The 118,280-nt window shown below is 38.5% G+C and overlaps 4 protein-coding genes across 5 annotated transcripts; 1 reads left to right on the top strand and 3 right to left on the bottom strand.

Moving 5' to 3' along the window:
* Positions 1-21,390: 21,390 nt before the first annotated feature.
* C4H6orf163 (chromosome 4 C6orf163 homolog) lies at positions 21,391-50,288 on the bottom strand. 2 transcript variants are annotated; one of them, XM_043964408.1, is made up of 5 exons: positions 50,164-50,288; positions 37,746-37,840; positions 32,986-33,093; positions 23,829-24,031; positions 21,391-23,068 (listed from the first exon to the last, which is right to left on the bottom strand). In XM_043964408.1, exons 1-5 carry the CDS (start codon positions 50,183-50,185, stop codon positions 22,582-22,584), a joined length of 915 nt encoding a protein of 304 aa, XP_043820343.1. In that variant the 5' UTR covers positions 50,186-50,288; the 3' UTR covers positions 21,391-22,581. The 2 variants fall into 2 exon arrangements, with proteins under 2 accessions (XP_043820343.1, XP_043820344.1); XM_043964409.1 differs by lacking the exon at positions 50,164-50,288 and adding an exon at positions 43,707-43,854.
* SMIM8 (small integral membrane protein 8) lies at positions 50,075-64,737 on the bottom strand. The gene is made up of 3 exons (XM_043964410.1): positions 64,602-64,737; positions 53,305-53,462; positions 50,075-50,395 (listed from the first exon to the last, which is right to left on the bottom strand). The coding sequence occupies exons 2-3, from the start codon at positions 53,437-53,439 to the stop codon at positions 50,237-50,239; spliced, it is 294 nt and encodes a 97-aa protein (XP_043820345.1). The 5' UTR covers positions 53,440-53,462; positions 64,602-64,737; the 3' UTR covers positions 50,075-50,236.
* On the bottom strand, positions 54,386-56,299 carry LOC122726583 (tigger transposable element-derived protein 6-like). The gene is given in 2 exon segments (XM_043964407.1): positions 54,386-55,925; positions 55,928-56,299. Coding segments are annotated over 2 exon segments (1,506 nt in total). The 5' UTR covers positions 56,055-56,299; the 3' UTR covers positions 54,386-54,546.
* A 42,829-nt stretch (positions 64,738-107,566) lies between the features above and the next one.
* On the top strand, positions 107,567-108,364 carry GJB7 (gap junction protein beta 7). The gene has a single exon (XM_044003446.1). It carries the CDS (start codon positions 107,567-107,569, stop codon positions 108,362-108,364), a length of 798 nt encoding a protein of 265 aa, XP_043859381.1.
* Positions 108,365-118,280: the final 9,916 nt, after the last annotated feature.

Here is a 118,280-nt window from a genome sequence, read left to right as displayed (position 1 = left end):
AAATTATATACAGATTTCCATAAAACATGTGACAATCTCTCATGAGTCCCATGTGAACTAGGGTGAACTATACAAAGAAAGGCAAACAAAACAATCCCAGGGGAAAAGAAAAATTAGATGGCGATCCAGATTTACAAGATTTTCAAAAGCAACAAGGGTGTTCGTAAATACAGAATTTATATACCTTAAAGATGTTTCTCTTTGATGTGTCCTGCAGTGTACCACACCCCTTTGTCTTCTGTTTAGTATTTCTAGCAACAATTTGGATGAAAAGGTAGGACGCATGGTGATTACATTTCTTGATGACCTAATGCAGGAAGAGAATGTGCCGGATGCCAAAACTGAGATTCAAAATAATTTAGAAAAAAACTGGAATGATGGGTAAAAGTTAGCAAAATGAAATTCAAACAACATGAGTCTTGTACTTAGGTTTTTTTAAAAAACATCAATTGCACAAATCTGGGATAAATGAATGAATAAATGAATTTAGTATAAGCACTGTGTTAAACTCTAAAGATTCACATAAAAAACAAAGTGGCCCCAGCTCTCAAAGAGCTCATATACAGAAGGGTTTGGCAGGAAGGGCAGGTGGCAAAGGCAAGGGGGTCTGAGGGGAGAAAGGCCAAGCAGAAGAGAGATAACATCTCACATGAAAAAGAGCTGGGGGTTTTAGTTGACCACAAAATCATTAGGAACCAATGGTGTGACTTGGCTAGAAAACAACACCAACAATGAAAAACTTATTGCAATCTTCAACCACAGTGATAAAAATTAGTATCTAGAAGAGAAGTGACAACTCTGAAGAATTATGAACCATTCTAGTCACCATGCTTTAAAAGAGATACTGGTAAACTGGAGCTCAGGAAAAGGAGAACAGCTGAGATCCTGAGAGGTTTAGAAACTGCCGTATGAGGAATGGTTGAAGAACCTAAGGGATAATTAAACTGAGGAAATATGCCTTAGGCTTGATATTTGTCTTCAAGCATTTATAGGGTTCTTGTGTATAAGTAGGGTTAAACATATTCTGTGTGATTCTAGAGTACAGAACTAGGATCAATTAAATGTTAGAATTTATAGGAAGGGAGTGTTGGTCCAATGTTAAGAATCTTCTAAATAATTAAAGCTTTCAAAACAAACAAACCTGAAACAGGCTGTTTAACAAAACTGACAGGTTAGTGTAGATGATGGTCAACTGGGCTCTTTGATTCAGGAGCAAAATAAAATCTCAGCTCAACCAAGAAGAGAGTCATCTTATTGAAGAAATCTACTCTTAACCATCCCTGGGGGTGCAGCACTGGGAATCAAGGGACATGTGGTAATTGCACATTTATAACCCACATCTGATTGCTTACTGCCTCAGGGAAAGGGGAGGGGAGGGAGGGAATAAGGGATAATATTTGGAACTCAAAACTATAAATAAAAATGTTTATTATCAAGAAAACAAACAAACAAGTATATAAATAAATGAAAAAGAAAGAATGCTGGATTTGGAGTCAGAAGAACTGGGTTCAAATTTCAAGTTCTGCATATTTATGTGTGACTTTGGGAAAGTTATTTAAGCTTTTATGGCATCAGTTTCTCCGTGTAAAATGAAATGTTTGGGCTCAGTGGCCTCTGGATCTCTGATTCTTTGTCTTTGAATCTCCACAGCCAAGGAAAGGGCCTAGCATACAGTAGGTACTTAATAAAGGCTTAGTACTTGAAAAAAAGAGGGACGTGTGGCAGGGCTAGCTTTCACAACGTTCCTTTTCTCTCCAACTCCTTTCTCTGATTCTCCCTGGTCCGTGGGTTTAAATCCTGGCTCTGACAATACCTGGACGATTTTGAGCAATTCTCTGCAGTTGTCTGGGCCTCAAAAACCTCTTCTATAAAATGAGAGGATTGTTCTAAATGAACTCTGGGGTCCCTTGTAGCCCTTAACTTGATGGGAAATAGCAGCTTATAAGTCCTGCATTCCCCAAACGAGGTATCATTCCAGGTCTTGATTAGAGAAGAGATGAATAAAGCAGAAGCAGAAGAGAGAGCATTGGGCTGGGAGCCAAAAGCCAGGGCTCTGCCACTATTTATGTGACCTTCAACAAGTCGACTTCTTCACGCCTCAGTTTCTTCATTTGTGAAAGAAAGAAAACAATAAGGTTGGATTAGATCTCCAAGGTGCCTTCTGGTTTTGGCATTCTATGATTCTAAGTGGAAGGGGAATAAAAGGAAATATTAGTTAGAAAGACTCATCAACTTTAGAGTCAGGTAGCTCTTATAACTTTTTTTTTTTTTTTTGGCGGGGCAATGGGGGTTAAGTGACTTGCCCAGGGTTACACAGCTAGTAAGTGTCAAGTGTCTGAGGCAAAATTTTAACTCAGGTATTCCTGAATCCAGGGCCGGTGCTTTATCCACTGCGCCACTTAGCCGCCCCTTTATTTATTTATTTATTTAATTTTTTTTAAAGGTGTTTTTTTGTTTTTCTTTTTGGTGAGGCAATTGGGGTTAAGTGACTTGCCCAGGGTCACACAGCTAGTAAGTGTCAAGTGTCTTGAGGCTGGATTTGAACTCAGGTCCTCCTGACTCCAGGGCCGGTGCTCTATCCCCTGTGCCACTTAGCTGCCCCCGCTCTTATAACTTCTAAAAGACAAAATTTATTTTTTTCCCATTTTTAACAACTATATTTTATGTGTTCAGTCTTCACAGGTTCAGGCTTTAATCATATTAAAATGATTTTTAAACTGGTTTGGGTTTTTAAGTTGACTATTGAAATTATACATCTTTAATAAAAATGTTTATTCCAAGAACTAGAACAGGGACTAAAATTTAAAATGCAAATAGGTTTTTTTTGGTGCTTCAAGTGCTTCCAAGTCTGTAAATTTTGATTGCTTCTCCAAGCAAAAGAGTCTTTGGAAAAAATATTGCATGCAACATTTTCATTGCAGAAAGTGCTGTTTACACAATAAAAAAAAAAGCTAGGTTTAAAAAAATAACTAGATTCTTAAACAAGTATTTGAATAATTATACTATATGCAAATGCAGTTGGGTTTTTTTCTTTATGCAAAGGGCATATTCCTGAAGTAATAGGTAAATAAGATTTTTGTTAACTAAATTATATTTTATATGTGTGAGGGTAACTTGCTGTGACAAACCTGCTGTTGTGACCAACCTTGTGTTGTGACTCCTTTTCTAATGAATTCTTTTAGAGTGTGGATAACTACAGCTTAGTCTATCTGTTTTGTAAAGGTGGGCTTTTGTAATTGTAGCTTTCTTAAGAAGTACATCTGTGTAACTTAAGTCCCTGCATCTCCTAAAAAGACTGTGGGCTCACAGGGACCCAATCTGATCCTGAGGATCTAACCCCATGATGGTCTGTTCTCCCTCTTTGTCTCATTGACCCATTCCTGGAGTCACGTTTTTTGGAGGAAATCTTCACAACATTCTTATGAAATCTCTGAAATCAAGCTCAGGTACATCTTGTGTCTAGGTTTGCTATAATTGGGGTCACTGAGTCCCCAACTCCCCAGAGGACATTAGATGTGCAATATGGCTATAGAGCATGGGAAAGCCATTATTTCACACACTCCCTTTCCTAGAAATGCATAAGATGTCAAAGATTTATTAGCAGATACAGAAACACGTAAAGCATTCAACTAACCCATGATGTTCCTAGGCAGGTAAACACATGTTTGGGGGTTGGGGTGGGGCTGCCAGGCAAGCATTCCCTTTCCCATTGGCCTGAAAGGTCTGAGTAATCTGCCCAATTGGTAACATGCAGGTATCTCCCCTCTCCTTTCGCCCTCTACCCATTTATGGTATAGCTTTTGCCCATCAGCAGGGTGGTCTATTGGTGATCATCATCTTCTCTAGGATCTTCCCTGAGGAAGAAAGTAGGTGCCAGATATTCCAACTCAGGAATTCTTGGAGGGGCAGTTTTTCCAAAAAGATTCAATTCTCTTTCCTCTCCCCCCTCTACTTAGCATCTTGTAACTCATCAGCCTCCTTCGTCCTTTCAGAAACATGTTGTTGCCTCCTTGGTCAGGAGCCCTTTAGTTGCTTCCAAGTAAAGGCTCATTATACCTTGCTGCTCACTAGGTTGAGGGATCTCATCAAATTGATCTGAGGCTCTCAGTGTAAGTCCCATGTAAAACCCACTGTCTACAAAAAGTCCTTCCCAATTCCTCTTAATACTAGGGCTTTCTTTCTGTTGATTATCTCTAATTTTCATGCATATGTCTTGTTTGCATATGGTTTTTCCATGTTGTTTCCCATCATCCCTGATCTTGGAAAGTGAAAACTATTTTTTGATTTGTTTATTTTCTTTGTATCCTTTAACCCAGTACCTGACCCATAGAAGGTGCTTAATAAATGCTTTGTTGACTGACTGAGTGTTAGGGCAATTGCTTTTCTGGAAGAGCTATGAAGAGCCTCGAGTTTTTAATTTAAAAGAACATGACAGAAGCCACCCTTCTCATGAGGAAGAGATAACACTATAGCCAAGACTTCACCAGAGGCCAGAAGCTGGAAAGATAAAACTCAACTATCGCATGCCCAATGGATCTGGGCCTTGCAGTGGCATCTGCTCTGTGTGACCCCGGGCAAGTCTTTCAACCTCTCTAAGTCTCAGTTTCTTTTTTCCTTTTCTTTATTTTTTTGCAGGGCAATGAGGGTTAAGTGACTTGCCCAGGGTCACACAGCTAGTTAAGTGTCAAGTGTCTGAGGCCAGATTTGAACTCAGGTCCTCCTGAATCCAGGACTGGTGCTTTATCCACTGGGCCACCTAGCTGCCCCCAGGCTGAAGACTGGAGCTAAAACACCGCTCTGTTCCTGGGGTCTGAGTTACAGTGTCTACTTGTTTCTGAACTTGTTCCTTGCTTGGTATATAGCCTAGGGCCAGGGGGAAGCTAGGTGGCACAGTGGATAAAGCACTGGCCTTAGATTCAGGAGGACCTGAGTTCAAATCCAGCCTCAGACACTTGACACTTACTAGCTATGAGACCTTGGGCAAGTTACTTAACCCTCATTACCCTGCAAAAATTAAAAAAAAAATCCTGTCTTATATAGCCTAGGGCCCCTGAGTGCCCCCTACTCTGAAAAGCACCCCAAGCACAAGTCCACTCTTTAATTTGCCATACATCTGTGACCTGAGACTAGTAGCTGAATTATTCCGGTTTCTCAATGCTGGGTCTAATATCTCCTCTTGCCCTGGGGGAATGTTCAGTTTATCTCCAACTAAGCCAAAATCCTAAATTGAAAAGGAAGTCGTATAAGAGGCTCTTCAAATGGAAGGGTTAAGGAAAAAAATGGAAGAGTTCAAGGATCTCTGTTTTATGGACATGGGACCAGAAGTATGCAGCAACTTTAGTTCACATTAATTCCCCCCTGGGTTAACAGGGACTATTATTCGTTTGCTGATGGAATATGTAGAAATTGAAGGAAGATGATTGAGAGGTTCAGAAAAGAATACCTAACCAACCAGAAATAAAACAGAATGCTCTTTCCTCTGGTGTTGGTTTTTAAAGTATTTAGGGATTTTGAAAAGGATAGCTGAGAAATGGGAAGAAAAAACAGCCAATTGCTTTCATTTTTTTAATAGTTTAAACACCATTTCCAAATCTTGAAGGTCAATATATATATAAATATATATATTTTTAGTGAGGCAATTGGGGTTAAGTGACTTGCCCAGGGTCACACAGCTAGTAAGTGTTAAGTGTCTGAGGCTGGAATTGAACTCAGGTACTCCTGACTCCAGGGCCGGTGCACTATCCACTGAGCCATCTAGCTGCCCCTCTTGAGGGTCAATATTGACCCTGGACTGTCATGAGAATATCTGCTCCAGTTAAGTCTTATGAAATGCTTTGCACACTCAAATTCAAACATCAATCAGCATAATCTTGGAAAAGATGCATCTGATTCAATCACTTGTTGAAATATTTACCTCAAAAGCCCACAAAGTTATGGATGAATTCATATACAGCTATTTCATTCTCAATTTCATTGATTCCAACTGCAATGAAGAGAGCTGTATACTCACTCTCTGGGTATCAGTTTCAAATACCGATGCTTAATATAAAAGCATTCTTCCTTGGACATGGATAAAGAGGTTTTGATCATATCTGCTTCCAGAATATTTTTCTCTTTTTGATTTCCACATGTTGGAATAACAAGAAAATGTGACCTGGCTTTATTTATTTACAATGAAGAACAATGTTTATAATTTTTTCTGGATCATGTGTTTTCCCTGATATATCATAGAAGTTTGAGCTATAACTGTAACTGTATAAGCACAGGTGGCACCACCCTGGTTTGCCCAGCTCAGCCCTGGCCTGTGGAGGTCCTGGAGGTGGCTCTGTCTTGGTGAGGGTCCTCTTTCTCCCTCTCATAAGGCTTCTTCTACAACCCTCACTGACTACAAAGTCAGGGTGGGACTCCTTCTGGGCAGCTATTTTAGTTTCTCCAAAGCCCAATACTTTTAACTCAGTTGTTTATCATTCATTCAATATTTATTTCCTAAGAACTTCTGAAGTTTTCTGCTTTTTTTACTTTGAACTTATAAGCATTCTTTCTAATTTGCCCTCCTCTCTCCCTATTTTATTTTGCCTCTCTCTAATTTCTGTCTCTCTTCTTTCTTTGATTCTTTTTTATTTCTTTACCTCCTCTCTCCCTTATTTGAGCATGACATAAAATTGAAGTTTATTTGTGGATGTATTGTAGTTGTGTGAGACAGAGCAATGCTAGAGTTGGCTCTAACTAGAGCTGATTGTTCAATTTTCAGGGTGAGCATTTATACCTCAGAAATCAGGAATCCCTACAATCCCTTGATTTATTGTTTTATTGATTATCTTGACTTAAGGAATTGTTTATAATGCAGGATAAACTATAAAGTGTTCACATACTGATCTATAAGCAGTGCTTGAGCTCAGCAGAAAAGCAGTGGAAAACAGAATGATGTCATCACCACATGGAGGTCTAGTGACTGAAAGCTGCTGCTGATTATGATGGTGATGATGGTGGTGGTGGCGATGATGATAACAGCTGCCGTTTATGTATATGTTTTAAGGTTTACAAAATGCTTTACAACTATTAGTTCATTTGAGCTTCACAATGCCCCTGGCATAAACTGACTTTAATTTGTCGATCTCCCTTTAGTTATATTGGTTTTGGGCTGCCCAGCCAATTCAATTGAATTTCATAAACATTTATTAAGTGCCTATAAAGTACTTACACTGTGCTAGGAACTGCAGATATAATGACAAAATAACACCTGCTCAAGGGGCAGCTAGGTTGCCCAGTGGTTAAAGCAATGGCCCTGGATTCAGGAGGACCTGAGTTCAAATATGGCCTCAGACACTTGACACTTACTAGCTGTGTGACCCTGAGCAAGTCACTTAACCCTCATTGCCTCAAATATCCAGGGCCATTCCAATCAAGCTGATATATATCTTGCCACTGGATCCAGATGGCTCTGGAGGAAAGGTGAGGCCGGAGACTTTCCACAGCTCTGCCTCACTTAAATCCACTTCACTGCAAGTCATGACATCACCTCCCAATGTCATGGTCCTCTTAGAGAATGAAAGACAAACAACAACATCAGCCTGACACCTAGGCATTTAATAAATGCAAGTTTATTGACTGATTGAAGTAATGGCTAATTGAATTATCTTGCAGTTTTACTATGGTCAGTCTTTATTGAGCCATGTTGGATAAATTAATTATTTAACATACTTTCTTTCCAAATAAGTGGGAAAAGAAGGGAATATGTTTTTATGTAGCACCTACTACATAGTGGTCACTGTGCTAAGTGCTTTTTATTTTTTACAAATACAATCTACAATCCCCAGTATGACCTCCTAAATTCTTCACAATTCAGTCACCTTGCCATTTTAGCCTGTCCTCTTCTTACAGTCTTTGCTTTAGTCGGACTTGAATTCTCACTGTTCCTTGGAGATATTCTGTGTTTTCTTTTCAGTGGTTTTCCTGGCAAACACCCCTGCATTGTTTACACAGGATCCTTCCTTCCCTTTTTCAAAGCCTTGGCGAATCAGTTAATTTCTACAATTGAATGCTTTGTCCCCTGATCCTGTGTAGGATCATACCTTGCCAAACTCTAACTCTGGATAATGTGAGACATTAATGTTTCTCTCATATTTAATAACTTATTACTGTATTAGGACCAAGGTTTTCCCCCTTTTCTACTTCCTTATCCAGAAACCAATCAGTGTGGGAAATTTTAGGTAGAGATTTACCCAGCCCAAGATCTAATTAGATAGTAAAAGAAATTCTAAGTTTGGGCTAATGGATGCATTCCTGCTTATTGTGTTTTCTCAGACAAGTCTGGGAAAATTAGGATCCTCCCTTTTGTCAGATAGGTGATATGAAAATTGATCTCTTTGATCAAGATTTGGGTGATCCAAGTCACATACCCCAAGACTCTCATTGTAACATAGCCTGGCCTCTCATTGTAATATTCATTTTCTCATTAATTGTTAACCAATCAGGGTTGATTCCCACTCTAGGGAACACCTACTCTTCTAAGGGTATATAAACTTGAGCCTGCCATGCTGATTGTCTTTGGTCTAAGAAAGACAGCTAAATAAACATCTTTTTTTTTTCTGTGTGAGGCAACTGGGGTTAAGTGACTTGCCCAGGGTCACACAGGTAGTAAGTGTCAAGTGTCTGAGGTTGGATTTGAATTCAGGTCCTCCTGAATCCAGGGCCAGTGCTCTATCCATTGCACCACCTAGCTGCCCCTAAACATTCTTTTATTAATAAATGTGCTGGCCTTATTGATAAAATGATTAAATTACCCAGAAACTACATCTCTTGGAATTTTTTAATCATCACAATTACTTCCACCATCTACCACCTTTGTTACTAGTTGTGTGCAGCTGAATGGGCTGGAGAAAGTCATGAAACCATGGTGACCAGGCCCATGACAAATTTATGTTAAATGATCTTAACCAGGACCTCACCACAAAAAGACAATCTTTTCATAGCTCCCTAATAGCTTTGCTGTTCCATTCACCACAGCAACCATTCATACCTTTTCACCCCTTCTCAAGCCTGTCATAGCACCTCCTCCCTTTCCCTTTCAGCTGAGGACCTGGCCTCATAATGCACTGAAAAAAATGAAGACCATTCCCTAAGATCTCCCTCTTCTTCCTTCTTCTTCATGTCATATCACTCAGACATCTTCCTGTTCACTATCTCCTCCTTCACCCTTGTTCCTTATGAAGAGGTGACCTTTCTCTTTGTTAAGGCAAACTCCTCCACAAGTACACATGTTTTTATTATTATTATTATTAATATCCTTTTCATAGTATCACCCTGTAATTGTGTCCCCATTCCCTGAGGTGGGTCACCAAAGGAACATCTACTCTAAGGTGAAAATGGAAGAAGGGCTTGGGGGGTATGTATGAGTTGGGAAGGCGGGTTGGCAGGGTTAGGACTGGAAGGAAGGATGCTTTAGAGAGGCAAAGTGACATCAGAATCCAATGTTGGTACAAAACCATGGTGACCTAGGCATGGATCATAGGGTTTCAGCAATGAGAGATACCTGAGACATCATCTAGTCCAATCACCTCATTTTACTGAAGAGGAAACCGAGACCCAGGAGGTTAGTGACTTGCCCAAGGATACAGAGATAACAAGTAACAAGACCAGAATTCACAACCTTGTCTTCTGATTCTAAATCCGTGTATCTTCTACTAACCCATGCTACTTTTTTTTTTTTTTTTTGGTGAGGCAATTGGGGTTAAGTGCAACCCATGCTACTTTTGACCCTGGTTCTAATCATCATCATGGCTTCAGTTTTTATGAAAAATTTATCAATACCCAAACCAGTGGTGTCAAACTCAAACAGAAATAGGGATCACTAAACCATACACAAGGATCCCTGTGAGTCACATATTGACTTAGAAAACCACATATTAACATTATCTATATTTTGTTGTATTTTTGCTTATTCAGTTAAATACTTCTCAATTATATTTTAATTTGGCTTGGGCCACACCCTGTGTGTTTGATCTTTGACCCAGAACACGAATTTGTTCTTTTAAGTTCCAGTTACTCAGAAAGCATTCTGTCATGCTTAGCATTTTTTTTTTTGCAAAGGGGAATAAAATACTAATTTAGAGAGATATGGGGGGAATTACATCATTTTTTAATTGCTTCTTAAACACATTTATTTATAGAGTGATAAAAGAACTTGGTTAATGGTATTTTAAAGAAGAGTCTTCAAAAACACATTATGTCATCATTTTAAAATGTCATTAGCATTTTATTAAACTTTGAGATTATTTCCAACTAATGGAGATCCTGAGAAATTGGACCTAACTCACAGCCTAAGGTTTCAGTTTGTTAAGGGCTAAAATTCTAGCTAGTCTGTCTAAAATATCTAATGAGTGGTCGCCAATAAATTATAAGCTTTAGCAAGAGTTAGACTTTTAAGCATTTATTAAGGAGAATAAGAATTTGGTAAAGAGAGAGAGAAAGGCCTAGATTCCTATCTATTAAAGGGAGAGCACATTTCTAGCTCCCTTCTCCACCAGAGTCCAGAGGAAAAGAGAGCGAGACTGAGCGCCAGTCTCTTCCTTCCTCCTCCCACTAGCCCGCGTCACTTCCTGACTCCTGGTCTTGCCCTCAAAGACCTTCCCTTCATGGGCAGAACTCTTCTACAGTAAGTATCCAGCAGGTGGCGTCATTCCAATCGTTACAGTCCCCCCTGTTGTTCCTCAAGAAACAAAATGTTTCCTTGATGGAACAGTAAAAACAATATAATAACTATTGCTAACTAATAATATGTGAACAACAGTATAGAAAAGGAAGAGAGGAAAGTTTTGTCCAGAGGGGCGATTTTTTTTTTTTTGTCCTCATGAACCGACGCTTTGACATTAGTCTTGCAAAGGAGGGCCTCTGCAGAGAATACATGTTACAGATGTGTATATTATAACAGAAAGAGAAAAAAAAACAACAAAAACAACAAATCAAAACTGTTCATTTAAAGTCTCTGAAAGTCTTTTCTCAGATGTCCTCTAGGTGTAGTCGTGGAATGGAAGTCTTTTCAGGGGTTGATGTGTAGATGCTGGTAATCAGCCAGGAAAATTTCCTACAAAATTGAGCTTAACACAACTTTAAAATAGCTTTGTCAATAATCAAAATCAAACAATGAAAGTTCTCAAAAACATGTCTAAGGGAATTCAGAATCTTAGTTGTTACACATGAAACATATAATAAAACAAAATTGAACCATTCTTTAAAATTATATTATTATTATAGTCCCCCCCTTATGGAGGGTAATTAAGAAGACAATTGCTGCAATATTAATTAATAAAAATAATTTTTATCTTTGTTTTATCACTTTTTGCATCATCTGCCTAATTATCCTCATGCCATTATGAGAAATTTAAAAATCTAATATAATTGGTAACAGGTGTCAAGGCCAAATTCAACACTGTATTTATCATGACACCTGAGATAATTATGGGGGTTACCATAAAAGAACAGAGAAATGATGGGATATGAGCATTCCCACACTTGAGCAATATGTACTGTCCATGCAGTATGCCAGGCTTAAAATAGGTGGATGGAATATATGTCCATGCCACCGAACATATTGGAGGAAACTGAGTCTGACTTAATCAGATGCATGGGATTGAGATGTCCATGGCATCAGGCATATAGGAGGGAGCATAGAAGCCAGGTATAGAAGTGAGATGGGTGGGATGAATACTTCCAGCCATCTGTACAATATTGTGGGGAAAAATAAAATAAAATATTAAACCAAGAGAATCCAACCTCAACATTAGTCAAAAGCCGTTCCCTCGGCCATACCTTGACTTCATGCATGTCTCCCCTCATGTGACAGTTCAGTGTCTGCTCTTGCATGTATTCCTCTTGTGATTGGATGGCATCTTGGCCAACTGGCATCTGATAACTCAGAATAAAGGCAATTAATGTCTTAAATGATAAGTTCCCATAATCCAAGTCTCATATGGATTTAAAAATTGAGGATAATAAATGATTGCAAAAAATGCGAATACGTCTTGACTCAAAATATATAATTATGCAACAATTTCAAATAATACCCCTTTTTTTTACTTAGTATACAATTACTTTTGTGAAAAATCAGAACATATTTAAATACAAGTTAAAGCATAACACAATCTCAAAGACAACTTTTACAAATGTTCCTCTCTTTTTTTTTTTTTTTTGGAATATGCTTATCAAAAATAATACTTCTAGAATCAATTTACACTTGCCATGGCAAACAATTTGCCAGGGAAATGCTTTAAAGAATTTGATCAAATAATCAGTTGAGAAAAAATAGCAAAAACAAATAACTCAGAATATGGGAGCACAACACTCCTAGAATTAACATTGTATTATGAAATCAAAACCATGTTTCAAAATTAGATAGATGAATGAATAGAAGAAAATACACGTGGAATAATAAAAGACAATGAAATTCAAACTAGGGAAATCTAAATGAATATGAACTTAATATTAATAAGAGTATTACAAAATATAAACTTGATCGCATGACTATAAAAAGCTTTTACAAATATTCTCCTTGTTTTAGAAACTAAGTATAAGACACAATCTCAAAAGCATTAAAATCTCTATGAAAATAAACCTATACCATTAATTCCAAAATGTATATGTAATAGCATAGAAATCCTATGTAACCTCTGAACTGACATTAATAATCTGAGTGAATTCAGAACACTCTTGATTCCGATATCTAAAATCCCCAATACTCATATCAATACCTTGCTGCTGACTTCTACATTTCTGTAAAATATATACCCTTCCATGGCAAAAGAAGCAGAGTCTTGAACTATGTTGATGGTTGTCATTCTTATTCAGCTTAAGTTTTTCTTCTTTAACCCCTCTATATTGTCTGTCGGGCTTTTCACCATACAAATGCTTTATAAGATTACTAATTAAAGACAAAAGCAGGTTAGCAAAATTATGAACAAAACGAGCATATCTGGAATTTAAAGAGTTTTCTAAGATTGTCTCAAAAGCACAGCCAGGCCGGGGGAAGGGCTGAGCCTGAAGCTGCAAATGCAGGTAGAAAAAGTTGAGCATGCACATCAGATCTCTGGACTTCCCAGGCAGGGGAAGCTATGGGCTTGGCCATAGGAGGAGTAGAGGGTGGGGTCTGGAGAGGAGGGGAGGGACCAGAGCAATTTGAATCAGACTTGATTTTGAACTCAGGCCTGGATTCCTCTTCCCCCACTTTGCCTCCAGGTGCTAGGGGATTAAAAGCTTCTAGAGGGTGGGTCATTGCCTCCAGGCATGCAAAATTAAAGCAACAATTACTGTTAGAACTGGGAAAAGCTGAGGGAATCTCTTCAGGTTTCTCTGAAAAAGCATGGTTGGGAGAGGGAGAGATATTTCCTTGTGTGAGTAAGTTGCTGGCTCTTTTAACAAAAATAAAAGAAAAATAGAAAATCCACAAAAACAAAGCATTAACATGATCTTATCTCCCATTTGTCTGGTTAAACAGACTAAAATCAAAAATAGGGTAATTAGGGAGTTTAAAAGGTCCATTCGAAAAAATTTAAAGGGAAAACACCTGGCAATTCAGCAGTACTTAAGATTTAAAAGGTTAGGGTAGGGGAAATTTCTTACCCAACCAGAAGATCAGAAGACTGAGGTTTAGCTTTCCTCTTCGTGGTCAGCCATCTGTTAAGGGCTAAAATTCTAGCTAGTCTGTCTAAAATATCTAATGAGTGGTCGCCAATAAATTATAAGCTTTAGCAAGAGTTAGACTTTTAAGCATTTATTAAGGAGAATAAGAATTTGGTAAAGAGAGAGAGAAAGGCCTAGATTCCTATCTATTAAAGGGAGAGCACATTTCTAGCTCCCTTCTCCGCCAGCGTCCTCAGGCAAGAGAGAGAGACTGAGCGCCAGTCTCTTCCTTCCTCCTCCCACTAGCCCGCGTCACTTCCTGACTCCTGGTCTTGCCCTCAAAGACCTTCCCTTCATGGGCAGAACTCTTCTACAGTAAGTATCCAGCAGGTGGCGTCATTCCAATCGTTACAAGTTAAAGTGATATCATAACCTTGTGTAATTTAAGATTCTAAATGTGGATTCTAATCTGTTCCCCCAGTTTTGGGGGAAACTGACTAAAATCACTGATAAAACAAGTTTAGGTTTTTAAGGGTTTATTGGAAAATAGAAAGAAAAAGATTGAGAACAGAATTCCAACAGCCTGGCATTCCTATCTTTCCTCAAATTTCCTGTGAAGTCCTCTGCCACCACCACCACCATCAAGTCAGGAACCCAAAAGCGCAAGAGCTCTCCGCACAGGCTCCCTCTTCTCCTTCCTGTCTCCTCCCAGAAAATAGGAGTCTCCTCAAGTTGATTGGCTGGTAGCCTTGATAGACAGCACCCATGAGTAAATGTCATTTCCTGACGCCAAGGAAAAGCCACAATGCCTCTGAGGCATTTTCCTCATGGTGGAGCTTTCCCACAGCAAGTCTCCAGTAGGTGGCATCATTCCAATAATTCCAATGCTTTCAGTACTTTCTAATCCTGCCTCACACACTTATTTATGGTCCTGGGCAACTCGCTTAACCTCTATCCCCCTCAGTTTTCTCATCTGTAAAATGGGGATAATACTAGGACCTAATTCCAAATGTTGTTAGGATAAAATAATATCTATAAAACACTTTGCAAGCTTTAAAATGCTATATAAATGCTAGTGATGATGATGTCCAACTTAGAAGGCAAAATAAAAGAATTTTCCTTTAAGGAAACTGCCTGTTTCAAAATGACTTAAATGAATTGTTTCATCAGAAGGCAGCAGGTATTTCATAAAATAATTTGTTTCCAAGCCAGGAGATTCCCTACAAGGATGAAATCACAGGTCTGCATCAACCTCTCCCCTCCTACCCCAAAACGTTTAATTAAAAGGATCAAGATTTAAAAATGGCTCAAATGACCAAGCAGCATCACCTGATGCAGTACATTGAAAGTTTTTTATTTCAAAGTAAAACTATAATATCTGCTTGTAATTCTTTATGTTTAAAGCGCATTTGAATAGATGGGAATATTATAGTAAAATCATTTGAAAAATTCATTAGCTGATGCAATTAATGAACCTTATCCTTCTAAGGTTGAAACTAAACTAAGAACAATTTTTACCCATTTGCACTATATCAGTTGTAAATGCTACTTAAGAGTAGAAAGGCCATAATTTATACCTAATGATGGTACAGTGGAAAATCATTACTTCTGATGTCAGAGGGCCTGTATTCAAATCTTGCTTCTCTCATTTACTGGTGACCTTGGGCAAGTCACTTAACTTTTCTAGGCCTCAGTTACCTCATCTGTAAAATGAAGGGCACAGATCAGCTGACCTCTTCTATCTCTATTCTCTAAATGCAGACAACCCAAAAGTCTGAAGATATTAACTGTAATGAGTTTGGGGTGGGAGGAAATAAATTTGCTTTTCCTAATTAGTTATCTGTAGGTTCATACAATAGCTAGTGGCTAGAAGTGGGTCACTGCAGCTCAGATCCTCTCCAAATTAAGTGTAATTAAATGTGAAACGTATAATGCTCTATTATCTTTGTTCTCTGAGCTTAAAAAACAAAAACAAAAAAAAGACCTCTTTCATTTTAAATACATTATTTCAGGACTTTTCTGTCATTTCTCTCTTTCCTTCATCATTTACAGACAATACAACTCTGGAAATTAAATAACATTTTGAGAAAATACTGCAATCATGAGGCACATTCTAGGCCTGTCTGTCCAAATGAAACATGAGCATGCCTTTCTCTCTCTTATAGATGAATATTGAGGCTACAGTTAGTTCTAAGACTAATAGCAAAGAATCACAGACTCTCAGAGCTATAAGGAAGCTTGGAGTTTTTCTAGTTCAATTCATACCTGAATAGTTATCTCCTATAAAAGGTCCCTTGCAATTACATCCTCAAATTCTTCAAGGTCAGATCATGAGGTTTTCCTAAAAGAGTGATTACTCTTTTCCTTTATGTTGCTAAGTCAGGCTTCTTCTCAAAATTAAATCCAGTGTGTGTGTGCTTAAAGCAAATCTGGTTGATCACAGAAGAGTAGAAAGAACCCTGAACTTTGAATCATGAGACCTGGCTCTCGGTCCTAGCTTAGCCACTTCCTAACTGTATGATCTTGGGAAAATTTACTTCTATAGGCCTCCGTTTCTTCATGTATAAAATTAACAGACTGGACTAGATGTACTCGTACAGTCCCTTCTAGCTCTAAATCTATGGTCCTATGAATTAAATCATGTTGCTTGTGAGAGACTATCCCTCCCCACCCCCATCAGTTTAATGATTAGTATCTCAGCACCTGTCTAATTTAAAAGCATAATTCTGGCCACTAGGGCCACCAATGGGCATAGATCTTCCCAAGATACACACTACTCCCTCCCCACCACCATCACGTGATAATCTACCCAATAATGGAATGAATCTTGAAGCACAGCTGTTCTGGCTGGTGACTGGAGGATAAATACTTCAAAAATGCATCAACCTTCCATAACTAGGCTGACCGCAGGATTTCATCAATCTTGCCTGGACCACAAGCTAAGTGCTACTTCTTTCTGCATTCCATTTCATGTTCAGGGGATGCCAGTCATAAGGGATTTAATATATATAGTGTAATATAACATTTAATTTATAATGATAAATCCTATATAATCAGGGATTTCCAATCATAAAATACTATGGCCTCGAGATTTGGGGTTAGATTTCATTTTCTCTAGAATCACCGTACTTGTTGCAGTGTGGGTCACAAACGAAGGTGCTGATCATCAACAGGGCAGCTATCTGATATATATATATATATATATTTTGAGGCAATCGGGGTTAAGTGACTTGCCCAGGGTCACACAGCTAGTAAGTGTTAAGTGTCTGAGGCCAGATTTCAACTCAGGTTCTCCTGACTCCAGGGCCGGTGCTCTATCCACTGCACCACCTAGCTATCCCTCTGATATGTTTTTAAAAATCAGAATCTTGGCAAGTTACTTCACTGAAGGTCTAAGTTCAGTGAAAAAAAATTTCACCTAGTCTTCTGACTCCAAATCCATCCATGAACTGGGCTTTAAAAAACAGGTAGCAATTCAGCAGGCAAAGAAAAGAGAAATGACAATGAAGGAATAGGGACTGACAGATTAAAGTCACGGAGGTAGGGGAGTATGCAGGAAGTGTTCAAGGGACAAAGAGTGGTCCATTTTGGCTGTGGGATAGAGGGTATAGAGGACAGTGATAGGAGAAAAGTCTAGAAAGGTAGCACCGCACCAGGTATGCCTTGAGGATCAGGCAAAGGAGTTAAGAACTTATCTGAAAGGCAATAGGAAGCCACTGGAGAATTTTGAGCAGAGAAATGACTTAGGGCATAGATTTGAAACTGGAAGGAAGCTTAGAGGCCATCTAGTTCAACCTCCTAATTTTATAGGTGAGGAAAACAGGGAGGTTACTAGGCCCAAAGTTACTAGGTGTAGTAAGCATCAGATCAGGATTTTAAACTCCAATTCTCTGACTCAAGAATCAAGGCTCTTTCCGCTTTATCACAGTGCCTCTCAGGAAGAGTGATTAGAATATTGCAATAGTTGAGTCAGGTGATAATGAGACCTGGTACTAGGATGGTAGTGGGGCTAGAAAAGGGGATAGATATGAAAGGATTAAGAGGTAGAATTGATAGTACTCAGGAATTTATTGGCCCTGAGAGGGGAGAGAGAAAAGTCAAAGATAATCCTGTTTGCTTTATTTTTTTTTTAACCAATTAAGTAACACTAGAGATTTAATGGTTTGAGAGAAGATGGGGGATGATCATGGGCTGAAGCCCTACACCATTGGTTCTCAAATATTTTTCGCTCGTGACACCATCTTCTTTGTCATGAGGATTCATGGCACACAATGTTTAAGGTGCTAGCATTATGATGGTAAGAGTTGGTAGGACTAGCTGCTGCAGCTGCATCGCAATATGAGTGGCCATCTTTATTGAGTTCTTTGTGAGTTAAGGGCATGAAATGTTTTGAGGTTAATACATTTGTGTAATGGGCAAATTTTATTTGTTTTGCAAATATACTTACCTTACTATACATGCTAGGTAAATAAAACATATACTGGGCAAATTTATTTATGCATTTACTTTTATCTGCAATAATGGAACATTTAAAATTTCATGGTGCCCCTTACTAAAAACTCACAGCCCACTAAAGGGCTATGGTATAGCCTTTGGGGCCACAGTCCCAAACCCAGTTTTCTCTTCTTGTGTGTAACTCTGGGACTGTCTCCTGCCCTTCACAAGTAGAAAGCAAAGCCCCATTACAATGTGCCATGGCATTGTGAAATATTCACCCTGAGTTTTAAGACAAGACCTCCCTCCTCAATGAGAGCCTTTAAAACAATCTTGGTTATTTTAATGCTGCTTTTCAGCAAAACCTCTCTTCCAGGAACACAGGCCTGCTCATTGGGAGGATGCTTGTATTGATTGCCCCTTCAAAAAAATTACCTTGAGTCAAGGAAACAAGCTGCTTCTCCTTGGAGAATTCTGGTTTTGGCCTCTTCCTTAAGAGTTGGCCTTCTAAGAGTTGGCTGGATGAGATGAGATGCCGCCAGGGGATGACTGCTGAGTCAAAGATATAGCAACCAACATCAGGGCAACCAGGACTCTTGTTTCAAGATTCCACCATCAATAGGGTCCTGCGTTTGACTTATTTTCCCAGAAGTGGTCACAGGATGTCTGAATCATCCTTACTCTGTCACATGGTCCCCCAATGATTTAGAGCAGTCCTTGGGAAAGTGAATACAACATAGTTGGCAGAACACCGGACAGAGTAAGAAGACTGGCTTTTGAGTCTCTTTGATACTTTCTACCTGTGTGATTTTCAAGTTAACTTGACATGCATTTATTAAGCATCTACTATGTGTCAGGTCCTCTGCTAAACACTGGGGATACAGAGAGGCAAAAAAGCAGCCTCTTCCTTCAAGAAGCTCACAGTCTAAAGAGGAGAGGACAGTTATGTGCGAACAAGATATCTATCTATCTATCTATAGATATATATATACATGCATCCATATTATTCATATACAGATACATGTGTGTTATAAATTGGAGATGACCTCAGAGGGAAGGTATTAACATTAAGGTAGGTCAAGAAAGGCTTCTTGCAGAATTTTGGAATTTCTGGGGAAAATTCAATTCAATTTGGTCCAACAAAATGAACATATGTTAAAACACCAATGATGTGTGTAGCAAGCATCTTACTCTTTGGCCCCTGCCCATTTTTACAGAGCAAGTTATGGGGAGACTGTGTAAATAGCTAAGTAATGATGATGAAATAACAAATGCTTCAGAAAGATGTAGGAAGATGAGGTGAGGCTTCTAAAAAGGCCATTGGATGGAAACAATGATTTAAGGAAAGCAGTGGGTATGGAAGCCAGATTTAGGGGGTGGAGGGGTTTCATGGATGGCGAGGCAGTGGAAGAATCAATTTTTAGAAATTTGGATTTGAAGGGGAGAAGAGAAATAAGAAGATAGACTGATGGAAATAAGAAGATAGACTGATGGGCTGGCAGGGTCAAAGTAATAGTATTTTTTGGAGGGGGGAGACTTGGGCTTCTGTGTAGGAAAAGAAGGAGCAAAGGAGAGGGATATAATATAGTGAGAAAAATTGTGCATTAGGAGGTGGATTGCAGGTGAGAAAAACTGGAGTGAGAAAGAGAGTTGAATTTGGGAACCTAGATATTATAGTCAAGGATATAGAGTATTGGTCTTAGAGTCAGGAAGTCCTGAATTCAAATCCTACCTCAGACATTTAACTATGTGACCTAGGGCAAATAATTTAACTTCTCTTAGTTTTCATTTCCTCATCTGTAAAATGGGGACAATAATAGCACTCACCTCCCAGGGTTCTTGTGAAGATCAGATGATGTAATGTGTAAGGTACTTTGCAAACCTTAAAGTGCCGATGCTAGCTATTATTAGTTTGAATCCCTATTCTGATATAACTACCGTAGGCAAAGCATTCATCCTCTAAACTTTAGTTTCCTAAGTAAGATGGGGATAATAACAGTGTACTATTTACCTCGAGAGGCTATTTTGAAGAAAGCACAAAAGAAAACCTTCAATGTCAAAGAAATGTATTCTTTTTTTTTTTTTTTTTGGGCGGGGAAATGAGGATTAAGTGACTTGCCCAGGGTCACACAGCTAGTTAAGTGTCAAGTGTCTGACGTTGAATTTGAACTCAGGTCCTCCTGAATCCAGAGCTGGTGATTTATCCACTGCACCACCTAGCTACCCCCAAAATGTATTATTCTTATTCCTCTCATTGCTGCTAATAATCTTATGGTTTTCAGTCTCCTTATATGTAAAAAGAGGATGTTATACGTGCTTGCACTGCCTATGTCACAGAGTTGTTATGAAAATTAAATTACACATATAAAATACTTTGTGACTAAAGCATTCTATCAGTGTGAGACTATATATTATATAATATTTCATATATTTGTGGGGGGTAGTAAGGTATCTATCACAGCACAGTTCTTGGCACATATTAGGCACTGAAATATTTGTTGGCTATCATGTCATCATGTATGTAGAAATTCTCTCTACCAATGTGAATCTGTAATTATTCCTGTAACTAACAGTCTTAAGGCCATTCAGCTGCTATGTGTCAAAGGTGGAACTTGACCCTAGGGCTTCTTTACTCCAAGGCAGGTTTGTTATTATCATGTTGCCTTTAATCATATCATTATCTAATTTAAATAATCCAAAAGATTCCTGGTTTTATCAGGGTTTCATGATATGTAGTGTTAATATGAATGTATGGATCACCTGGATTTGATGGAGGTACCTTATTATCCAAAAGTATTTTTTATGAAACTCTGAGTTAATAAAAGGAGAATGTCCTTCAACTGTACTCCAAACTGAACCCAGATAGCTAGCAGATAAAACTCCCTACCTGTTGACTTCTTTCCTCAGGATAGTAAATCCCTATCTTACGGGGACATCTGGGTGTCCTCATTCTTGCCAAACTCCTTTTTGGAATCCTGTAATCTTATCATGGTGCTTCCATATTTCTTCCATACTTGTTATAACTGAAATTGTTAAAACTGCTTTGCATTACATGCATTCTTGTTATAGTATTTGCTTTTGGGTTGATTTGTATCATGCTAATGAAACTGACAACACCCTGTAACAAATGAACAAAAAATATCCTCAGAAAGGGGGAGTCCTTCTTAGGAAGGGGTCTCCACATGATCATGTTTGTTTCTTCTTGGGACAAATAAACTGGGATTATGTTTTTCCTGTCTGTCTCTGATCTGTTATATTATGTTCTCTGATCTTTTTTTTGATAGGAGGACAGGTATGGAAACGAATTGTAGGAGATATTATAAAATTAATTTCTCTGATCTGTTTATTTTTTGTAGGAGACAGGCAATAAAACTATATTTAATTTTCGACAGTAGTGACCAGACTAATTAATTGAGATAATATTTGTAAAGCATTTAGCACATTGCCTGGCACATAGTAGGCATTATATAAATGCTTATTCCCTTACTTTCCCTTTCTCTAATCACTTGGTAACCAACCCTCTGGAGACAAACTTCCCCATAATTAGCCAGGCTTGTTCTATGGTGACACACAGGGTCTATTGCCAACCCTGTATTCAACACCCTTTCAGCTCAGTGTGATTATGCCTGGAATGCTCTGACCCTTTACCTCCATCTTTTTCTTTTAGGTTGAAATGAACCAATGTGGAGACAGTCTTTGAAATAATAGAGAGTTTATGGAAAGAGGAAAATAGGAGCATCCAGAGACTATTCGTGCATATAGGTAGTTTGTGGAAGAGATGACAATCCAAAACAATGCTCTTTAAAAAAAAAATACAGATAAAAGAATAGCTTCTGTAGGTGTCTAAAACAACTTGTGCATAATACCCCAATTTCTTAGAACTTCTTTGAATACAACGATTTCCCAGAACTTATCTCAATATAACTACTTCCCATTATTTCGTCACTGGTAAGTTTATCATGACCTAGGGGCATCAATAATGTTGACATAACATTAACAGAACAATCTGTTTACTTTTGATTCAAGTATGTGCACCTGTTCCTAAAAGTAGCAGAGGAATTAGACAAAACTACTCCCTAAAACTGTGCTATGTTATGATTTAACCCTCACTTATCCTTACACTTTTTTCAAGGCTCAGAGGCTCAAATCCCACCTTCTACAGGAGGCCTTAAACAGTCCTCTGACCTATTAATGCTTTCCTCCTTTAAGATTACCACCATCTATTCTGTATACATCTTACACATTATCTAGTTATTTCCATGTTGCCTCCTTGATTAGAATGTACCTTCCTCTAAGACAGGGACTGTTTTCTTCCCTTTCTTTGTTACCTCCAATGCTTACCACAGTGCTTGGCACACAGTAGGTATTTAATAGATGCTTGTTGAATGACTGACCAGGGTCTAACCTCTAGCAGATGGCTGCTGGGGCAGCCTCTGAAATCAGGTCTTCCTGATTCCAAGTCTACTGCTACAAGTATTGGGTCACTTGGTTGCCTAACCTAAGAGGTACCAGAGGAAGGCTCATCGAATGAATTTATTGGGTGTCCAGAACAACAATTGGCTTTTCAGGGCAATCTTGACTGAATTGTTGTTTGACACTGGCTTCGATGTATTCTTCTATTTCACTGGGTGGTTTCTTTCTTAGGGGTAGAATAAAATCTGCCTGCCCTGGTGCAAGCATAGGAAACGTAGAATTGATGTATTTCTGAAATGCCTCCCGGGTCTCCAGGAGCTCCTCCTCTAGGAAGTCCTTCCAGTGGGTCATGTTCTCCAGCTGCTCAGTCTTCTCCTGCAACTGGCCTTCAGTGAGGGTCAGCTTTTTGGAAACTTGTTTGATGGCAGCCTTGTGAAGGTTCTCCAGTTCCTTCAGCACTTCGTCAGCTTCTTCTTCCTTCTTTTTTTGGCTGAGGTTAAAAGCAATGCTCAGCTGGTACTCCGTGGCTCTGGCCACTTCTTTTACATTTTTTTCAAGTTTCTGATGAGAGAGAATCCCAAATTCCACAATTTTCTCCTCATTCTTCCTAAAAATAATGACACAAGTTTGGACCATTAGGAGGTTATCAATCAATCAATAATCAACCCATCCATCAACAATGAGCAAAGCACAGATTCAGTGACTCCTATATGCCACCCACTGGGCTAGGTGCTTGGAGTACAAATACAAAGAATGAAACAATTCCCCCCTTGCGAGAAGCTTACATTCTAGTGGGTGAGACAACAACGTAAATGATTATAGAATACACATTAAAAGAATAAATACAAGATGTGAGAGGAAGTTTGGCATAGCAGAGTCAGCTTCAAAGCCAGGAGGAACGAAGTTCAAGTCTCAACTCTGATACACACTACCTTGTGTGACCCCTTCTGGCAAGTCATTTAACATTTCTGTGGTGTGGACAACTTTCTAAAAACAGGGATCAGCAAACTAACCCCCAGGGCCAAATCTGGCCCATTTATTTGTTTGTTTTAAAGCTGTAAATTAGGAATAATCTTTTAGACTTTTATATACAATAAAACTTTAAAAATATAAAAGCCATTCTTAGCTTGCCAAGGTTTGGCCTTTGAGCCAGTATTCTGCTGACCTCTGATGTAAGTGGCAAAGAATGTACCAACCTGTATTAATAGAGGGAGTTATTCACCACATTATCCCATGGTGATCATTTCTGAAACAGGAGTCACTTAGGGAAACCTCAACAAAAAGTCTTTCATCACGTACTTAGAAGGGTTTAGGATTAAGATGTGGAAGGGGGGGGGGTAGGGTTGCCTGGGAATATTGAAGAGTACCTCATCTGGTTATTCAGTAGTTCAATAGCTATTTGTTGTTCTTCAGCTCTGACTTTTTCTATATCTCGGAGCTTTTCATCATGGCACTCCTTCAGGATCTTCTGGATTCGATGGACCATGCGCTGTTCAGCAGCCTTGTTTTCTCTCTTCATTTCCTCTTCCATGATCTCTCTCATCTCTTGCTTGGTGAGTTTCACTGTTTCCTTAAGCAACATTAAAACAAGATTTAAATAGTGGATGATGCTGAATTATACTTTCAGATTATAAATACATATAGGGACAACACACCATGTCCAGATGTTATTGCAGAGAGGAAAGCTGTGATGTTTCCTGTGATAATAGCACTGGCAACACTGGCACTGAGATAGTACTTTATGAGACATTTTTAATATACTTTATGGCATGTTAGGTTTCCATGGTTGGGAAGGGTATAGTGGAAGAGACATTGGATTTGGAGTTAGATGATTTTTGTTTGAATCCTAACTCTGCCACTCACTACATGTATCACCTTGGGTAATTAATTCACTTTACTTCTTGGGGCCTCAGCCCCACCATTTGTAAAATAGTGGGGATTGGACTAGATGACCTCTAAAGTCCCTTCTAATTCTAGATATGTGATCCTATGAATGAAGCTCTAGATAACAGATTTTTCCTTGGGGACTGCAGCCCTCCTGGTGATGCCATAATACTTGCTTGCAATTCTTCCTTTTGATTAGGATGCTGTTATTACCTCCGTGACCTTGGCTGTAGGATACTTAGCCTCCCTGGGCCTCAGTTTCCTCATTTGTAAAATGAAGGAGTTGAAATAATCTCAGAGGTCCCTTTTAACTCTGACTCTATGATGCTATAGATGTTATACATTTCCCAGTCCTGTTTAAAAAAGAAAAAGTAGGTTGTGTTCTAACCATCCTTTCTTGGAGAGAAACCTTATAAACATATTTCATATGTTTTTAGTTATGAATTATATATAATTATGATCATCTAATTATGAATTCTTTCATAAAAGCAGTAATATCCAAACAGCCTATTATCTATTCCTCTAATAAGAGGTATCAGAAGACTGTGGATTTTGAGTTCTTAGAAATACTTTTTAGAGTTTTTAATTTCCATTCTTTCCTCCCTCTTCTTCCTCCCCCAATCTTTGCTGTCAACTGTTAGTTCTCTTACCTGTCTCTTTTACCAAAGGGTTGACTCTCTTTATAATTTTCTTGCACCACTCTCAATTCTTTCCCCAAATTTGCCTCTACCTCTTATCTTAAAATCCATTTTGAGCTCTTCCAGGAATTTTTGTTGGGTTTGTGTCCAATTCACTTTTTCTTTTTTGAGGCTCTGCTTGTAGCTGTTTTGACATTGCTGTCTTCTTCTGAGTTTGTGTCATGACCTTCTCTAGCACCAGAGTTGCTTTTTATGGTCAGGTTCTTTTGTTGTTATTTGCTCATTTCCCCCAGCCTATTTCTTGACTCTTAACTTTATGTTAAAGTTGGGCTCTATTCCCATGGTGGAGGAGGAACTGTCCCAAGCTTCAGGTTTTTTTTATGCTGCTGTTCTCAGAGTTAGTTCTGGGGGTTTGTGAATTTGGGGTTCTTCCAAGGTGGTATGATCTAAGGAGAGGTATGGTCACTGCTCTCCTGGCCTGTGTTCTGGTTTTACCCAGGAAAGAACCTTGTTTCCCTATATCCACCCGGGCTAGCACTCCTCTTGGCCCTGGAACTAGTGCTCCTTTCTGCCTTGGAACTGACCAGAGTCCCTACTCCCTTATGAGTGACCACAACATTCTTTTCTGCCTGGAACTGTGACTCAGAACTGCCTATGGGCAATGCAACAGGGTCCTGAACCCAGCACTGGCAAAGGATAACCTGTAATCTCTTTCTCACTGGTTGTCTGATCCTCTCACCCCACTTACCATGTGTGGGCTGAGAGCTGCCACTATTGCAGTAGCTTCCAATACCTGCTGTTGCTTCTTGTAGTGGCATGTACCACACTCCAGGCCAACCCCCACTCCAGTATCACAGATCTTTCCTACTGACTCCTAAGTTGTCCTGGGCTGGAAAAAATGTCTCACCATGACCTTTTATTGGCTTTGCTGCTCAAGAATTCGATTTAAGGCATTGTTTTAAAGTTGTTTAGAGGAATGTTGGAAGAGTTCATCTGAGCTCCTACCTCTACTCTGTCATCTTGGCTCTACCCAGTTCCCTTATCTGTCAATGAAATTGCCAGTAGCAGCCTCTTTCTTCACTTCTAATTTACTGCTTCTGATCAACTTTGGGCTTAGAAACCTGATCACCTAGATAGTATTGAGGTTAGAATAAGAGTAAATAGACTCTTAGTAAGAGTTTGAGCGATTCACTTCTGTGTAAAGTGCTCCCTTTACTATGTGGAGTGATATATTTTGACTGTTAACTGTGCTTGTGTTCCAAATAGGTGAGACTTCTGTACTGCACAGATCCAGATAGATGAGGTGTTACTATAACACATTAGTATTTATTTAGTGTTTCAGGTAAGTTAAATATTTTATCAATAGTTTACCCTGGTTATGCCAGAGTCACATAGTAGAAAGAGTATTAGATTTGTAGTAAAAAAACCCCATGGATTTGAATCTTAATTTTTCAATTTATTACTTGTGTGACCATGGGAAAACCTGGGCCTCAGTTTCTTCATCTGTAACGTGAGGGTGTTGGATTAGATGGTCTCTGAGATCCCTTCCAATTCTAGCTCTATGATCCTTATATGATGCAATTCAAAAAGGCTCTTACCCTATTGGCATTGGGAGAAGAACAGCATACCCCATGTACTCTACCACTATTATCTCCACTACTTATTGAGGAACAAGTCAGCGGACAGAGAAGGAGATATTGGAATCAGGGTGAAGGATCTATGGCTCTGTAATTAATGGGATTTCCCTTCTAGTACTCACCTAAAGGCCCACTGTGGGGCCCCTGGCTAAGTTTCTTTGCACTTTTTTCCATCAGCAAGCCTAGGGTTTAGTTCAATAGTGTCTCATGCTGGTTTCTGTTACTCACCATCTCTCTTTTATAGTCTAACAGTTAACAAAAGGATTACTAAGCTTTAGCATGAAAAGGACATCTAGCAAGGATACAGCATTGACTTAGCTAGATTTTGCTTCCCTGTGCCTAGGATAGACATGTTAGTCAGAAGCCTGAAGGAAGAGCCCAGTGGCTCCTTATGTCCTGAATTCACTAGGAAGCTATCAACCAACCAGCAGATTAAGTCTTAATTTCCTGAGGGTGGTTTCAATACTTTTTTTTTCTTTCAAATTTTTTAGTGAGGCAATTGGGGTTAAGTGACTTGCCCAGGGTCACACAGCTAGTAAGTGTTAAGTGTCTGAGGCCGGATTTGAACTCAGGTACTCCTGACTCCAGGGCCGGTGCTCTATCCACTGCGCCACCTAGCTGCCCCGTTTCAATACTTTTTAAAAGAAAAACTAGTCTAGCCTGTGTAGTATGGGGTTCAAGGAAAAGCTAGCTCAGTCTCTACGGTAAGTCCTAGGAAATACTGCTCTTACCACAGTGGAAGAAATAGTTGATTGTACAGAGGTCTTATCAGTTAATGATGCTGGGTGGCTGAGAGGTGAAACCAAGAAGTATTTATATAGCACCCACTATATGTAGCTAGGTGGTACAGAGGATAGGGTGTGAGGCCTGGAGCCAGGAAGACTTCTTTTCCTGAGTTCAAATTTGGCCTCAGACACTTACTAGCTATGTGACCTTGGGCAAGTAATTTCACCCTCTTTGCCTCAGTTTCCTCATCAGTAAAATGAGCTGGACAAGGAAGTGGCAAACCAGTCCAGTATCTCTGCCAAGAAAACCCCAAATGGGCTCATGAAGAGTCAGAACCAGCTGAAAATGCCAGGCACTATATTAACGCTTTGCAAATATTATCTCATTCTATCCTCATAACAATTCTGCGATGTAGGTGCTTTTGTTGTCCCAATTTTACAGTTGAGGAAACTGAGGCAGACAGAGATTAAGTGACTTGCTCAGGATCACACATCTGTAAAGCTATTAAGTAGCTATTAAGTATCTGAGGAAGGATTTGAACTGAGGGCATCTTGACTTCAGGTGCAGTACTCTATCCACTACACTACCTAGCTGCCTCTCCAGTTCTATATTCATATGTTCTGAAAATAAGGCCTTTATTGCTCCTTTTAAAATTCTTCTCTGTTGTCCAAGCGAGCCTTCTTAAAGATGCTGTGGTGTCATGACAGAAACAGGATCCTCCAAACAGATGCTTCTCTCCTTGCAGAATAATAATCCACGACCCTTCTATCACTAATACCCCATAACCTAAAAGTCCCATAGGAATGAATAATTCCTTAATTAAGCTCTCTCTCAAGAGTTTTCATTCAAAATGTCTTCTGGATGAGGCAGCTACAAATCAAGCCTTCTCCTGGCTATAAGTACCATATGCAAAGCTGGTGCTTGTACCTTTCATGATCCTTCAGTCCCTCCTTTTATGTAGAAAAACCACAATTCCCATTAGGCCCTTTACAGATAAAGGGCTACATTACATGGACACTGGGGATTTAAGTACAAAGACATACAAATGCAAGGTGGAGTAGTGTATGTGTGAGGAACAAAGAGAGGGCCAGTTTGGCTGGACTGCAGAATGCATAGGGGAAAGCAGTGTGTGAGGCTGGAAAGATAGGTTGGGGCAAAGCTGTGAAGGGCTTTAAAAGTCAAACAAAACACTCAGTAGTGTGACCCTGGGCAAGTCACTTAACCCTTATTGCCCCACAAAAAGTCAAACAAAGGAGTTAATATTTGATCCTATAAGCTATAGGAAACCACAAGTTGATTGACTAGAGAAGTATTGTGGTCAGATTTGTGCTTAAGGAAAGGTAATTTGGTAGCTGTGTAAAGGATAGATTCGAATGGTAAGAGATTTGAGGCAGGTAGACCAATTAGGAGGCTGTTGTCCAGGTGGGAGATGATAAGGGCCTAAACTCTGTGGTGGTATGAATGCAAGTAATGTTGTAGAAGTAAGAACAGCAAGATTTGGCAACTGATTAGATATTCGGGGTCAGAGTGATTTAAGGATAATGGTCATGAAAATGGGAGACTTGGAAGGATGATGGTATCTTCGACAGAAACAGGGAAGTTTAGAAGAGGGACTGGCTTAGTGAGGGGTGAAAAATGATGACTTCAGTTTTGGTCATGTTGAATTCGGGGTGTCTCTGGGACTATCAGTTTGAAATGTCCAAGAGGTAATTGATGATGTGGAACTGAAACTCAGGGGAGAGACTGTCCCTAGAGTTGTCTTTTGCATAGATTTGACAATTAAACCCACAAAAAGAATGTGTAGTCACTGAAGAAAAGAAGAAAAGAACATAACCTTTTGGAACAGATAGGGAGTATGGCATAGATGATGAGCTAGCAAGGGGGACAGAGAAGAAATAATTAGACAGGTAGGAGGAGAACCAGGAGGGGAGTAATATCTCAAAAGCTCAGAAAGGAGAGAGCATCTAAGAGAAGAAGGTGGTCAACAGAGTCAAATACAGCAGGTAAGTCTAGAAGAACAAGGACTGAGGAAAGACTATAAGATCTGGCAATTAAGAGATCACTAATAACTTTGGAGAGAGCAGTTTCAGTTGAGTGATGAGGTCAGAAGCCAGACTGTAAAGAATTGAGGAATGAGAAGAGAGAAAATCAAAGCAAGGAGTATAGACAGCTTATGTGAGGAGTTTGGCTGAGAAGGGGATATGAGACATATGGTTGTTATCCTTAAAGAGATGGCAAGGTCTAGTGAAGACTTTTTAAAAAAAAGTCACAGTACAGTATCAGCCTTGTAACTGGTTGCCTCATTTCCAGTTTCTTCCCTTTGTAATCCATCTTCCACATAGCTGCCAAAATAACCTGGGGCACAGGTTTAAGAGGTAAGTTGCTCTGGCTCAAAAACCTTCAGTATATGATAAGCCTATAGGATAAAAGACAAATCCCTTAGCCTGGCATTTAAGAATCCATAATTGAATCTGGCCTTATTTTGTAGTGCTCCTCCTAAACTCTTCTTTTCCAATCAGTTTGGACTATTAGCTACTCCCTCAATGCTACCCTCCAAGCCCCACCTAAAGATATTTGCACAAACTGTCTCTCCTATTTGGAATGGACTGCCTGATCTTCTCCATCTTTTAGAATCCTGATCTCCTTTCAAGGATTAGCTCCTATGCTGCCTCTTCTATGAAACTTTTCTTGATCCCCTCAGTTGTAATTTCTCTCTCTCTCTCTCCTCAATTTTCATTGTCCTTTACTTTTTTGTATACATGTTGTAAACCCTCAGTACTATGTACATTCTTTGAGAGCAGGGATTATTTTGTTTCCGACTTTCTATCTCCAATGCCTAGAACAGTGCCTTGCAGATAAGAAGCACTTAATCCATACATCTTGTCCACAAGTACATAATGATTTTATCAAATATCCCTGGCTTTGATACAGATATGTTTTTTTTTAATGTTATTTTATTATTTTGGTGAGGCAATTGGGGTTAAGTGACTTGCCCAGAGTCACACAGCTAGTAAGTGTCTGAGGCCAGATTTGAACTCAGGTACTCCTGAATCCAGGACCAATGCTTATCCACTGTGCCATCTAGCTGCCCCAATACAGATGTTTTATTTATGTCCAGCCCTAGTTCTATGAAAGAAGTATCCTGTCAAAAAATGAAGTGATGTTTATTTGGTATGACCCAAGCAGAAAACCCAAAGAAGCTTCCCAGCAGTTGAAGACCAGCAGATGGTAGCAAAAAGCAGAAGAATGCAGCTTTATCCAGCTGAGAGAATAGAGCAGCAGAGACTCCAGTTCAGCAGAGAACACAGCATCTGAGGCTTGAGCTGTGAGGGCCAGGCGGACATCGTAGACATGAATTCCTTACACATATGGCTCTTCCTACTATTCCTTGGTCCCAAATGTTCCTTAACGTACACACCTCTCTGCATGTTTCCTGGTCACACGTGCTTCCTGTATGTTTCTCCTCTTCCACAGGTGGCACAGTAACTTGTTAAGTGTACAACTGTGTGTATGGGGATTCTTTGTCACTTATTTTTCTATGCTGTTTGATTAGATGTCCTTTGTTTGAACTAATGTGTCTCCTGTTTAGCCTAGTAAAAGAAACACATTGATGGGGGCTCATGAGCTATGGTTCTGAGTGGATGCTAATTCACAATAAGTACCTCAATATCTGAGGTGGATTTCTGGGGACCCATGTGAGGCAGCTAGATGGCACAATGGATAGAGTACTGTGCCTAAAGTTAGGAAGACCTGAGTTCAAATTTGACTTCATATACTAGCTGTGTGACTTTGAGCAAGTTATTTAACCTCAATGGCCTCAGTTTCCTCAATGGTAAAACATCTCACAGTGTTTATTATGAGGATCAAACAAGATATATGTAAAGCACTTAGCACAATGCCTGGCACATAGGAGGTATTATTATAAACGCTTACTACACAGGAACTACAAAAGACATCTAGGTGCTAAAGATGTGGGGAATGAGAGGGAAAAACAGGTATAAGTAGGAGTCATGAGTATCTCAAGTACAGCTTTTAGTACTGGGACCCTTGATATCTAGAAAGGGAAGTTTGACTTCTTAAATAATACGGACCATCCAAACAAATTAATAAATTAACTTAATGGATTGTGTTATTTCATGATACAGGTTGTCACAGTTAAATTTCAGAGAAGCCTCATGACAAGGACAGATAGGAACCAGCATTTTAGTAGAGCTAGCCAGGTCTTCTGATTCCAAGGGCAGAGCTTTTCCCACCATACCACCCACTTCTTTGCAAATGTAATCTGCTTTAAACAAAAGAACAACCTCAATTCTCAATCTCTCTCTCTCTCTCTCTCTCTCTCTCTCTCTCTCTCTCTCTCTCTCGCTCGCTTGCTCGCTCTCGCTCACTACTTCAAGCTTCCAGGTAACACACCCTGTACAATACTACATAGGCAAAATGGCAAAGGCAAATCTAGGATTTTGTTCTCTTCTCGAATGCTTTGCCAACTCTCATGACCCATTATAATCAGGTTGGCTCCAATATACATTTGAGTACACAGGAAAGAAATCAGTGCCTGTCCTATTATCTCCTCAGTTCCTCACTATCCCAATCATTATATTTTGCAGAACTGCCTGCCTTCTGGTAACACGGCCTAAACTAACAGCCCTCCCTGTCTCCCTCCTTGTGACAACCCACTGACATAGAAATTCTCCCTATCCTTAGCACCATGGGCCTTCTTTGAAAAAAACCTCTTCTATAATCTTACAATCATAAGCCCATTACCACATTTCCCAAGTAGAAACTAAACTTTGAGCCCAATTTCCCCTAACTACTTCCATGGACCTAGAATCAGGACCTGCATTGAAATCATCCTTCAGACACAAGAGGAGTAACTGTAGGCAAGTCATTTAATCCCTTTGTGCCTCAGTTTCCACATCTGTGAAATGTGATAATAGCATCTACCTCCCCAGGTTGCTTTAAGGATCAAGTGAGATAACATATATTAAAGTTTTTGTAAACCTTAAAGCATTTTATAGATCTAGGTATCATTATATCTATGTCATCATCACCACAGCAGTCTCACCTGGACAGAAAAATCTCAATAGCTGATTTGGAACCTATTTTTCAGAGCACATTATCTGAGGCCAGAGACAATCAGTTAAGCTAATAGGCTGGGCTTCTTCTTGGGAAGTCTGCCAATCTCGCCTTTTGGCTTCTTGGTTGAGGAATGGGTCTATGAGCTGCCTTCCTTTGTGGGACCTGGATGCCTCCACAGGAGGAAATGTTTAAGAACTATCTCTGCCTTGGCCTAAATTTGCCATGTATATACTGTGGAGCTCCACGGTTCCATCTCCCCTTTCAGCACAGTGACCCACCTTAAAGGGAGAAGCAGGAAGGGAGCCCAAGAGATGGATGTGTTCTTTCCATCATTGCCTAGCTGTTTACTGTTGGGCTCAAAACGACTCCCTCTCCCCTCATTTCTCCTATTCCTACTACCCCCTTTCAAAACTCTTGTGCTTCCCATCATCCCTCCCCAGCCTTTCTCTAGGGAGCACTGACTTCAAGCTTCTATGTGACTGGATTTCATCCTGCTGAATAGATATTTTCCCCACTGCCCTAAGTGAGTTTACAAGTATATGAAACAAGTCAGTCCAAACCTTCAATTCGTTTTCATGTGCTTCCTTTAAACTTTCTATTTCTTCCAGGTGTTTAGCATGGACTTTCTGGACAGCTTTTTTCACTGCTTCCTCCGTTACGAGCTCAGCCTTGAGAGAGAGAGAGAGAGAGAGAGAGAGAGAGAGAGAGAGAGAGAGAGAGAGAGAGAGAGAGAGAGAGAGAGAGAGAGAGAGAGAGAGAGAGAGAGATTTTCCATTAATTTATTCTGAGAGGTGACAAAGGCAATTTGCCATTATCCTGGGGAATGGAGCAGCAAATCCAAGTTTACTGGCAAGTAGCAGGGAAAGCCAGATGCTTACTTTGTGGACTCTACCTCCCTCTAGTGACTAACTTTGCATGCAGTCTGCACAGGAGAGAGAAGGTAAACTGTCTTTTTAGACTGATCTCAGGACACAATTCATTGCAGAGGAAGAATGGAGGAGCTGTCCAGTTTCTTCAGTCAGTTCTTTTCAGTATAAAACTTCTTTATTCTGTTTGATGTAAGTTCCCAAAGCATCATAAACCTTAAGATCACAGGTTTAGAGCTAAAAGAGACCATGAAGATCAATAGACTCCACCATTTTACAAATGAGGAAATGGAATTTCAAAGTGGCAAGTTACCCAAGATCTCAGAGATTGAAAATAGCATCAAAATTTGAACTCAAGTCCTCTCACTACAAATACACAGTATTTTCCATTCTACCATGATGAGTCCCAGGAAACAGAAATGAAAAGGATCTTAAAATATTAATCTAGCTCAATGCCCTCACTCTACAGATAAAACAAAACTGAGGCCCAGTGAGCCAATTCTGGCTCAAGGCCAGGTAGTATCAAGATTGGGATTCAAACCCAGTTCCTACAACTCCAAATAAATTTGCTTACCACTCTATCATGCCACAACATCAATGTGCTCTTATTCAAATTGTCAAATATTTGTTTACTGCTGCTTCCCTTCTGTCTGGTTTTCTAAGTTCTAACTAGATACTTCTGCAGTTGTCTTAATCTCTTCTACTGGGCACCTGGTTCCCAAAGGGCTAGTTCCTTTGCTAAATTAAAATCTAGGTAGCGGCAGTCACTTCTCCCTCTAAGGAAGGCTATTCCCCAGGGCACAGTTCATTCACAGGTTGAGGGAGGGGGACAAGCTCTTTCTGGGTTAGGGGGTGCCAGCTCTTCCATAAAGAGTTGGGCTCTATTACCCTCCATCTCATGCTAAGCTCCCTGAGATGGTTTCATTTTTTTGTCTTTGATTCTCTTTTGCCTAGTTCAAAGTCTCACACAGGGGAGGAGCTTGTTGATTGATTGAATACTGGTCCCCATCATTTCATCCCTTCTGTGCCAAGGGTCCTTCATCTCCAGAATCTTTGGCTGTTCAAGATGGAAAGAGGACCTTCTAGGACCTAGATGGGAGAGTAAACCTTGAAAATAGATCTTGTACTTCTCTTCCTCAAAACTGAACACCACAAGTATCAGCATGAATGCCATGCAACTTGATGCTGGATGACAAAATCCTGAGTGGAAATCATATGCCACATATTGATCTTTGATTGGCTACATCGCAATAACTATATTCCATTGCACATCATGAAAAAAAGCCAGAATTTGAGTACTCCATTTGAAAAGGACTTTATCCCAACCCTCTAATTTTATAGATGGGAAAATTGAGGCCCAAGAAATGAAATCATTTGTTTAAGGTCTCCCTATTCATAGGGGTCAGGTACAGGCCTGGAAACCAAGTGGCCTGACTCCTGATGTGGTTTCTTTCTTTGTTACTACATGTCCTACCTAGTTGACTGGATTGATTTATGAAGCTATTAAATAAATATTAAATCAATAGCTTGATTGAGGCAATACAACATAGTAGATAGAGTTCTAGACTTGGAGTTAGGGAGACCTGGGTTCAAATCCTATCTCTGACAGGAATGATAATACTTGTATGTAGGATGAATAAAGTAATGAATTTAAAGTTAGGAAGATCTGGGCTCAAATTCTATCTCTGCCATTTACTTCTTGTATGACCTTAGGCAAGTTACTTAACCTCTGCCTGCCTCAGTATCTGTATCTGTAAAATGGAGATAATAGCACCTATCTCAGTTTTTGAGAGAATCAAATGAAATAATATGTATAAAGTGTTTAGCAAACCTTAAAGTGTTATATAAAATGCACTATTATTATTACTGTTATTATTAATTCAAAGGCTCAAATTATATAATGTAAATAAAGCACTTCATAAACCTTAGAGTACTATATAAATATTGGCTATTATTATAGATGCTTACACTATTTCTTTGTCACTTCCAAATTTTCTTTCTAATTGACCAAAATATGTTAACTACTCAAAACATTAAATGAGGATTTCCCAATTCCAGTACTCCTGCCTTACACAAACATCTAACCCAAGGCTATATATGGAAGAGTATCACCTTATAATTGATTGACTCAGAATTATATTTACCCATATCAGGAGGTCAGTATTGCCTTCGACCTAGTCTATATCCCAAGGGGAAATATGTTCAACACCTACACCCAAACAGATCCTTCTTTTTTTAGGGTTGGACTATAGCATCTCTAGCATCATTCCACATCTCAGTTCTATGTTCTTATAGTCTTGTGCCAATTACTTCTCTTGTTCATTGATAATTCCTTCACTCAGCCTCTATCTTCGAGTCAATCCTATAGCATAAACTTTCATGATTTCATTGATTTGTGGAGTTCCTACTGTGGAAACTTCCTTTACCAAAGTAGATTGGCAACTGTTCTGCAATTAATATACTTAAGAGAGTTGCCAGGGACAATGAGTGGTTCAAAGACTTGCCTAAGTCATTCAGTCAGCAGGTACCAGAGGAGGGACTTGACAGAGGGCGTGTACCACAGTAGTGCAGTGGATAGAGTGCTGGGGCTGGACTCAGGACCAGAGTTCAAATAAAGCCTCAGACACTTAGCTGTGTGACCTTTGGTAAGCTGCTTAACTTCTGCAGGCCTGTTTCCTCATCTGTAAAATGGGGATAATAACAGGACCTACCTCCCAGGATTATCATGGGAATAAAATATTTGTAAAGCTTTTTTGCAAATCTTAAAACATTATCTCAATTCTAGCTATTATTATCGTTCCTGCCTCTGAGGCCACACATCTGTCCATTATAACGTGTTTCTTCTTGTCCCCATTTTATAGGTGGGAAATGAAAGAGTATTTGTGCCTATATCTTTTTATAATGTCAGTCTTCTTTATGACATGCTCTAGTCTAATAATAAAATAGCTGGCATTTATGTATCACTTTAAGGTTCAAAAAGCACATTACATATATTATCTCATTTGATCTTCTCAATGACGTAGGTGCTTTCATTATCCTCATTTTAGTGCTCTCATTATACCCATTTTATAGATGAGGGAACTGTGGTTGAGAGAGATGAAAGGATTTGCCTAGGATAACAATGTTAGTGAGCAAGTGAGGCAGGATCTTCCTGATGCTGAGTCCAGTGCTCTATGAACACCATCTCAAATCTGTCTATGTGCTCATCTCTACAACCCCTCAGTGACTCACTTGCACAGCAACAAGTCAACATTTTTGAAGTAGAAAGGGAACGCTTTCAGGAAGGACAGTGTGTCTCCAGAATGATCCAGTCACAGTTTAAAATTTTTTTTTCCAATTACATGTAAAGATATTTTTTTGAATTCCAAATTTTTCTCCCACCCTCCCTTCCCTCTCACTTCCTGAAGGCAGCAAGCAATCTGATATAGGTTATACATTACAAGCATATTAAACATATTTCCACATTAGTTATGTTGTAAGAGAAGAATCAGAAAAGGAAAAAAAAATGCAAGAAAAAATAAACAATGACAAAAAAAGCAACAACAAAAGTGAAAATAGTATGCTTCAATCTGCATTCAGACTCCATAGTTCTTTTTCTGGATGTGAATAGCATTTTCCATCATGAGTCTTTTGGCATTGTCTTAGATCATTGTATTGCTGAGAAGAGCCAAGTCCATCACAGTTGATCATCACACAATGTTGTTAATACTGTGTACAATGTTCTCTTGGTTCTGCTCATCTCACTCAGCATCAATTCATGTAAGTCCAGTTTTTTCTGAAATCCATCTACTTATCATTTCTTACAGCACAATAGTATTTTATTACATTTATATACCACAACTTATTTAGCCATTCCCCAATTAATGGGCATCCCCTCAATTTCCAATTCTTTGCCATCCAGTCACTATTTTAAAAGAGGATTGTCAAGGGTTAGTGGACTCCAAATTTCTTGGAATAGCTCCATGAACTATTCCACATGGGGCAGACTTGGAGGATGGGTGGAAGTCTTCCAAAACCAGGCCCAAGCAACACGTAACAGTTGTGTTCCTTGTGGTAGTTTTCTTGCATGCATGTGCATGAATGCACATACATAAAACATAAGACAGTTTCTTGCATGCATGCAGCATGCGCACATGTATGCACAGACACACACACAGAAATGATTTCAAAGAAAGACCTTTTCCAGAATTATATGAGATACTTTTATATTGTTTTGTTTTTTTTTTGCAGGGCAATGGGGATTAAGTGATTTGCTCAGGGTCACACAGCTAGTAAGTGTCAAGTGTCTGAGGGCAGATTTGAACTCAGGTCCTCCTGAATCCAGGGCTGGTGTTTTATCCACTGTGCCACCTAGTTTTCCCCAATACTTTTAAATAGAACACAAGAGACAAGACCCCAGTTTTAGTGTAACACTTTGTAAATAACAGTTTTAAATACATTGCAATATCTTTTACCTTTGCCCATACTTCATCCTGTGCCACTTTAAGAAGTTCTTCCAGTTTATCATGATGGATTTTTTCTTCCTTTTGATGAATTTCAATCCCAATATCTGTGTATTTGAATGAAAATTATATTGAGCATCTACAGATGGCCTTTTATCTTTTGGTTACCTTTGTACTCTGCACCCAGAATCTGCCACAATGCTTTACACATAGATGGTGCTTAATAAATATTTGGCTGACAAATGAATGAACAAAATCCAGTTACGACTTATTTCCATTTGAAGAAATTTTCCTTACAACCCATTTCAGGGATACAGCTAAAAGGAGTGAAAGGCAGCACAGGTGTAATTTTTAAGTTAAGAAGACTTGGGTTCAAATGCTCCTTCTGACACATGCTATGTGATGGGGTAAATTACTTAACCTCTCAATGTTCCAACCAAGTGTCCAAGACTACAAATTACATAGCTGCAGATTTGCACTGGTGGAGGGAATTTTTATACTGATAATTCCCCCACATATACTTTCATGAGTTCAGTGCCTTTAGTCATGGGGTGGAATAGAAAAGAGGGCAGCTACTGCTGTTGCTGCTAATGTTACTGCTACTACCCCCCCCCCCCCATTTTACAAGTACCTAAAATCCAAAAAGTTCTAGTGCTTGGGTGGTGGTGTTTAGTTGTGTCTGACTCTTCCTGATCCAATTTAGGGTTGTTTTTTGTTTGTTTGTTTGTTTGTTTTGCGGGGCAATGGGGGTTAAGTGACTTGCCCAGGGTCACACAGTTAGTAAGTGTCAAGTGTCTGAGGCCGGATTTGAACTCAGGTACTCCTGACTCCAGGGCCGGTGCTTTATCCACTGCGCCACCTAGCTGCCCCCAATTTAGGGTTTTCTTGGCAAAGATACTGGAGTGGTTTGATATTTTCTTCTTCAGCTCATTTTGCAGATGAGGAAACTGAAGCAAACAGGGTTAAGTGATTTACCCAGGGTCACACAGGTAATAAGTGTCTGAGGCTAGATTTGAACTCAGGAAGATGAGTCTTCCTGACTCCAGGCCCAGGGCTCCATCCTGGATCACCTAGCTGCCCTCCTCCTATCTTAGGCAGCTCTAAATCCAGGAGTTCCAGGAGCTTGGTTTGGGTACTCTCACTCACAACTAGCAATCTTTCCTCAAAGCTCTTCTACTTATGACCTCCATAAGGCCAATTCCCAGTCAGTTGGGAAGATCAGGAACTAGGACATCTCCTTGACTTTTTCATTCCTTCACTGTTGTGTCACAGGCAGGACTGATGATTCTGCCTTCTGGACATTTTCAGGAGTGGCTATACATACAATTTCACTGCTCTTCACTATTGCCTTATTGTTCAAGTGGAACAGTGCAGTCTCAAAGGAAGACCCAGTTATGGAAAGAGACTACTCCCAAACCCCCAATTCCTCACTTTTACCCTTTATTCCTGTCCCAAATTAGCAGAGGCCATCATCCTATATAATTTCTATCTCCAGGCCCTCTGGTCTTTTTGCATTATCCTTGGGCAAGTGAAGCTTGGACATGCCAATATCCAGAGGTTTGTCCATGGCCTTCTCTTCTCATCCACTAGAAGATGAATTAGAAGGTGAGACCTCATTCCAACCATCCAGTTAAATTTCCAGTTTCCCATTGGATCTTATGCAAATACTTGGAGGTAAAGGTAGTGAAAGGAGCCAATCTGTGCCCTGGGTCAAGTTTATTGTCTTTACTGGTCTTTTCATGTAGAACTGAGTTACTCAAGACCTCTGGATCCTTTCCAAGGTGAGTAGTTCTTTATTATTATTATTATTTTAGTGAGGCAATTGGGGTTAAGTGACTTGCCCAGGGTCACACAGCTAGTAAGTGTCGTGTCTGAGGCCGGATTTGAACTCAGGTCCTCCTGACTCCAGGGCCAGTGCTCTATCCACTGAGCCACCTAGCTGCCCCACGAGTAGTTATTTATATCCAAAAGGACCTTACCCTCACACTTTTCTCCATCTTTTCCTCTTAGAGCAGCGGTTCTTAACCTTTAAGGGTAGAGGTGTGGAAAGGTGAAATCAAAGCTATTTTCAAAATAATAATAATATAATTTCTAATACTGAGTCTATTTTATGGAGAACTCACACAAGGCAAGCACTCACACAGAGGTCAGAAGAAGTACAAGGATACTTTCAGTATCTCTTTGAAGAATGTTAGTATCTTTTGAGATGTGGGAGATGCTAGCCCAGAACCACCCAGCATGGCAGGCTCAACATCAAAGAAAGTGCTGTGCTGTATGAGCAAAGCAGAATCTCAGTAGCACAAAGGTAACGTGAGATGTGCAAACCTCCATCCCAAACGTTCAAATGGACTCTTTGTGCCTGACTTGTGGTAGAACCTTCCGAGCTTATGGGACTGATCAGTCACAGCTGAACACACAGTACCTTGACCCCAACATCATGATATCATTGGTCCTCTTCAAGTCTGAAGGCTGAACAACAATTTCTAAAACTAATAATTTCTAACGTGGTAAATATTAACAGATACAACCCATACAAACAAAAAGATTTTTGAGAGGAGGCCGTCAGTAATTTTTAAAGACTGTAATAGGATCCTAACAGCAAAAAGTTTGAGAACTCCTGCTTTACATCTTCAATTTTGCTGATGTCTAAAAAGGCATACCCTTACATGAGGATAGGGAAACACTGTTTTGGAAGGAGGAAGTCAAATCAGGTCAGGAATCATAGTTAATTATTCATATTCCATTGACTCTAAAGAGTTGAAAGTCTTTTGGAATTTGACAAGGATGGTTTTTAAAAGGTATTCCTTTTATTTTTTCAACTGGTAGCTCCAGCAGGCCAACCATACTGCCAAGAAGACCTATTATTAGCATGGATGAACATTCTGTTAGCAGGGATTTGGCTGAAAAGGAGGCAGGGATGATCTTATCCCTACAGAGATATAACAATGAAGAGTTGGTTAACATTGGAAGAACAGGCAGAATTCCAAACTCAGAGTTTCCAGGTACTTCCCAGCTACGATATATACATAATTATACATGTGTACCTATTGTCTCTCCTGCCTCTCCCCTTTTAGAATCCAAGTTCTCTGTAAGGGATTGTTCCCAAAACTTAGCACAGTGCTTGGCACTTTTACAAATAATACTCATTTATTAACTGATATCATAATATCCACTGGTGTTCGTGATCAGGATCAGATCAAATTAGGAAAAAATAGATTTTCTCTGAAGAAGCCAGAGGAAGTATGTAGGGAGCCAGAGGAAGCTAGTAGGAAGTATCATTAGAATATGGCTGATCAGCTCCAGGGCCATGGAACTAGGGGAACCACTGCATTCACTGTAGTCTTATGTTTCTTGCACTTTTTTTGGGTGTTAGTCTAATTACCTGAGGGATACTTTCCATGGAATTTAAACCTCAGATTGTTGTTCCTGCTTGTGAGTTTCCCAAGAGAACTGGGATCTCTTCCATGCCTCTTTATCTATGGGTAGTGACACAGAATGTACCCTGGAATGGCCAGACCACATTGGAAACCAGCCTTTGATGACATTGACCTCAAGGAGTCCACTGTTTACTCAGCCACATGTAGGAGAACATCAAGTCTTGAGATTTCAGTCCCTTTCCTTAGGAATAAAATAAGACACGTGTAATGTCATTCAACAGTTAAAAGGAGATATACTTTGCCAAAGCAAGAGGATATTAAACAAGAATAGGCCTTCAGAACACCTCGAATTGATTCAGATGAGCAAAGCTCCCTTGCCTGAGTTACCTATCAGGATCATCCTATAGACATTATGGGGTGCCTCATAGTTGTTTTGAACTCTAGCAATAAGGAAGTGACGTCAACCAGTGTGAACCTTTAGTCCTCTGTGTCAACTAAAACTCAAGGGTGGTGTTCATACCTTTATGGAAAAACTAGCCTAACCTGCATGAAGGGAAGGGGACTGGATAAATAGTTCCTAGGAGCAGTAAGAATGAAATGAAACTGCATCTAGTCACATAATAGCATTATAAGGACAATAACAACAACAACAACAACAAAGTACAAAAGGAGCATTTGGGATTACTTTTTATAAGGTTTAAAGTGTATTTGGAATGCTTTTCTCACAAGAAGACTGGGGATAAAGGAATGAAGAAAGATATATAATTATACTGCCTGCATGAATTACTAGGAGGTTTATGGAATATTTCACAAAGGAAGTGACATTTGAGCTAGGTCACAAAAGGTAGCTAGGATTTTAAAAGACAGGAATGGGAAAGGGAACATTTATAGTTAAGGTAGAAAGCACAGGGATGCAGGAAGTCAGCACAAGTGCCAGCCACATAGTAAGCACTTTGGGGACATTTTCAGTCAATGCAACTAATCTGTGAGGTCAAGTCAAAGGAGAGAGAGCTGAGATTTAATAGGAAAATCCACATTCTAATCCCGATTTTATAACGTATTTTCATAAGCTTAGGCAAGTGAGTCATTTAACTTCTCGGAGCCTCAGTTCTCTCATCTGTAAAATGAGGGAGATCAGACTAGACGGTTTCTAAGGTCCTTTCCAGTGCTAAGTCTACGATCCTCTGTTCTGGTGTGGCCACAATATAGGACATATGAAAGACAGTAATAGAAATAATTTACAGCATACTTTATGGTTACAGAGCACTTTGACATTATCTCATTTTATCCTCACAATAATCCTGTGACATAGGCAAAGCAATTTTGCAAATGAAGAAACTGAGGCTCAGAGAGGTGGACTTGTCCAAGGTCAGCTAAAAAGAAGCAGAGTTCTGACTCAAACTCTGGTCTTCTGACTTCAAGTCTGGTGTTTTGTTCTGTTTTCTCACTGTAAGATAAAGTTGAAACCAAATGTATTAAGTGTAATGACCATCCAGAAGACCAAGGTGATCACAAACTCGATGTAGAATGAGACACTTTTTTTTGGATATGGTCATTGTTTGACAATGAAGATTTCTTTTAATAAGGGCTTTCTTTATTTTTTTTTCAATATTGGTGGAGAGAGATGGAAGAGAAATTAAAATGCTTGACAATAAAAAAAATCTTAAAAAAAGAAACCAGATTATGGAGGGCTTCAATGTCATATGAAGAATTTTGGAACTGCCTCCAACAGCAGTAGACTCTGCATACTGAAGACTTTGGAGCAGGTAAATATTCTCAGAACTTTTGTAGTGCTGTGGAGAGAGCACTGGGTCTAGAGTTAGCAGAATGGCTATGCTCCTTTGAGCAAGCAATTTACCTGTCTGGGTCTCACTGTTTTCATTTGTAAAATATAGGCGGTAGACTAGATGCCCTCTAAGTCTCATCCAGCTCTAAGTAAATTATCACATGAACTTCCTAGAGGTGATAGCCAAAGATGTGGACGTGGACGCAATTACCACAGAACAGAGAAGGCTGTTGAAGAAAGGGACTTGGAAAGTACCTAGATTTAAAGCAAGTCTATATACAAATACAGTGTAGCATGCATATAGCATACTTGTTGATTAATGAGAAAGAAGGAGTAAACAAATTCTCTAGGAGTCACATTATTTCCTTCTTTTAGTGGAAATTCTTTGCTCTACCTCCCCCAGATACTTTAGAGACACTACAGAGAATCATTTTTTACATTATGTAGTTAGCTGGAAGATCCTAATAGATATTAAAATATAGTAAGCCTTGTTAGTATGTCCTGGAACTCTTGCCACTGATGCACAGTAGCTGTGTAAACCTGGGCAAATCACTTAAGTTCTCAATAGCCCTAAGCACACTCTCTAAGACTATACATTAAATTTGCCAATCCACATCACTAGTTTCCACCCTGGGAATTCTCTACACTGATGAAGTCATAGATCTGGACTAAAAAAATGGCTGGAAGACATACAAGTGAATGATGATATAACTTAAATCAACAAACATAAGATAGACAATGAGGTGACAGGAAAGGTTAGGTCTACTACTATGAAATATTAGTGCAACTCAAGAGCATAAACTCACTTACCTAGTATATCCTTATGAGTATAAAACCTTGTTTTAAATGGTTTGTATTCATGGATCCGTTCTAAAGTTTCCCCAGTAGGTGGTGGTGGTATTATTTTATTACACACTGCACAACAAACAAAGTTTTCGAGATTTGGATTCCGAATCATGGTTGAATTTAAGGCAACATTCACAATGTAGAATGGCCAAAGCTGTCATGCTAGAATTAGAAAAAGCAGTAATAGGGATTTTGATGGATAACGATCTTCTCGGCAGACTGGAGGTGGCTTACTGTTTCAAGGTGAAATCTGGAGGATGGCTTGAAGTTTAAATCATTCACCATTATGAATTAGAAGCATTTCTATCAATAAAAACATAGGGAGAACTGAAGGGCCCTACTGCATGGAGCTAGGAAGGTGGCTTTACTGAAAGTTTATCTTCAGACTCGAAGCTGTAAATTGTCAACTTACTTAGCAACTGTTGCCAGGGTCAAGCTTTGCTCACAAAAGTATCTGGAAATGACAAAGGAGATTGCTAGAGCATTTCACAGTTTTCCAGATGCTTTGTTTTAAGGTATTTTATTTTCCAGAGGTCCAGGTTCCAGGAAGTACATGAGATTATGCATGAATAAATGGCTTGATAACGTAGCAATAAAACTATTGTTTGAGAAATGACACAGTTTAGAGGGAAAATGAAGTCAGCTCCCCAGATAATCAGGTTTGGTTTCCTAGGCACATATAATTAACAAACTTGTTATTGTAATGACACAAATATATACTTAGAAATTCAAACTACCACAAATATATGACAAATATAAAAGTAACCTGATCCTCTGACATTTCTTTTCCTTCTCTGTTTCTTCTCTTTCTTCTTCTCTCCCTTTTTCTTTTCATCTGGCTTAAGGAAGCCTTTTTCCCTCTCCTCTCTTTGCTTCTGCCTTTCTTTTCTATAGGCACTAGACTGGATGAAAATACAGAGCCACTAATTACCAAAACTGGTGCTTTTATTCTCACAATGTCTTGTATTTGGGTTTTTATTGATTAGTAGTTTAAGGCATATCCTGAATTCCTCATCTTTAAGATGAGGGTGTAGGACTAGAGTAAGGTTCTTAAACTTTTTTGCATCATAGACATAATTTGACAGAATGTTTTAAAATGAATAAAACTAAATAAATAGGATTGTAAAGAAAGCCAATCATATTGAAATACAGTCCTAACATATTAAAAACAAAGAAAGAAAGAAAAAACAAGTTCACAGACCCCACGGATTAGAGAATCTTTGAAAGTCCTTTTCAGTTCTAATGCTACACTAAATGCTCTCACTTAGGTTTTTCCATCTGTTATCCTTTAGGTTTAGGAAGAAATGTGCAGATCCTTCTCAATGTTAGAGATAGAAGGACCTTTTGAGATTGGTCCAATCCCCTCTTTGCACAGATGATTTTGCAGATAGTCTTCCAGGTCTATGATTCAACAGTCCAAGGTCACAGAGCTATTAAGTGGCACAGCAGGAATCTGAACTCAGATCTTCTGATACCAAGGCCAATCAGTATTCTTACCACTGTGTTACACTGGTGCCTCCCTCGACATTTCTAAGGCAACTGGGATGTATAGCTGACAAGACCAAATCCCTTTTCTTATTCTACACACATGAAGACTGTCCTGTCTACAGCTATAATGGTTAGGAATGTTGCCTCTTATAATTTAAGCTTGACCTACAACCATTAATTGTGAAAAGCTACCCTCCACTTCTAACCCCAAAGGAATCTATTTTTTTTTACTTAAGGCAAATATTTACTGAATATATAAACATAAAGGCCATTTTAAATTTATCACACTAAAGCAACTAAAACGTAAAACTTTGCTTTAAAATTCAAACTTTAAAAATGGGACAATATCAATTTCTGGAGACATTAAACTGTGCCAAGTATGTTGAAGGATATGCACATATAACTATTTTCAAGTCACTCTATTTTTATTCCTTTTTCATTTCTATCCTTCAGAATCTCCTAGTTTCCTTTAAAGCATAATTCAGAGGTCACCTCTTACACAAAGCTTTATCTGAGGTGCCCTCCTAATCCCTTTTATGTCTCCTCTCAAAAACTACTTTTTCTTCACTTGGCTGTGTCCTCTGCTTCACCCAGATGAAGGTAAACAACATGAGCTGTTTTGTTTCTTTCTTGATCTCCTTAATGCCCAGCAGGGTGACAGGTACATAATACATGTTTGCTGCTGAATCTGTTGAATTAAACTTAAAGATTTCTGGCCTTCCTTTCTGTACTTTCTCTGCTTCAGCTTGCCACATAACTGCCTTTTCCCTCTATATCAAAAATGTTAATGGTATAGAACTGCATCTACAACAGAGAGGAGCAACAATTAAACTACAATCTACTGTGTGACCTGAGCAAGTCGCTTAGCCCTCATTGCCCTGCAAAAAAAAAAAAGCCAAAAAACAAAACAAAACAAACCCAACGTACAATCTATAAAACACCAGATCTCCTGTTCTATGGCACCAATGGACACAGGTCAGTCAAAAGCATAACAGGGCAGTCGTTTTAAACGTCAAGGATTTTTGAACCACTTTGGTGTAAGCAACATGATAGGCTGTATTACAGTGCTAAATTAAATCCATTCAAATAAGCACATATTAAGCGCCTGCTATGTGCCAGGCAGGCACTGTTGGGGGGGGGGTGTACAAAAAAAGACAAAAGACAGTCACTGCTTTAAAGTAGCTCACAGTCTAAAGGGAAAGACAACATGTAAATAACTATATACAAACAAACAACAGAAAAGATAAACCTTATGGGGAAGGCCCTAGCAACAAAGGGGATAAGCAAAAGTGTGATATGATTTTAGCTGTGGATTAACTGTTTACTATATAGTGTAATGATTGGAATGACACCACCTGCTGGAGACTTACTGTAGAAAAGCTCCGTGATGAAGTGAAGGTCTTTGAGGGCAAGACCAGGAGTCTTTTCTTTGGCATCAGGAAGTGAGGTCTGCGTGTGGGAGGAAGGGAGGAACCTGGCCCTCTGACTAGGGCTCTTTCCTTTGGACTCTGGTGGAGAGCAGAGCTAGCAATGTGCTCTCCCTTTAATAGATATGAATGTAGGCCTTTCTCTCTCTCTTTACCAAATTCTTATTCTCCTTAATAAATGCTTAAAAGTCTAACTCTTGCTAAAGCTTATAATTTATTGGCGACCACTCATTAGATATTTTAGACAGACTAGCTAGAATTTTAGCCTTACAGTAGTAACAGAGAAAGATGTTTTTATAAAATATGTTCTTGGTTTTCATTCTCTTAATGGTCAGTGTTATCTTTTCTTTTTTTTTTTTTTTTAATGGGGCAATTGGGATTAAGTGACTTGCCCAGGGTCACACAGCTAGTAAGTGTTAAGTGTCTGAGGTCGGATTTGAACTCAGGTCCTCCTGAATTCAGGGCCGGTGCTCTATCCACTGCACCATCTAGCTGCCCCAATGGCCAGTGTTATCAACAAGCAATTATTAAGCACTTACTATATGCTAGGCAGTGTGCTAAGAGCTAAAGAAGTGTGCTCAAAGGAAGGCAAAAAACAACTGCTGCTCTCAAAGAGCTCATAGTCTAATGGGAGTCACAACTATAACAACATATATGCAAGATATGTACAGGATAAACTGGAGATAATCAACAAAGGGAAGACACTAGCATTAAGAGGGATCAAGAAAGGCTTCCAATACAAGGTGGGACTTAGGACTTGAAGGAAGCCAGGAAATCAAGAAGGACAGAAATGGAGAGAGAATTCCAGGCGTGAGAGACAGGCACTGAAAAAGCCCAGACAGGAAATGGAGTGTCACACCAGAACAGCAAGGAGGCTTCCAAATATATTTTCTCTTAGATAAGCAACATTTAGGATCTGATGACAATATGGCTACAAAGTAATTCACATTTATTAGTCTGTTTTATTCTTTCACAATGGTCCTATGAGCTAGATGACCTAAGTTTCATTTATCCCTCATTTTGTAGATAAGCAAACTGAAGCTCTGACAGGTTAAGTGACTTGAGGAAGGTCACAAAGAAAGGGTGGATAAGACAAGCACAAGTTCTTTTCACATTTTTTACAAATTATGAAAATCGTCCCATGGTCTGTAGCTAGAAATCTTCCTAGAATCTAACATTTAGGAAGACTACTTCAGACTTGAGGTATAGTTAGGGCCAAGGCTGCAATCCAGGTCTCCCACTTTCTCATCCCTTCCTACTACAATACTCTTCTCTGCATTTTCATTGACCCCTTTTTTATCCAGTAGCATTTGCTTTTGAGTCATAATTGCTAGATCATCAGCTCGATTAGCAAGGCTCCTTACTAGGTAAAAACAATATGACAGTGTACAAATGTGTACAGCATCTATCACAATTGTACCTAAAGGCAGGAGACAAACATTTTTAAGTCGGAGAACAAAAGTTTTCTTTAGCACTTGAGAACAATGGATGACACAAGCTGGACCTTAGAAAGAGTGAAGTTTTTCTAAGTCTTTAAACTTAACTCTAAATGATATGATTTGGCAGTGTATAGAGTGGAATCAGGAAGCCTAGAATCAAGACTCACTTCCCTGACTTCAAATTTGGCCTCATATTTATTAGCTATATGACCCTGGGTCACTTGACCCTCTTTGCTTCAGTTTCCTTAGCCGTAAAATGAGCTGGAGGACATGGCAAACCACTTCAGTAAATTTGCCAAGAAAACCCCAAATGGGGTCTTGAAGAGTCAGATACAACTAAAAAAACCACTAAACAATGAATGATGAACTCTAGTAGATTACTAGAGCATCTTTTCAATTAGTTTTGAAGAAAATAAAAATCTCAAGTGTTGAAAGTAAGCTAAGACTCAAATACCTTTTATTATTAACCAATGCCCTCACCCTGGGTTTCCATAAACAATATATTCCATCTCTTGGCTCAACATTTTGATTCTTCCCTATTCCTGGAATTCTCTTCCTCCTCAATTTTACCTCCTGGCTTCACTGGCTTTAATTCCCAACTAAAATCCCACCTTCTATAGGAAGACTTTCTCAACACCTCTCTAATTCTAATAATGCCTTCTCTCGGTTAATTATCTATTTATCCTGGCATATATTTGTTTGTGGTTTCCATTAGATTGAGAGTTCCTGGAGGGCAGGGACTGTCTTTGGCCTCTTAATTAGCACAGTACTTGGTGCATAGTAGGTGCTTAATAAATGTTCACTGATTGATACTGATTATTACTAGCCCTGGAAAGTCTAGAAATTAAAAACCTACCTTCATACACTCCCTAAACCCCTAGGGACTCATTTTGAAGACAATATGCTCCATTGTCTTTGGATGATTCCCACTTCACCCCAGCCTCCACAAAGTAACATTCTGCAGTAGATAATATTACCCTGTTATATTTTTAACAACAACAACAACAAAAAGAGGGAGGGGTCCCAAGTGAGGAGAGGCATACTTTTTTTTTGTTTGGTGGGGCAATGAGGATTAAGTGACTTGCCCAAGGTCACACAGCTAGTAAGCGTCAAATGTCTGAGACCATATTTGAACTCAGGTCCTCCTGACTCTGGGGTGGTGCTTTATACACTGTGCCATCTAGCTGCCCCTGAGGCATACATTTTTAAAGGTAACTTTCAGCAGCTGGAATTCCACACTGGTGAAATCTCAGATACTCACTTGTGCCACTGAAATTGGAATGATAATAAAAATACATTTATCTAATTTTACCCTCACAGCAACCCTATTATCCCCATTTTATGGATGAGGATGCTGAGGCAGATATCAGCTAAGTAACTTGTCCAGGGTCACATAGCTAGGAAGTTTCTGAAGTTGAATTGAACTTCAGTCTTTCAGGGCTCTGTCCAGTATGACACTCAGCTATCTATAATGTATTCTGGCTGGAAACTTAGAGTCCTAACTTTTTTTGTGTGTGTGGTGATTAGCAGATTCTCTATGATGGAGCAGCTCTGGCTCACCTTTGCTTGCTGAAACATCTTCAAAACCTGTCTGTAACACAGCCATAGTTTAAATGAAGGGTAGGAAGAAGACTCACACTTACCTGCACATGTTTGTGATTTTAAAAAAAGTTTTGAAATTTGATTTTTCACACTTTCCATTCCATCTGTACACTTTCCCCCCAACTCTTTCTTAACTAATGAATATCTTCTTGCTATGTAGAAAATGAATTATTTTGCACATAGCAAAATGAACCAAACAGGTGTTGCTACAGTCTCTTCCTGATTTATTGAGAATACCAATCAAAGGGAACCACTTTTCCTTTATTACACAATTGAATAGAGATGACTGGCATTCTTAAAGAACTTTGAAAAAGGCTTTGCTAGGAGAAAAAAAATCGAACCTTTTTATGTATGTGTAAAGGGAAGGAGATGCAGCTATGAAAGGCAGAATTTAATACAGAAATTTGGATGCCAAACTGTTATGTTCTTCCATGTGGACACAATGCAGGATAATAAACATGATACCTGGTACAATATAGTCTTTCATCTGAAGATCTCAGAGCCCTTAATACAGCTCTGTCTGTAGTAATCAGCTCTATTAATCCCATTTAGATGTTTTTCTCCTCATATATCTGGCTCCCTCACTGTCAATCGCTTCATAGAGGTCCTTTTTATTCTCTTGAGTTGCATGTAGGTAACCAATGTAAGCCACACAAAGTGTAAGAGTTATCATTCCAAAAATCATAACAGGTTTGTTCTGTCAAAGGAAAAAAAAGTATAACTTCATTAAGGATATTGATTTTGAGGGCTTCAGGCTTCTTGCCCCACTCCTCTTAGCATGCATATCCCTATTATCAAGCTTAGATTTAGTATTTTAGCATCATTTATATCATTAACATTGATAATGTTTCAAAGCTAACTTGATCATCTAGGGGTAGATTATCCAGTTTGGGGAGTATCCAGGACCCTTGCCATTGTTGCTCTCTTCTGTTGCCTGTTCCTTGGACTGTTTGCTACTTGGGCAGAGAGAATGTCATAGAACGGGTGCTACACTAGGAGACTTCAGCTCCATACCTGTCTCTGGGACTCACCCCACATATGGAACCATCAAAAGCCTCCTGGGATTTGTTTATAGATTCCTCCTACGTAAAATGAGAAGACTGGACTAGAGGATTCCTATGGTTCTTTTCCAGCTCTGAAACTCAAATTCATAGGTTTTAATGGAAGTGGAGGTGAGGAATGAGGGGTTGTGATTACAATGAGTGTCAGGGTATTACTGTCCCCACGGTACACCTCTTCCCCTTCATTAAGAAAAACTGGGAGTTGGTTGTCTTTGCAAAGTGCTTTCACTTCAATAACCATTTATTGGGCATCTACTATGTATGAGGCAGTGTAGTGGATAAAGAGCTGGGCTTCGAATGAGGAAGACTGGGTTCAGGTCCTCCATCTAACACATACTAACCTAAGCATGTGACCTTGGACAAGTCACTTAAGACTTTTATTGGCCCTCAGCAACTCTTTAAAATTTTAAGTTGCAGAGCAGGTGCAATGTGTTAGTAAAGTCTTCCTTACGAGTCTGCTGTATCAATGAAACCACTGCCCAGTGGTTGATGCCCACTCTCTCTGCCTTCATGGAGTTTCCAGTCTAAAAAGGGATATGACACATGCAAAAATAACTACTGAGCTAAAGTTATTTATGTGGGGTGAGGAGGGGAGGATTTTCAACTGAGTTTTTATCTGAAGACTAAAAAATCCTCACAACACCCAGCATTGAACATAGTGACACAAACATAGCAGATGATTCACAGATATGTCAAATTTCAAATAGTAAATTATTGGTCTAACTTCATTTACAGCTGGGGAAATGGAGGAAGCATTGAGAGGTGTGGCAATGGGCCTCAGGGTCCTACAAGTTCTGGAGATCAGGAAGTTGCCCAAGACTCTAAAGCTCCTTGATCCATATACTATATTATGGTCCCTCAGTCCCTAAGCCCCTTTAGCACTTTTATATTGGGCAAAAGAATAAAATCCTCCTATTATGTTAGTGCATATAACACTGATAGATGGTAATGGATAAGTTGAAAGGACTCAGGTAATTTATATTCCTTATATTTTTCACCCAAATTTGCTACATTATAAATTTCAAATTTCATTAACAGAATGAAAAAGAAACATTTTCCCTAAAGTGATTTCTTTTTGAAAGATGTTAAAAGAAAAACAACCAGCTCTCAAGAAACTAAATCTGATATTCCTGACGTTGTGGTTTTTTAGCATTTTTCCACATAAAGGGAAACATGTTAGTTCAAAATAATTTTATATACTATCTAGACTCAGGGACTGGATTATAAGATTTGACCTAATTAAATTCCAAGGATGGTATAGTGGAGACTGAATGATCAAAATACCAATGATTGTTTTTCCTAGAATAATGTAAGCTCTCAAGTAATACATTTTAATTTACATTTTTAAACCATTTTCATCAAATCAATAACTTCTTGGTTTAGTCATAGTATGCTGTACTTGGAGTTAGAACAACCAATTAATTACTAGCTATATGACTATGAGATGGTCACTCAACTCTTCTCTCTGAACTTCTATCTCTTGATCAGGAAAATGAGGACAATACTGGAATAACATACTTTTCAGTGTGTAGTGAGGAAATGAATAAACTTAATAAACTGTAAATTTCTATATGGTTGAAGGGAGAGAGGACTGAAATGAAATCCTGCCTTAGTCATTTAACCTCTCAGCCTCAGTTTCCTTATTTTTAAAAAGGGCACAATAATAGCACTTATCTAACATGGTGATGATCAAGAAGAAAACATATGTAAAGCTTTGGGCAAACCGTAAAGAATTATATAGCTAGCAATTACTATTTTTTATAATATAAATTAAGCTAAAATTCAGGCATGAAGATCACCAGTGACAGGGAGCTCAGTGGTCACCAAAGAATCTTTTTTTTTGGCGGGGGGGTGTATAGCTTTTTTTGCTATAAACTTTTTCCTTATGTTGAGCTGAAATTTCATTAACTTCCTCCCACCTGATGAACCTAGTTCTGTCCTCTGATGTCAGGGTCTTATGATTACCAAAAGAAGTATGCCTAAGCTACTGGAGGAAAATGGATGGGAGAAAAAAATTACAATGATCTAAGTTATTAGTAACACAAGACAATTTTTCCTAATTTACCTGATCTAATTTGGTGAAAACTCTACTTGCTGGTCTTAAGTTAGGAACTTCAGGAGGGATTATTAGGTTATTATTTACAGTTTGAAGACATTCTTAATAAGGGATACAGTCATGAACTGAATTAATAAATTTGTCCCCTCATTTCAGAGCTCTTACCCACAACAATTTTTTTTAAATGACAGAAATGTCAGAGAAAAACATTTTATTTTTTTAAGGTTTAAGATTAAACATTATTTTCTATTATGTCCCCCAAGAATTATAAATATATTTAGTTCATTTTAGCATAATAACAGTTAAAGATTTTTTTTCCATCTAACAAAACCTATTATTCACATACACAAAGCCTTACCCAACATTAAACTCCATGAGAAATTAAATGACATGGGGAAACACAAGACCTTTCTATTTTCCATGGTTAAGTCAGAATAAATGTATATATACTTATGTATTTTTTATTGTTTTTGGATATACTCCTCTTACAGGTTTAATGAAAAGCTCTGGATTCACAGCTCGAAATAAGGTGGTTGTGCGGGTCCCCCTGAGCCCTGGGATTCGATAGTCTTTCTCTTTGAGTGGTTCATTTTTAAAGGATGGGGGCTCAGGTGCTGAAGACATCTTGATTAAAGATGGTTTATTACCTAAAAACAAAATAAAAGATATTTTCTTCATAACTGTTTCATTGTTTAACTGCCCTTTGAAATAACTGTATTACACTTTTGCTTTTAATTCTCTATTCTGGTATATTCTTAGTTTTAATTACTCTTAACTCACATGCCACATATAGTATATAATGCTATATGTTTTAAAAATGAGGTTTTAGTATTATTTTATTAGTAATACTCCATGTTTTTGATCAAAAGAATCTAGAGAAATAAAGTAACACTGGAATAAAGCCAAGGCCTAGTGAGTTGAGTAACATTTAATCTTTTTATACCTTAGACATGCTAAAGGTATATTCTGGTCAGTGTATTAAGTGCCATCCTCCCAATATCTTCTTGTATTCACCTTACAAATTTCTCATACCCCTTCCCAAAACCACATTCCTTGAGAAAAGTGAGTATTTCTTTCTTTAACACCTACTTTTATGCTCACCGGTCCCAAACTGCATCCCTTTTATTTCCCTCTGCGGGGCTCACATTAGCTGCTTCTCCCGTCTCCCCAATCTTCTACCTAGAAGCTACTCCCATTGTGATTTCTAGGTTGAGCATGAGCTATTTTTCCCCTCAGCTTAACTATTGGTTCCTTTCATTCTTTCCTCATTCCCATGTTTACTACCACCCTCTTTCTGCTCTTGTATGTCTTCAAGTTTCTCCCACCTCTATACTGGGTGCACACAACTATATGTCTTGAATCTCTTCGCTTCACTGTCAACCTTTGTGAAGCTTTGTTTTCCCTTCTAGTACTTTTAGGCCAAGGCTGACGTACCTTTCCTGCCATCTAGTGGCAAAACCCCCCCACAACAAGAAACAAACCCCAAACTATCACCCTTTACAAATACTGAAAAGTTCCAGGAGTATTTTGGTTTTTAAGCTGAAATTTCATTTCATTGTGCAGAAAAAAATTATGAAATAAGATTTAAAGATTAATTCTTATATTCTGACAGACATTTCTTATTCAGTCATTTACAACAAATAATTTTTATTCATTAGGTCTTCTGTTTTTACAGATGTCATAGGGAATAATTACACACTTTATTTAATGGAAAGCATATTCATCCGCATTTCAGCTGTTTTTTTTAAAAACAGTTTTTGTCGCATCGGTCACTAAATACTCATGTATGCCACTTAATTGTGCAAACATGTCATCCGGAACATCTGTTTGATTAGAAAGAAAGTGTCTTAGGCTTTCAACACTTGCTATGGCTTCTGAAAGAGTAACAGGTGACCGTTCCATTTCTTCAGCCCCATCATGTTCACCATCGTTTTGGGGATCCATTTTTATATCAGTAAGTACTCTTTCAATAATTTCTGTGTCCTCTGTCTCTTGAGAAACAACCAAATTGTTATCTGCGGCAACAAAACCTTCAAAATCAAATTGGTCTGGGACACCAGTGGCAGTGGCTGTTGAGTGCCATATTTTTTGAAATACCACATTTGGCCTGTGATCTTCTTCCAGGTCCACATCAGGTGACTCAATTGGGATCATACCAGTTTTCTGCCAGCACTTCACTACTGTAGATGGTTCCACAGACCACCAGGCTTCAGCAATCATGTCAATAGCTTGTTTCATATTAATTTTTTCATTTTTGTTCTGGTCATCCAGATTGAGAAAAAGCTGTTTCAGTAGCTGGCTTCTGTAATGAACTTTCACAGTGCGTATTATGCCCTGATCCAAAGGTTGCAAGGTGGCTGTGCAGTTCATTGGTAAAAATTCAACTCGGATGTGTTCTAAGTGGGGAACTGTGTTGTGAGCAGAGCAATTGTCAATTAACAAGAGGATATTGCGTTTTGCTCCTTTCATCCTCACATCAACCTTTATCAGCCACTCATTAAATAAATCCTGTGTCATTCGAGCATGTGTATTAGCTTGATAATCACATGGGAGCAAATGGGCATTCCTAAAGCAATGTGGCTTAGCTGACTTGCCAACAATGAGAGGTCTCATCTTTTCTGTCCCTGATGCATTGCAAAAGAAAAGAGCTATCAATTTTTGTTTGCCTCCTTTAGAAATTTTACCTTTGGCTGAGAGTATATGATGAGGCAGCAACTGATAAAGCATACCTGTTTCATCAGCATTAAAAACATCATCAAGGCTATAGTCAGCAATTAGCTTCTTAATTTCTCCTGCACGCAAGTCATTTATCTTTTCCATGGGAGTATTTTCTTCATTACAGACTACCTTTAATACAATTCCATACTGTGCACAAAATCTGTTCAGCCAGCCTACACTTGCTTGAAACTCATCGTGACCAAGAAGGCTAACAAAATCCAGGGCCTTTGGCCGAACAAGTGGACCACTGATGGGGCCATTCCTTGCTTGCACATCTTGATACCATGCAAACACTGCTAAGTCAATGTCGCCATAAAGTGCACCTCTCATTCGCTTTTGTTTAGGTGCCAGTATCCCTTTCTTCACTTTCTCTTCAATTTTGGCTTGGTCAAGGTAGATAGAGTGGTCCTAAAATCCTTTGCTACATCTCCTTTCTTTCGGCCAGTGTCTACTGCTTCTACCACTCTCATCTTCTCTTCCAATGAAAACTGGCGGTGTCTCAACTTTCCTCGCTTAGCCATGGAGGCAGGTTGGATAGATCGTGTATATATATTTTGTGATTTAAGTGACAGTGTCAGCCACCACCATGCACCTAATCCACGTACCACAGTCACGTTTCTCCTTGTGCTAATAGTTAGACTGTGAACGTGGGAAAGAGAAAATTCAGTATGAAACAACTATTCAGCTGAAAGCAATTTTATAGTTAATAAGAAGAATTTCAGAATGGTAGAAATAGAAGAGAATCTTAGAGATCATCTAGTCCAAGTTTTTCATTTTACAGATAAGAAAACAGGCCCAAAGTGGAGATATAATTTGTCCCCAGTCACAACACAAGTTAATGGAAGAACCAGGACTAGAAGCCAGGACTCTCAGTCCCTCAAGAAGTAGGGAACGCTCATGACAATAAACTGAATTGGACATGTTTATAACAAAACAAATATGTACAATTAGTAAAATAACTGCTTCTTATTGTGTTATGACATGTGATTATTATATTCATTAATCACCTTAAAATTACAAAACAGAAATGCTTATCCTGAGTTAAGATATATAAAGCACTTTGCAAAGCTTAAATCACTATATAAATGCTAGCTATTACTATAATATTATTATTTATATAATTTTAATGAAAATTCAGTTCATGAGAACCAATTCAAGCCCAGGAAAAACTCACTGTGATAAGTTATTAGGACATTTTAACTCTGAACATTTATTTTACTTTGATAATTGAACCAGATGATCTCTAAGGTTCAGCTCTTAACCTCATGATCCTGTTACCTGCTTGGGATTTTATTCTTATAGGAATTACAAATTGATTCAAATAAAGGCTGTATTTTCCCCCTGAATCTGGCTATTAAAAAGGGCATAAAGGGCAGTTCTGAAAGCTGCCTAAGATGCTACTTCTGTTGCAAAGACAGAACTTAAGTTTCAGAGTTTCCTTGGCAGATAAATAAAACAATAGGTAGAAACCTATTCCAGATGCCCTTGCTACTTGTGCTGAAAAGTACAGGACACAGATCCTTCTGGTCTCTACCTCTCAAACAACTGCCTGCATCTTTGCTCCAGTCTTTTAAAGAAAGGGATCTCATGGCAAAATCCATCAATGATCATTTCCTCTGCTGATCCCTCAGGCTTAAAAGGTTCCTCAAGGATGTATAGTAGGAACAGATCTGGAGAAGCTACCACCTAAAAGACTACCCTCAGCTTAGACTATACATTTGAAGGAGTTGCTCTGTAAAATTCAATGTTAAAAAATAAAAGAGTAGGTTTGAGAGAAGGGAAATGAAGCAAGAAAGGTGATAGATTACTGCAGCTGTTTGAAGAGTAGAGAGGAGAAATGAAGGGGAAGTGAGAATGGATTGTATACATTTCTCTTCTCAGTCCCCCCAATGGCAAACTTCACGTTTACATGCTATTCTCCATTTCCCCATTTCTCTGTGGCAGTTTATTTATATAGAATGCAAGCTCCCTGAGGGCAGGGACTGGACTGTGTTAATTTTTTTTTAGGGGTAATGAGGGTTAAATGACTTGCCAAGGGTCACACAGCTAGTAAGTGTGAAGTATCTGAGGCTGAATTTGAACTCAGGTCCTCCTAAATTCAAGGCCAGTGCTTTATCCACTGCGCCACCTAGCTATCCCAGACTGTGTTAATTTTTGCCTTTGTATCCTTGAGCCTAGCACACCACAGAAACTTAATGTTTGTTGAGTAAATAAATTTAGTTCTTTTGTTGTTTTTTTTTAAACTTCTCTCAAATAAGCCCGTTTTTAATAGAGAATTTTTTAAAATTCATTTTTCACTGTGGCCTTATCGTATATTTTTCCTCTCAAAACAACTTTGTTTTAGGGTTCTAGCTCTATTCAAAATAGCTGGATTTGGACATTTATACATGTATAATACTTATCAAGATTACTATACCACATTCTTTATCGAAGATGGATGCTTTTCAATTTTTGTTGCAAGATTCTGAGTAAATTTATACCTTTAAGATGGACATCCAGGGGGGCAGCTAGGTGGCGCAGTGGATAAAGCACAGACCTTGGATTCAGGAGGACCTGAGTTCAAATCCGGCCTCAGACACTTGACACTTACTAGCTGTGTGACCTTGGGCAAGTCACTTAATCCCCATTGCCCCACAAAAACAAACAAACAAACAAAGATGGGCATCCAGCTGAGTTTCCTCCTTTTTCTAGCAATATTACTTAGTAACATCTGGAACTTAAGCCTCTGTGCTAGTCTTATTTCTGTTACAAATTCTCAACTAAACTTGAGAGGTTTGGGCAGAGATTAGATTAGGAAACAAGTCAGTTAATATTCACCAACAAATTACTGAAATAATATCACATATTTTGAGAGATTTAATATGAAGGTAATAGTCTATATTACCTGATGCCAGAACATCTCCATCTAATTTTGCCTTCTCTGAAACAATGAAATCTAATACAGATCAATTAACTGCTTCCTTGCCTATGTTTGCCAACTTTACTGCCATTGTTAACATAGTTACCCCTAAAGGACAAGAAGCTATTATAATAGCCATAAGACAACAAAGAATCTTTAACTACCTATTCTTCCTTAAAATATTTAGATTGACAAAATTTAAAAGTAATCTAAATGACAAAGGACTTTTTAAAAAAAATTAAGATTTTACATATTCAAATCACCTTCAAAAAATGACCCTGTGTAAATTAACAAATAGATTTGAATTGGGGGGGAAGAGAGTCAAAGCAATAAAAGAAATACTTCCAATTTTATGTGCACTAAAATTCTACCCCTGAATCTTATTGTGGTATCGAGGGGGTGACTGTATTCTCAAAGGCTTCAACAGAAAGGCTATGATGCACCCAAGTGGGGACTCTTCAAGTAGGGGCTCAGTGATGTACTGTAAGTATTGTCATTTGAAGACTGGCCTAAGTTCCTAGGTACTTACTACCTTGGTAAGGTGATGAAATTTTAGGCCATGGCAACTCTTTAAAATTAAGCACCTTCTGTGTGAAGCTGTCTACTAAGTTAGAAGAGCTATAATCTGCAGTGGTGGATGAAGTATCCACAGTGATAAACTTATACTTTCCTGAAATACTGAAGTATTCCATGTATAAGCATTAGATGTCATAAAGGGCATTTCTGATCTCTGCTGATTCTAATTCTTTTGTAATTCAGTGATCCTCAACTAGACTATTAAAACTGCCTCCAAATTGGTCTCCCTTCAGCAAGTCTCTCTGAACTCAAATCTATCAGCTACGCAGCTGTCAAAGTGTGGTTCCTTAAAACACAGGTCTGACCTGTGACCTCCTGTAAAATACCTTTTGCATTTGTTGCCATATTACAGAGGGTTATTTCTACTCATTTCTTCCTCAATAAGCTCCCTCAAACTCCAGTGGCTCTCCACTGCCTCTAGAATAAAACAAACTCCTCCTAGTTTTTGTTTGTTTTTTTGGGGCAATGGGGGTTAAGTGACTTGCCCAAGGTCACACAGCTAGTAAGTATCAAGTGTCTGAGACCGGATTTGAACTCAGGTCCTGAATCCAGGACTGGTGCTTTATCCACTGTGCCACCTAGTTGCCCTACCTAGTTTATTTTTTAAAGACCTTCCCAACCTGGTGCTAACTTACCTTCTAAGCCTTGTTATGCATTATTCCCCTTTCCACACATTATGATCCAGCCAAACCAGCCTTCTCTTTCTTCCACATAGATGGAGTTCCATCTACTGTCTGTATGTCCTTGTACTGGTTATCTGACATGCTCTGAATGTAATCCTTCCTCATCTCTTCACAGAATCTCTCTCTTCCTTGAAGATCTGATTCAAACACCATCTGATGTATGAAGTGTTTTCTGTCATTCTATATACACCTATGTACTTGACTCTCTCACTGAATGTAAATGCAATGATGCGAAAGACTTTAATTCTTAGTACTTGTACCTTCAGCGCCTAGAATACTGCCTTAGCACAGAGCTTAATAAATTCTTGACTGATTGATGCACATAGTGGGCACTGAGCAAATGCTTGTTTGCTGTTGAAGAACTACCAAAAGTATGAAGGGTAAAACAAACAAAAAAAACCCCAATTATCTGTTAACTGGTTTAACTGTGTATATGCCTCCTAGGACACCAATATATTTAAAAAAACATTTTATGGGGGCAGCTAGATGGTGCAGTGGTTAAAGCGCTGGCCCTGGATTCAGGAGTGCCTAAATTCAAATTTGGTCTCAGACACTTGACACTTACTAGCTGTGTGACCCTGGGCAAGTCACTTAACCCCCATTGCCCCGCCAAAAACAAACAAAAAAAATAAAGAAAAAAAAAAACCATTTTATTCTGGAAGGAGGGCTAGGGGAAGGGACTCAGAACAAATACTATTTCCAAATATAGCCTTGAAGCATCACAGAAGAGGCAGTTCTGATCTTTCAAAGGTAATAAATAAGACAGCTTTTGAGTAACAGCAATAATACATATCCCTGGGATGTTGAGTACATTTCCAAAACTTTAATCACTCCTAGAAGACTCCTTAGAGATCATCTGGTAGGAGATGAGAAAGATAAGACAGTACATTGAAATGACTTGCTCCAAGTCAGTGACATAGCCAAGCCCTGAATATAAGGCTTCTGATGTCTAGTCCAACATTTTTTGTTGTTGTTGTCTTACATGTTGCCTTGTAGTTCTCAGAATTCCACAGGAAAAACTGTAAACTCTGAATTTTTTCTTTAGGAATGGGAAGGACCTTTCCAAACAGCTAAGGAAAGAACAAGAATTTTAAGGACTAGTGGCAAGAAGTAGTATTTTACTCTCAAATTCACCATTATTCAAGTAAATAAGATGTGAATTTTATAAACGTTTTATCCCTAGTTGACCCATTCACTTTTTAGATATTACCCAAGCCTTCTCCACTCTCCCCCTTTTCTTCTCTCTTCTCTTCTGTTGTGGTTTTCTTCCTTTCCTACTCCCTTAACTGACAATAATACTGTTATACTTATAAAACGACTTTTTGTTGTTGAATTCTCTTCTAGTAACTTGGCATGGCATGAAGACCATCCTGGATTCTCAAAGGCCATGCTTACCAGTAGAGCTCCGGCTCTGACAGACTCTACAGATCTAGAAATGGGCTATGGATATGTTGCATAAAGACTAGCCTAAGTACATACTGGCACATCAGCATAAGGCTGGCTCAGATACGCAGGTTTGGGGGCACTGCAATTCATGAAGACTGTCTAATAAGATGTGATGGGATTGCTTATATGTGTGGGTGAAGTACGCACACCAAAGAATTCAAGGTCCTTCTGAAGTCCTGAAGAAATATTTGATGAATGGAGTTAAATATTCCCTGCTCATAATTTTAAAAGCAGGTAAGTGAAATACATAATTTATATTTTCTTTAAAAAAACAACAACCCTAACTTTCTACTAAACTGCTTTTCACTTGACGTGGCCATTTATTGATTGCTTTTTTTCTGGGTTACTTGGGCCTCTGCTAAAAAAAACTGTTTGCCACTTCTGCGTATTTCATGTTTTTTCTTTCCCTTTCATATCTGCCCTCTAATGGAATAACAAAAAAGCCAGTAAAAGAATATGGAGAAACACTAAGGGGCTTGGATAATACACCTGAGAACAAACTGGAGGTGGTTGTATCTAGAACTTCGTTTTCAAGGTTTAAGATTTCCCCCTTTACAGAACCACACTACAATGATAAATTAAAGTGAAGGTAGGCTCAGAATATTTGACTGGTGACATTAAAGAAATTAATTTTGACATAAAATTGGCAGGTGTAAAGATGTACAGAAAAATGAGGACGATACATTGAAAATCTAGGAAGCATTTTTAGAGATAAACACGTTCTACACATAAGCGTCTTTTTTTTTTTTTTTTGCAGGGCAATGAGGCTTAAGTGACTTGCCCATGGTCACACAGCCAGTGTCAAGTATCTGCTGCCTATTTGAACTCAGGTCCTCCTGAATTCAGGGGCAGTGCTTTATCCGCTGCACCACCTAGCTGCCCCCAACACATAAGCATTTCAATGAAAGACAAAATCAACATGGAGTTAAAAAAGGAGCAATGGAATTCCAATAACAGTGCAAGAATATTTTGCAATTTTAGTTTCCCTTGCTTATCACAATAGAGCTACTTTATCATATTTAAAGGAAAATAATTGAAAGTCTAGAATTTAAAAAAAGTACCTGAGAATAAAAATTAAGATAAAAATAAATAATTGTTCAATTCTCAGTTTATGTTTACAAGCTGTTAAAAATTCAAGAGTGTGGGCAGCTAGGTGGCGCAGTGGATAGAGCACTGGCCCTGGACTCAGGAGGACCTGAGTTCAAATAAGGCCTCAGACACTTAACACTTATTAGCTGTGTGACCCTGGGCAAGTCACTTAACCCCAAATGCCTCACCAAAAACAAAACAAAATTCAAAAGTGGCAGAATGGCTAGAGGGTAGGCCACAGAGTCAAAAAGCTATGGTTTAAATCATATTTCTGAGGCATACTAGCTATGGAACCTGAGGCAAGGCGCTTAACTTGTAGGTGCCTGGAAGCAACTCTGCTAGACCCTAAAGTAGAGAAGGTAGCACATCTGCATGGATAGAAGCAATTTTTTCATCTGGTGTTCCCTATACAATCAAATCACAGGTGAAGACAGGTATCATAGGACTGATCACAAATCTAAAGCTGCCTTAGAGGTCACTATAGAGGCAAGAGATCTTAGGAATCATCTAGTTTGACCCCTTCATTTTACAGATAAAAGAATTGAGGTCCAGAGAGATTGTTATTTTCCTCCAGGTCACAAAGACTATGTAGCAGAACTGGGATTTAAACTCCAATTTTTGTGTCCTTTTCACAATACCAGTGTCTCCAATTGAAATTTTCAACACATTCAATCCTTTTAGATGATGCATTACATTTTGTAATATTAAAAGGAAAACCATCTTCCTTTTATTGCATCTTTCTTTTATTCCTACCTTATTGTATCTGAAGAAATTATAATATTCCTTTTGAAATGATCTATGCAGAATAACAATAACCTATAGGAAACTTGATGACAGAAAATTAATACCTTCAATATCCAATTTGAAAATGTGCAGGGATTATGAGTCAACTATTAGTACAGTTGATTATTGGGCTAACATTATAAAAGAGACAATTCTTAAAGGAAGGAAGCATCTGACATGAAAAGAATTATATATAATCTGTAGCATACATTAGTGTGGTAAGGAAAAATACAACTTCTGAGCTTTAATGCTATAAAATTATACAAATCATATCTTTTGTGGTAAGTTGTCAAAACTCTGTCTTCACTTTAATGGTAGTTATGGGGTTATGTTGTGCTCTGGTGGTAGACAGCCTTTAGCAGTGGGTTTGTGTACTTTCCAGGGCCTTGTAGGGCATTTCCAATGTGAGGGTGCCAGGCATTTCTAGTATCTAGGATGTGAAAAAGAGGTGTCTCTCTAGCACAGGGAGGTCGGGAGTCATTAGAGTTGGCTGTGTGAGGGCAATGTGTGAGACCAGATGAGGTGGGGAGGGAAGAGGGGGCTGAATGGCAGGGTGTGTGTAAACTAGTAGACAGGGAAGCTACTGAGACCTTAAGGGACATCAGATTTGGAGGATATAAAAACAAAGACCCTGCTGGTGTACAGGATGGCTCTGAACCAGGACGGAGACAAGTGGAAGGAGAGTACAGAAAAAAAAGGTGGATGACTGAAGAAAGTGGAAGAATGGTAGAGGAGAAAAATGATGGCGGGAGAGGAGGAGGAAGGTAGAACAGGAGGGGGGAGGGCCAAGAATGGAAGAAGAGGGGCAGAGGAGGAGGATGGAAGGGAGACAGGGGAGAAAGGGTCTATAGGAAAGAAGAAGAAGAGCATAAGGAAAAGAGTAGAAGAGGATGTTAAAAGAGACCGGAGAAAAGAGGGAGGAGACAGATGAGAGGGAGACCAGAGGAGGAGTATCTTGGAGGGGGCGAGTAGGAGGATGGGGGAGGCCGGAGGGAAGGCAATGGGAAGAGGAGCATGTGGGAGAAAGGAGGAGAGGCAGGAGGCTTGAGGAAGAAGAGCGGAAGAAGGAAGGTGGTAGCGCCAGAGATGGGGGGAAGAGGGACGAAGGAGGAGGTAGAGGAGAAAGGAAAACGAGGAGAAGGGCGAGTAGGAAGAGGAAAAAGAAGAGCGCACCGAGGGGAAAGGAGGAAAGAAAGGACTAGAGACACGGGAGAAGAGAAGATGGAGGATCGTGGGCGGGGAGAGAGAGGGGAAGGGCAAAGGAAGAGGAGGAGAAGGGAGGAAGGAGAAAAGAGGGAGGGAGGTGGAAGAGAAGGAGGAGGGGGGGTAGGAGTTGGAGGGAGATAGGACCACGGAGGACAGAGCAGGAAGAGGAGGAGGAGGAGAAACGGGGAAGAGGAGGAGGCAGGAGGAAGGAAGAGGGCGGGGAGTGTAGAGGAGGAGGGAGGAGCGGGGTTCGGGCCTCGGCATTTGCAGGACTCGGGGTGGACACCGGGGCGCCGCTGAGTCCCCTTCCCGGCCAAGACGGACTGACCCCCACACCCTAAGGGGTGTCCTCGCCGGCTCCACCATGCTCCGGCTGCGTCACTCACCTTCTGCCGGGGCCAGCGCTTCTCCGACTCCTTTCCTCCAGGCTGCAGCCGCCGGCCGCCGAGACGGAGAGAGCGGGAACGCGGCCGCTTTCTGCCGAGAGCGCCTCCGCCGCCGCGAGCGGCCCCTGCTGCCCGGAGGCCGCCGTGCTTTGAGCGTGGGGCGGGGAGGCTTGGGCCTCTGGGCTCCAGGCCAGCTGGGAGGCCACTTCTAGCACTTCCTGGGCGGAGTGCGTGCCTCTGGCTTCCAGCCCGCCCTCGCTTACCCCTGTTTTTAGGGCTGGGTACGCGGGGTGACCTAGAGCAGGGCTTCTTAAACCTTTTTTCGCTCGTGACTCCTTTTCGCCCGAGAATTTTTCAGGTATACATAACCTTTTGCTGTTGCCAAATTTTTCGCGACCTCCACATCCGGTTATGCCACCCTATTGGGGCAGTAAAAGGTTATGTGCAGGGTCCCGTAAAAATCTTTCGGGCGAAAAGGGGTCACGAATGGAAAAAATTTAAGAAGCCTTGATCTAGAGAGAGAAAAAAAAATTAGTAAACTTGGTTTCCCCCTCAGGAGTTTCCCATATCAATTAAATCACAGGTCCAGCTAAAAACAAATAAAATTTTTGACCAGGCTCCCTGCTAGGCTTGGGGCTATAGAAAGACCAAAAAAAAAAAAAAAAAAAAGAGCTTACGTTCTTTGGGGAAAGTTGTCTGGGAGAGGGTAAATAATAGGTACATAAATAAGTGCAGGCAAAGTAACAAGGGGAAATTAGGAAAGGCCCTGTGTCAGAGGAGGCACCTTAATTCAGCCTTGAAGGGAGACAGGGACTCAGAGAGGTAGACATGAAAACGGGGCATGTTTCAAATATGCGGGGACATGAAATATCTTGTTTTAATGGAACTTTGAGGGCATGAAAGGGAATAATGTGAAATCAGCCCAGAAAGTTTTTATTCTCAGATGAAGGATGGGCTCTGTTGAGAATGTGGTATTGTACTTGTGAATATGTATCTTGCTTAAATAATATTCCCATTTATATTGCATTTATTTTTATTTGTCATTACATATTGTGGGGACCAATTTTTAATTGGGGAGTGCTAGCTAAGCGGCTTGCCGCAATATTGGGGCAAGGAAGGAGATTGGCAGCCTCCCTCAAAACACAGCAAGATTTATTTTAACAAGACCGAGCTTAAAAAAAACACAAACAGGATCAGTAGGATCAAGGGAAAGGAAATAAGATGTGGAAAGGGAAATTATAATACCTGAAAAAATACCACCTCCCAGGAATCAGCTGAAAATACACAGTAGAACTCCGGTCACTCTCCAGCTTCCACCTAGCATACCCAATTCTCCTCCCCCAAACCTAGAAACACCCCACAAAGCCCTAGCCAATGGGATGGCTGCTCTAACAGTCACATGACTGCCCTCACTAGGCTTCCAATCATTATAATTTTGCCAGGCCCATGTAGGATTCCGGGAGTGGTGATGAGTGAGGTGCCAGAGCCCTGGCAACTGCTTCAACCAGTGGGTGGAGCACTGTGGGGTTTGTGGAGCCCCAGGCCAGTGCATGCTGAGGCATAAAAACCTCAAATAACAATTAATTCTTTACAATATATTTATATTATATAGTACTTTGAGGGGTACAAATAAGTTTGATGGAATCTATATCTATATCTATATATACACACATATATGTGTGAGATTTAAAATTGGATATAAGATCATTAAACTCCCCTTTTGTACTTTTCCCTTATATATCTCCCAGACCACTAAGAAAAAGAAGCCTCTGAGCTTTAATCAGTGAGGGATTAGCCTTTATTGTTTAGACAACAAACAGGTGATACCTGAGTGGGATGGGAAGTACACCCACTGACCCCTGTAATAGAGACTCGAGGAGAAAGGAGGCTGAAGCATTGATTTTATTTCTTTCGAAAGAAAGGTGCACCACACTCACTGGGATAACCAGGAGGTGTGACACACCGGGATTAGAAATCGAGCAGTTTTTATACTTTTTACAGACATCTAATTTGAGCAAAATGCGGTAATTGGGTTCAGCAATAAATCATTCTCCTGGAATGTTCAGCGATTACTTATTTTGCAACATTTTCAGTTTCTGCAACAAATTTATCAAGTCTATGTAATGTCTCGGTGCAGACTCTTTGAAACAATTTTTAAGTTGATATGCCTATATTTAGAAAGGGGGATAGTAGCTTCCCATTATTGCCTCTCTCTAGAGAAAAAATAGAGAGAGAGAAATAGGGGGCTCTAAAGGGCTTTAAGACTTTGAGATCAGATCACTAGGCCGAAGGGGGGGGCACTTTTCATCTCAGTGGAGGGTCATATCCATATGTCCCTTTCATACCGATTAGGGAAATAGGAAAGTAGAAATACAAATGAATAATCTTAGATCTAAGCTTAGTCTATATTCTTTTATAAAACTCACTGAATCCCAAAACTGCCTGCCAGACTGAAAACCAGAGCCGATCACCAAAGCGTGTGCTGTCACCGATAAGCTCAGAAGCCAGAGTAAGTGAGCCAGAGAGCCAACTTCCGTTCCCACTCTCAGTTGTAAGTTGTCGTCCCGGAAGTATGGCATGCTTGGCCACACTCTCCGGGCAGCAGCAGGCGCACCGCCTTTCATTGAGGTCTCCTCTCCAAAAGGGCAGTCCTTCAAAAGCCACTTTAGTAGCATGCGCTCTACTCTCAAATGATTCAGCTAAAACTTATGGTTTTGTTTTTTTTTTTTTTACCACATATACATATCTTTTTGTAGAAAAGGGTGATAACTCTGAAGGACATGGACTTCAAATCTTGCCTCTGATGTTTACTACCTGTGAGACCCTGGTAGACTCAATGAACATCCCTGTACCTCACTTTCCTTAACTGTAAAATGAGAGGTTGGAGTAGATCAGAGGCTTATAACTTCTGACATGGGGGTTGGGAAACTAGCAAACTAGCTATCAGGATGGACACACCTAAGTAGGGAGAGATTAAATTCTATAGCAATAAAGTCAGCTTGGCTGCTACCTGAGCTAGGAGACAGAGATAACTCCAGAGGTCAGGACTATTGTATGGCATAGATGGACTTGAGTCAGTTTAGACTCTAAGGATGGGGTCTGGAAAGTACCTAGCCCCCAGTCTCTGTTATAGTCAGTTCCATTTGTCTCTGTTTAGTTTTATTGCTTGTCAATTTTATTGCTTGTAATAGAAATCATGTATTTTGCTTTGCTGAACACCCTGGTGCCCCTTTCCCCTCCCTTGCATACATTCCAAACCCCCAGTCCTTGTTATGGATTAATTAGACCATTTCTATACCAGACAGGAAGACGTTTCCTGTTAACTCCCAGACATTTCTGCCTCCCCCTTTTACATTACTAAGCCCTAACTGATACCAGCTCCTGGTACCATCCCTCCCTTCTTCCCCCATCCCTCAGTTTGACCTTGTTCCCCCTTCCCTTTCCCCCTTATTCCTGGAACACGTATATATGTATCTATACCTTGATCATGAGCTAAACATGCACCCTGGGCTTGGATTGGATATTAGATTGTGAGCTCACCCAGTGCACGAGGGGGACCCTCCCTCAAAATCCCTATAAAAACCCAAAGCATGAGCCCCTTATTGCGGACTCAATCTCAGGCATGAGTTCGCCCATTGAGAATGCAATAAATCTGTCTCTGCTTGACTTGGTGGTCTCCTCGAGTTATTTGGGTAAACTGAGGCAGTTTGTCCCAAACAACTACCATTCCAAAACAAAATCCCCCTGGCTCTCAGAAAGCTTTCCCTAACCCCCAAAGGAAACTTTCCATAGGTGGTCATCCTATCTCTCCAGCCACTATCCCTCCCCTATAAAAGCTTTTGCCTTTCTACTGGAGGAGAAATGTGCCTCAGAGAATCATGTGATCTCTAAGCCATCTTCTCCCCTGGAGAGAAGTCTTTGGCTTCTCTTGGTCTCTTTCTCTAGAGACTAAATAAAAGACTGTTTCATTCTAATTGGATTCGTGTTCCAGAGGGTCTAAGTCTTTAAAGAAGAATATCTAAGGACCCCCACCACCTATTTCCCCCTGACAACTTCTTTTATGTTATGGACCTTTTTGGCAGTCTTGTAAAGCCTATGAAACTCCTCTCAGAATAGTGTTTCCAAATGTACAAATTAAAATACATAGCATTACAAAAGAAACCAAGTATATTAACGGTTATCCATTTTATTTTTGTAGTTGTTGTTATCCATTTTTTTTTAAATCAAGTTCAGGGAGCACAGGTTAAGAATGCCTAGACTAGGTGGCTTCAGAAGTTACTTCCAACTCTGTATCTATGATCTCTTATTAAACTGTTTCTTGTTGTTTTTTTTTTCCTTTGCAGGGCAATGAGGGTTAAGTGACTTGCCCAGGGTCACTCTGTCAAGTGTCTGAGGTTGGATTTGAACTCAGGTCCTCCTGAATCCAGGGCCAGTGCTTTATCCACTGCCCCACCTAGCTGCCCCTTCTTAGTAAATTTTTGAAGAAACTCCACCAATATAGCTAGGCTATTTCTCTGTAGCTTAGTCTCAAGGAGTTGTTTAGTACTTTAGCTCTTTGAGAAGTTAAATGACTTGGCACAGGTAACATGTGTTAAATAGGCAGGACTTGAAACCATATCTTCCTTACTGCAAGGCTGCCTGTCTATTCACAATATCCATAGCTATATAGATAGTAATTTTTAAAAATAATAAATAGCACTGGAACAGCCTAGCAGGTTGCTAGGTAGTTTTTTCCAGATTTGTATGATAATCTATATGAAGGGTTGGCAAATCTAATCTGAATCTGAAACTTTTTGTAAAGTTCCTAAACTATGCTGTTTTTATTGGCTTTGTTTTGAGGTTTCATTGATCTTTGGCTTCACTAGATATTCTGAAATCAAATAAAGAAGTCATTTGGGAATGTAGAGACTATGCATTTCAATCACTGCAATGACAGAAAAATATGTGCCATTAGAAAAATAGATGGTTATAGGCAAATGGAAATGTCAGACTTAAATTTTCTTCTTACCCTATAGCATTCTCCCAACAATCAGAAAGAGGCTAAAGGATACTACATAGAGCAATTTTTACTAAAATGACAAACACAGAATTAGTAACCTAAAAGATAAATAAGCAGAAGAGTATGTAAGAGAAAGTTAAAGAGCAGTAAACCCATGGGAACTATTACAGTGAACAGGGCCATTTCATGGATAAAGCTTTTAATTGAGATGATATGAATAAAATAAAAACATTTCGAATCTAAGATGCTTTTAAGTTTTTCTTTGAACAGTAACATCAACCTGAAGTTAGCTTTTGTGCTTTAATAAGCTTCTATATTTTAAACAGTTAATATTTATTTGGTTTGGTATTTCATTGCTGAGATTAACTGCATAGAATTAAAGTCTTTTCTATATGAAAATCTTTGACTTTTCAACAGTCTTCAGTTTATCAGGATCCTCCAGATAGTATAGAGACTAATCTCATAATATTAATGCTTTTAATCAGACAATTGTTTACTCTTTTGTTGGGGTCAGGAATTAATAATTTATTTATCATATTAATTTTACAAAAAAATACAGGCATTTTTCATCAAGAGAAAAATTGTTGGTCCCATTAATTCTAGTATGGAGGGGTGGGGGGAGAAGGGTCTTTTATCCTACTGAAGAATCATCAACATATAGAATGTTAATTCAAATTTATCTTGTCCTTTAAAGCTTACAAAGAGTTCTTTTTAGAACAGTGGTTTGGAGTAGATACTGAAAGTGGCTATCTCCACTTTATGCAGGAAGAAAGACTTAAGGAGATTGTCCATTCAGCTAGTAAAAGGTAGCACACTGAACAAGGAACTTGAACCTAACCAGTTCTTCTGACTTCAGGCCTAATTTTCTTCCATAGACATCATATCACCCCACTGTGGGAAGGCATCCACTGTTTTGTTAGAAATAATATTGCCCTCAACTAAGGGTTTATCGTGAGTCAAGTCTCAATTGGCTCAAAGTTTTTTTCCTGGGTGGAAAAATGCAAACTGGGCACTCATGAACTATAAAATTCAATTAAAACTCTTTTAAATAATTTAAACACATGTAATGTAAAGACTATAGAATACAACATGTAAAGACTATAGAATACAACCTCCCCTTCCACATTTACTGATTCTGGAAGAATCTGAAGAAGTAAATCTGAAGAAGACCTGTAAGCAGTTGGACTTCAGAAAAATGATCTCTGGCAACTTTCCCCACACCCAGGCTAATCCTTTTATAGTTCAAACAACTAGATGAGTAAACCACCGGATGGGATGAGTCTACAAAAGCAGGGAGCCAAAACAGCTCCAACAGATCCACAACCCTGCCCCAGGTTTCCACTACCTGGTTCCCTTTAACTCAGTGACTTCGTTTATGGGTCCACCTGCTTTGATGGTGGGGAAAGGTGAGTCAGACTCTGAGGAATAGCCTGATCCTGTCATTTCTGGAAACTGTCTTACCAGCCTATTCTACAGAAACTGACCTGAAAATAATGTAACATAATTAGAAAAAATAAGTGCTGGAGTGGAAGACTAATGAACATTTTTTGTATAGCATTTTGCTACTGTTTTCCTAACTTGAAATCTTAGCTTTATATATTTTAGATATCTGCTTTAGAGACTTTGGCTTTCTGGTGGATATGTTGATATTTTTGGTGAATCTCTGATCTGGTTGCTATGTTTGCTTCCTCTATAAGCAGAGAGTGAAAATTATAACTGAGTTTAAATGAAGAAAATCTCGGTTCAAATCCATATTCTGTTACTTACCTAAGTGTCCTTGGACAAATAATTTCACCTCTCATATGTAAAAGGAGGAGGTTGGGATATACAAATCCCTTCTAGCTCTGTGATATATCCACGTGTTCTTATATTATGTGATTCTTGTCCATGTCTTCCGATAAATCCTTCACAGAAAATCTACTCAGACTAATGTGGAAATGTTTTACATGATTACACACATGTATAACCTCTATCAGATTGCTTGCTGTCTTGGGGAGGAGGGAGGGGAGAGAGGGAGGGAGAAAAAGTTGTAACTAAAAACCTTATAAAAACGAATTTTGAAAATTGTCTTTACATGTAATTGGAAAATATTAAATACTAATTACATTTTCTTAAAAAGAAAATCTATGTGTGTGTTGCGGGAGGGGAGGGGGAAGATGAGGAAAATGTGTTAGTCCTGTGATGAATAAAATCTAATGTGTGTATCTTTACCTGCCCCCCCCAGTTTTTTTGGGGGAAACTAGCTAAGATTTACTGATAAATTCAGCAACAGTTTAGGCTTTTAAGCATTTATTAAAGTATATTAGGTGTTAGCAAAGAGAGAGAGGGAAAGCCACCTTCACCTAGCTATCCAAGTGAGAACACGTGAAGTTCAGAAAAATAGGAATTCTGTCTATCCTGGCCTGCTTCTTCTGCCACCACAAGCTTGTTCCAGAAACCCAAGAGAGTTTCCCAGTCTGTTCTAGTGGAAGCTTCCTCTTGGATGGAAGAGAGGTGGTTCCCACACAAGCTAATTGGCTGGTAGCATTCAAGTCCATTGATTGACATGACTTAAAGGCAGTTTTTGAATAGAGGCAACTTCCGGGATGCTAGTCTGACCTTAGAAACCTAAGAAAGGTCACATGCTTTCTTGTCAGGGGACAGCTCCCTGTTTCTCACACTCCTGAAGGTTATTTAACATTTTGTGGCTCCCTGTGCTTCACTCAGGCCATTTGTCTGCAATCTCTTCTTTGGATTATATGACCAGCCAACCTCATTTTTGGGTTACTGGCATCCTTTCTCACTTCTCAGGGTTAAGCCATTGTCAGGAATATGTTACAGCCTACTTAAGCCTAACCTTCCCTAGTGTCATGAATGAAATTTAACAAAAAGGTAAACTGAGGTGTGTTTCTCCAAGCAAGATAGTATTTTATTATCAGGGCCAGTGACCTGAGAATAAGATGGGTCAATGGCTTGCCTCCATTTATGCCAAAAACCCAGAATTAAAGATGCAACTCATGTTTCTGAACAAAGAACAGTACACGTAGGTGACATTGTGGGGCTTAGGACAACACAATTGGTTACATAGCTGAGGTAAAGGGAACAACATAATTAGTTGGAAGTTTGGTATTTAGAGGCAAGCAACAACCCCCTTCATAGCCCCTGTGACTAAGAAGAGTTCATTGTTTGAGTCTAGGTGCAAGGTCTAGAGAGAATGGATCAGAATTTTTAGACAGCAAAGCAGACATCCTTGAAGGATAGCTTGGTGGTGTAAAGATATTAGACCTGGCTTATCACATCCCCCAAGGTTAGCTAAATTCCTTGAGGCAAATATAGAACAGTGATTAGCAAGAGAACTAGATTTCTAAACTTAACCCATCACAGGCCAGCTGAATTCTGGACTAAGTTTGGAGACAAAGAACCCTAACAGGCAGTTACAGGACAAAATCAATTCATTGTAAATAGTCAATAATAAATAATACAGGATTTATTTAAATCATTTCACTAGTAAACCTAAAATGTGATTTCTTTGTAAAAAATGTGATTTGTGTATCATTTTTACGCCTGGAAAATGCCTATCACAGAAAGCAAGCCATTCTTTTAACTGTAGTGACAACCTTAAGAAAGGATGAGGAGAATTCTCACCATTGTATACAACAACCCTCTTAAAACAACAACAACAAAACAAGGTTATAGAGGGCTGCTAGGTGATGCAGTGGATAGAGCACCGGCCCTGGATTCAGGAGGACCTGAGTTCAAATGTGGCCTCAGACACTTGACTCTTACTAGCTGTGTGACCCTGGGCAAGTCACTTAACCCTGATTGTCCCCCCCCCCCCCGCCAAAAAAAAAGGTTATATAGCTAACAAATAGCACAACAGTATGTTTCTAAGAGTGAAAATCAGAAAACCTTAGTATAAGCATCTGGGATCATTGCACAATAAAATTGAAAGTCCTTTTGATGCAAGCAGAAAACGGCAATATAGAACAATAAAGATCTCTGTTTAAACCCCTTCTCCTCCCCGATATCAGTTTCCTCATATGCAGAATGAGAGGGTTGCATTAGATGGCCTCTGGGGTCTTTTTCAGTTCTAGTTCTATGTCACCAATGAAATGTACATGGAATAAAACATCCTCAGTCCAAAAGTGAGAAGCTAAAGCATCCATCTCACAGGCTGACTTATACAATAGTTACAAGTTCTTTTGAAGGACTTCCCAGTTGCCTCTGTTTTCTGGACCTTCCTCCCCACCTGTGTTTCCCTAGACTTCATTTCTTACCAGGCTCTCATCAGGACTCCTTTATCAGGCCCCCCTCTGTTGGAATAGCTCCTCCCAGAACCTCCATTTTAAGAGGGTGTAGTGGGCAATGTGAAAAATGATGATTAATAACTGATATCTTGGGGAGATTCAGATCCCCCCTTCTTACAAATGCTTACTTTTAACTTTAGCCTTTTGTTTTGTTCTGTTTTTGATGAGTTTGGATTCACTTTCTTGCACTGGAGCACATCCAGATGGAAGTTATTGTGCTCAGCTTTGGTAGGGTCTACAGTCTTTGAATTGATGACCTTCTATAAAGATATTTTTCCAATCAAAAAGCCCCCCCCCAGTCTTTCATTTTAATATAACCCACCCCCCAATTACGTTAACCAATTAGATTTGATTGCTGTTTAGTGGACTACCTCTTGTCTGAAAGGCATAAAAACCTAAAGGAGTGCCCATAAGGTCTCTTCGGAGCACAGGTTAAGGGACCATTTTTGTCAATCCTTTACCAATCATGATTGATGAATTGATTATAATATATCCAAAATTTTGTCTCTCGTGATTATTTTTATTCACCACACCACCCATCTCTTCATTTTCACCAGGATGAAATCTGGACTAATCTATGGTGGCAGGGGCTGGAAAGCTTACTTCTACTCCCCTTTTCAGCATCCTTTTATGTGTTGTTTTTCCCCATTTGAATGAAAGTTCCTTGAGGGCCAAAACTTTCTTTTAGCTTGTATTTGTATTCCCAGCTCTATTCCCAGCTCTTACCGTGCAACCTGGCACATAGCACACTTAATAAAAACTTATTGACAGACTGAATTACCGACAGCTTTCTAGTGCCAGGGGCCCCTGCAGTTTCCAGCTTTTTGTTTCCTTTATCATTTTCCGAGGGAGGAAGGATTGATTTTTATTTCTTGGTTCATAACTTAGTGAGGCACAGTGTGCAGTTAATAATCGACCTCCCTCCCCACCGCCCCCCCAAATCCCCCTGTTGACTTAAATTTAGGTCTTAAACAAAGGCCTTAGGCAAAGCAGACAAGGGTAAGAGCCCAGATGGCTGGGATTTAGATTCAATTAAGGCTGGTCTTAGACCACGGTGGATTATGTCCAATGTAAATATCTCCAGTGAAATGGACAATACTGTTTGGCTACAAGGACATATGGTCTGAGACTATGTTTCCTGACTCATAGAAATTTGCAAAAAGGTTTTTTTTTTGAGGATTAGGGACATAATTATTATTATTTTTTTAATCTACTCCCTTTAGAGAATGAATGAAATAATTAAACGATTTAAACTTATAGGATACAATAGAATCGAGTCATACTTACTAAAAGAATTTCCTATACCACCTCACACAAAATTGACAACTTTTTCTTTACTCCAGCTAAGGAATAAAGACTCTCTTTTCTTCTAATAACTTTGATTTCTACGTTGCCTTGTTTTGTTTCTCTTTTCGAGACATTTGGAAATTATTCCAAAGTGGATGACAGGTAGGTCTATTTTCTTTGTAGGCTGTTGTGCTCGTTTTTATCTCCACAGAGTGAATAAAGGTCTTCAATTAAGTTAACGTACTGATAATTTAAGCACATCCTGTAATTAATGGTACTATTGTATCAAATTCTGCAACAGCAAATAGATATGCAAGAAAATTGCTGAAATCTCAGGAAGGTGAGAGTGTCTTTATCTTGTTTCATGACTTGCAAGTTGTATAACCTTGGACATGGCACTTACTCTCTATGAATGTCAGTTTTTTCATCTATAAAGGAGGGAAAAATATATATGTATATATGTGTGTATATATAGAAAATACATACATACATACTATCTACCTTACCAAGTAGTTGTGAGTATCAAATTTGAAAATATATGTAAATCATTTGGTAAATCTTAAAGCACCAAATGTCAGGCATTAATTCATTAGTCTTGTTGTTTACTGTTTTATTTTTTTTAATTTTTCTTTCTTTTTTTGGCGAGGCAATGGGGGTTAAGGAATGATCCCTTAGGTGTCCAAACTCTCTGTTTCTGGGGGATTATTTTCTACTCTTCCTCACATTATCTGGTGACTTTTGGCAGTTAGTTCAGGTCCCCTTTTATATTTTAGTTTCATTCCAAAGTATGCATGTGCATGTTTGAAATCCAAAGCATGAGTCATAGAAGAAAAGGTGGCCCCTTAAGTACTCATTGAACTGAGAGGTACTAAAATATAGGGAAAGTTCCATTATGAAAACCACTCTGAAATAGAATCATATACTCTTTTAGATGGCTTCTGGCTTCAGTGATCTTAGCAAGCTAGCATTGCAAGAAAAAGAAAGCAGAAATATGGTTTTCATTAGTTTGATTAACTTAATATCAGAGTAGAAATTTCACCAAGATATATCTTGTCAACAGCAAGGAGATATCAAGAATTATTCCTGGATGTAGCTTCTATCACAATTTCAAGGTATCTGAGTTTTATTGTTGTTTGTTAAGAATCCTAGAGAAAATTCATTACTCAATGTCTTTTCATTGCCTGTCCTAAAATATGATATTTAAAAGCCTGAACTGAGCTTCTTAGGGAAGGAACAAACATTTTAATGTTAATTATGAGTAGTTTTCTCCCTTCTGCATACTAGATGGTTTCCAACAAGTTATGAATGGTAGTAGGGTATACTAGGGAGAGCACTGGACTTGGAATCAAAACACCTTGGGCCAAGATCCAGCTCACAGTGCTTGATAAATAGTGGGCATTTAATAAATGTTTATTGAATTGAATAGCCATGTGGGTCAAGTCATTTAACCTCTGAGCCTTGATTTCCTTATCTGTAAAATGGGAATGGAAACACTCACACCCCCTTCACAGGGTTGTTGCTATGAGGAGAATATTCGATAATCCATAAAGTGCTACATAAATAGCTTTTTTGTTTGTTTTTTCTTTTTAGTGAGGCAATTGGGGTTAAGTGACTTGCCTAGGGTCACACAGCTAGTAAGTGTTAAGTGTCTGAGGCCGGATTTGAACTCAGGTACTCCTGAATCCAGGGCTGGTGCTTTATCCACTGTGCCACCTAGCTGCCCCATAAATAGCTTTTTAAATGACTGAAAAAAGCTCTTAAAGATGTTGCAATTTGAAGCTTGGGCACTGAGATAAAGATACAGCTAGAAAGCACCTAGAAATATCATGGCTAACATTTACATAATTCTTTAAGGTTTGCAGAGTACTTTATATACATAACCTCAGTCCCAAAGTCCATTGGTCTGTGACTCTCTCCTTATTGGTGGAGATGAATGGCCTGCCCAGCAGGAGGCAGGGTGGAGTTGTTGAGAGTCTGGGAGTTCTCTTAGAGTGGCTTCAGGCCCTGCAGTGACCCTGGGCACTTCGGGCTTCCAGTTTTGAGAGGGAAGATGGAAGAGGACAACCCTACTTGAGAATGCCAAAGGAAAAGACTCTGGGAGGGCATGAGAGCGGCTGCCAGTCTCTCGTGTCCTTATCCTCAGCTTGCTACATTAGAGGCCTTGGGTGAGAGCTAGGATTCTCTCCCTTGGTTGAGCTGAGTTATCTCGCTCCCAACAGGAGGCTCCTTCACTCTGTATTGTCCAGTCTATATTCTTCTATGTATACCTTCTCTGACTTCCGTTTTCCTATGACTTGGATGGATAGATTTCTTTGCTATTAACTACTTGTGTTCATTGTGGAATTGGAATTTGGTGGGAAAGGGGCAAAGCCTTGGATATAAAAGTTGGGGTCTTCTTTCCCCCTCCTCCATATCAAAACAGTGATCAGAAGTTAGAGTAAACTTTATCACATCCTCTAGATTAATTATGTTTGAGGGAGATGAAATGGATAAATATTTATAAAAATCAAGTTCTCAAATTAACAGAAGAAGAAATAAAGAATTTAAATAATCCTATTTCAGGGGGGAAAAACTAAACAAACCATAAATAAACTTCCAAAGGGAGTATAATTCTAACTTGGTACCTGTTCTTTTTTTTTTTTTTCCGGGGCAATGAGGGTTAAGTGACTTGCCCAGGGTCGCACAGCTAAATATGAGATTACATCTTTGCTTTAACTCTAAAGAAAACGACATGAAAGGGGCCTAGTTAGGTAGGGTGCTTTTGCTAAGGCTGACATATCAGTCATTGGCCTTTGATGACAGAGGTATATAGTGAATAGCATTTGGCCTGTTGTTCTGCTATCTTTATGGCCTGAGTCCTATGCTTCATTTCTAATTGTAAGTTTCCACTCTCTATGAGGGAATAAAAATAACAATCAGAGCTGACATTTTTATAGTGCTTTACATTTATTTTACCAAGCACTTGACTTAGATAATCATGTCAGAACCTCTCAACCACTCTGTAAGGTGTTACTACAGGCATTATAATCCTCATTTTACACATAAGGAAACTGAAGGGGAAGGAAAAAGAATGGGCATTTATGTAGCACTTACTATATTCTAGGCACTGTGCTAAGTGCTTTTTGCAAGTATTATTTCATTTACTCCTTACAACAACTCTGTGAGGTAGGTGCTATTATCATCCCCATTTTGCAGTTGAGGAAACTGAAACTAAGAGAGGCTAAATGAGATCATGCAAATTGTAAGGGGCAGACTCAGGTAGCACTCTCCAGGCTGCCTCCAATATCTACTGTCATGCCAGTAGCACTTGTGAGCAGGAAATAAACAAAAACAAGGAAAAATTGATTTCCCCAAGTCACCCCTTCCCCAAATTTCTGCTTCCAACCCTATCATACACTCCCCATCTCTCTCACCCTGAACATATTTATGTAGCTAGCCATCATTCAAAAAATGTCCTTCACTCATGTAGAAGTCAAATGTTCAGAACGATCTGGAATGCTTTTCACCTTTGTTCTATCCCATCTTAAACCCTTGGCTAAACAATATTGCATTATAATGTGAATCAGAATTACTATGGAAACAAGTTAAGCATGTTTAAAGAGTCTACAGAAGAGAGAACATGCAGTTCTTCTGTCATAGCCTCAATTTGGTGTTTATGTATATTATTTCTTTGTATAGATCTAAGATACACTGCATACAGTTAAGTCCGTGTTTATTACATTACAAGGAACATAATGTCAACACACTTTGGGTTATCAGGATGTAGGCATGGCTTTTGGGATCAATATTTACCTTACAGGATGCCATCTGCTAAGCTGAGAGTCCCTGTTATGGCAACATGGGCATTGGAACAACCCATGGATGTTAAAAGGCATTGGCCTCACCAACTGAATCAAAGCCAATAATATTAATGGTGTATATTTTTGAGACTGAAAGAAAAATTTCATTTCTGAGTCTTCTGGTCATCAGAAGGCCCATAAAATCAGAATTTGGTTTCCTGAGAGGTCTGGAGGGAGTTATATTGTGCTACAGTGTCTTAGTTTTATCATCTGTAAAAAGGGGATAATACTTTTCGACCTTGTTATGGAGTGCCTCTACTAAATTGTAGTTTGGTGACACATGAGGGTACGTGACACCTAATTCATCTAAACTTCTATATTTAGACAGTCCTAGATTATCCTTCACAACCATCCATCTCAGCCATTTTTGCCACATACTTTGCTGCCAACTCTGCTCTGAGAACAGTAAACAAATTAATACTACTATTCCTTCTGAAAAGGGTGTAACAATTCACTTCCCTATGGCTCTATTCACCCATTCCTGTGATCATTCCATACTCAAGCTCTTCCAATGCCCTACATGTTTCTTTCCCCCCTATTACAATGTAAGCTCCTTGAGGGCAAGAACTGTTTCATTTTTGTATCACTAATGCCTAGCATGCTTCATATTATCATTAATTCAATCATCCCTTTCTTCCTGTGGAGGGCAACAGCATCCTTCTAGTTTGCCATGTTTGTAATGCAGGAGTCCTCTTCAATTCCTTACTTTTCCCAATACCACATATATAATCAATTGCCAAATCTTGTTGCTTCTATCCTTTTTTTAATCCCATGCCCCTCCCCAAACCCTACTCTTATAGCTACTAACCTAGTTCAGGTCCTCATTAACTCTTTTAGACTATTATAATAGCCTTCTAATTAGTCTCCCTGCCTCTAGTCCCTTTCCTTTCCAATTTACCTTGCTTATAGCTATGAATGTGAATATTAGTAGCACATAAATCTAATAATGTCACTGCCCCAAAATACAAACTTCTTTGTTTGGTGTTCATAATCTAGTCTACCTTATGTTTTTTAAGAATTATTACATGTTATTCCTCTTTATGGACTCAAACTTCCTGTAGTCAAACTGGCCTTTCTATTCCTCACATAAGACATTCTATTTTCTCTTTGCCTTTGCACAGAGAATTCATTCCTTTCTCTCCTCTGTTCTTTAGGATCCTTAAGCTTCTGTTCCAATGCCACTTCCTGCACAAGGACCTTCCTGATCTTCCCAGATCTAAAGCCACACCCATTATTATGTATTTACTTTATATATGTATATATATGTGTGTGTGTATCTTGCTTGTATTTACTTACATCTGATTATTGTAACGTATATGTAGTGTTTATGTAACATATGTGTAAATGTATGTATTGTTTTCTCTAATACAATATAAGCTCATTTTTGGCATTGTATCACTACTACCAGCACAATGTCTGATGTATCGTTGCTACATAATAAATACTGGCTGATTGACAGTCAGATGAGTTTTCTCTAGTCTATTATCAATACTACCCCTCTTTGCTATTCTGTTCAATATAGAAATGAGCTTTCTAGTTTTGTAAGATGATATATATGTGTATGTGTGTAAATGTATATATATATATATATACACATACACATATATCTATATATCTATATATATATCTCACATATATCCTCCCTCCCTCCAAAAAGGAACCTTTGGAAGCCATTACGCTCACATATAATCAGAGCTGACATTTATATAGTGACAGGGAATCTGAGAGTGAAGCTACAGGGAATCTCTCTATAATACAGGGTAAATGTAGGTTTCAGCAGAGAAAGGCACCACCAGTGATTGAAAATATAATTTGATTCTCTTGCAAATAAGTTTTGAAAAATAATTCTGTACACCCTGTAAACAATTGGTTATATATACTAATAAGGAAAGACAGATAACATGGTGCATGGCAGGCAGTTCTATTCCCTTTATCTGTTTCGGCAAGAACATAAAAACAGCATTAAATGGAATAATGATTAGAAAATCCTATAGGAAATTATAATGAAGTGACTTCCTCCACCCAGAACTAGGCAAAAAAAATCATCCAGAAGCTCATGGTCAATATGAAAGGGGGCCTGACAGAAAAGCCAGCTCCAAATTTACTGTCTCTCCTCAGTCAAATCCAACAGTATTTAAACTGAGGTTTATGCATAAACTACAGGGAGTACCTGAATTTGGATGGGTAAAAAAATTATGTCTTTATTTTTATGAACCTCTACCTGAATTTTTCTTCAGTTATTTAAAACTATTATTCTGAGATGGAGTCCATAATACCAAAAAAAAAAAAAAAGAAAGAAAAAGAAAAAGAAGAAGAACTCTTGCTCTAAAGCAGATGAGCTTATCTCCTTAGAATATCATGGCCATCCCTTTACTCCCTGCCTCTTCTTCTTTACTCAGCTTTTTTTTTGGGGGGGGGTAGGGCAATGGGGGTTAAGTTGACTTGCCCAGGGTCACACAGCCAGTAACTGTCAAGTGTCTGAGGCTGGATTTGAACTCAGGTCCTCCTGAATCCAAGGCCAGCACTCTATCCACTGCACCACCTAGCTGCCCCCTTTACTCAGCTTTATATTTCCCATATATACAACTTCTCCTTCCCTCTGGTCTCAGAGGAGGTGACCTTTCTCTTTGCCAATGGTACTCCCTCTCTCTGTGCCCTTGATCCTATCTCCTATGTTACTCCATCAATCATTCCCTTTTCACCCATGCGGCTTCCATCTCTCCCTCTCATCAGATTTCTCTTCTGACACCAACATGCTCAGTTCTCCTCTATAAAACAAACAAAAAACTGCTCCGAATAATTCTTTGTAACAATCTCAACTTATCTTCATATTTCCCTCACCTCTTTTCCTAAAAATGAAAAAACCCAAATACTTATAGAATAATAGTCTATATTGATTGCCTCTATTTCCTTTCTACTCACTCCTCAATCCCTTGTTAAGTAATTAGTCCTGTCCCAATGATCCTACTGAAACTGTCTCATTTTCTCCCTTGACAATTTCCTTCATTTCTATGACATCAATTAAAATATTTATGTAGACAAGTCCCTAATCTTTATCTGTAGACCAGACCTCTTTCTTTAGCTGAATTTTCTATATTTTCAACTATCTGCATTTTTCTATCTCTACTTGGATATCATACTTACACCTCTAATTCAATATCTCAAAAATTGAGCTCATAAAACTTCTCTCTCAAACTTCCTTTCCTGACTTTTCTATTTTTTTTGGCATCACCATTCTTGTCACCTAGACTAAAAATCTTGACATCACAGTTGACTAATCTTTCCAGAATATTGTTTCCCTTTGTTATCACCATATATATATATATATATATATAAAATTCTGCCTCTATATTTTTTGAATATATTGTTACCTTTCTAGTTTCACTGGTGCCATCCTAATTATAGAGGCTTCATGGTGCAGAGGAAAGAGAACTGGATTTGGAATTAGAAGACCTGGATTTGAATCCAAACTAATAATAAAAACAACAACATCGACGTAATAGCTAACATTTATGGCTATGTGCCAGGTATTGTTTAGTGATTTACAATTATTCTCTCATTTGATCTTCACAACAACCCTACCTCTTGCTACTTGTTCTAGACTAAGTGATGAAATGAGCCACTTGTAGGTCATTCAACAGTTGACAAAAATAGATCTACTTAGCAACAGCAGAAGAATATTGAAACAAAAATATACACTGAGAACTCCAAGAGGTGATTCAGTTGAATGAAGTTTCCTTGTCTCTGAGAGGTCCCTTGTGGTCTACCAACCAAGACTCAGAAAGAGGCCGGAGCTCCTCAGATAGCCAGGAAGTGATGTCAACCTACGTCTTAAGTCCCCTGAGCCAATGAAATCTCAAGGATGATTTCAATGCCCTTTAAGAAAAACAAAACAACTAACAACTTGAATGGGGATGGGAAGTAGGATATTGCTCCCCCAACACCCCACTCCTCTAGAAGATCCTCTAGAAGACCTTCTGCTGCTTAAGTACTTTTGTAACTATTACTGGTAAACTCTGACCTCAGGGATCCAAGAAGTCTGATATAGCCAGTACTTGAAGATTAAAAGAGAAAGTAAAACAGAAAAATAGCAAACAAAATAAAACAAACAATGCAATAGCCCCATAAATTAGTGACTGATTATGGGAAAATGTAGGATAGAAATCCCAGTCTTGGGTAACCTCCCATGCCCTGTGCCCCATGGACCCCAAGCCAGTAACTGTTAAGAAGGTATAAAATTTGGAACTCAAAACTTTACTTGGGTGTCTGGTTTGTAGCAATGTGAAGGGGCTAATAAAATTTTTATTACAGTAAGCAAGGGACTATAATGGAGTATGCCTTTGTCACTGTCCATGCCAGTGCCCATACTGTTGAGTCCCGTAATCTGGTCCCTCTAAGGCTACCAGGATGGCCCTGCCATTGAGGCCAGTTCAGTTACCCATGTTTACTGCCCCTGGGGTCCACACTGCTGACTTTTGTCACTGTTCAGGCTTTGATAGGGTCAATTGCTACAGCTTCCACCCCCATGTCACTTGGCCTGAGTGCAGTCACAGGTGTTGCCACTAACCACCTGTGCTTGGGCAAGATACCTTCTTTTACTAGGGCCTAACTGTCCTATGTCAGAGCTTGACACAGATCCTCTATGCTCCTGAGGGCAGAGAACTGACAAAGTGAGTGCTTATGTTGACATTTTTCTCCTTCTTTTTAAAATAATCAACATTTTCATTTAAAGTTTTGAGTTCCAAATTTTATACCTTCTTCCCTCCCTCCCCTGCCCATCCCTGAAGCAGTAAGTAATCAGAAATAGGTTATACACGTGCAATTATGTAAAACATTCCCATGTTAGTCATTTTGTGTAAGAAAACTTGAATAAAAGAAAAAAAAGTGAAAGAAAGCAAAAGTAGCATGCTTCAGTCTGTGTTCAATCAATATCATTTCCTTCTTTGGAAGTGGACAGTATGCTTCATCATAAGTCCTTTGGGATTATCTTGTACCATTGTATTGCTGAGAATAGTTGTCATTCACAGTTCTTCATCAAACAATATTGCTGTCTCTGTGCCCAACATTCTCCTGATTCTGCTCATTTCATTATACATCAGTTCATACAAGTATTTCCAGGCCTTTCTGAAATCATCCTGCTTTTCATTTCTTATTGCATAATACCATTACAATCATAAGCCATAGCTTGTTCAGCCATTCCCCAATTGATGGGCATTCCTTTGATTTCCAATTCTTAGCCACCACGAAAAGAGCTGCTATAAATATTTTTGTACAAATAGATCATTTTGTATTTTTTGGGATGTCTTTGGGGTATAAACCTAGCAGTGGTATTCCTGGATCAAAGGGTATGCACAGTTTTCTAGCCCTTTGGGCATAGTTTCAAATTTCTCTCCAGAATGGTTGGATCCATTTACAACTTCACCAACAGTGGATTAGCATTCCAATTTTCCCACATCCCCTCCAACATCCAATATTCTCCTTTTTCATTATATTTACCACTCTGATAGGTATGAGGTGATACTTCAGAGTTGTTTTAATTTGCATTTCTCTGATCAATAGTGATCTAGAGCATTCTTTCATTTGACTATAGATAGCTTTGATTCCTCTTTCTGAAAACTGCCTCTTCATATCCTTTTACCATTTACCAATTGGGGAATGACTAGTATTTTATAAATTTGACTCAATTCTCTATGTATTTGAGAGATGAGACCTTTTTCAGAGATATTTGTTTTCAAAATTCTTTCCCAGTTTTCTGCTTCCCTTATAATCTTGGTTACATTACATTTGTTTGTGCAAAAACTTTTCATATAATTTTATATAATTTATAAATTTTATATAATCAAAAACTTTTAAAGTTTTATATAATCAGAATTATCTACTTTACATTTTGTATTGCTCTCTACATCTTCTTTGGTTGTAAATTCTTCCTCTGTCCATAAATCTAACAGCTAAACTATTCCATGCCCTTAATTTGCTTATCATATCACCCTTTATGTATAAATCACATATTCATTTTGACCTTATTTTAACATATAGTGTGAGGTGTTGGTCCATTCCTAGTTTCTGCCATACTTTTTTTTTCCAGTTTTCCCAGCAGTTGTCAAATAATGAGCTTTTGTTCCAAAAGCTTGGATCTTTGCATTTATCATATACTAGATTACTATAATCATTTACTATAGTGTAATTTGTACCCATCCTATTCTACTGATGCACCTCTCTGTTTCTTAGCCAGTACCAGATTGTTTTGATAATTACCACTTTATAATAAAGTTTGAGATCTGGTACTGCTAGACCACCTTCTTTTGCATTTTTTCATTGATTCCCTTTATATCCTTGAGCTTTTGTTCTTCCAAATGAATTTTATTATTTTTTCTAGATCTAGAAAATATTTTTGATAGTTTGATTGGTGTAGCACTAAATATAAATAAACTTAGGTAGGATTGTCATTTTTATTATATTCGCTCAGCCTACCCATGAGCAATTAATATTTTCCCAATTGTTTAGATCTTATTTTATTTGTGTGAAAAGTGTTTTATAGTTCTGGTCATACAGTTTCTGGGTAGACTCCCAAGTATTTTATATTGCCCATAGTTATTTTAAGTCCAATTTCTCTATCTCTTGCTGCTGGATTTTGTTGGTAATATATAGAAATGCTTATGATTTATGTGGGTTTATTTTGTATCCTTCAACTTTGCTAAAGTTGTTAATAATTTCAAGTAGTTTTTTAGTTGATTCTCTAGGATTTTCTAAGTATAACAACATATCACCTGCAAATAGTGATAGTTTTGTTTCCTTATTACATATTCTAATTCCTTTAATTTCTTTTTCTTCTCTTATTGCTATAGCTAACATTTCTAGTACAATATTAAATGATAGAGGTGATAACGGGCATCCTTGCTTGGGTAAAATTTCCAGGAACACTAAACTACTTTCTTTTTACTCTAAAAAAAGAGAAAAATTAAAAAAAAATTCCAAGTTATGGTAGACTGCTGAAAATGCCTAATTATCCTTTGGAGCTAAGTTTTATAAACTAGAATCAGTATGGCTAAAACTTCCTGTTTGGACCTAAAATATTGAATGAAATGATTATAATAAAAATAGTTCTGTGAGTCTGAGGAATATAGAGATGATTCACATGATGAACAGTGGCTAAATAGTACAGTATCCTCTTTTTATCTACTGTCTTCTTGTTTATTATGCCCTTTCTCTTTCCATTTTGAGGAAGATCATCCTTAAAACATAGATTTTTAAAATGTTCTCTTTTATTGTGAACTTAATTATCAATAAACACAAAAAATACTGTTACCTGCCCACTCTTCCAGGATTGATATATCCCTGCCCAAACGGTTTGTATAAGAAACTTTGACCTGTTATGTACAGTATGTGTATATATGTATGTGAATACATACACATATGTGTATATATGTGCACACATAGATACATATATTTTATATGCACATATCTTTATCTACATATCTATATCCAGATAAGGATAAACATAAGGCTTTGTAGAATTTCTTTGGTGTTGGGGCTATGCTTATCAGTCATTCTAGCTGTTTATGTCTAAATATTTTCTTTCCATTCTCTGTGGGAAAGGGCCTCATCTGAATAGTATGTATCACAACTAGATTTTAAAATACCTCCCTTGAACTTGAAGGTATGGCCATGCTAGTACTGGTAAATAATAGAATAAGACAAAATAGTCCTAGGCAAGTGAATCCAGAGACTCTGAGTATCAAACTTGCCTAGCTGGGTAGAATGTATGTATATAGAGTATACATATATACCAGCCTTGGAAACAGCTAATGTGGAAAAAAGTGGGGATTTAGCTACAAGCTTAATATGAGATAGCAGTATGCTATGGCTGCTAAAAAGTGGAATGACATTTTAGTCCAAATTAGTAGAATTATAATATTCAGAGTAAGAGAAATAGTATAGTTCATTGTACCCTGTAATAGCCAGACCACATCTGAACTTTTTGAGTTCTGGGTATCACATTGTATTTTAAGAAAGATTGACCAAAAGGGTGAGTGGTTTAAAGTTTTTATGTCTTAAGGAATTTGTGATACTTGTTCTGAAGAAAAAGACAAATGAGATTGTCTTTAAATATTTGAAAGGTTGCCATGAAAAAAGAGAAAATATTCTTTGTTTTTCCATAGAGCAAAATTAGGGCCAATGTATAGTGGTCAAAAGGAAGAAGTTGGGAGGAGGGAGTGGAGAAGGGCCTACCTATAGTGTAGTAGAAAGTATGTTGAACTTGGAGGCATTAGACCTAAGTCTGAATCTTAACTCTGCCACTTAATACTTGTGTGACGTTGGGCAAGTTACTTAGCCTCCTTGGGTAGAGCTAGAAATGATTTTTTTCAACAATCAGATCTCTCAACAATAGAACAGACTGATTTTTGAGGTAATGAACATAACATGCTTATTTCTATCTTGGATTTTGAGACTAATTTAGATTCCATCTCTTCTGAAAACTTTCTCAACCTCCTGAGCCTGAAGTCATATTTCTCTTCTCTAAATTCTTATCACACTTATTACCATTCTGAACCATTCATTTGTCAATGAATCATGTTCTTTCTTGTGGATCTCTTACAGTGAACCATCCTGGTGGACAGAAACAATCTTAAAATTTAAAATATACTTTTAAATTACAAACAGAAGATTTTATATTTGGTCCTAGAGATTATAGGGACTTTTTTTTTAAATATGGGGTGACATGATTAGACCAGTATTTTGAGATTACTTTGGCAGCTGAATGGGGGATGGATTGGAGTGGGGGAGGGGGAGCCTTGAGGCAGGGAGATCATCCAGAAAGTTATTGCTATAATTCAGGTATAAGGTATTAAAAGCTTTCACCAAGGTGGTAGTTGTGAGTGGAGAGAAAAGGGTGTATAAGAGAGATGTTGTGAAAGTAGAAATACAAGACTACCAACAGACAGTCATGGACAAATAAGCTTTTGATCCTTTTAAAGGAAATATAGTACTGTTCTGATTGCCTTATGTGGGTGATCAAGAAATAATTTTTTAAAAACAAAACATCCAATCAACTACATATGTATGGATAGCTTTAAAATATTGATTCCGATTTCATTTCTCCCTTAGCATGTATTACTCACACCAGAGACACGGGATTATTATAATTTATGAGCCAAAACAAATACTCAGGTTACACCTGTTTAGTTTTTACTACCTTGGAAACCACTAGTTTTCATTTCCCTTAAAGCCACAATTCCCTTTCAAGGAAATGGCATGACCTGTTTATGATTTTTTAATGGCCTGATCTAATGTCTAATCTCTCCTTCATCTCTATATCTGTGCTGTACAGGTAAGTCAAGATTATTCCTGTTATAATAAGATGTGTTTATTTTCTGGTGAGAAAAGCCTGCATTTGTATTAAATGGGGGTGGGGGGAGCAACTACCTCAGGGAAATAGTCCCTCTGGAACTTTTGAGAGATTATAAACCTGGGAAAAGTGAATGGACTTGCTGTTCCTTGATCCTTGATGTCTTTATTTAACAAGCTGCCCTGGAGAAAGACTATCCCTTTAGACTATCTAGTTGACATGAGTATCTTCATATGATCCAACAGAATTAGAATTCTTGACTGACACCTAAGAGTATACATTCTTCTTATGTTGGACTCTCATTAATGATACTCCATATTTTTCAGTGGCATTTTGTTGTGAGGACCGAAGATTGTCATAGTGCTTTTTCAAATAATGGTTTATTACAAAAATCTTGTATGTACACAGGAAGTCAAGTTTGTGTGTGTTGTGGGGGGAGGTAACTATTCAATTAATTTTCTTGCCATTCCCATCAGAGTAGGGATGTGAGGGCTCTTCCAACTCTAGCTCTGTAATCCTATAATCCTAGGTTGAGTTACCATATTATAGATGGGAAATTGAAGCAAAGGAAACTATGGTGAGGAGAGATTAGTTGAATCATCCAAGATTTGAGACTGGAAACCTGATTTCAAGAATAAAAGGTAATCATGGGGATAACTTTATTAGTATTAACATAACATTTTCCTGAGTTGTCAGAAAAGATTCAAAGTTCATGTGCCCCCTTATTCTGTCCCTTAAATTTCAAAATTTCAAAATGTGTCCCTTTGCTTTTATTAATTATGCTTTGCTAATAAACAATCAGACCTTGAGGCTTCTGCATGTAAGGAGCTCTTAACATATTTACAACCTTGGACAGAGGAAATTAAGAGGAACTGGGGCTGTCTTTTTTGTTCTTGAACTTACTTGCTCTATGATACATTTTTTTTTTGCATTAGTCCCATGTAAATCAAGAGCTAGAAAAAGAATTAAGCCTCACCAAGTTGAGTAACAGATCTTCAACAGTCTCCTGAAACGGTTTTGCCGAAGTAGACATTGTATACAAATGTAATATTTTTTTTTTTGTGGGATGGTTAGCAGCCTCCAAAATCCCCCACTGAATTAACACAACAGAGCCTTAGGATAGTTGTTGGAGCCTAGGGCATTAGTATATATTTTGAGACTTGTAGGTGGATCTTTTGGGGTTCTTTAAGAGACCCTTTAATTTTGTAAGGGATGCTTGGGTTACAGCTATACCATTGCAAGTATCACCACCAACCTTAGCTTCTCAGGTGAAACTTACCCAGGAAATGAGAAATATATAGTTGCAGATGACCCTGGTTATTCTATTTTATGACTTTTGGATTTTTGTTTTATTGTGACTTCTGAATATTTGTTACACAAAGAAGAGTTAGTTAAACAGTGATTTAAAAATTCATTAGATTTTCTCCTTTTCTTTTTCTGCCTCATTTCCGTGATCAGGTTCAAAATTCTCATTCAGAAATTACCACAGGAAAACATCCACATATATACTGACTTAGAGCTTTGTATCATCAGATCAGCAAAATATCTAAAATATGATAGTTGAGGTATATTCTAACTATAGAAAATAGAAATTTAAGGTGATGATAGCTCCCAAGAATGGCATTTTTGTGTGGCTAAGACTCTGTTCTAAAATATACATGTTGAGACCTTTTAAAACAGGATTTACTTAGGGTTATTTTGTGTTGGTTTTCAAAATAAAACCCTTTTCAATAAACCTCTAGAAATGGGTTTCATTTGAAAGATTTTCTTCATTTAATATTCATGTTATGTACATTTATATCTCCACAAAAAAGCTGGTATTGTTTCTGTAAACACATGGGGAAAGGTGATTAATTAAATAGGAATGAAGGGAAATTACTTACCCACTAATATTACCATCTTCTCTGTCAATGGAGACAGGGTTTTTCTCCAAATATTTACTTGTCTTTTTTTTTTTTTTAATCAAGTAACCCCTCCCCCAACTGTTAGAGTCCGGCATCCCTAACTACTTTGTATTTAACTATTTTGTGTCTAATTGTATTTATTTTCTTTATATTTATCTTGGTACATAGTACATGCTTAATAAATGCTTGTTAACTGATTTAGTGATCAGTGCTAGCAATTGGGAGATCAAAACCCAAGAAAGTATTTCTCAAACACATCTTCATCTATTACTTACTCTATAATAAGAAAGCTTCATAGAGAATTATGGATTAGAGACTGTGGGAGACACAAGAGAAATGGAAAACATATTCCTTTTCTTGAAGGACTTAGTCTTCTGGGAGTTGGATGGGGTGGGGAGATTACTGTGTGTGTTTCTTTTCTTTTCTTTTCTTTTTTGTAGTGAGGCAATTGGGGTTAAGTGACTTGCCCAGGGTCACACAGCTGGTGTCACGTGTCTGAAGCCAAATTTGAACTCAGGTCCTCCTGAATCCAGGGCCAGTGCTTTATCCACTGCGCCACCTAGCTGCCCCAGTGTATGTGTTTCAAGAACAGCATGAGCTAGTATCCTTCACCAGTGTTTGATTCCAATCCCTCATCATTGCATGGCTGTGACCCTGGGTTCTCAAAGGCAGGCCAGCAAAGCATAACCTTTGGCATTATCCTATCAAACTGGAAAGGTTTTGGATATGGGTCTTGTGATAGACTGTACGTCTTTTGTCCAAGGACCAGCTTAGCTAAATTCAGAGAAGATTATCAATCACATTGGTTTCAGGATGGTGAATTAATTATTCATCCACAGGAGCAGTGATAGGAGGTTATAAGCTGTTATTAGTGGAATGCATATCCACATTAACAAAATACAGATCCTTGATGTTTTGTTTTGTTTTGGAGACCAGGTTGCCTTCTCTTGTCCAGGATGAAAGTGTAGCAACTACTCATGGCCAGATCCCAATACTGGTTGGCACAGAAGCTTTAATCTGCTCTGTTTTTCTTACTGGGCAGGTTTGCCCTGTGTTAGTCTGAGTGGTGATTCTCTGCACTGAGGGGCTCTTCATATTAGTGCCCAGTTTAATCCATGTGCATAAATGACTGGATTTAGTTCTGCTGCAGCTCAGAATTCTTGTCCTTAAGGGATTTACCAGCCTCAGCCTCTCCACCAGCTGTTACTTTAAGTTGCTATTGCACCTGGCATATCCCTGAAGAAATGAAGTAGGTGCTGGTATATAATTACTAAACTGGGTGGTATGGACTAAGGGCTGTAGGAGTAGGTGACTGAGGGTCAGAGTGGTCAAGGAAGGTTTCATGGAAGATTTAGGACTTAAGATTTGTTTTGGAAGGGTGGGAAGAATGTGAAAAGATGGAAATGGGGTTAAAAAGGATTCCAGGAATGGGTAATGGCATGAGGGAGCCCCCCTCCCCAACAAAATGTGTTACAGTATATGTATGGCTAAGGGAGGTGGGAGAGAAGAATAAGATGGTCTGGGTACAGTGAAGGATTCTGGGTAGAGAACAGTGAACAATTGACTTGGATAGGTAAGGGCCTTGAATATCAAGATAAAACTCTGGGATATTATCTGACCAGAAATAAGAAATCACTATAAATTCCTGAGCAGGAAATGATATGATGAAAGCAGTATTTTAGGAAGATGATCTGGAAATAGAATAGAGGATAAATTAGAGTAGGGATATAGTAGAAACAAGATCATCAATCAAGAAATAATTGTAGAAAATCAGACAAGTGGTGTTATGGGTCTATACCAGAATAATAGCAGTGGAACTGTAGAAGGGAAGAATCTAAGAAACATTTTCAAGGGAAAAATAACAGATTTTTTTTCAAATGATGGAATAGAGGGGATGAGAAGAAAGCCTCAACAGTAACTGGCTTTTTGAGTTGAAGAGATGAATAGTGAGCCAGGGGAGGTAATCACTAAACAATAAGCATTTATTAGGTGCTTACTACACACAATACACAAAAAGGCAAAAAAGCAGTTTCTACTCTTGAAGGAAGCCAGGAACACTAAGGAGTGGCAGTGAGGAGGGAGAGCATTGCAGGTATGGCAGATAGTAGCATAGATAGATTTCAGAATCATCAGCATAGACATGGTTATTAAATTCATGGGAGCCAATGAGATCACTAAGAGACGCAGTATAGAGGGAAAAGAAAAGGGCCCAGGATCAAAACCTGAGGGACACCTATGATTAGTGTGATCTGACAAGCCCATTTTTTGGATTTTCTCCTAGCCACTGAGTGGTCATCTTCCCCCCCCCCCCTTTTTTTTTCCAGGGCAATGAGGGTTAAGTGACATGCCCAGGGTCACACAGCTAGTAAGTGTCAAGTGTCTTGTAATGATTGGAATGATGCCACCTGTTGGAGACTTACTGTAGAAAAACTCCGCCATGAGGAGAAGGTCTCTGAGGGCAAACCATGTGGTCAAGGTCCTTAGCGTCAGGAAGTGAAGTTTGCTCATGGGTACTGTCTGTCAAGGCTACCAGCCAATCAACTTGAGGAGCCTTCCATTTCTGGGAGGGGGACATGAAGTAGGAAGCAGACACTGGCGGAGGGGTTCTGTCTCTTTTTGGTTCCTGACCTCGCCATGGTGGGTCGGATGATAGGGTCTCTTAGAAATAGTTAGATTTTTACCTTTCTCTCTGATCCTAATGCTCTTTAATAAATACTTAAACATTTAAATGCTCTTGCTAAAGTTTATAATTTATTGGCGACCACTCATTAGGTTTTAGATAGTTTAGCTAGAATTTTAGCCCTTACAGTCTGAGGTCAGCTTTGAATTCAGGTCCTCCTGAATCCAGGGCTGGTGCTTTATCCACTGCCCCACCTAGCTGCCCCCAATTAGTATGATCTGGAGGAAGATCCAGCAAAGGAGACAGAGAAGGAATAGTCAGATAGGTAGGAGGTAAATCAGGAGAAAGTGGTGTCCAGAAAAGCCTAGAAAGAAGAAACTATTAAGGAGAGAGTGATTAAAAGTGTCAAAGGCTATAGAGAGGTTAAGGAGAATGAGGATGGAGAAAAGTCCATTGGATTTGACACTAAGAAATCACTGGTAACGTTGGAGAGAGTTGGTTTCAATGAAGGTTAAGAAGAAAGTGAAAGGAGAGAAAGTGGAGGCACCTCTTGTAAACTGCCTTTTCAAGGAGTTTTGCTACAAAGGACAGAAGAGATATAGGATGATAGTGAGGTGGAAGGATCAAGTTAGGATTATCATCATCATTGCCACCATCACCATCATCATTTTATTGTTGTTGTTATTACATCAGAGTCCAAACTCCTCATTTTACAGATAAGTAAATGGAGGCCCAAAGACATGAAATGACTAGCTTAAGATTGCACAAGAAGTAAGTGGCAGAGTCAGGATTCAAAATCAGGTCCTCTGACTCCAAATCCAATGTAAGTTCGCCTGAGGTTTGGGTAAGTCTGGCTCTGAGTATCTCAGGAATTTTTAGTGCCCAGGGTGGTTGGTGGTAGCCACAAATATACTTTACTTTTATAATATACTTTACAAGGGTGTTGTTGAATGTTAGTGTCATGGCATGGCTACTGACCTGAGCAGGATGTTTCAATCAATAAGTCAGTAGTCATTTATTAAGTACTTACTGTATGCCAGGTGGTCAACTAGATAGAGTTCTGGACTTGGAGTCAGAAAGACTTATCTTCAAATATATTCAAATCATATAATCAAATATAAATTTGCTTTAATTCAGAGTACAGTAGGTAGATACCTCTGATAAGAAAATTTTTCTTCATACTGAGGTGACATTTGCTTCATTTTTCTTCTAACCATTGGTTTGGAGCTATAAAGAATAAATTTAATCCTTCTTTCATATGACAGCCCCTCAAATATTTGAGGATGGCAATCATTTCCCCTTTAAGTCTTCCTTCAAAAGTGAACTCAGAGAAAACAAAATATACATCTGTATTTTTTTAGTATAACTATATATATATATGTATATGTATTTTATATATGCATAGACACAAAAATCTAACAAATATGTAACAGGCATATGTATATATATATATTTATACCTTTTTTTTTTATAAAAACCTTTGTTAATTTAGAAATTTATGTACTTCTAAGAAAAGGAATTGCTAACTGCACTGAGGAAAGGAAGATGATCCATCTATACAGGTAAGTTTCCTAGAGGTGATGGGATTGGTGGTAATGGACTGTATTTCTAGAATTTGTATCTGATTGGCCTAAAAGATCCAAACTTTGTTCAATTCCCAAGGTTTAATGATAAGTTCTACCTACCATGAAAAACAGTGGGAAAAGCTGTAAATTCTGTATCTATTTTACTACTTGACTTCATCATGGATAGGTAATTGAGTCAATGATGCTTCATTAAATTTAAAGATTTTTGCTGGACTTTTTTCATGTAGGCCAATGAGTTAGAAAAATTTGATATACCTTCCAAAATAATTGATAATAGTGGGGACCTTTGGGGTTGGGCTTTAAGAAATAACTTCATTAATTATATCTTCTGTTTGCATCTCTCACTAAAGCTAAAATCTTGTTGAAATTAACTGCTGCTTCTTCAATGAGAGGAGAAACTCACTGAGAAAATTAGATCCTTAGATTTGGTAAGTGGAACCTCCTTTTAAAAATCCAAAGGGTTCTCCAGAAGTTCCAAAGAAGCAGAAAAATGAATGAGAAAGTAGATCCCATGAGGAAAAATCAAAGTTGGGATTCTTGTAGTCAAGGATAAGAAAACTGAGTGATGACTTTGTCTATGGGAAAATGAATAGCTGTTATGACCAACCCTTCTCTGTTGTCATAGGAAGAAAATTGGCAAAAATGCCCCAAATTGAAACAAAACATTTAGCTTTTTTGGGGGGTGGGGCAATGAGGATAAATGACTTGCCCAGGGTCACACAGGTAGTAAGTGTCAAGTGCCTGAGGCCAAATTTGAACTCAGGTCCTCCTCAATCCAGGGCTGGTGCTTTATCCACTGTGCCACCTAGTCTCTCCCAAAATGTTTAGCTTTTTTAAAAAAGGAAGAAGATTCAAGCAGGAAAAGAGATTTACTAGTCCACAGAGTGAGGGAGGCTACTGATAATTGCTGAAAAATCTTTTAAAAAGGACAGTATATTATTATTACATTATTAGTAAATTAGTAAATTATTAGTTTTTGATGGCTTGGGTACAACTCTGACTCACATGATTTCAAATTCAAAAAACATTTATCAAGTACCTACTATGGTATGAGTATTGTGATAGGTACTGGAAAAGATGTAACATTTAGCTAAAACATGGTTCTTGCCCTCATTGAATTCACAGTCTATTAGGGGAACGTAATACATTCTCATACTTTTATATGTCAATAGATCTGTGATTTCACTCATCTAGTGGCGCAAACAGTAGCCTGTTTGTTGTGGTTCTCCTATTGTTACTGATGAGAAGAAAACATCATGAAGTCTAACTGATACCTTTTGTTTCAGATCTATTTGCACTTTTTGGAGGACATACTGAAATTCAGTATAATTTAATTCCACAAACATTTATTAAGGACTTTTTTCAAGGTGTTTGAATTCTATTTGTGATAATAAAATACACACATAAAAATATAAACAATATGCCAAATAAACAGAAAATAATTTCAGGCTGAGGAAAGACTAATAACTGGGGAGAATTAGCAAAGATCTGTTGTAGGAGATAGCAGCTGAAGGGAGATTTGATAGAAGCAAGTAGTTCCAAGAGCTGGAAAAGAGGAGCAGGAGCATTTCAGTTGTGGGGAAGGGAGAAGATAAGCTGGGGCAGAGGCCAAGAGAGTTGGAGATAAATGCCAAATAAAAAGAAGCTTTAGGATTGAATTAGGCTGGTGGCTCTTTATAAGAACACAGGGAAGGGAGCAGATGTGAGAGATGATGCACAGGTATAATCTATAAGACTTGGCAAGTTGTTTTAGATATGGGGTTGTGATGAGTAAGAGTGGTAACTGGGGATAACTGTGGAGAGAGACTGTGAACTTGTGTGATTTTCAGAATGGAGCCCTCTGACAAAAATACGAAACAGTTGAGTTATAGGGAGAAAGTAACAATGCTGAATAAGACATGTTAAGTGTTTCTCAATATATCATACTAGGTCCTGAGGAGAACCATGTACCAACTGGAGTAACCAAGAAAGGAATTAATTGAATTAGTGGGGTTAAGTGTACAGTTAGAGGATGAGTGGGAATTCAACAGGAAAAATAACAGAGGGGGCATGTAACGCCTTGGGTATAGAAGACAGGCACTTTGAGCACAAGTACAGAAGACACAGTTGTAGGGCATTTTAAAGGGACAATAACTGGTTCAGGTTGGTTTGAATAGAATCCATGGAAGGGAACACTGTAAGAGAAGGCAGGAAAGTTAGTCATGAAAGACTGTGAAGTGCCTTCAATGACAGGCTAAGGTGATATAGTAATCAGAGAGCTGTTTGTGGGCCCAGGAGACCTGATTTCAAATTCTAGCTTATACCAGCTATATGGTAATGGACACGCCTCAACCTCTCTTGAGCCTAAGATTCTTCATCTTTAAAATGGGAATATACTAAATATAAACTACCTTATAGGGTTGTTGGAAGGAATGTACTTTATAAACCTCAAAAGACCATCTATATGTTAGTTAAAATTAAATTTTCTTAGATAGGCAATAGGGATCCATTGAAGGATTTTGAATAGAGGAGTGGTCTAACTAAATCAAGGCATAATATAGTAGTGGAGGACAGGTTGGAAGAGGTGGAGTGGAAAAAGCCTGGTAGGCAGCTATTTTAATAATTTTCTAGTTCTATGATTCAACCCTATTCAATACATAGCTTCCCTATTATTTGTTTTTCCTCAAGGGGGGAAAACAGTGGAGACAATTACTCTTTTCTCTTCCCTAAAAAGTTTGATAAGGTTCTTTCTTCTGTTTTGTAACATGATATAGATTTCCTCCTGTGTAACATGGACACATGCCAGGTACCATATGGGAAACATAATACTTTTTGTTTCTTTTTGGAAATTCATTTAAATTATTCATACAGATATTAACCTTTCTGGAAGACTTAAGAAACTTTTTTATTTAATACATTTTTGTTTATGTGTTCTGATACCAAGAGCAACTTCTCTTTGAATGGAACATTGTGTACACTTGTCTTCATTCTCTGTTAAAGTATACATTACTCGGGGCAGGTACGTGGCGCAGTGGATAGAGTATGGGCCTTGGAGTCAGGAGGACCTGAGTCCTCATCCTGCCTCACACACTTGACATTTACTAGCTGTGTGACCCTGGGCAAGTCACTTGACCCCAATTGCCTCACCAAAACAAAACAAAACAAAAACAAACAAAAAAGATACGTTAACTCTTTGTATATTTGCCCTGGGTCCTAGGGTCTGGGCTTGTTACATTTTGCGTGTTATTTTTGATACTTCATGACAGGTGCCTTCTAGTACATTACCCAATTGTCCTTAATTCTCTGTTGTCAAAAAGTCACTCCAACTTAGAACAGATCCTATGTCCTCTTATTGGTTTGAAGACTAAGGGAAAAATGAAAATGTGATCACAAATCAATTCCACTCATTTTCTGAACCAGGGTGAAATTGAAGGCCTTTGTCATGAATTCCTTCACCTCCCATCTTCTACATGTCAAAATTTCTCTATATCCTTCAACATCCTCTTTTTGCTCCTGTTTCAGAGAAGATGTGGCTGACTTCTGCCATTGACTTCATTCCTTCCATGACTTTGTTCCATGGATATGGGGCTGATGAGTAAGAGTATAACATCTCTCATCTGTAAATCCTTCCTCTCTAGTGGTTTTTTTTTCATATGCCTACAATAATGCTCAGGTCTCCCTTTTGCTGAAAAGAACTTTCCCTTGACCCTTTTCATCCTTTAAAACTATTGTATTTTTCTATTACTTCAACTTCCATCTACTCACTCCTCAGACTCCTACTATCTGGCTTTCAAGGCTAGCACTCTATTGAAACATCTCTCTCCACAGGCCAACCACTCTTCAAATCCCATTTTTTGCATTGTCATTATGAATTTAAGAAACCTAACATATATAAACATTCTATGTGCAAAAAAATATGAAAGAGGTTTGTTTATGAAACTATGACATTGTATCAGTTTATCTCTATATGGATATATATGTGGCATTATGTATGTGTATATGTTTGTGTATACACACACACATTACAATTTGACACAGTAGTAACAAAAATTGCTTGTGTCCCCTTCTAAACTTCCTTTTACTCTTCCATGTATCTAAATTTTTCTTTTAAAAAATTCCATTATCAAATTTCCCTGTTTTTGCATCATTCTTCTTGTCTCCAGGTTCAGGTTGATAAATTCAGCATTATGCTTATTCACATATTCTTCATCCACCAACTCTATGTATTTTTTTTTTTTTGCGGGGCAATGAGGGTTAAGTGACTTGCCCAGGGGGTAACACAACTAGTAGTGTCAGTGTCTGAGGCCAGATTTGAACTCAGGTCCTCCTGAATCCAGGGCTGGTGCTTGTATTCCCTGTGCCACCTAGCTGCCCCCAATTCTATGTCTTTTTACAGGCTGTCTTACATGCCTGAAATGTTTTCCTTTTTTACTTCTACCTCCTGGCTTCTCTCAGACTCTGTATCCCCATAATTAAGTCCCTCTCTGAAATTACCTCCCACCTATCAATATAGATTTTTTGTGTATTTAGTTGCTTGTATGTTTCTTCTCCTATTAAAAATATGAGATCAGGGTAGGGACCATATTTTTGTCTTTTGTTGTATGCTCAGAATTGAGCACAGGTGCATGGCACATAATCGGTGTTTAATGCATGCTTGTTGACTTTACATTCTTGCCCTATGTATGTTCAATTATCAAATTTTGTTGTTTGTAACTCTATAGCAACTCTTAAATATGATTTCTCTCTACTCACATGGCCAATATTGTGGTTCATTACCTTAGGTTAAGATATTCATCTCATCTTGTCTAGATGATTAGGAAGCTAGTAGCACACTAGATAGTGCACTAATCTTAGAGTCAGGGAGACCTGAGTTCAAATCCAGTCTCAGACACTAGCTGTATGATCCTGAGCAAGTCACTTAAGTCTTTGCATCAGCTTCTGTAACTGTACATAAAATGGGGATCATAACAGCATTTATTTCCCAGGGTTATTGTATCAAAACATTTAGCATAGTGCAAGGTACATAATAGGTACTGAATAAGTCCGTCCTTCCTTCCTTCTTCTTAACTGTTCCTTCTGATCCTAGCATCTTCTATCCCCAATCTTTCCTTCTCAGAGCTACCAATATAATGTTCTTCGTACTGAAGTCTGATTATAGTACTTCCTATTTAAAAATCTATAGAGGAGGGGCAGCTAGGTTGGTGCGTAGATAAAGCACTGGCCCTGGGATTCAGGAGTACCTGAGTTCAAAGTCCCAGCTCAGACACTTGACACTAGCTGTGTGACCCTAGAGAAGTCACTTAACCCCCATTGCCCCACAAAAACAAAACAAAACAAAACAAATAAATCTATAGAGAGGGCAGCTAGGTGGCACAGTAGTAGAGCACTAGCCCTGGATTTAGGAGGACTTGAAGTTCAAATCTGGCCTCAGACACTTGACACTCACTAGCTGTGTGACTCTGGGCAAGTCACTTAACCCTCATTGCTCCGCAAAAAAAAAAAAAAAAAATCTATAGGGGTTCCCGACTGGACATACAATAAAATATGTACTTGAAAACAAGACTGATGACATAAGTGCATGACAAGTCTTGCTAAAAATAATGCCATGCCCAGCATTAAAAGTCATTTGTGGAGGGGTGGAGCCAAGATGGCAGAGAGAAGCCAGCAAGTTGCCTGAACTCTCCTTTGATTCCCTTCAAAAAGAATGTTGAAAATCAAGCCTCTAGATGGATTCTGAAATCACAGAACCTACAAAAGACACAATCATCCAACCTGAGATAATTCAGAAGACTTCAGGAAAGGTCACTTGGGTAAAAAGGAAGGCTCAGCACACCTCAGTGAAGCACAGGGTGGAGGGGGGTTGGGGCAAGTCAGCAGGAAGCTCTAGGGCCACAGCTGAGCAATTGAGGCCCACTGATCCGTGGCTAAGTAAGCTGGTGGCGCAGGCAGGCCAGTGGTGAGATCCACCAGCACCAGCTGAGAGGGCAGGCTGCCAGCTAGAGGGCTACCCACAGGACAGATGTGACCAGGCCTGGCCATCCCAGGTGGGAGCAAGTGCAGGGAGCAAGCCCAGGGCAGTGAGAAATCCACAAGCCATAGAGGCCTCAGTGTAGAAATCCAGTGACACAGCCCCTATACCCCAGCACAAGAAGCTTGAAACAGGAACCCTGGTGCCCCAGGAGCAGACCTCAACTTAAAAAAAATGCTGCAATATGAGTCAGAAACAAAATAGAATTCTTACCATTGAGAGCTTCTATGTCAACAGGGAAGAGCTAACACAAACTCAGATGAAGACAATACTCTCAAATTGCCTACATGTGAAGTTTCAAGAGGGAGAGATGAATTGGTCTCAAGACCAAAAAGCCGTCTTGAAGAACTCAAAAAGGATTTAAAAAAAATAAATTGAGATAGGTAGAAGAAAAAATGGGGAGAAAAATGAAAGCAACACAAAGAAAATTATGAAAAAAGAATCAGCAGCTTGGAAAAGGAGCATAAAGCCTGACTGAAGAGAATATTCCTTAAAAAATTCATTTGCCAAATGGAAAAAGGAGTACATAATCTAACCGAAGAAAACAATGCCTTAAAAATTCTAATTGGACAGCTGGAAGCTAATGACTCCATGAGACACCAAAAAATCAGTCAAAACGGAATCTAAAGATGAAAAAAATAGAAGAAAATGTGAATATCTCTTGGAAAGACAAACTGACATGGAAAATAGATCCAGGAGAGATAATTTGAGAATTATTGGACTGCCTGAAAGCCTGATCAGAAAAGAGTCTAGACACCATATTCCAGGAAATTATCAAGGAGAATCAGAGGATAAAATTGTCATTGAAAGAATCCACTGAGCACCTCCTGAAAGAGACCCCAAAAGGAAAACTCCAAGGAAATATTGTAGCCAAATTCCAGAATTATCAGGTGAAAGGAAAAAACACCCCAAGCAGCCAGAAAGAAGCAATTTAAATATCATGGAGCAACAGTCAGGATTGCTCAGGACCTGGTAGGCTTCAACATTAAAAGATCTCAAGGCATGGAATATGATATTCCGAAAGGCAAAGGGCTTGGAGTTGCAGCCAAGAATCTAGTAACCAGAAAAACTGATCATTTTCTTTCAGAGGGAAAAGATGGACATTCAATGAAATGGAGACTTTCAAGATTTCCTGATGAAAAGACCAGAAACTAAATAGCAAATTTGATCTTACATACAAGACTCAAGAGAAGTTAAAAAGGTAAATTGGGGAAAAAATGTATTCAATAAGGTTAAACTGTTTACATCTCTAAATGGGAAAATAACTTATAACTCTTGAGAACTGTATATGTATTTTGGGCAGACAGAAGGATTATACACAGAAGGTATAAATATAAGTTGTCTTTGATTGTGATGATATAAAGAAAAACAAGGGGTTAAAATGGGAGTTTATGGGGAGAAGAGGAAGGGGGAGGTGGAATGGGGTGAATTACATCATATGAAGAGGTGCAAAAAAACTATTACAATGGAGGGAAAGAAGGGAGGACTGAGCATTGTTTCAACCTTTCATCAGATTTGGTTCAAAGAGGGAATAACATGTACGTTCATTTGGATAAAGAAATTTAGCTTATTCTTTAGGGAAATAAAAGGGTAAGGGGAAAAGGGGGACATTGATAGGAGGGAGGGCAGAAGCAGGGGAAAAAGGGTAAAGAAAAGGGAGGGTGGTGATAAAAAGGGAGAGCAGATTGGGGGAGGCAGGGGTAAGAAGCAAAATATTGGTGAGGACGGATAGGGGTGAAAGAAGGGGGGAAAAGTACAGAGGGGAATAGACAGTTATTTCATATTTACTAGAAATGTTAGCTTTAGAAATCAGAGAAGAAAAGGGAATTAAAGGAATTAGAATAGGCAAGGAGGAAACAAAACTATCACTCTTTACAGATGATATGATTGGTATACTAGAGAATCCTAGAGAATCAACTAAAAAATTACTTGAAACATGAACAACTTTAGCAAAAGTAGTAGGATATAAAATAATCCACATAAATCATCAGCATTTCTACACATGACAACAAAGTCCGCAGCAACTGTATAGAGAAATTTCATTTAAAGTAAGGTTAGAGGGGGGCCGGCCGAGGTGGGCCGCAGGTGGATAAAGTCACCGGCCCTGGATTCAGGAGTACCTGAGTTCAAATCTGGCCTCAGACACTTGACACTTACTAGCTGTGTGACCCTCGGCAAGTCACTTAACTCCTATTGCCCCGCAAAAAAAAAAAAATAAAGTAAGGTTAGACAATATAAAATACTTGGGAGTCTACTTGTCAAGACAGACCCAGGAACTCTATGAACACAATTATAAAACACTCTTCACACAAATCAAATCAGATCTAAATAATTGGGAAAATATCAGTTGCTCACGGATAGGCCGAGCTAATATAATAAAAATGACAATTCTACCTAAATTAATTTACCTATTCAGTGCCATACTAATCAGACTACCTAAAAATTATTTTATAGAGCTAGAAAAAATAATAACAAAATTCATCTGGAAAAACAAAAGGTCAAGAATATCAAAGGAACTAATGAAAAAAATGCACAGGAAGGTGGGCTAGCTGTACCAAATCTGAAGCTTTCCTATAAAGCAGCAGTCATCAAAACTATTTGATACTGGCTAAGAAAAAGAGTGGATGATCAATGGAATATGTTAGGCACAGGAGACACAGTAGTCAATGACTTTAGCCATGTACTGTTTGATAAACCCAAACAGTCCAGCTTCTGGGATAGGAACGGAGTATTTGACAAAAAGTGCTGGGAAAACTGGAAGATAGTATCTTACACCTTATACTAAAATAAGGTCAAAATGGGTACATGATTTAGACATAAAAGGTGATAACATAGGTAAATTAGGAGAGGGAGGAATAATTTACCTCTCAGATCTTTGGAAAGGAGAATAGTTTATGACCAAACAAGAGATAGAGAATATTATGAAATGCATAATGGATGATTTTGATTACATTAAATTAAAAAGGTTTTGCACAAACAGAAGCAATGCATCCAAAATTAGAAGGGAGACATAAAACTGGGAAACAATTTTTATAGCCAGTATTTCTGATAAAGCCCTCATTTTAAAAATATATTGGGAACTAAATAAATAATAAATAAAAAATATATTGGGAACTAAATAAAATTCATAAGAATCCAAATTGATAAATGGTCAAAGGATATGAACAGGCAATTTTCTGATGAAGAAATCAAAGCTATCTATTGTCATATGAAAAAATGCTCTAAATCACTATTGATTAGAGAAATGCAAACTAAAACAACTCTGAGAGGCCGCTAGGTGGCACAGTGGATAAAGCACTGGCCCTGGATTCAGGAGGACCTGAGCTCAAATCTGGATTCAGACACTTGACAAGTGACCCTGGGCAAGTCACTTAACCCTCATTGCCCTGCAAAAAGACAAAAAAACACAAACAAACAAACAAAAACCAACTCTGAGGTACCACCTGACACCTATCAGATTGGCTAATATGACAAAAAAGGAAAATAATAAATGTTGGAGAAGTTGTGGAAAAATTGTGACACCATGGAATTGTTGGTGGAGCTGTGAACTGATCCAACCATTCTGGAGAGCAATTTGGAACTATGCCCAAAGGCCTATAAAGCTGTGCATACCCTTTGACCCAGCAATACTACTATTAGGTCTTTCCCCCAAAGAGATCATAAAAAAGGAAAAGGACCCACATGTACAAAAATATTTATAGCTGCTCTTTTTGTGGTGGCAAGGAATTGGAAATTGAGTGGTTGCCCATAAATTGGGGAATGGATGAACAAGTTGTATATGAATGTAATGGAATACTATTGTGCTCTAAGAAACCATGAGCAGGCAGATTTCAGAGAAACCTGGAAGGACTTACATGAACTGATGATGTGTGAGATGAGCGGAACCAGGAGAACACTGTACACAGTATCAACACCTTTATGTGTTGATCAACTGTGATAGACTTGATTCTCCTCAGCAATACAATGGTCCAAGATAGTTCCAAAGGACTCATGATGGAAAATGTTCTCCAAATCCAGAAAAAAAGAACTGTGAAATCTAGATGCCGATTGAACCATACTATTTCTATTGTTGTTTTCTTTTTTGAGGTTTTTCCTTTTTGCTCTGATTCTTCTCTCATAACATGAATAATGCAGAAATGTTTAATGTGATTGTACATATATAACCTATATCAGATTACTTGCTGTCTTGGGGAGAGGGGAGGGAGGGAGAAAAATTTGAAACTAAGAATCTTATAAAAACAAATTTTGAAAACTATCTCTACATGTAACTGGAAAATAAAAAAATATTTATATGGAAAAATGTCATTTGTATTCTGTCTCCAACCAATGTTTCTATCTTTATTTTACATTCCTCCTTTATATACTCTATGTTCCACTCAACATGGACTACTAGTTATCTCCTAAACTCAATATGCCATCTTTCACTTACATGCATTCCTATACACTGTGGTTCCATGCTCTTTTTCCTCATTTATAACTACTGAATCCTTTTCTTTCTTCAAATCCTTCTTTTTGTAGAGAATACACATAAGAGGAGACTGGTAAAGTTCTTTTGAAATCCTCTTGTGTCTCCTAAACGAAATACGAGATTCTCTAGGCAAGTTTTAGGCCTTCTTGACAAGGTTAACAGGGGTAAGATTTTCATTCAGACACTGATGATCTCACTAATGTGATGTGGCCTTACTTTATTTTGGGTACCATTTGGTCCACTGACATCACCTTAAAGATAACTTACACATGTCCAGTTCATACAACTGGGTTTATGAACTTGAATTTGCCCTTCAAAAAAAACGTTTGTAGGGCAAGAGACAGATGAAGTTAGAATCAAAAATAAAATGCAGCACAAAAAGATGGTTGCATACTGATTATAGTTAACTGAAGGAGCCATGTGGCCCCTTCTGGAAACTATATACATCAGAACACCATGTAGCCAGGGAGAGAACACATGGTCTCAGAGTGGCGGCAATAGTAGGTATAGGGATGTAAGCCAGCAGCAGTGGAGTACCAGTGTAAGAATGATGGAGGTGTTATAGAACAAACACAAGTTGAAACCAAGGAACAGCAAGAGACAGAGGTGTAACATAAAAGAAAAAACTGAACTTTGCTTGTGACCAGTTACATAAGTAGTGTGGACTGGGACATGGATATGGGAAAGGGATCTGGTACTCTCCTTCTGAGGGAGCCTCAAAAGTAGTACTAATTTGTGAGAACTGTATATAGTTCCCTGGAGAAGGTGGCAGTCAGAGGAAGGAGGTTTCTTGATTCTTTAAGAATCTTCACTTCTTTCTCCTTATTGGTAGAGTCATACACCTTTATGTTTATGTTCTATATTCATGTAAGATTGTAAACTATTTGAGGGGAAGTAATATTTTTTTTCACCTCATATCCATAGTGCCTATTTCAGTACATTGCCCACAGTAGGTGTTTAATAAAATTTGTTGAATTTATTATTATTATTGTTTTGTTTTTTACCATATAAGTAATTTTATATAAAAAAGACTCAAGTAAAAAAAAAGAAAATGCAAAATAGCATGCTTCAGTCTGTGTTCAATGAATATCAGTTCTTTATCTGGTGGATAGTATGCTTTATCATTAGTCCTTTGGGATTGTCTTGGATCATTGTTATTCCTGAGAGTAGTTAAATCATTTGCAATTGCTCATAGAACAATAATGTTGTCACTGTGCACAACATTCTCCTGGTTCTGCTCACTTCACTAAACATAAGTTCATATAAGTCTTTCCAGTTTTTTCTGAAATTATCCTGCTTGTCATTTCTTATAGCACAATAATGTTCCATTACAATTGAATTTATTATTAAAGTATGGAATTCAAGTACCGAATTAGAAAAGACAAAAGTTTGGCTTCAATGGCTATAGAAATAAGTCATCTTTCACAGCCATAAACTGTACTCCTAGTTCTGGCTAGATGTGTTGCAGATACATTGTTGTTGATCATAGTTGTGGAATGAGGGGTAAAGTAGTAATATTGGGGTAGCATACTACCTGAGAGTATGGGAATTAATCTAGGCAATACTATCATCACCGAATAGAAAGAAACACTTAAAATAGATGTATATAACCATATTATTTTATAGTTTCCAGATGCTAAAGTGTTCACAACAAATTTATGGTACACATTATTATATTGTTAAATATAAAAATTCATATAAATACATTTTAAAATGTAAAATATTGGGGCAGCTAGGTGGTGCAGTGGATAGAGCACTGACCCTGGATTCAGGAGGACCTGAGTTCAAATCTAGCCTCAGACACTTAACACTTACTGGCTGTGTGACTCTGGGCAAGTCACTTAACCCCAATTGCCTCACAAAAAAGTAAAATAGTGTGCCAATTTCTAAGTAATAACCAGTTTTAAATACTCAAAATGATTTTTAAAAATAACTCTATAGTTCTCAGTACTGCTGAATCTCTATGGCTTCTGAGCAGCCAGACTAGTATTTTAAAGGACACAGAAGTTTGAGGTTAAGAATATGCAATTAGAAGGTAATCAGAATCACTTTATTTCCATGTGCATAGTACCTCCTTCTTTAGAGACAGTAATTAAAAAGGATTTTTACTTATTGCTGCAATAAAAACCACTTTGAAACGTCTGTCCCTGCTGTGTGGAGCTGTTGGTGTGGATGGATGCAGAAGGTGGCTCACTCACACCTTGCTTTCCCTTTTTCAAATGCCACTTGTTCCCTTAATCCCTATTCCTAAGAGACTTTGACTTTGTAGCATTCATCGCTTGAGATGTGTCCCATGTCCAAGCACTGTATTTTGTAGGTGGGCAAGTGTGATTAAAAATCAGACCTTTGAAAGGGGGGGTTTCTGGGGTAGCTCCCATTTGATTCCCAGGAGGATTTCCATGCTTTCTTTAGTATTTACTACCAGTCTAACTGCCATATTCTTTGATGCAAGTCAGGACATCTATTACTTTCTAAAAGTTCTATAAAAAAGAATAATCTCTCCATATCCAAAGATGGATAATGACAGAAGTTAGGATTTTATTCCACAGCTTTTATTCAATAAAAAAGTATACTAATTAATTTGCTTTCTTTCACAGAAGTCTTGCCTTTTTGATCAAAAGCCATGAGTTGGATGTTCCTCAGAGACCTCCTAAGTGGAGTAAATAAATATTCAACTGGAATTGGTCGAATCTGGCTGGCTGTTGTCTTTATATTCCGTTTGCTGGTCTACATGGTAGCTGCAGAACATGTTTGGAAAGACGAAGAGAAGGAGTTTCAATGCAACATTAGGCAGCCTGGTTGTGAAAACGTCTGTTTTGACTACTTCTTCCCCATCTCCCAGGTTAGGCTTTGGGCCTTGCAACTGATCATGGTCTCCACCCCTTCTCTTCTGGTTGCTTTGCATGTGGCTTACCGTGAAGGCCGGGAAAAAAGGCACAATAAGAAATTTTACATTAGTCCAGGTAGCATGGATGGGGGGTTGTGGTGTACTTACATCATCAGCCTTGTTTTCAAAACTGGATTTGAAATTGGCTTTCTGGTTTTGTTTTACAAGTTGTATGATGGATTTAGCATTCCCCACCTTGTAAAATGTGATGTAAGGCCTTGCCCCAACACTGTGGACTGCTTCATCTCCAAGCCCACTGAGAAGAAAATCTTCCTTTACTTCTTGTTAGTCACATCATGTCTGTGCATTGTGTTGAATATCATTGAGCTAGGCTATTTGGTTTTCAAGAGTTTTGTGAAGTACTGTCTTCAACGGTATTTTCAAAATTTCAAATCCTCAGCTTGTAAGTGTCACAACCTTGACTATGTTACATGCAATGAGATTGATGTCCCCAACCTGCTCCAGAAGCACAATTCTGACTGTTCCAGAAGCATCCCTCAAAAATTTGAAGGAAGTGGTTTGCAAGAAGAGTAAAAGAAAAAAAGAATTACAGGATGCTCACAAGCAGGATTTAAATTGGGCTGCAACCCAGAGTATCTCAGAATAGGTGCTTTTATTTGGTGACATAAGAAGAAAAAAGAATATGTAAAGTGCATCTTTAGTTGTGAATGTAGTAATTGTATTGCTGTTTTTGTTCATTCTTATTTAGCTACACATAAGCAATGCTTAATTTTTCCCCAAGTAATCTGAAGAAATTGGAGGCAAATGTGGTATACTTTTAATTTCAAATTTTAGTAAGTATAGTGATCATGATTGTTACAATGCCTTGCACATTAGTAGGTAATCAAACACTCTTTAATGGGAGAAGGGTCATTATAATCTCTAAGCCATAAATTAAGGTTTAGCAACTTTTTCAAAGTAGATTGCCAGGTTTACATTTATTTACTTCTGCACTGTTTAAGGGAAGTTAGGTCAAAAAAAGCCACATGGAAAGACAACCAAATCTGGCCCAACCAAACCATTTGGGAAAAGTGAGTGACATCCACAATATAGGCAATCATAGACCCAAGGTAAGAACACAAGGGTTGGGAGGAATCACAAGTCCTTATCAGCAAATAAAGTATTCCATTAGCTGGAACAGAAGAAAGAAGTATTCAGAGAAAAGTGAACAAGGGGGAGGAAAGGAACATTGGATATGGGTGATGAAAATTCTCCAAAGACAAACTTTGCCTACTTTACAAGTTTTTCTAGGATCTTTTTTAACCCTGGTGACTGGGCTATTACAATTTTTTTGTTGTTGGCAGGGCAATGAGAGTTGAGTGACTTGCCCAGGGTCACACAGCTATTAAGTGTCAAGTGTCTGAGGCTGGATTTGAACCCAGGTCCTCCTGAATCCAGGGCCTTTATCCACTGTGCCACCTCACTTAGACTGGTTAAATTGTAGACAAACTAGGAAGCACAGTTAATTTGTTGGTCTTGTTTATATAAGGTAATTTACACAGCAATTAATAATCCATCATAGTTTAATGTAGAGTTTAGACCTAGGGCATCTGCCTACTGAAGCAGGTAGTAAAAAATAAAATTAAATTAAGAAAAGGTCAGTTCTATCCATGGCATCCTTTATTTTCATCTAGCCTCAGAGAAAGAATATGCATTATCTCCACTTGTTCTACAAGTTGTAGTGTGCTTTTATTGCTATTCATTAACATATCTCCCAAAAGTTCTTTGGGTTTCATTCATTCACTCATTCAATAAGCAGTATGCTGGATACTGGGGACAGAAAAATGAAATTGAAAAAGATGCTGCCCTCAAAGAGCTTACATTTTACTGGTGGATACAAGATATAAAAAGACAAGGAAAATAATTTGAGGAGGGGGAGAGAACTAGGGGAAGTGACAAAGGCTTCACACAAGATAATACCAGAACAAACACTTGAACAAACACAATTTTAGAGAAAAGATGAGTAGGGAGCACAGTTGAGGTAGTCTAGTGCAGAGAAGCTAGAGTGCTGGATCTAGAGTTGGAAGATGTAGGTTCTAACATCACTTCTGACATTTTCTAGCTGTCATCCTGTTCCTTCAATCATTTGTTGGATTTTCATCCAGGTCTAATGATGGGAGCCCTCCCAAGGCTCTGTCTTCAGTTTTCTCTTCTCTCTATACTGTATTGCTTGGTGATTTCATAAGCTCAGATTGGTTCAATTATCTCTATGTGGATAATTCCTAGATCTGTGCTTTCAGGACTGATATCTCTCCTGACCTCTCCTGACCAATCTCTCATCACTAATAGCCATTTGGGCATCTTGATGTCCTATAGACCTCAATTTCAACATGTCCAAAACAGAACTCACTATTTTCTCCCTTAAACCCTTCCTTCTTTCAAATGCCCCTAATACTCTTGAGGACATTTATCATCCTCCCAGTCACCCAGACTCACAATCTGGGTATCAACCATGACTTACTTGCAATCACCCCACATGTTCAACTGATTGCCATACATTGTCATTTCTACTTCTCTGTCTCTTGTATATTATGAATGCTTCTTACTCACAGTCTTCATTTGGTACAGGCCTTTATCACCTTTTTATGTGAACTATTACAACAGTCATCTCTTCACCATTTAATTCATCCTCCTCTTTCAGCTGCCAAAGTAATTTTTCTAAGGGGTATGTCTGACCATATCACTCCCATACCCACTAAACCCCAGTGGCTCCCTCTTACCTCCAGAAATATATTTTAAAAAAACTCATCTTTTCCTTTTAAAGCCCTTCACAACCTGGCTCCTTCCTACCTTTCCAGTCTTCTTATACTATCCCACTCTACACAATCTATGATGTAGCAACATTGTCTTATTCTTCCCTCAGAGAATTTGACTGTATTTTCACTGGCTATCCCCCATGTCTGGAGTGGTTTCCTTTAGTGCTGTTGTGAAGATCAGATGAGATATTTGTAAAGTGCTTAGAACAGTGCTTGACACATACTAGGTATTAAATACTAGTTATCAGCATCATCATTACTGTATTTAACCTCTGACTCTGGCCTTTCCTTCAAGACTCAGTTCAAATCCCACTTTCTGCAGGCCTTTTGTTTTTTTTTTTGCCTCTGCCCTTCCTTCTCTCCTCCACTAGTGCTTTCTGAGATTACCTCCATTTTGGGTGGTTCACTTACACACATCTTGTAGGTATCTAGTTATTTCTATGTCCCCTCTCCTATTAGTGTGAGCTCCTTGAGGGCCCCTCACCCTCCTTCTTTGTATGCCTAGTGCTTAGTATAATGCCTGACACACAGTAAATGCATACTATTTGGTGGCTGGCAATCTCTCTGTTATTTAGTTTTCTCCTCTGTCATATGAGGGGGATTGGATTCTAATATCCCCTTCAGCTTTAAACTTGTAATTCTATGAGTACACTAAAGGCATTAGGGACAAGCCTGTGTAAAGAATGGAGAAGGGAGATGGAATGCTATTTCATTAGTCTTAAGTGAGGGGTGATGAGGGCCTGAACTAGTACAGTAGACATAAGGGGGCAGAGGGAAGAGATGTCATTGGGTTAGAATTAACAAGACTTGGCAATTGACTGGATATAGGGAGTAAGGGAGAAGGGAAAAAGACCTAGGTTAGATTCTTTTTTTTTTTTCCCAATAGTGAGGCAATTGGGGTTAAGTGACTTGCCCAGGGTCACACAGCTCATAAGGGTTAAGTGTCTGAGGCCAGATTTGAACTCAGGTCCTCCTGACTCCAGGGCTAGGTGCTCTATCCACTGCGCCACCTAGCTGCCCCTCCTAGGTTAGATTCTTGAGGGGACAACCACAATATATAAGGAGCATGAAATTGATGATGATTCAGCTAAAGAAACTGGGAAAGTACAAGTTGGATATGGAGGAAGAGAAACAAAATATAAGAACCAGGAGATAAAAGCCATGGAACCTCAGGGAGGAGAAAGTATCTAGGTGAACAGGCTGGTTAATAGTGTCATGGATGAAGAGAAGTTAAGAGGAATGTGGCCTAAGAATAGGATATTAGACAGGATTTAAGAGATTGCTGTGTATTGTATGTTCTGGTTCTGTCTTGCTTCCATAGCTGAATAGCAGTTGGCCTGTGAGAAGGATTCAATGGACAAATATGAACTAGGAAAAAAATTATTCTCTTCTCATTCTTATTGTGCTTTTATCAGTCAACAAAATTTATTGAATGCCTATCATCAAAGCAATGCTAGATTCTTTGTATATATAAAGTCATCAAGAAACTTAAACTGTGAGAGAAAAAGGAGAAATGGTTAGATCTAGAATCCCATTATAATTCTTCTCTTTATCCATTCAAACAGTTCTTGAAATCTCATTTTCCCCATTAGCTTTCACTTAATAATTGGAAGAATGGTAGCAAATTGTCCTTGGACTCATCTGTTTCAAACATAATGAATCTGTTTGACTTTCTCTCTACCCTACAAAAATTACAGTATTTTTACAGCTGTTATTACTATGCTAATATCAGTTATTAAAAGCAAGAATTTCATTTGGTTCAAAGTTTCTAATTTCTATGTATCTTTTATGACTTGTGCACAGCATTGTAAAGTTGCTATCTAGCTATACTGTATAAAATATCTAATGAGTGGTCACCAATAAATTATAAACGTTAGCAAGAGTTTAGACTTTTAAATATTTATTAAAGAGCATTAGGATCTAATGATCAGAGAGAAAGGTAAAAATCTAACTATTTCTAAGAGACCCCATCATCCGACCTGCCATGACGAGGTCAGGAACAAAAAAGACCCAATGCTTCCTTCTTCCTCCCAGAAGCCTCTTGTGAAAACTGGAAATGTTCTGTTCCCACACACACAGCTCCAAGATAATTGGCTGACAGCTTTGATAGACAGTATCCATGAGCAAACGTCACTTCCTGATGCCAAGGAACTGACCTCCCAAGCAAGCCACATAGCTTGCCCTCAGACATCTTCTCCTCATGGTGGAGCTTTCCTACAGTAACTCTCCAGCAGGTGGCATCACTCCAATTATTACAGCATCAAACAGAACTCACACGTTTCTTTTGATTATTGAGCAAAAAGGAAGTAAATAAACTTTTACACTGCAAGAAATTGCCCAAACTCATTTTGGCACTTAGTTATGTATATGACAAGTCCCTTATGATCTCCCCCTGGCTTTCAGCTGAGCCATTTCTCAGTATAATCCCTTCTTCAATATACTCCAACAAGATCAGGGTAGCAGATGGAAAAAAGTCCCTTAGATACCAAGTTGACCCTATTCATGAAGCTTTCAAAGTGCATGTGGCCCCAAAGTAGAGAAAATACTAAAAGAGCTATAGATCTTTAAATGTCCTGCAGTGGTTTCTTCTTTATCCATAGAGATAGAGCTTTCTGCATTGAGGAATATAACATGATAATGTTAACTAGAAATGGAAAAGGAAAAACTCCAACTGCAGAAAAAAAAGTTAAATGCCAATTTTCCTAAAAGCCTTTTTCTTTCTGGATTTCATCAGGTTATCAAATTTTCAGAGGGGAGATGGGAAGTAAGAGTATATAATAAAATTTTGGGATCCCAATTACTTGGTTGACCTGAACAATGTTAGCGGGATGATGGAGTTATTGTAAAGACTTTCACTGCCTAAGGAAAGGTCACCATTAAGCTGCATATATCAGGAAAGTGACTGGGGAAAAGTCAAAAGAATCAGAATGTTGGTTATATCAATAATGCAATTTCCACAGCCTTATATATGTCATGAACTAAACTGATAACTATTAATCCCCTCTGACCAAAAGAAACACTAAATCCCTGAATTATCAAGGTTGCTTTCATTAAATTGGCATTTGTTTGATTTCCTAAGCAGAGAAAATACAGTAACTTGAGATTTGCCTTTTCATGGAAAATTAAAGGCAGCTTCAAATAAAATAAGCTTCTTGGCTACAACAGATTGCTCCCAATTAAATTAATTTTATTTAAATATTAAAAGCTGCATTATGCAGGAAAAAGGACAAAATCAACTCAGTACCCACTCCTGTATAAACTTAGTGTTTCAGGTGATTACTACATTAATGGTTAAATCCATAAAAAAATCAATTTATTATGGGAAAAATCAGTGAAAATAGTTTGGCATTGTGTAAACAAAAGAAATGATTTCCGGAAATGCTATTTTTTATATAGTTAGGCTGATGTTTAAAGTAGACAGAAACTTAGTTTTCCATTATCTAGAAGCAGATACCTAAAAAAAATCTTCTTTTGGACCAATTTGGGGGGGAAACATTTCCTCTCCTTCTTCCCCCAATCAAGATTGCTTTCAAGGCATGCACTTTTTTATCGGTATTCCAAGAGTTTTGTAAACTTGTGGCCTCTTAGCTTTGCTATCAGTGAATCTCAACAGATTGTACCCCCAAACTCATACAACTTTCTTTTTTTTGTGGGGCAATGAAGGTTAAGTGACTTGCCCAGGGTCACACAGCTAGTGTCAAGTGTCTGAGGCCGCATTTGAACTCAGGTCTTCCTGAATCCAGGGTCAGTGCTTTATCCACTGTGCCACCTAGTTGCCCCCACACATCTTTCTTGAAAACAGAAGTACTTATGAATTAAGCAATGAACTGTACATTAGTCATATTTGAGAAATTTTAGCTCACAATTATGCAAACAACTGTTCATCAAAAATAGAATCAGCTCAGATGACTGATTTGCTTTATTAATGTAACTTTAACAACTTCTAATAGTAGATCATATACACAACACAGTCAAGTAGAGATGACATACAAAAGGGAGAGAGAGTTAAATGGAAGGTAAAGCAAGCAGGAGATATCAACAAACAGACTTCAAAAGGATTCAGCATAGCAGGGAACCATAATATGGAAGAGGCATCTGGTTGCCTCAGTGGATAGTATACTGGGTAAAGCACTAGGCTTGGAATCAGGAAGACCTGGATTCAAATCCAGCCTCAGACCCTTATAATAGCTGTGTGACCCTGGGCAAGTTACTTAGCCTCTTTTTGCTTTAATTTACTGGATAAGGGTGGCAAACCATTGCCAAGAAAACTTCATGGACAGTATTGCTATGCTATGGTCTATGGGGTTATGAAGAGGTAGACATGACTGAACAACACAATATGGGAAATTTGAATGTATCCCTTTCCCTGGTACTTATAGACTATGTAAGTCACAAGGGAAGATAGTGACTACCAGAAAAGAGAGGAGCTGGAATCCTTAATAATTCTCATTTAAAAAAATCTTTGCATAGAGCTTCAACTTCAGGTTAGTACTATAAATCTGGAGGATTTTCTAGGTCCTTGAAAAAGATGGATTCCCCCACCTGAGAGGAAAGGAGAATCATTTTGTTTATGGAGTTAGGTTTCAATCTTGTTTCCTTCAGTTTAAATAAAACTTGTCAATGTTTTGTTAGACTGGGTACTTGTAAAGGAGCTGAGGACCCTTACAGAAATAGAAGCCAAATACGAATGTCCCCAAGAAGAACCTAAATGTGGACATGAAGACAGAGATCAGAGAAGTCCCCCGGATCAAACACTGTCCATATGAGCCCAGAGCTGAGGTAATGGTGGAGTCTAGCAACTGAGTTTTCTTCCTTTTGTAAGGAGGACCTACTCAGGATAGTACTTGAATTTGGGAAGACTTTATAACGTCTCCCTGGGGAGGGTGGGGCTCGCTAGAGGATTGTTTAACTCTCTATTTCTTTCTCCTTGTTAGAAGGGGGATCCAGGGTTGCTCTTCAAGTTGAGAGGACTGTATGAGTCTTTTGGAATTATGGAGACCGAACCTAGTCCAAGTGAAACCAGAGCAGATTCTGGGACATGATCTATATTAACTAAAGAAGAGAAAGTGGGGGCATAGTAAGACATTTACATGAGACTTCAGGAAAACAAATTTCTAAAAGTCCAGAGAAAAGATAAGTATGATTTCATAGTTATGATTGTAGATTCTAAAAATGTCTGAAAGGAATAAAGACTCTAAATAATCTTGGTGAGGAAAAGGAAATGGTATCTAAAAAAACCAGAGTGGTCAGTATAGACAACTATTTATTAAATTCAGATTTTTTTTTTTTTTTTGGTGAGGCAATTGGGGTTAAGTGACTTGCCCAGGGTCACACAGCTAGTAAGTGTTAAGTGTCTGAGGTTGGATATGAACTCAGGTCCTCCTGAATCCAGGGCTGGTGCTTTATTCACTGCGCCACCTAGCTGCCCCTGAATTCAGATTTTGAAAGGATATTTATAAGAGTAGAAAAAAGGACCAAGGCCAAATAGGAACGATTGGAAATAGTCAGGAAGGCTAAATCCCAGAATATGCTAAGGCTGGCAAAGAATGATAATGACAATTTAAAAAGCTTTTAAAGGTATGCTGGAGCAAGAATAAGAAGAGTTAGGCCTCTTGCTGGAGGCAGATGATATAATTCAACAAATTCAAGTCAACAAATGTTTTATGAGCATGTACCATGTACACTGTACTCTCTTCAGTGTTGAATGTTAAAAATAAAGGGGTAAGGGGAACTAGAACTATTCCATTCTTATTCTGTTTGATTTTATATCAAGGAATAGTAAATAGTAGAACAATGAGAGAGAACTGAAAGCTAAGAGGTAAGGAGATAATGAAAGAGAATATTGTACTTTAGATAATCTAAATGCTCATTAGATAATTTCATTTATCTAACAATAATGTATTTTATTGCTTTGGTCCATATTCTAAAATATCTTTTTAAAAGGGAAAAAAAGATGTAGGATATATAAAACACTGAAAATCTTAAGATGCTATATAAATACTAGCTATTATTATTACACTGAAAAAATATAGGTAGGCATCTCTATACCAATTCCAGTCTGCATTCAGATAGGGGAAGGGTATGGGTAGAAATGTGTTCTATAATTGAGACAATATGGTACATCCCAAGGGTTCTGAGAGAAGCTGCTTGTTGATAATCTTTAAGAAAATATGGCAAATGAAGATGATACAAAAAGACTGGAGATAGGAAAATGCTGTTCTAGTTTTCCTAAAGAAAGGTACTAGAGAAACTACAGATTTGTAAGTTTGCTATTGACCTGTATGGTTAAATTCTAGAATGATTACATAGACAATTCTTAAAATTCTCCAAAAAAATCACTAGGAGCCAGCATGTGTTCAACTAAGAGCTCACTCAATGGCTATCTTACATCAGCCCCTCATCAGCTCTTGTCTGAACAACTGCTACAGCCTCAAGGGCCTTCTTCCCTTCACCCATTCAGCTTCCTCAAAACTGCCAAATTGATCTTCCTAAAGCATACATTCACCTTCCTCTTCAGGAAGCTTCACTGCTTTCATATTGCCTCTAGAATAACATTCAAATTAATCTGTCCAAACCATCTTTCCAGAGATTTCACACTACTCTCCAGGATGCATATTAAATTCCAGTCAACTTGGCTTATTCGTTATTCTCCTATTTTGCTCTTCTCCTTGCAGAACCTGTAACTCCTTTATCTTTCAAGTTATTAGCATTTAAAGGAACTAGGGTAGTTGTATCTTTCCAATAGAATGCATGTCCTTGAGAGCAGAGATTTTTATTATTTTTTAACTCTTAGTACTTGGCACATAGAAGAGAGCACTCAATGCTTACTGAATTGAATTGACTTGAATTAGAATCACATCTAGAATCATGGACACATCCAAAAGTGGAAAGTATTCTCTGCTTCCTCAAATTTTCCTATTTTGTTTGTACAACTCATCTGTCATTATCATATCCTACTCTTGTGTTAAACTTGTCATATTATGCTATATTTCACCAATAAAACATAAGATCATTGAAAGAATGGATTGTCATTTTTTATTATTGTAACCCCAGTTGCTAACACCTGTTGGAGAGGCAGAATGACACAGGACAGTATTGAAATTAGTCAGCATGATCTGGGCTTGAATCCTGCCTGTGATATTTATTCACTGTGTAACCAAGAGTAAGTCACAACTTCTTCACTTCTTTCCTCACCTGTAAAATAGAGATAACAGTGCCTGTTCTTACAGGGTTATTGTGATGACTAAAACAAAATGTTTGTAGTGTTTTGCAAACTTTGAAGCACTACATAAATGCCAGTTATTATTGTAGTTTGGAGAGGCCAACATGGCATGATAAAGTTGGCAGTAGAACCAGGAATACTTGAGTAGAAGTCCTGCTTCTGATGTATACTGGCTGTGTGACTATGGGCAAATTACTTAACCTCTCAGTAAAAGCAGGCAACTTTCTAATACTCTAAGTTGTGGAATTTGCATTGTAGAGAATGGCTATCTGTAAGTTTCCCAGACCAAAGAAACCACAGTTCTAGTCCATATGTCTAAGCAATTTGTATTTCATCAAACTGTATCTTTTTTTTTTTTTTTTTTGGTGAGGCAATGAGGGTTAAATGACTTGCCCAGGATCATACAGCTAGTAAGTATCAAGCATCTGAGGCCGGATTTGAACTCAGGTCCCCTGACTTCAGGGCTGGTGCT

Source organism: Dromiciops gliroides, chromosome 4, assembly GCF_019393635.1.
Source record: "Dromiciops gliroides isolate mDroGli1 chromosome 4, mDroGli1.pri, whole genome shotgun sequence".
Classification (NCBI taxonomy): Eukaryota; Metazoa; Chordata; class Mammalia; order Microbiotheria; family Microbiotheriidae; genus Dromiciops; species Dromiciops gliroides.
The sequence above is the reverse complement of the archived record's forward strand: the minus strand, read 5'-3'. Positions and strand labels throughout refer to the sequence as shown.

What these genes read in the sequence shown, in the direction of transcription:
- GJB7 (XM_044003446.1), top strand. Translation starts at nt 107,567, where the DNA reads ATGAGTTGGATGTTCCTCAGAGACCTCCTAAGTGGAGTAAATAAATAT.
- C4H6orf163 (XM_043964409.1), bottom strand. Translation starts at nt 43,854, where the DNA reads ATGATTCGGAATCCAAATCTCGAAAACTTTGTTTGTTGTGCAGTGTGT. An exon ending in CACATGAAAACGAATTGAAG is followed by an intron (nt 24,032 to 32,985) that starts GTTTGGACTGAC and finishes ATGTTGCTTAAG; the next exon opens with GAAACAGTGAAACTCACCAA. An exon ending in CTACTGAATAACCAGATGAG is followed by an intron (nt 23,069 to 23,828) that starts GTACTCTTCAAT and finishes CATTATTTTTAG; the next exon opens with GAAGAATGAGGAGAAAATTG.
- SMIM8 (XM_043964410.1), bottom strand. Translation starts at nt 53,439, where the DNA reads ATGTCTTCAGCACCTGAGCCCCCATCCTTTAAAAATGAACCACTCAAA. An exon ending in CAGAGCTTTTCATTAAACCT is followed by an intron (nt 50,396 to 53,304) that starts GTAAGAGGAGTA and finishes TTCCTTTGACAG; the next exon opens with AACAAACCTGTTATGATTTT.